We start from the raw sequence: 115,537 nt of genomic DNA on the forward strand, positions 1-115,537 counted from the left end.
TGCAACCTCAGCAGCAAAACCTCCTTTGCTCTTCTCTCTCCTTCACTCTTCCCCCACGATCCAATCACTTGCCATGTTTTGTCCGCCTTAGCTCTACAACATATCAAATATCTGTTCTCTTCTCTCCACTCACATAACCAGCACTCTATTTAGGTTTGTCACCAAGCCCTCTTGCTTGTACTATTACAAACAAATTCCTGAACATATTTCCTGCTTCCAGTCTTTTTCCCCCCCTCCAAATTCTACATATGCTTGCCAAATGGATATTTCTAGAGTATAGATTTGACTGTGATATTCCCCTTCTCAACAATCTTCAATAGCTCCCTATTGCTTCAAAGATTAGCTACAAATTCCCTGGCTCACTATTTAAGGCCCCTCACAGTGTGGCCCTAGCCTAGTAGAGGCTACATTTCACTCCAACTGGCCAACCTGCTGTTCTTTGACCTCAGCATTCCATCTCTTCCATGTTTTGAATTTTAAAATTCAGCCAATAAATATTTAGTAAGCACCTACTACATGCCAGGCACTGTATTAACTTCTGGGGATACTAAAACAGTTAAAAGACAATCCTTGTTTTCAAGAAGCTCACAATCTAATGGGGAAAAACTAAGCAAGCACACACATACACGTTATGTATAGGATAAACAGGAAATAGGTGAGACAGGGAAGGCACTAGGATTTTTTACAAGGCTAACTGTATTTTATTTTTCCCTCGATTACCTGTTTAAAAAAATTAACATTCGATTTTTTAAAATTCTGAGCTCCAAATCTCTCCCTCGCCCTCCTCCCTCTTTAAAGGGGCTGGGAAAGGACCCTTGCCTTCTTGCAAGGCTCATCTCATATGTCTTTCCTGATTCCCTTAGTTATGGTTCACTCCCTCCAGTGATGAGGGCAGGTTAAGAGGGAGGATAACCGTAACTTAAAAATTTGGAACGTTTAAGATGGGAGAATGCTGTTGTTGCTAACAGAAACGTTGAAGTCAAAAGGAGAAGCTGATTTAGAGAGAAAGATGATATTGTCTACTTTAGATATATTTCAGTTAAGGTGTCTAAGGGGAGAGAATGAAACCTCCAGCTGGAGATGTCCTATGGACTAAGGGAGGTGTTGATTGGGAGCTCAGAAGAGAGATCCCAGCTACAAATGATCTATGTTCCAGATATTCTTGTTTACCACTATAGACATGGTTGAATCTTCATTGCATAGATACAGTGTTACTCTATATTGTGCGCAGCCAATAGATAAAACAATACAGACTCAACGTAGACTGTGAAGTCATCCACAGCCATTTCAAAGATGCGGATACTGTAGACTTCAACTAGCTTAGAAAATGTTATGTGTGTGTCACTTGGTATTTCTATTCAGAAATCTTCAAACTCCTCATTCCAGGAAAATAAGATGTTAAATTTACAGTTCTGGCATTTTGAGTGGGATCATAGGTTTAGAATCAGCAGAGTCCTTCAAGGTCAGTAACTCTGATCTCCTCATTTTACAGGTGAGACCACTGAGGCCCAGGGAAGCTTGATAATTGGCTTGAGGTCTTTCAGTTAGTAAGCACAAAGCTAGGGTTTGAATCCAGGTCCTCTGGGCCAGATCCCTTGCCAGGAAATGCTTATAGTGTTTGAAATAGCAAGAAGGATGACAACAGTTGACTTTTGTACGATCCTTTCATCACAAACATCAGAGATTTACAGCTCAAAGGGGCAGTTAGAGGTCATCTAGACCAACCCTCTCATTTTGCAGATGAGCAATTAAGACTTGCCCAAGACCAAGGAGGTGGCTGAGGCTAGATTTGAATCCAGCTCTGCTGATGTCAAATTCCTTGTTATTTATGAAAGAAAAACCTTGACAATTGCAGATATGAAGTCTTGAAATCTAAGCTGAATTTCAGCAGCCCCGGGGGCCATAATTAATAAGGGATTCCCTATGGCATGAGTATGGGTAGGACTAAATGACCTCTCTTTTTAGAGATCCTGTCATTCTATTGGTCATGAATTGCTGTATTTCTGTTTCATTCTCATAGCCTATCATAATTCCTGGAATATATCAGGCACTAAACAAATGCTTGTTAAGCTGAATTGAATCCACTTTATTCAGAACAAATTCCTATCGGAAGGCACTTTCTAATGGTCACATGTCATTCTCATAGAAGATGCTGGTTATTGATAATACTTGCTACAGTAAGGGAAAGAACTATCTTATCTGGCTTTAACATCTTGCTTCATCATTGGGATGGTGGATTATTGATGTAAAATCGCTTTGAAGCTTTATAATCCAGTAGTAATTTAAATTGTACTAAAGGAAGCAAAAGTTTCCTTCGGTGAGGGAGATGTTGCCACACGGGCTTCTGTTTTCTATCGAGTTTAGTTTCATGACTTAATTGAATATCAGCTAGGATCAGAAAGAATTCATCAGTGCTGCCAAGTCTTAAGAGGGAGGGATGGATAAAGCCAAACAAGGGAGTATAATCTAAATGACAAATGAGGAGAAGTGAAATCACCAGAGTGTTTTAAAGCATACTCTACAAGCCATGTATATTTGATATGAATTTTTCAGACTTTACCCTGACATACTTTAGCTGCCTTGAGAGCCCTGTTGGCACCAAGGGAAGGAGATGTGCCTTGTGTTACCTCAGTGGAGAGGAAACTTGAGGGGGATATGATCTGTCATCTTCGAGTGTTTGAAAAGTTGTCAACAGAAGAGGTATGAGACCCATTCTACTAGGCTCCTGAGAGCAGAACCAGGAGCAACAGGGAGAAGATAGAAAGAGGTACATTTAGGCTTGAGGTAAGGCAAAACTTCCTAATAATTCCTACCCCCAAATGGAACAGGTTACCTCAGTGGACTCTCTCTCATTGGAAGTCTTTAAGCAAAGTCAAGATCACCACTTGAATTAATTTTGTCCTTCCAAACACCCTATTTTCAGGAGTACTCGTGAATATTTAACAACTGGCTCTCCCCCACTCCCAAATGTATGTACAACACACTTTTAAGTTTGACCATCTTTATTAATATTTTCTCCACCACTGTGTTAAGTCTAGAAAATCAACCAAACAATAAATCAAGCCCTGATTTGTAGCATTTGCTGATTTTCAAAGTGTAAATGCTCACATTGAAAAATTTAACAATCACTTCTCGAGAAAGCAGTTTGAGTTGGCCCCAGAACAATTCTGCTTACTTTTAGCCATTTACACCTCTACTAGGATGGTGGGATTTGATCAATCTCTTTGACCAAGATTTGGGTGCTCAGTCACAAATACCTCAAGATATGTTGGAATAAGCCTCATTGGAATAAGCCCATCTCTCATTATAATGTTTATTCTCTCATTACTTGTTAACCAATCAGAGTTGATTCTTCCCTTCAGGCATATCCTTTTTTCAAAAGACTTTATAAATATCCATGGTTCAATAGGCTCAGTCTCTTTGCTACTGAAGGGACAATAAGCCTGTTTTGTTGACTGCTTTCTGGACATTTTCAATTAAAACTGATTTTTATTTACCCAGAAACTCTCAGAAATTTCGAATCATCCTGGTCCTTTCTTTCTGTCTTTGACCCTGCCAGTACCTTTCTATGTACAAATGCTGACCACGTCTTCAGAACCCAAAATTAAGATACATTATCTGACATAGAATATTAGTTTGCAAAGCTGCATGAAAAATACATTCTTTTTTTAATACCAAGGCTGTTCTTGTATATTGATACATATTGTTCAGTAAGAACAGAGACATGGGTCAGCTAGATGGCGCAGTGGATAGAGCACCAGCCCTGAAATGAGGAGGACCTCAGTTCAAATCCAGCCTCAGACCAAATACTTGACACTTACTAGCTGTGTGACCCTGGGCAAGTCACTTAACCCCAATTACCACAAAAAAGAAAAAGAAAAAAAGAAGACAGAGACAGCAGAATAGAGTGAATAGAAGATTGGCCTTGGAGATGGGAAAACCTACACTCAATTTCTATCTTGGACAGTTTGACCATGAGTATATCACTTAACTTCTTCCCGCTCCAGGAAATTCTCCAAGACTGTAAGTTACATACAGTGTCTCTCTGAATGGGGGAGGGAATTTCTACACTTGCAGTTCTACACAAATGAAATCACAGGTCTTGACTCTCCCCTCCCCCTACCACACACATACACACACACAACCACACACACACACACCACACACACACACACACACACACACACACACACATACACGCATGCACACACCAGTTCAGTAAACACAAACCACAGTCAGTGGGATCTGGGATATATAACCCTACATGTGGTACCTCAGATAGCCTGGGGAATCCTGGCCATACTTCCTATATACATAGAATGCCTTACACAGGTGCAGAGAGGAAGATCCTAGTATATATGGTTCTATGCAGATATGGCATCTCATTTAAAGGATCTTGGATGAATGGTTCTAGGCACCTCTAGCCTCAGGCTAAGGAATCCCATCCCAAACACATATACTCTCAGACTGAAGGATTTGGGATGTATCAGCAGGAGTGTGGTGGTAGATGTTTAGCAACTGGCTATCTAAAAACACGTGACATGCCTTTAAGTTTAATCTGTGTTATTAACATTTCCTCCTTCACTTTTTTTATTGAGGCAGTTGGGGTTAAGTGACTTGCCTAAGGTCACACAGCTAGTAAGTATAGGCTGAATTTGAACTCAGGTCCTCCTGACTCCAGGGCCAATGCTCTATCCTCTATGCCACCTCACTGCCCCTACCCCTATCACTTTCTTAAATCTGAGGCATATGGGGTGTTCAGGAAGAACTTGCACCTCTGTTGTGAGGGCTTGCCAAGCCTTTTTCAGAACTGCTCATAAACCTTTGGTGTCTATCTGATTCACCTGACTCTCACCTTTGGCTCCAAGAAGCAGGGTGGCCACACCCTGGTAAAACCATCTGGGCAGACTGGCTAAATCAGGTTGAGGGTAACTGACAGGCCTCAAACCGGTCAACGAGTTAGGGAGTTGTCTACCTCAAGCATGTGAAGATTTTCCCCAGAAGAATAGGCAGATGAGAACAATTTGTTCTGATGACCATGAAGGCAGCTGAGGGCTTAGAGACTGGTTGAAGACAACAAGGTCATCCACTGAATCCCAAGCCATGGCCCGTCATCTTGACTTTTATCATGCCATGGGACTTCAGTGACTCAGGAAGTGAGAGTAAGGCTGATGCCTTTGTGCAATTCGGCCTCACCTCAATCCATTTCCTGCACAAGTCAAGACATCACCCTGTGTTGTCATTGGTCCTCTTTGAAAATGAAGGACAAACAACAGCATTCTGAAGTCTGGACAATCAACGACATAATAAATCAAGCCCTGACTTACAGCATTTGCTGATTTTTGAGGTGTAAATGCTCACACAGAAAACTTATCAATTGACTCTCTGTAACCAGTCCAAACTGGTACCAGCAACTCCTCAGTGTATGGTCTGAGATATAAATAAGCACCTCATATCATCTCATATTAGAGGATCTGGGAGTGCACTCTTATATAGGCACAGTAAGTACTTCACATACCCTCACACTGTGGGATCCAGGATCTAGACTGGGTAGATTCCTGTGCACCCACATACACATAGCTACAGACTGGAGGATCTGGGACATGTTATCTTTCACACAGTATCTCATAATCCTCAGATTCTTTTGGGGGGGGTAAAATTTTTCAAATGAACAAATATGAAGAATTCAGCATGTGAAACAAAAAAAAAAGATGATCGTATCAGAAACAGCTAGAACAGTAAGTAAATCTCTGTTACTTTTTTTAAAGTGCATTTAAAATTTAACATGGTTGTAAAAATATTGCCCTGTTTATACCCTCTTTTGAACTTCTTGCTTTCTGTATACTTTTAAAAATATTTTATTGACCTTTTCTTTATTTTTAAAAATCTCTCTTACTACTCTCTAACTTACCCTGCCCTTACCAGTAGAAGTCCTCCCTTGTAACAAGCAAGTATAGTCAAGCAAAACAATTCAGTACATTGGTCGTATCTGAAAATATACGGATCAATCTCCTCTAGTCCATCACTTCTCTGCCAAGAGGTGATTGGCATAGACACAAATTTTCAATACATATTTTCAATTCAATTCAACCAATATTTATCCAGTGCTTACTATGTATAAAACATTGGAGATACAAAGACAGAAAAGACGATATGGTCCCTGACATCAGGGAGTTAAAAGGTAGAAAAGTCTGCATACGAAGTAAGAGAGACAGTGAGGGGCATCTGAGAGGTCCATGTTTTTCTCTGGGGTCAGTGGAGGCCCCCAAGAAGAGGTGGCACCAGAGCTGAGCCTTGAAGAAAGAGAAGGAACTTCGATGGATAGAGATGGAGAGGGTAAAGAAGGCTGCTCATTATGAGTGTGAATAGTCTTAACAACAGGCAGGAGATGAAAAAGAGGGAGAAGAGGATGTTCCAGTTTGACTGGAAAAGACTCTGTGAAGGGAAGTAGTATGAGATGAGTCTGGAAAAAGGACATTGGAGTCAGTGTCGAAGCAGTTAAATGCCAGGATCTCAAGTGCGTATTTTATTCTTCAGGCAATGAGAAGCCAATGGAATTTTTTAGGAGAGAAGCACCTTGGTCAGAGCAAGAGCATTAGGAAGATGACTTGGGCAATAATGTCCAAGATGGTTTTTGAGGTGGATAGAGTGAAGTCATGTGGGCGAGGTCAAAGTGGGAATGGATGAGGGCATGACTTAGGAATAGGTACAGTGGGAGTGGAGAGGAGAAGACAAATGCAGGAGAATCAACTTGCTATGGAATCTAGAAGGCACAAGATGAATCCATCTGCTGTGTAAGGTGCTATGTATACATACATACACACATATGTATATGCATGTTTATGGTATATGTGTGTGTGTATAGATACGTATGCATATGATATATGGGTATAATATATGTGTGTATGTATACACAGATATACATACACATCACACATCCCAGGGCAGTGAGGGACAGAGCAAAATTAAAGATGATTCCAAGGTTTGAGAGAATGGTGGTCCCCTTGAGAGAATTATTGTTAGAATTAGATCATCATATGTTAATCTTTAACTCTTCATGCATACATACATTATTGTCTCTATAAAAATGTAAATGCCTTGAAGGTGTGACTGTAGTTAATACTGTATTAGCTTTGAACCTCCTTATAGATTAATATGTTGGTTCTCCTAATAAAATGTAAGCTCTTTGAGGGCTGGGGCTGTTTTGTTTTGTTTTGTTTTGTTTTGTTTTACCTCTGTATCCCCAGTGTCTAACACAGTGCTTGGAACATACTGAGTACTTCAAACATGGTTGTTGATTAATTAACTGCATCTTATTCACCTTGATGCCAGCAATATCCTATCAGCACCAGACTTTGCGTATAGGTGGCACCTAATAAATATTTCTGGATTGGTTCTACAGAGAAAACAACATTGCACAAAAAGTACATATATGAGTAGTTGTATGGTCAAAAAGTCTTAGTTCCATACATATATATACACACACATACATATGTACACACATATCTATCTATCTATCAATCTATCTATCTACCTACCTACGTACCTATGCTCATGAAAGGAATCAGATTTGCAAAGGCTGTCAGCTGAAGACTCAGTTGACTGATAGGCTGCTTTCTAGATAGACCTGGATGCATGCCAGGCTTATCAAGCAAGTGCCCTTTGTTGGGTAATTGACTAGTGAAACAGTGAGTACATCAAAATAACTCTACCCAGGCTGGAGCGAAGAAACCCTAAAGCAGACGTGGGCGGCAAAATGGGGCCTATGGGGTGGAAGGTACAGAATCATACTTCTGATTTATGACCAATGGGGGGGAAATTATCACAGGACCAGGAAAGGCCATACAAAGTAATCTTCTTCATGTTTTACTCTAGGAAAGACTTAGAGAGAGTGGGAATCAATGAAGGCTTTGCTCTGCTAATAATAACTGTCCCTCACCCTCATATTTATATAGGGTTTTTTTGAGATTTGCAAAATCCTTTTCTCACAGCACCCTTGGGAGGTAAGTATTGGAAGTATCATTATCTAATCTTGTTCAGTCGTTTTCAGTCATGTACAACTCTTCATGAGCCCATTTGGGGTTTTCTTGGGAAAGATACTGGAGTGGTTTGCTATTTCCTTCTCTAGTTCATTTTACAGATGAGGAAACTGAGGCAAACTGAGGGCTAAGTGACTTGCCCAGGGTCATATAGCTAGTGAGTGTCTGAGACCGGATTTGAACTCAAGAGTATGAGTCTTCCTGACTCCAGGTCCAGCCCTCTAACCACTGTGCCACCTAGCTGCCTTTATCTACATCTTACAGATGAGGAAACTGAGGCTCAGCAAAGTTAAATGATTTACCCATCCCCTAGCTAGTCTAATGGGGGATTTGAACCTATATCTCCTGACTCCCATGTACAGCTATCTATCAGCTATACCATGCTGCCTTTCATAGCAAAGAAGTCCTAGGTTTGGTCCAGGTGATGAGCAAGTATTAATTAATTGGAGAGGGAAGTTTTAAGTGTCACAAGTTCCTACTACAGAGGCAAATAAACCAGCTGAGAGAGCTGGCAACTGACAGAGCTGCAAACTTCAAAGAGAATTGTAAATTAAGTTGAGTGAACACCAGTACTTTAATTATAGAGTATGGTGTTCTCAAAATTGGGACATTATATGTAAGAGGTCCCAATGAAGCTTTGTTTCTTTTATGCATTAGATACTTGGATGAATCCATGGTCTTCTCTCCGGTGCTGTTCCCAACCACTTCTAGTCTTCCCATCCTGGGCAAACCTTGCCTATGTCCTTCAGGAAAACCTCCACAGAGGATCCATTCAATGCACTGGAGAACCTTCCTCTGGTTCTTTTAATCTATATCTCATGGCTGTCAATCAACATATAGAGATTAGGTGAGACATAGTTTCTGTCCTTACAGAACTGAAAGTTTAGAGTCTGCTAACAATTCATATCCAGCATCAGACATTGACCATCTATGTGCTCCTAGGCAAGTTATTTTATGTCTGTTTACCTTAGTGCTGTCATCTCTAGAAAGGGGATAATTATTGTACCTACCTCCCAGGATTGCCAGGAGGGTCAAATGAGATAATATATGTAAAGTCCTTTGTAAATCTTAAAGTGCTATAGAAATGCCACCTCTTATTACCTTAAGAAAGTCTACCTCACAGGACTGTTTAGAAAGTACTTTGAAAAACCTTAAAATAATTTAAGAAATGGGAGTTACTGAGATACATGATGAGGTAAAATCAGCAACAGCTTTGGCATCAGAAGACCTGAGTTCAGTCATAGCTGTGGTCCTTACAACCTGCAGGACTCATTTGGCGTCTCTAGGCCTCTCTCACCATCTGTAAAATGAGGGCATTTGGCTAAAGCAGAGGGTCTTAGCATAGTTTTTACAGATCCCTCAAGGGATCTGTGGATATATTTAAAGGAGCCTGTGAATTTAGATGGGGAAAAATTACATTTTTATTCTCATTAATCTCTAACTGAAAATTAGCATTTCCTTCGATTATGAATTTTAAAAATATTATTCTGAGGAAGGGTCCATGAGCTTCACCAGGCCTCCAAAGGCGTCAATGACAAGGTTAAGAACTTCAGGGCTAGATCATCTTTAAAGTCCCTTCCAAATCTATAGTCTATGAATCTGTATTACACAGTATATTAGAGAGCTGTAAAACAAAGTTCTACATGAGAACAAAGGGGCCAGGTTGTTACTGACTTTGAGGTATATCAGGAGAGGCTTTCTGGAGGAGGTGGCATTTTGAATTATGATGTAAAGTAATGGTAGGTATTCAGCTAATGAAGTCAGAAAGGGAGAGCATTCCAAATATAGTAAACAATGCAAGCAGATGCATGAATGCAGAATTGCTAAGCAAATACATAGATAGCAGAGAATATTCCTCTAGGGCAGCTAGGTGGCCCAGTGGATAGTGCACTAGCCCTGGAGTCAGGAAGACTTGAGTTCAAATCTGGCCTCAGACAATTACTAGCTGTGTGATCCTAGGCAAGTCACTTAACCATTTGCCTTAGTTTCTTCATCTGTAAAATGAACTGGAGAAGGAAATGGCAAACTATTCCAGCATCTTTGCCAAGAAAACCCCAAATGGGGTCATGAAGAGTTGGACATGAATGAAATCTCTGAGAGAGAGAGAGAGAGAGAGAGAGAGAGAGAGAGAGAGGGTATTCCAGTTCAGTTGGAGTATAGCGTGCATGGAAGTGGGTTAATATGAGATAGGATGTACTAAGGGAACATGAAGCCAGATAGTGGAGGGTCTTGAATGCCAGGAAAAGAAGTCTAAGCTTTCCTCAAGGAGTAATGGAGAGCCATAGAAGATATTTTTGGGCAGAAGATAAAACAATCATTTCCATAACATAGTAGAATAGGGAAAAAAAAGATGATTGTACATGGAACTGCAAATCTATTATAGACAACTTGCTATTCCTTTTAAATATATAATAAAGTTATCATATTACTTTCTTTTTCCCCCTACCCTAGAAATGGCTACCATTAGTATAAATATGTATATGTAAATGTAAAACCATTCTATACCTAGACAGATAGGTTTAGAGTTCTAGCAAACAGTTAGACACAGGGATCTGAAGCTCAGTGTGGTACAGTGGAGAGTCCTAGATTTGGAATGAGGCCTTGGGTTTAAATGCTCTGCTATTTCTTTTTTTTTTAAATTTTTTAATTAATTTATTTTGAATTATCAACAATCACTTCCAAAAACTTTTGAGTTTTAAAGTTTTCTCCCCCTTTCTCCCTACCTCCCTCTCCAAGATGGTGCACAATCTGATATAGGCTTTACATATACATTCCTATTAAACATACTTTCACATTAGTCATGTTGTAGGTAAGAATTAGAACCAATAGGAGGAACCACCAGAAAGAGGAAACAAAACACAACAGAAGAAAAAACTAGCATATAGTATGCTTCGATCCGCATTCAAACTCCATAGTTCTTTCTTTGGATGTGGCCTCCATCATGAGGCCTTTGGAGGTACCTTAGATCCTTTTATTGCTGAGGAGGGTTAATTCTATCAATATTAGTCATCACACAATGTGGCTGTTACTGTGGACAATGTTCTCCTGGTTCTGCTCATTTCACTCAGTATCAGACCATACAAGTCTTTCCAGGTTTTTCTGAAGTCAGCCTGTTCATCATTTCTTATAGTACAATAGTATTCCATCAAATACATATACCACAACATTCCCCAATTGATGGGCAGCCCCTCAATTTCCAATTCTTTGCCACCACAAAAAGAGCTGCTATAAATATTTTTGTACATGTGGGTCCTTTTCCCATTTGTATGATCTCTCTGGGATATAGCCCTAGAAGTTCTGCTATTTCTTACCTGTGGGTACTTGTAGAAATCATTTCATTCTTCTGGGCCTCAGTTTCCTCTTCTGTGAAAGCTGGGGGTTGGACTAGGTCATAATCTGTGATAGAGACAGAGATTTGGAGTTATCTGCTTAGAGGTGGAAACTGAGCCCATTGTAACAGAAAAACATATCAAGAAAGAGAGGGGAGAGAGAGGAGAGAAGCAAGTCAAAGGCAGAGTCTTGGAGGATAGCCAGACTTAGGGAGAAAAATGCAAAAGAGAATGTGAAAGAACGGCTAAAAAAGGAATTGGGAGAATATGGTATCTCTGGAGTCAAAGGAGGAGAGACTATTAAGTTGAAAGGGTGGATAGCAATGTCAAAAGCTGCAAAAAGGTTAAAAAAGGAGACCAAAAAAAAAGCCAACAGATTGTGATTAGATCATTGGTACCTTTTTTGGGGGGGGAGTTGGAGGGTCTGGATCTGTGATTTTATCCTTTGTGAACACACCCTTCCCAGATTCAGACCATCACCTCATTTAGAATTTAATGTTTTAGAGGGCTGTCTGGTGCACTAAGAGATTAATTGATTTGCCCATTCACACACCTGGTATGTGTTAGAGTCAACACTTGAATCCAGGTTTCCCTGCCTCCAAAGATGGCCCTCTATTCTTCATACCCTCTCCTTGGTAGCCTTAAAGACAGCAAAATATCGGTAGAATGGTAGGACTGGAGACCTACAGAGTTAATCTATGAGTAGATGATAAGAAAAAAGAGGCATCAAATATAGAAAACTTTTTTTTCTCCCCACTTAATTGTATTTTATTTTTTCCAATTACATGGTAAAGATAGTTTTCAACATTCACTTTATAAGATTTTGAGTTCCATTTTTTTCTCCTTCCCTCCCCTCCCCCATCCCCAAGACGGCAAGCAATCTGATATTGGATTTACTTGTACAATCATATTAAAAATATTTTATAGCAAACTTTTTCAAGCAAATCTATTGTTTTAAATTCTTGCTACATTTCAAACCCACTTCCCTTGTCCAGTTATATATGGCCTTAATGATGTCTTTTATATCACTTTTGTAGACAAGTCATCATTAATAATATGTTATAGTCTACTTATGTCTACCATTCTCAACCACTGAGGCATGCACAATTTTGATTTCCTAAGAGAACGTGGTGTTTTCCCTCATTGTTCTGGCTTTACATTTTCCTCAAGGCTCCTTGATAATGCAGTGATTCTCTTCACTCCACAGTATCTAGCATTTCTCCCATTTGTCCATCTATGGGTTTACAAAAAGCCCACCTCTCTCCTCAGAGCACAAACACTGATGTGGAGAGTAAGAATCTTCATGACATTCTCTGGACTGGCTTTTGTCTATCTCTCCAATGTTTCTAGGCAGGCATTTGATTTTTCTTTCCTACATTGCCACCAACAGAATGTTAATGGTGGCCACTCTTACACTGTTCTTGATGTTTGGTGTCTCATTCACATCTCTTCTCCTTACTGCTCTATTGAGACTCTGAATTTACTCTCCCAACCTATACATGCACTAGCATGATAGGTCCCCAATATACAGTTGGCTACATCTCCCCTTCAGGGTTCTAATAACCCTAAGGAGCACTGGAGTTCTAATGCTATAGGCTCCAGTCTCCATTCTCAATATCAATCACCAATGATTACTGCCTAACTTCAATCAACCTTTATAAAAGAATATTAACTAAGATACTCTTCACTCTGGGTTTTCATGACACTACTCTTTCTTGGTTCTCCTCCTACCTGTCTGACTGCCTTCTAAGCCTCCTTTGCTGGATCTGCATCCAAATCACACCCCTAAGGGCTCTGTCCTGTGCCCTCTTCTCTTTTCCCTCTATAGTATTTTACCTGGTAATCTCTTTAGCTCCCATGAATTCAGCTACCATCTCTATGCTGATGATTCTCAAATCTGCTTATTCAACCCTAACCTCTCTGCTGACCTCCAGTCTCTAATAGCTTACTGGACATCTCCAACCATATGTCCTATGGACATCTTAAACTCACCATATCTCAAACTGAACTCATTATTCACTCCATCCCCATCCTACCCCTCTTCCTAACATACCTATTACTGTTGAGGGTGCCACCACCTTCCCAAGCACCCAGGCCCACAGCTTAGATGTCATCCTTGACTTCTCACTCTCTTCCCGCACATATCCAATCTACAGCCAAAGCCCTTCCATGTTTACTTTCATAATATCTCTCATATGTGCCCCTTTGTCATCTTTGATACTGCCATCTCCCTAGTGCAGGCCCTCATCGCCTCATGCCTGAACTATTTCAAGAGCTCGCTGGTTGGTCTTCCTGCCTCAAGTCTCTTCCCACATTCAGTCCATTTTCTACTCAGCTGCCAAAGTATCTCTTCCCTACTCAATAAACTCTAATGGCTCTCTATCACCTCCAGGATCAAATATAAAATCCTGTTTGGAATTCAAAGTGCTTTATAACCTGGCTATCCTCACCTTTCCAGTTTTCTTATATCCTACTCCCTGCCTCCTTCACATACTCTGATCTAGTGACATTGGATTCCCTGCTGTTATTTGAACAAGAAACTCCATCTTCCTACTCTGGGCATTTTTACTGGCTTTCTCTTATGTCTGGAGTGCTCTCCCTCCTCATCACTACCTCCTGGCTTCCTTGGTTTCCTTAAGTCCCTGTTAAAATTTCACCATTTACAGGAAGCCTTTCCCAATCCCTCTCAATTACAATTCCTTCTCTTTGTTGATTATTTCCAATTTAACTTGTATATCGCTACTTGAGGGCAGGGCCTATCTTTTGCTTTTCTTTGTATATTTACTGCTTAGTACAGTGCCAAGCACATAGTGTATTTATTGACTGTTTATTATAGCGAGAACAGAAGGACAAATATATCTCCCTTAACTAGAGATAGATTCTCCCCTCTACCACTTCAGTCCCTAGGGAGACTGGACTCAAACTGAAAGCATCTGCCAGTTTGATCCACTGCTGGACTGGATCGAGTAGGTCATTTCTCACTGCTGGCTCCTTACCAGGCTCCCCTGCCAGAAAACTCTACTGGCTTTTAGGCTCTCTTATAGCCTACAAGGCCATTCCATCTCTAAAACTCCTTTTTTCTAAGACTAGGAAAGAATAATCATAAGAGGAACAGAAGAATGATCAGGGCCAAGGTCAATATGGCAGTATGGGAGCCAGGTTAAGGACCAGAAGCCTCTTTTCCCACCCAAAGAACTGGGATGGCATTTCTTTCCATTTACACCTGGAAAGAGAGAGATAGTCACTCTGTTGGAGCCTTTTGTATGCATACTTAGATCTAGAAACCAATTAAAAGGGTTTCCTTCAACATAAAATAACCAGACAGGAAATGGTCACAAAATATCTGTATAAGTTCTACATTATGGGCAGGGACCCTCTATTATAAGTCATAGAGGACTTGTAGAATTAGGCTCTCTAAACCCCCCCATATCCAGCATGCAGAATTTCCTATTCATGTCCTGAAAATTGGCTGCTCATTGGCCGGTGGCCCTCAGCTACCATTGCACTAGGTGTAATAGGTGGATTCTACCTCCACATCTCTTGCATCACTCTATTTTCTCTGTTCTCATAGCTACACATAGCTATGATTCAGACCCTCATCACTTTTTACCCAGAATGCTTTTGCAAGCTCCTAATTAGTCTCTCTGTCCCAAGTCTTTCTCCTGCTCCAGAATATTAGCTCCTCCAGAGAAGGGATTGTTTCATTCTTTATGTTTGTATCCTGAGTGCCTAGCTCATTGCCTAGCACATTGTAGACAATTAAGAAATGCCTATTGATTGATTGATCCTCTACCCAGCTATCAAAGTGATTTTCATTAAGTACAGATGTGACCATATTACTCCCTTACTCTGTCAATTCCCATGGCTTCCTATTGCTTCTAGGTTAAAACATCAGTCCCTCTGTTTAGCTTTTAAGACCCTTGACAATCTGGCCCCAGTCTATCTTTCCAGCCTCACTGGACCTTATTCCCCATCGCCTACTATGTATCTCAGCCACACTGGCCTTCTCTCTTTTTCTTACTCAGGACATTCTGTTTCTCATCTCCATATCTTTAACATGGGCTGTCTCCCATGCCTGGAAAGCACTCTCTGTTCGCTTATTTCTTCAAGGTGTAGCTCAAGTAATGCCTCCTACAGGAAGCCTTTCTAATCCCCACAATTGCTAGTACTGTATCCTCCTCCCAAAATACTCTATATTCAACTGTTTTGTATTGATTTATTTATCCATTTTATATTTATTCCATATATATTTATTTGTGTACTTGCTGTCTTCCATATTAGAGTATAGGTCCTCGAGAATAGGGATGAGAGGCAGCTAGGTGGCTAGAGTACCGGCTCAAGTCAAGAGGACCTGAGTTCAAATGTGGCCTCAGACACATAACACTAGCTGTGTGACTCTGGGCAAGTCACTTAACCCCAATTGCCTCACCAGAAAAAAAAAGTGCAACTAGGGATGGAGTTTTTATTTTTGTTTTTTATATCTCAGTACTTACTGCTTGACATAATAGGTACTTAATATATGCTTTTTTTTTATTGATTGGAACTTTGACCTCATCAAGCGGTACCATCTAGTTTAAAAAAACAACAACTCTGAATTATGAATCAGAAGACCTGCTTAATAGGAACTAAAGCTGAGATCATCTAGCTCAACCCCTTTATTTTACATATGAGGAAACCGAGGCACAGAGAGGTCAAGTGACACAAATAGAATCGTAAATTTAGAGCTGAAGGAGACTTCTTGCTATCTAGTCCATGCTCTCTTATTTTACTGAGGAGGACACTGAATCTGAGAGGTAAGTCAAGTAAAATGGATTGGATCATGAGTTTAGAGCCGGAGGGGACTAAATGTTTTACAATCCAACCTCCTTCATTTTACAGATGAGGCCCAGATACGTAAGTCAAAGTGCCCAAAGTCACATAGATAATAAGTGGTAGAGCTGGAATTTGAAGTCATGTCCCCATGTTCTTTCCTCTGTTCCATTACCCTCCTCAATAATTCACATTTTTAAAGTACTTTAAGGTTTTACAAAGCACATTTCACAACAAAAATCCTGTGAGCTAATTAGTACAAGTATGATTAAGTATTATCCTCCTGTAGCTTTGTGTCTTTCCCACCAGTAGACCATAAATCCTATGAAAACAGGGAGCACATCTTTCCTAAACTCTCCATCGCCCTCAGGCTGGGTTTGTATCTTGCCTCTCCCACTCACTGTACAACTATCCCTTTCCTCCTTGGGCCTTGGTTTCTGCCTCTAAAGTTGGGGGTTGGGCTTCCTGATTTCTAAGGTCCCTTCCAGTTCTAAATTCAGTGCCATTCTTTGAAAAGTATTTAGATAAAGACACTCCCTGCCCAAAGCCCAGGTCTCATTATCTGTCTAATGCTGGAAGCTTAGCACTGTTTCAAAACTGTGCCATGTGTCCTTAAGCAGGTATCTGGCCAGCAGTGGCTTGGCTTGGAAACCCTGCAACCTATTTTTCATTGATTTCCCCCAGTGCTGGCATTCATGTTCTTAAGGGTGCCAGTGCTGGGCATGTTCACATTTGCATAGACCTCTATGATTACAAAGTGTTTTTACCTTCATCATTTCATTTGATTCTTACAGCACCTCTCTGAGAGGGATGCAGAGAAAAGTGATGACAGCTTAGAGTCTGTAGTAATAATAGCCATTAGCTTCACATAGGTGAGTTTCAAATCAGTGGGACTTTTTCTCCCTACACTCTGTTTTATGAGAAAAGTAAGATAAGAAATGACAGGAAGAACAGTTGGGATCTGGGATATTTGGGGGGTGGGGTTGTATTGTCTTGCTTTGCTTTCTCTAGTAAATATTTTAAAAGAGTATGTCCTACAGCAGATAATCATTTGTGTGGCTACATGTTTAGTGATAAGGCTCTAATTAGAAATGTTTTTACTTAGGGCAAAAACAGCTAGAGGGGGTGGTGTGGTAGTGGTACAAAGGACAGTTCCACCATGACTACAATTGCCTAGGGAGAGGGTTTGATCTAGACCTCATTTCTGTCTGAGTTGTAAGAAAGGGCTCAGGAGGGTACTGTCTTGGCAACAGGACTTGGGGAGCAAGTGCCCCAGGATTTGGTTGTACCATGTGGTGGCATCTTGGGCTTGACGTGGGAACATGGGAACCGATACATCAACAGGTTACAAAGTTTCAGGTTACCCCAAGACTTCGATCAGATACAGGCCATTTCTTAGGTATATTAGCATATAGAAGCTTGGCTGAAATATCTGATGCATGCATAGCATCCTTTATCTGTTTCATGTATTATTTGGGGGATGGAGATTTAAAAAAAATTTTAATTCTTTTTTTATTATGAACTTAGAAAACAACAAGCAGAATGAAAAAAGATGATTGCATATGAAATGGAACTTCTACTAGGTGTAGTTTTTTTTTCTAAAGAGTGTATTAAATTGAATATGATAGTAATAATGCTTCTTGCAGCCAGAGAATTGGAGGGGGAGTTTGGAGCCACAGAGGTACCTAGAACTCCTTTCCCAGCCCTCAGCCCAATCTGCCTAAGTGAGTCCTTTGACTAACTCAACTGTCAAACTTCAGGTCCTTTGACGAAAAAAAAATAGAAAAACATAAGGAAGACTTTGGGAGACAGGGAAAGAGGCCTTTCTGCTCTCTGTCTCATCTTCAAGGTGCAGAATGATATAGTGGAAAGAGATCTGGACTAGGGACTCAGAGAACCTGAATTCAAATTCCTGTTCTGCTGCATTCTAGCCCCCCAAGATGTGACCCTGGAGACATGACTTTATCTCTGGGAGTCTTAGCTACCTCAGCTGTCAAAGAGGAATAAAGGCTTGGCACTAACTTCCTTATAAGGTAAGGTTATAAGGAAAATACTACTCTAAATTGTACAGTGGTATAAAAATGTAAGCGGCTCCCAAAGTCTTTACAAGGAACGAGGGCAGCGAGAGTCTCCAAGTCAGATAATATCAATGTCTAATGAAAGACTCCTCTAAAATCTATGAAAAAAGAATTTACTTCAATTGACCCAGATCCAGGATCTTGGCTATCTCATGAGAGCTATAATATCAACAAAATCAAGCTTTTGTTTTAATTTTTTTCTTTTTCCAAAAAGGACAAATATTCTCAGACTGTAATTTACTGGTATAGATTATTCATCCATCCATCCATCCAACAAGTATTTGCTGAATTCTTACCATGCACGAGGCCTTCCTCCTGTAGGGGAACGTAGTTCCTGTCCTTGAGGTGCAGATTAGAGGAGTTAGTGTCATCTCATGGAGTCTTGGTTCTCAGGGTTTCAAAATTACTTATCAGTCACTGCCTCCAGCTATATGTAACAATTTCCCTGTGTGGCAAGGAGAGAGTTACTTTCAATACTGTTTGCCAACCTTGGCATGATTTGGGGAGAGGCTGGATCACAAGTCCAGTGCGACCTTAGAGAAGTCCCTTCCCTTCTCCTAGACTGTACAGTAGGATGTTGGACTAGATCAGAGGGGTTAACCACACAGACTCAGTGCTGCTGAACCAGATTAAACTTTGGTTTTATTGGGCAATAGTTAACAAAATAAATAAAAATACAATGGAACATAGATAATATTAATATGTGATTTTCTAAGTCAATCTGCTGCCCTCCGGGATCCTTGTGTATAAGCTAGTGTCTCCATTTCTATTTGAGTTTGACACCAGATGATTTCCAAGGTCTGTGTTCCAGTTCTGTACCTAATCCAGGTATAGGGGTTCTTAGGTCATAGGATCATAGACCTAGAGCCAGAAGGGACCTCAGAAGTCATTTAAACTAAGCCCTTCATTTTATAAAGGAGAAAACTGAGGGTCTGCCCAAAGCATTTAAGTAATTTGACCAGGGACACTCAGATAGAAAGTAGTAGAGCCCAGTGTTCCAAACTCAGTGCTCCTTCCAACAGACCATTCTGCTTCCTAGTCCCTTTTTATTTTTTAATCAGCATCACAAAACTCATTTCAAATAATTGTGAAGTGGGGCAGCAATACTGTGCACTAGAAATAACACTTGGGCTAGGAGTTGGGGAACCTGGGTTCTAGTCCCAGCTCTATAATCTAAGAGGATGGACCAATGCTGGGTGGTACACATAGAAAAGTATGCAAATACAGTCCCTGCCCTCAGGGAAATTAGAGCCTGGGGGAGGGGAACACACATTTATTAGTACCTGCTGTGTGTCAGGTATCCTACTTAGCTCTTTACAAATATCATCTCATTTCATTCTCATAAGAACCCTGGGATGGAAATGCTGTTATTATCACCACTCTACAGTTGAGAGCACCAGGCAGATAGAAGTTAAGTGACTTGCTCAGGGTCACACAGCTAGTAAATGTCTGAATCCAAATTTGAACTCAGGTTCTCCTGACTCTAAGCCTATTGTTTTATCTACTGTACCACCTAGCTGCCTGACACAGATACTTGATACAGATTTACAGCATGGACCAATCTTCCCCATTCCCTCCATCCTGGTTAATGTATGGATTAAAATCATGTACATGGCAAAAATAGATGCATTTAAATAGACTTTGGGAAAGATGGGTCTTAAAGTCAATATACAATAGAAGATGGAGTAACCTTGGACAGGCCTTTCCCTTGTCCTAAATTTCCTAATTTATATGATGAAGGAGTTGGATTCAATGGCCTCTAAGAGCCCTTCCAGCTCTGGTATTCTGTCGGTCTCCTAGTCTGTGAGAGTGCCACAATGACTGAGCAGGGTTAGGGAAAGCAATCAATTTATTTTTTAAAAAAATAGATTTTCATTGCTCTTTTGCTTTTATTTCATCTACATTTCCCCGTATCACTCCCCCTTCCTTTATAACAAATACTTATTTTACAAAGACAAGAAACAGAAAAAAATTCAGGAAAACCAAACAACACGTAGAAAATATCTGATGTTTTATACAATGTTCCACACCTATGGACCCTTACCTTTTATACAAAGGTTCATATAGCTGTGAAGGAATTATGATTTTCATATTAATCTATATGATATGTGTAATGAATATACTAATAACTTAGATTTCTCAGGGCTGCCTCTTCTGGCTTGGGAGTCAGAAGCTTACAATGCAGCTTGAAATGATCAATCAGACCTTTGACTGCCTTCTCATAATCACTACATTCCTGTGCCAGTGTACCTTAAGTGAAGCAAATCAAAGATTGTAGAATTTGTTCCTACCACAGAACTCTGGTCCTGTACCCCACCTAGTAATAACCCTCAAAGACTTGAAACAACACTGTTCCCAAGGGACTCAGGGCATCTATATTGTCATTCACTCACTGGGTTTGTCGTGGGAAAGCACTTAAGCCCTGGAAATGATTGTTTTGTAATCTACCTTTCTCCTCCCTTCCCCACTTTATACTGATTTATGTATATAAACTGTGCCTTTACGCCAGCATAGAGAGCATTCCTCACTCTGAAAGTAATTAGTTAAACTGCTGCTTGTCTCCTGTCTCTGGCCTGCTTTGTGCTGCTCCAGGTATTCACAGGTGAGAGACCAGTCCTGTCCAGACTACATACAAAATCCTGTTCACATAGCATGTATCTCTCCTGTCTCATCTTGGTGGCCAAGCTTGTTCTTTATAATTTAGACATTTAATTTTGATTTGGCCGTTTCTGTTCTTTCTATTCACATTGTTATAGGCATCATGTGTACTATTTTCCTGGCTCTGTTTACTTCATTTTGCATCAGTTCATGTAAGTCATTTCATGCTTCTCTGTATTCATGTTTGCTGATCTTACAGCACAGCAACAACCCATTACATTCACATAGCACAATTTGTTTAGCCATTCCCCAATTGATGGGCCTCCGCTTTATTTCCAGTTTTTTGTTTTTTGTTTTTTTGCTACCACATATTTCCATGGGAAGGAAGTCTTTCTTTTTGTCAGTAATTTTCTTTTTATCAGGGGGGAAGGCAAGTGAAATGTCTGAGTCAGAAGACTATGTTAATCATTTTATTTGCATAATTCTAAATAAGCAGTCATTTTAGATGAATCTGAGAAGGTTTCATGGTGATTTCACAGAACTTTCAGGAGTTGAAATTTCATTGCAAATCAAAGAAAGGAGGGTTGGGTGGGGAGTGGTGGTCCATGTGCTCTAGGTAGTGAAGACACAACAGCCTGATTCCATTAGTTAGTGTTCTCTCCTTCTGCAAATTGCTTTTTACATACCTATCTATGTAGATGTTGTGTCCCCTCCAGTAGAATGTAAGTCCTATGAGGGAGAGGGAGCTGTGTCTTTTATGTCTTTGTATCACTTGCTTTTCTGGGCTTAATGATCTCCAGAAATTCATTATCCTTCAAGATATAATCAATCCTGAAACTCTGACTCTGAATCAGAGCTTGATAGAATACCTTAGTATTGATACACACATTAGTAGGTACTTAATCAATATTTGTCAAATTGAATCGAACTGAAGAATTGAATCTAAGGATATTTTTCTGTGGATTTCTAAGCAAGGAAGAGCAATAGAAAGTTCACTTTGTTTTTAGAGATTTAGAGATTTTCTGTCACTGATGCTTCTATGTGCCAGGCGCTGTGCTAAGTGATGGGGAACACAAGAAAGTCTTGAGTCTTGTATTTGAAAGTCAAATTTTCTATTCAGCCTTTTTCTATTTCTATCTCTATTCAGTCTTTTCATCAAGAATGCTTGAAAGTCCTCTATTTCATTGAATATCCATCCAACAATTAAAAAATAATAATAAAGTAACGGCAAAGAACTAGAACATGAGTTAGTGGCCACTCACTATGGAATGGCTAAACAAATTGTGGCTGAATCTGAATATGATGAAATATTGTACATACAAAATGATGAATATGAAGAATTCAGAAAAACTTGAGAAGGCTGGTGTGACCTGATATAGAATGAAATAAACTGAACCAGAGAAACAATTTCCTGGAACACAATAATGTAAAGGTAAACAACATTGAAAGAATTGGATCCATGCAATGTCCAATCTTGATTTCAGAGTACTGATGGTAAATCACACTTCCTGCCTCTCTTCTGAGGGTGGGTAGATGATAGGTGCGGAATAGGTCATGAGATATGGACAATATGACAAGATGTTTTGTTTGACTATATTTGTTACAAGGGAGGGTTCTATTAGAAGGGGCATCATTGGCAAGGGAGTGATGTATTTAAAAAGAGCAGCAGTAAATTATTTTAAAGGAAAATTATGTATTATACAAACATAATGTATGTATAAGATACATGTATACAGTTGTATATAAGACATTATACATTCATGTGTAAAATACAATGTATCTTATGCAAGGAGCTAAGAATTTTGTTTTCTTCTTATTCACCTCCTAAAGAAAGATCTTACACTAGTTCCAAACTCAATCTCAGGCTACCCAAGTGCAATTATTGGTCTCACATCTAGCTCTGGCCCCATTTCATTAGCAGAAGGGTGCTTGGAGCAGGTGCTTCTGCCCTGTCCCCTATCATCCCCTACATCATGACAGAAGTAGGTGCATGATGCTGCTGCCAAGTTCAAAGTCCTGGTTAGCAAAACAGTTTTGCCCCAGGCCAGTCTATCATAGCTCAGAAGCTTTAGTGAAGATGGAAATGAGCCCTGAGGGAAGGAGAGGAGAAAGGCAAGGATGGAAGGGAAAAGGTTGGGTCCTGTAGCCTACCTCTGAATTTTCTAGTATCCATTCATTAAAAATATTCTTTTCCATCCCAGTAGAGAACAGCTTTAGGCTTCTTCAGTGTGGAAAGAAAATTGTTAAGAAGGACTATGATTAAAAAAAGAAAATCACAAGGTTGAAAGAGGGCTTGTTAGCCAAATCCTGGATACTAGCTTTAGATATGTGCCTTCTCTGATCCTCCCCTCCATAGACATAAATACCCTTGAAACCTGAGAGAGAGAGAAGTTTAGAACAAAGTAAATTCCTGCTTCACACAGTAGGACTTCACTGCCATAAACAAGGTAGTATAGACTAAAAATGTAAACAGGTTGCCCCCCCAAAAAATTAGTTAAGTTCATGGATGACAGTCCCATGATGTTTAATTACAGGAAGTGAGGGATAATAATGACAGGGGACTTTATAGGATGTAGTACTTTATGGTTTTATAAAGCATGTTGTATCTGTCTTCATTTGATCCTCAAAACAGTCCTGTGAAATAAATAGTTTTGAGTATTCTCATGCCCATTTTATAGATGGGGAAACTGAGGTTCAGAAGGTTGGATAAAGCCACATAGATAATAAGGATTGAGCTCAGGTCTCTTGGTTCCGAATCAGGTATTCTTCTCATTATCATAGCTGCCTACATGTTAGGAGTGAGAGGCTGCTTGATGAAGACCTAAATTCTAGTCTAGGTTCTGCCACTAACTGTGCAATCTTGGGGAAGTTCTTTCCTTGCTGGAGGTCTCAGTTTTCTCATCTGTAAAATGGGTGTTTTTTGACTAGCTGATTTCTTACAATCTGGGAATCTGTGAGAATGAATTTGCTGCAACCTGTGAGATTGAATTTACTGAGAGGAAATGTATCTCTAAAAAGTCCTGGCCTTGGAGTTGAAGTCTGAGTTCTAACCCCAGTTTTGACACATCTGCTGGACTTTGGGCATTTCACTTCCGATTCTCTGAGATTCAGTTTTCCCAGCTGTAAAATGGAGATAATCATCACACTTGCACAACCTTTCTCATAGAGGTGGTTTTGAGAAAAGTACTTTGCAGACTTGAAAGTCCAGTTGAAATGTGAGCTCTTATTTTGGAGGACAGTCTCTGTGCCTGTGACAAGAGGTAGGTAAGGTTCATGGGGCCCCCTTTGCATGCACCTGCTTAGAGCTGTAGGATCATCTGACATACATAGCATACATATGGAATATCCCCTCCTCCTCTGCTGTTGAGAGTAGCCGTGCACGTCTGTGCTGCTCCTTTTCCCCAATCTTTAGGGCCTTCCCTGGCCACAGTCGCCTTACCTGCACAAGGCCCCGCCCCTGACGGCCCCGCCCCTTGGAGGCAGCTCTTCATTTCTCAGCCCGCCCCACTAGGGCCCCAGAGGCTGCTGCAGGGAGGCTTGGGCTGGGCTGGGCTAGGGGAGTGGTGGGGGGAGAAAGGGCGGGGCGGCCAGAGAAGGAAAACTGAGCTCACAGCTCGGGCTGCGAGAGCCCGGGTTAGAGCTCAGGCGCCAGTTCTTTCTTGCATAGCGCCTCCTCAGCCTTTCAGCCCCAGCCTGCGACCGCCTGGCCGGCCCACTTTCCGCTGCCCAGGGACAGCGGCACTGAGCTCGGGACCCAGCGTTCTAGAGGGCTGCATGGAGCTGTCACCATTTAGGGGCTGAGTGCTTCTTCGCCAGGCTGGGCTGGGCACGCGAGAGGGAGGGAGGGAGGCAGGGAAGGAGGAGAGCCGTACGGGACAGGGAGCGGGACGGACGGGACCTCCAGCTGCCCGAGGCCACCAAAGACAGCGCTGCCCTCCCGCTGCCCACCCCGGCTCTTCCCTCTCTCCTTCTCTTCCTCCTCCTCTTCCCCTCCTTTCTCGTTCGGTCCCCTCTCTCCCGCTCCCTCCTCTCACTATCTCCTCGGTTCCTGCCGGAGGCTGGTGCTCCTGGGGGAGGCAGCGGGGGCAGCGCAAAGTGGCGCGGAGCTATGCCCTCAGCCACGGCGGCGTCGGGCCTCGATGTGTCCCGAACAGCGGTGCTGGCTGACGACAGCGAGGATCCGGTGCCGAAGAACCGCACAGGTGAGGACTTGGGGGTGGGGTGGGTGGGGTCAGGCGGGGCAGGGCTGGAGCCCCGCTGAGACTGACAGTCCCCAGGCTGTTTTAAGGGAAATGGATTTGGTGAAAGAGTGAAGGAGGGAGGAGAAAGTGCCTAGGCTCTGGAGCCCCAGCAGCTACAGGAGCCCGGGGCTTCGTCTGCTCCCCTCGGGGACGGGGACGCCACAGGGGTACTGTGCCCTGGAAGTGCCAGCTGGCCCAGGGGAGCTGCGGGCGGGGCGGCGCCGAGAGGGGAAGGAAGCAACTGGATTTGGCTGCTATGGTCTTTCGGGGAGACTTCATGACTCCCCGGAAAGGAAAGCTCCCTCCTCTCAGCATAATGTTTAATACCGTAGCCCAGAGAATAACGAGGGAAGTGATGTCAAACATGGGAGTAAAATAATCTTCCCTTCAGGTCAGATAATTTGTAGGGCTTTCAGCACAGCCTTGCAGAAAAGTGCTGGGGTAAGTGACAAAATAACTGGAGTGATCTTTGAAGCAGTGCTGGGGCCGAGACACACGGTTTTTATAGGACTACCTGAGAACCACTTTAACCCTCTGTACTCCCTCTTTAACTCGATTTTGGGTTTGCTGAACTTTGTTTTTCAAACGAAGGCCCCCAGATCAGCACTCCTAGTTCACAGATCTGTGGGCGGCAGTAGGTGCGGATGTGTTTGCTTCTGTAACTCTTCCTTTCAGCTGCGAGGAAATGCTGAGGCAGTTTTGAAATAGGAACTTAACCCCCATCCCCTGTGAAAGCGGGCAAGCGCTAACCTAAGTGTTAGAGATAGAACTCTAACGTGAGCAGACATTTAGCCATAGATGACAGTCACCAGAAATGGACTTTAGGTTTACTTCCAGAATGGTATCAAGTTTTGCTTTTAAACAAGGTTTGGTGGCAGAACCTTTAAAATAATTAGATGTGATTTACCTTAGAAAGGAGTCAAGGCAGCCTTTTAAATGACTATTTTTGAGAGCTGTGACTGGATCCCTACATTCCCTTACAAATATAAAAGGCAAACTGATTGGAGTGATGAATTCAGAATCATAGGCTTAGGGCTGGAAAAGACCTTAGAGTGCATCCAGTCCACTTTACAGTGGAAGAAACTGAGGCCCAGAAAAGTGAAGGTGACTTGTCTAAAGTGGCACAGATAGTAAGGGGTAGAGATTCTGATCCTATTCTCTGACTCCATATCCAGTACTCTTTTCACTGTGCCAGACTTGGAGCCTTTAGAGGAGGGAGGGGTCTGAAATGGATTTCTCTAGTGTAAGAGCCTCTTTAAAAAGGGATGATTTCAAAAAATTATGGCAATCTGCCTCCCAGTCTTAAAATTCCATGCCTCAGCTTCCATCTTTTAGCACAGTACCAGTGACAGCTGCAGAAGATATTTGGGTCTTTGCTCAGGAAACAGTGACATTCAGAAATCAGTCACTCATGTTGCCCTGTCTGTTTTCATTGGCATTAGTGGCAGGTTTCTGAGAAACAAATGCCTCTTTTCAGAAATTTGTTCTGGGGATGCTTAAATTCATGAAGGCAAGTTGTTACATTGTTACAATTAAATTATTTCTGCCCACTCAATGGGATTTGCTAGACTACGTGACTTTAAAAGCCACAAAACAGGATGAGTTTCTGCAAGTCAACTTTACCAAGCAGGAATTCTTCCTCTCACAAAACTTAGAATGACTGGAAAGGACTGAAGATGATTTTTAGTTCTAGGAACATGAATTAAATGCAGTGCCTGTGAAAAGCACATATTGAAAATTTTCAGGGAAAGAGCTCTTCACAGAAATGGCATATTCACTCCCAGCCTTCTGCTAGGAAGAGAAATGATACTCTCCTGACAAGTGTGCCACTAGTCTCAAAGAATATGAAGCCAGGACATTGTTCCTGCCATTGAAATGGACAGGGTAGTAGGTATGTGAGCACTTCAAAAACAAGATTGAAACAAGAGATGGAAACATTTGGAGATTTTTATTGTTTCATGTCTCCTGTGCTCTTTTGCGAGAATTTTCTCATTCTACAGGTATGACAATGATGTGGGTGTAGTGGATACAGTGCTTGGCAGGGAGCCAGGAAGGTTCAGCTCCTACCTCTGACACTTAGCAGCTGTGTGGCCATGCACATATTAACTTACTGCTTTGCACCAGTTTCCTTTTCTGTAAAATGGGCATAAAATAACTACAGTACCTCTATCACAAGGTTGTTGTGAGGTTCAAATGAGATACAAAACACGAGAGTACTTTGCGCTATATCCACCAATTGATAAGCATTTATTAAACACCTATCATGTACCAGACCTTGTAGAAGGTCGGGAAATACAAAGACAACACAAAAAATCCATGCCTTCAAGGAGCTTTCATTCTATTTGGGAGACTACTTGTAGTTATATGTGTGTGTACATACATGTTCTAATTAGCAATTATATAAATGTTAGCAATTATTAATTGTATTCACTTTCCTTCAAATTCCTTTTGCTCCTAGTCTGTGTCATACAGTCCAACACTTATTACAGATCCTTTTACATGTAATAAACACACTAATTGGGGTCAAGCATTTAGTGTTCTTTTCAAAAATAGGCTGTCAGCTCTACTACTTTCAGGATAAAGCCTATATTTATATATGTTTTGTATTCCCCATAGCACCTATCCTAGCCAGGACTGAACACACTATAAAGCCTCACTAAAGGATTGTTAATTATGATTATTTTTTAATAGCATGACCATTTAAAAAATGAGAGAGAGACTGATTAGAAGCTAGTGCTTGACCAGACTTGGTGGATCCTTTTGCACTGAATGGGATCATAGAATTTAGCACTGGATAGGGCCTTTCAAGACCATCTGGTCCAGCTCTCTCACGTTATGGAGAAGTGGTCTTTACACTGACCTAACAATTATTAAAGAGCTCTGCACTTTGTAGATGTCTAGAGGTTGATTCTACTCCTGATTACTTCCAGTAGGAATGCAGAGACAACTAACTGGGAGCCTTCTTGGTTAAAGGCTTACAATAATATCAAAGCATAGAATAACATACAACCATCCCTGTTCAGGATCACGATATTAAGAGCTGGAAGAGAACTTAGAGACCATCTGTTCCAACCTCCTCATTTTACAAATTAGGAAACTGAGTCTCACAGAGGGAAAGTCACTTGTAACAGGTCACACAAATTGTTAAGTAAGGGAGTTGGGAGGAAAGCTGAGTTCCTTTGAAACCAAATCCAATTTGCTCTCCACTAGATCCCACTGTTTGCCCTACGTTCAGTGTAGTAGTGAGTGAAATAGTGTGAACTCCTTTAATACCTGTACAAAGAAATGTATTTCAGTTCCTATCATCCTACCCAATGGTTATCAGAGATATATAGCTTCTATAGAAGCTAGAAGCTTTTCTCATTTTTTCCTCCCCTTGTCAGTCCAGTTTTTATTTACTGCCTCATGTACTGAGACCTTTATCTTGATTGGCAATGTCTGTTCCATGTAAGCTGAGGTTGTCTACAGAGCAGTATGGACACTGATAAAGAGCTCCCTGTGGTCACTGACCATCTTTTCTCCATCATGAGTATTCTTTTAAGTTACTAAACCAATTTAACATCTGTCCCCTCATCTCTTTGGAATAATGATCAGCCAGTATCAGGAAAATCAAGAGATTAATGTCCTAAGCAATTCATGCTTCCAGATCGTGTTTGTTTCTTATCTACTCCTGGTGACTGCACTGCTCTGACCAGTTTAGGATGCGTAATTGCAAATGTGTTTTTTTGTTTTGTTTTCATCAGTACTCCTTTAAAGGCTTCATGCTTTGGGGAAAATGTACAGCATGTGTGTCATACCGAGATGACACTCCTGGTGCATTAGTGCCATTTTTCTATTGGGGGGATGGATGGCATTAGCCCGTCCTCACTCAGTTTCTTATCCCTCTTCTGAGGTGAAGCATGGTATAGTGGAAAGAATGCTAGACTTGGGGCCTGAAACACTTAGGCTGAAATCTTGCACCTAACACTTATTGTTAGACCTCGTGACCTTGGGCAAGTCACTTAACCTCCCCAAGCCTCAGTTTCCTCATCTGTAAAATGGGTGTAATAATACTTCCAGTAATTATTTGCACAGTTGTATTGTGGAGATCAAAGGAATTAATATGAGTGTGTGTAAATATATATGTATGAATAATATGTACAGATTTCATATATATATGTATAATAAAAATGTAAGCCATTAGTGTACAAAATGCTTTTTAAGCCTTGCAGTGGTACATAAACATCAGCTATTATTATTTTTCTTATTATTTTTTTGGTGGAGTTCAGATAAAAATGCTGTCGGAGCAAGTCTTTATCCAGCCATTTTTCTTTTATATTTAATGTTCTGAAGACTGTTGCATAGATGGATAAATAACTACTCCTTTAATTGAATAAAATATCTCGATATAAGGTCATTTTTCATAGGCTCACTGAAAGCATCTTGAAGACAATTCCAATAGGAAACAGGAGAATGGGGTTCTTTGTCCCTCATCCTCTTCCTTTATGATTGATTTCTTCTGCTAGGTCCCCTATATTTTGAAAGGCTTTTTGGTATCATGTAACTTGGAGAGGCTGAGTATTTGGTACAGTGGCATCTGCATCTATTATTTAAAATGTTGATCTCAATTTTTTATGGAGCAATGTTATGTTTGGGCAATTGTAGGCAACAGTCTGTGATGATGTTCCAGGTCCCGTGCTGTTCACTTGTTGAGCTTTCAAGGATGTTTTGAGGTCTGTGTTTCTTTGTCATCTGGAAGTATAGGACATATATCTAGCTTCTGATGTATAATCCTAACCACCAGCCACCTCTTGTTCTAGGTATTTGGCAAATAATGAAATTTTTTCAGCTAACATCAATGCATCACATGGTTTTTACAATTTCTCATATTGTTTCATTCTTCTCAGATTTTTAGATGGGTTTTTTTGATAGAAACGGTCTTGGGATGAATTGCTATCTTGCTATTCCCTTATATTTTCTATCCTGATGACTGTTGAGCAGATGGATAAAATGACTGCTTTTATCACTGAATACAAGTATTAGGAGAAAAGGGCACCTGTAGGTTCATTGAAAGTATCTTTAAGACAACCTCAGTAGTAGATGGGAAAAATAGAGATGATATGAATTTCATCCTACTAGATAGCTATTTAATAAGTATATATGGGGGCAACTAGGTGGCATAGTGGTTAGAGTGCTGGGCCTGGAATCAGGAGTACTTGAGTTCAAATCTGAACTCAGACACTTACTAGCTATATGACCCTGGGCAAGTCACTTAACCCTGTTTGCCTCAGTTTCTTCATCTGTAAAATGACCTGGAGAAGGAAATGGCAAACCTTTACCAAGAAAACCCCAAATGGGGTCATGGCCTAATCAACTAAACAACAACAAAAATGAGCCAGGCACTGTGCCAAAAGTTCCTACCCTCAAGGAGTTTACATTCTGATGAGAAAAGATGAACATAAAAAGGGGACTGAAAGGGAGGCGGGGCTGAAAATCAGGGGAACTATAAAAAAAGTCCAGATAGTCAGGAACACATCCAGGAGGGGACTGAGCAGGATAGCTCTGACGTACATCCTCAGATGAAGGTTGGGCAGGAATTCACCACTGGAGGGGTTGCGGAGGGGACATAGAGGCGGAGTAATCTCCAGAGTGAGAAGCCTGCTGGGATCAAGGTGGAAGAGTAGAGTCAGGAGCAGAGCCTGGTGACGAGTTTCTGCGTGATTTGGATTTGTCCGTTCTCTCCATTCTGAAAGCTTTTCATTCAGCTTAATTTGGAGATTATGACTATGTGCTATGATGATATATATTAAAAACCATCATTCTCACGTTTTTATTGATCAGTTTTGTACCCTGACGATAGTGGGCGACGTTTTGGACTGGGATAATGGTCTGGTTCCAGTCCAGCTCATTAAGTTCTCAAGGACATGTAGGGGTCTGTATTTTGTCATGTAAGAATTTGTCATCTGTCCACTGACGTGGGATAAGCAGCTTTGTGTGTATGATTCTCGGCGGCTCGGTTGTGTCTTTGTAGATGCTGGTTGATGCGAACGTTTCGCAACCTGCAGTGATATGTCATGCCATTTCTGCTGGTTCCTTGCATAGTCTTTACTAATCATTAAATCCAGACTCCTTAAAGATAACCTGTTCGTGATTTCTGTAGAAAATGACAGTCTCTTATTGCCATTATAAACGCCTCTCTTTCTGTAAACAAATGCACCATATGAGCCAGCCACTTGTTTGAGGTTTATTAACATTTTCTTGGTATTGGTTGAATGATTGCCCTCCGTGGGCAAAATGGAGCCGGCCTATTGACTCTACTCTTGGGGCTTCAGCCATTTCATAGGTTTCATCTGGAGGTAAAACACTTCGTTAAATTTGACGAATCTCATGGTCTGTACTGGTTGGTAGCCTTTACTATTATTGTTACCATTACTGTGATGTCTGGTCCAGAACATTTTCTGTAAGTTTTAAACCTGTTTTTCATCTCCTTCAAGTGTCTATTTTCTAAGGCTGAAGCTAGCTAAGTGCAGGTATTTTTTGTGGGGGACCACAGGTATTCATGAAACGGTCTACTAAAGTTTTTAAAGAAGTGTGAGGTGCATTTGTGGATGGAGCATAAAGTCACTGATCTTTGAAGTATTGGAGAATGTGCAAAGTACTCTGTTCTACCCCCTTGAGAGAGAGTCAAAGATAATTAAAGTTTGGTCCCTGACCTCATGGAACTTACAAATCTAGAAGGAAGGTTAGGACAAATATTCAAAAATGTAATCCTATGCAACAAATGTGCACTAAGTATAGTGCAAAATAGAACATAAAAAGGGCCCTTGAGAAATAAAGATGCAATACAGCATTGTAGATAGTGTGCTGGGGTTGGCATGGAGAAGACCTAGCTTCAAACCCCACTTCTGAAACATTATCTCTATGACCCTGCGCAAGTCACTTAACTTCTACGTGAAATCTGTTGTTGTTCAGTAGTCTCAGTCATGTCTGACTCTCTGTGACCCCATTTGGGGTTTTCTTGGTGAAGATACTAGAGTAGTTTGCTGTTTCCTTCTCCAGCTCATTTTACAGATAAGGAAACTGAGGCAGACAAGGTTAAGTGACCTGCCCAGGATCACACAGCTAGTAAGTGTCTGAGGTCAGATTTGAACTCACAGAGAGATACTCTTGCTGACTCCAGGCCTGCCTCTGAAAAATGACTTGGAATGCAGGACCCGGAGTTGTAAGCTTAGGATGTATGGCTCATCTTCCTTCCCAGAAGTCCTGTTGTTGTGTCATTTCAGGTGTGTCCAGCTATTCATAACCCCATTTGGGGTTTTCTTGGCAAAGATACTGGAGTGGTTTGCTATTTCCTTCTCCAGGTCATTTTACAGGTGAGGAAACTGAGACAAACAGGAGTTAAGTGACTCGCCCAGGGTCACACAGCGAGGAAGTATCTGAGGCTGGATTTGAGCCCGGCTCTCTCCACTTCACTATTTAGCTACTTATCTACTAAGTCTTAGATTGCTCTCTGATGAGGTAAAGGAATGTTACAGTCAGGGTACAGTGTGAGGAAAAGCACATTGGGAAAGCAATGGATTTGTAAAAACAGATGTTAAATACTTTAGTTAGGCATGGAGAGGAATAACAGGAGGAGGTTGAAACCATAGATGACACTAGATAAAGAAGGTTCTTGAATATAAGTCTTCTATTCACCTTCTCTTCTCTCTCTCAGCTGAGAACCTTGCCTCTTTACTGAGAAAATTGAGGCCATATGATGTGAGCTGCCTCTTCTCCCTATCTCTTTATCTCTTGACATCATTCTCCAGGTGGCCCTTCTCCTCACCAAGGCCTGTCTCTCTACCTGTGAGCTTGAAACCTATCCACTCCCATCTTTTCCAGCAGATCAAAGCTCCAACCATTCTCTGATTCTGTCTCTGGCTCAGTCTCAGTCTCTCTCTGTCTCTTTCTCATTAGTTCCTTCCATGAAGTGCACAAATGGACTCCAATTCCCACTTAACCATACCATTGCCTCATTGTATTGTTTTATGTCCCTTGTAACTTGCAAGCTCTTAGAAAATGCCACCTATACCAATTGCTTCCCCTTCCTGACCTCCCAATCTCAACACTTTGCAATCTGACTTCTGACCTCATCACTCAACTGAAACTTCTCTCTCCAAAATTTCCACCAATCTCTTAAGTTGCCAAATCAGATTTGTTTTCTCTGTTCTTTTTTTTTTTTAAACCATATCTGTTTCTTTGACACTGTTGACTCCCCTTTCTTCCTGGGTACTCTCCTCTCTGGATTTTTGTGACACCACTCTTTCCTGTTTCTTCTGCCTGTCCACCTGCTCCTTCTCCAGCTCCTTTCCTGGTTCATCATGTAACTCTACCCCCCAACTGTGGGCGTACCTCAAGGTTCTGTCCTAGGCCCTTTTTTTCTTTCCCTCTAATCGTACTCTCTTGGTAATCTCATCGGCTCCTGTGGGTCTAAGTTCTCCATGCATGTGACTCATAGATCCATATATCTAGTCCAGTCTCTCTTGACCTTCAGTCCGATGTGACCAATTGCCCATTTGATATTTCAAACTGAATGTCCCAAAGACATCTCAGATTCAATGTGTCCAAAACTGGGCTCATTATCTTTCCCCTCAAATACTCATATCTTCCAGAATCTACTTTCTGTCAATGACACCAGTTGCCAAATATTTTGATTTCTGTTTCCACTGTATCCTTCTCATCCAAACCTTTCTCTTTATGCACACAGCTATAAGAACCTTAGTTCAGACTCTCCTCACTTTTTACCTGAATCACTGCAACTTCTATTTCTATTTCATTTGGTTTTTCTATTTGTTTTCCTGGCTTAAGTGTCTTCACACTCCAGGCTGTTCTGTGCACAGAAGTGATTTTCTGTAAACGCGGACCTGGCCATGTCACTTCTCACCTCTCAACTTTGCTTCTAGGGAAAAATACCGATTCCTCTCTTCAGTTTCCACCCACAACCTGCCCTCATCTTATCTTTCTGACCTCAGTGGACATTGCTCTTTCTTCCTCAGATACTCAACTCTGAAATCCAGCTCAACTGGCCTTCTGTCCCTTTCTTGCACAAGACATACCACTCCCCCATCACCTGAGGCTATGCCTCTGTGACTACCAGATCTCATGTCTGGAATGCATTCCTTTTTCTCTTCTGCCTCATGAAATCTTTTTCTTCTTTTAAGTTTCAGTTTAATCACCTCTTTCTACAGGAAGTCTCTCCTAATTTCTTCTCCTCTCTAGCCCCCCCCCCATATGCTAGTGCCCTTCTCCCAAATGATCTTATAATTAGTCATTCTGTATATATTTATATGTGTACTTGTATCCATTTAATGTACCCCATTAAAGTATAAACTTCATAAGTGTGGGGGTTTTTGTTTTTGTTTTTTTGGTGAGGCAGTCGGGGTTAAGTGACTTGCCCAGGGTCACACAGCTTGTAAGTGTCAATTGTCTGAGGCTGGATTTAAACTCAGGTCCTCCTGACTCCAAGGCCAGAGCTCTATCTTCTGTGACACCTAGCTGCCCCCAAGTGTAAGTTTTTTCTTACCTGTTTGTGTCCCCAGCACCTGGCACACTGTCTGGCACATAAGCATTTAAATAAATGTGTTGATTGATTAACTAAAGGATAAAGAGTTTGCTTTTATCAGGTGGGCAATTGGGAGCTTTTTAAAGTCATATACAAATGCGGGTTCCTATGATGATTATCCCCACTGTGGTCAAAGTCACACATTGGTGGGAGGGGGAATTAGAACTAGAGTACATCTGTGGTCATGGGATGGTTTGTCTTTACCACTGAACACTGTAGCTGCTTGTCGAATTGTAGGTGGCATAGTGGATAAGTCCAGCACTTGGAATCATGAAAACCTCAGTTTGAATCCAATCTCAGCTACTTAGCTGTGGGCAAATCACTTAATCTCTCTGTGCCTCAGTTTCTTCATCTGTAAAGTAGGGGCAATTATAGCACTTGCCTCACAGGGCTGTTGTAAGGATTCAAATGAGTTCACATGTAAAGCACTTTGCAAACCCTAAAGTGTTACATAAATATTAGCTATTATTGTTGCTATTTTTAACACTATTATAAAAATAAAACTATGTCTTAATAGATGGAAAGTTACTGGTTACTGATATGGAAGCCCTATTAGATTAGTGTGTGTGTGTGTGTGTGTGTGTGTGCGCGTGTGTGTAGTCAATCCATTGACTAGTTAGCAAAGTTAGAATTAGATCAAAGCTCAAAGTTAGCATCACATTTGAGGAAAGGCTAAAGATGAGAAGTCACTGAGAACAATTACAAAGGCTTCAACCCGACCTATTCAAATGAGTTATTGATGACAGATAAAATAGAAATAAGCAACAATATTGATCTTGATCATTACTCTTTCCTTTAAAAGCTGAAATGATGTGGAGGAGTCATCAGAAGTGGAAGAACAAGGGAACCCAGAAACCATTTATCCTCTTTGTCAAGCAAAAATAAATGGCAAGTGCAGGCAACACTGGCTTAGACTATAAATTCTATGATGAGGAGAATAGTAAAAGGTGGTGAAAACAGTGTCTTCTCTTGCGATGGGATGGAATTGGACCTGAGATGTCATTGCTGCAGAGGACTCCTGCAGATCAGCACCTGCTCCCCAACTTGGTCTTTTAGAGTTGCCTGAGACACTCAGTAGTGAAGTGACTTGCCCATAGGACTTCTTGACCTTAAGGCTGGGGCCCTGTCCACTCTGCCAAGGTGTTTCTTATCTCAAAAGACCATAAAAAGAAATGAAGGGCAAAGGAGGTCTATAGAAAGTTTGGTGTAAGACTCATCTGAATGTGATGTTTCTAGTAGCTTTCATAAATATATGGATTAACAGGAGGACAAGAAATAGGCAAATGAAGCAAATTTGTTAGCATTTTTAAAATAGCCTCTTTTATTTTGTGGGTGAAAGCCCTTATTTCTTGTCTGGAATACTGTGTTCCGTTCTGGTAGAACACTGATAAACTGGAGAGTGTCCAGAGGAGTGAAACCAGGATAAGAAAGGATCTTTTTCATGTTATATAAGACTTTGTTGAAGGAACTGGAAATTTTTAACCTGGAGGAGAGTAGATTTCAGGGAAGGGGAAGGCAGGGAGGGTTTGTCAGCTGTGTTCAAGTATTTGAAGAGCTTGTATGTGGAAGAGGGACTATACTTCTTAGCCCAAAGAGTAGAGTTAGGAGTAGTGAGTGGACACTACAAAGAGGAAAATTTAGACTTAATTTTAGGAAAAGCTTTCAATTAACAATTGAAGCTATACAAATGTGGGATGGGCTGTTTGAGGACAGTTATGGGGTCTCCCTTACTTGAGATTTTGAACCAAAGATTTGATGGTCACTTATCATTACAGAACAAACACCACACTGGAAACTTGCTGCTTCATCCCCTGTTGTCCCATACAGGGAAGTTGAAATGTTACTTTAAGATGAAGTTGGAAAACACAGCTGGACTGGAACGGAAACACAATGAAGTGATCCATGTTGGAAATGACACAATCTTGAAAACATTGAGGGATTATTTTTGCAAGTTATTTCAATGAGGAGAAGATACCAAAAGAGTGGAAAAAATAATGGAAGGATATTATTAAACCATTAAAAAGGCTATCAAGAGAATACCAGGTTTTTTAAAATTTCATCTTTCTGAAATCTTTACAGGAGTGATCTACATACATATCAAGGGTATCCTTGATGAAAATGTGAGAATGGAATAGGCAAGCTTTCTGCAACAGACCACACATCTTTATAGTTACACAGATGACCAAAAGATACATAAAATACAAACTCTTGTGGTGTTTATTGGTTTTCAATTGTTTTTAAAAAAGCATTTTTACTTGGTTAAAGGAGTCTTCAAGGCTCTCCCCTAAGAAGGGGTCTTATGCACACATTAAGATGATGTAAGATTCCTTTATAATTGCAAGCACAGAAAGAAATCTTTAGTGACTCTCTGATTATTGTCTAGTTAGGCATAAAAAGGAAATAAATGCTCACCAAAGATGTTTGCCAGCAGTGTGGCAGATATCCAGTGCAAGAGTCAATGGTAGTGAAATTCCCTGTAGCTGGTCCTTAAAATGTTCGTGCTTGCAGATGATATTACGCTGATTGCATCATGTCCCAGAACATTAAATGTGCACCTCATTGAGATCATTACTCAAGAGATAAGCACAATAGGCCATACGGGGAAAACTAAGTGGATGAAAAATGTCGGTTGTCAGTTGTCCAGATAATGACATGTAGCTGGATCACTGGTTCATTGAGTTGGTCCATCATCGATTATACCTAGAATAGGCACAGAAGATGGACAACGCTTAGGAAAAGAATGAGGGAAATATGATATAATGGAAGCCAAGGAAAGACATAACATTATGCAGGAAGCAATGGTCAACAATTGCAAATGCTTCAGAGATATTAAAGGTGATGGTGACTGAACTTTGATTTATTGAGAGATCACTGGCGACTTTTTGAGAGTAATTTCCATAGTTGTTAATATGGCAACTGATTACAAATGATTGAGTATGGAGTGAATGGTGATAACCTGGAGGCACAGGGTTATTAAACAGTTTTATCAAGTTTGACAATGAAGAGTATAGGGATAGATTGGATGGTAAATTGAATAAGGTAGAAGCTTTTTTTTTTCTAAGATAGAGACCCAGATATATTTGCAAGCAAAGGGGAAGGAGCTACTGGAGAAGGAGAGATTGAAAATTCATGAAAGAGTGGATGACTATTAGTGCAAGTTATTGGAAGAGTTGGGAAGGAATGAGATCACACACCATGTGAAAGGATTAGCTTTAGCAAAAGAGAATAGGGTCACCTTTTCTTATGAGGCAGGAGAGAGGAAGAGAATGAGTAAAGACATCAAGAAGTCTTGAGGTGTCAAAGCAGGAAATCAAGGTAGCTTAGGACAACTGACCTATATCTTTTCAGTAAAATAGGAAATATTATCATCTGCCATAAGTGGGAGTGGATAGTAGGGTACTTAAGGCCTTGAGGAGAGATGAAAAGGTTTGGAATCATTTGTAAGGAATGAGAGAGAGAATTAATAAAAATATAATCAAAGTATTTCCAGGCACCACTGAGGGTAGCATAATGTAAACATATAGTGATTGTAATCAGCTCAATTTTGAGATTCTCCTACAGTATTCAATGACTGGAGGTGGGCTTCCAGGTCTGAGGAGCTGCCTGGACTTTGTGAATTCTGCCCACTTTCAAGATCATAGGATTTAGAGCAGGAAGGTAGCTTAGAGATCATCTAGTCCAAACCCCTTATTTTGTAGTTGAGAAAACTGGAGTTCAGAGATGAGGCAACAAGGGGCTCGTGGCAAAGTGTATAGAGCACTGGGTCAGGAGTCAGGAAGACTTGAGTTCAAATCCAGTCTCAGACTCTTACTAACTGTGTGACTCCTTCCTGGCTATGTGTGAGAGCCAACTGGTTTCCAGTGTGAGATAAGTATGTATTCTGCTCAGGAGAATCCTCCAAGAAGATAGATGACTATCACTTTTTAAAAGTTTCAATGTTGTTCTTTTAGAAAATCTTGGTCATATCTCACTGACTTACCTCCCATCCAGCGGAGCTGTCCCTTGTGGCAAATCTCTGTTGCTGTTGTTTAGTCATCTTCAATCATGTCTGACTCTTTGTGTTACTCCTTTTAGGGTTTTCTTGGCAAAGATACTGGAGTCATTTGCCATTTCCTTCTCCAGATAATTTTACAGATGAGTAAACTGAGGCAAACAAAGTTAAGTAACCTGCCCAGGGTCACACACCCAGTGAATGTCTGAGGCTGGATTTGAACTCAGACCTTCCTGACTCTAGGGCCAGCATTCTATCCATTGTGCCATCTAGCTGCCCTTGTAGCAAATAAGCCAAGCAACACAAATCAATACATTGGCTGTGTCTGAAAACATCCGCCCCATTCTGTATTTCTAGTCTACCACTTCTCTTCTGAGATTTTACCTGCCTTTACCTCTTTTCCTCAGTCTCTTCACCTTCAGTCTTCTGAATTAATGATTAGTTGCTACCTCGATCAGAGTTCTCAATCAATCAATAAACATTTATTAAGCCCCTGCTATGTACCAGACACTGTGCTAAGAGCTGGAGATCCAAAAAGGGGCAAAAGACCATCCCTGCCCTCAAGGAGCTTACAATGTAATGGGAGAAGTCACTCAGTATTATTTTCCTTTGAGTTATTGTGGTCATGTACATTGTTCTCATTGTTCTGCTCATTTTGCTCTGTTTGAGTTCATACAACTCTTCTCAAGTTCCTTTGAATTCTTCTTATTCATCATTTCTTATGATACAATAATATTACATTGCATTCATATACCACAATCTGTTCAGCTATTCCTTTGTTTGTGAACACTCACTTTCCTTCCAGTTCTTTGCACCAACCCCACCACCACACCCCCAATGCTACTATAAATATTTTAGTACATATGGGCCATTTCCTTCTTTCTTTGCCCTCTTTTGGGTCTGACTGCTTTTGGCCCAATTCCAGGAGTCTGTGGCCCTTGCTGTGGGCTGTGTCAAACTTGACTATACAACTAGAGGCAGCCAGGTGGTGTAGCAAATAGCACATTGGGCTTGGAATCAGGAAAACCTGAATTTGAGACATGCCCCAGACACTTACTAGCTGTGTGACCCTGGACAAATCACTTAATCTCTGTCTGCTTCAGTTTCCTTAACTAAAATGGGGATAAACAACAGCACCCACCTCCCAGGGTTGTTGTGAAGATCACATGAGATCATATTTGTGAAGTGCATAGTACAGTGTGTGGCAAATTAGTGTTATATAAATGCTTATTGCCTTCCCTTCCTCCTCTCATATTACTCCTTTCCATATTCTTGGAGCCAATCTGGGCTTCTCCTTCCCTCCCATTCTTGTGTTCTCTTCTCTCATCCCTTTGTCTTTGCTTGTTGTCCCTTATTCTTAGAATGAACCCACCTTACCTACAAGCGCCGCCTGTTTTGAGATTATTCCCTTCATTCATTCAAGGCTTACCCTAGGTGTATGGGGTGTTCCAGGACAATAGAACCTCTGGTGTGAAGGCTTGCAAGCCCTTTTCAGGGCTATTCATCCACCCTTGGTGTCCACCTGACACTCAACTCTACTGTGGCTCCAAGAAGCTGTGGCACGCCTGTTGATCTTGTGCCATGGACCTCTTTGTCCGGTGAGGGAAACCTATGGACCTATCCTCAGAATAATGTTCTTAAATGTATAAAATAAAATACACAGGACTCTAAAAGAAACCAATTCTATTGAAATTTAATTATCAAAATAACAGTTTAAAAAACAAGTTCATGGACCCCAAGTTAAGAACCCCTGAACTACACTATTTCTTAGAATGATTTACTAACATAACTAAATTTACCTCTCAAGATAACATACTCAGGAAGATTTAATAGTACAACCGTACACATGCCCTTTGATTCAGTATAAACACCAATTGTAGAGTGCTTAGTTAATATTATGAAACAATAACCCAAAGGGCAATGGAAAAACACATGGTGGGAGTAAGGATGCTACTGGGTGTTGCCAAACATCACATCTATTTGAAAAGTGGCATATTTAACCTGGGGAACAGAAGACTTGAGTCATGAGCACTGGCTTCAGATATTTGAAGGTTCATCATATGGAAGCTGTGTGGCTCCAAGGGATAAAGCTGGGAGGCAAGGGGGCAGATTTGGTTTCATTTGAAGGGGTAGAGGAGAGGGTTGCTGGAACTATGACTTCATTGATACACGGAGTTCTTTGTGAGGAAACTCCTTTTACCAATAAAGACTTGCACGTGCTCTGCGACTTAGAATCTAAGAGAATTGCCTCAGACACTAACCAATTAAGTGGCTTGCCAAGACCCACAGGTCAGTATGTCTTGGAGGTAGAACTGGAACCCAAGTCCTCCACACTCTAAGGCTGCCTCTGTCCACTAGACAATACTGCCTCCTCAATGTAAGGAAGACTTTTCCCAAAACCAGTGCTGTCTGATAATGGAAAACATTGTCTCGTGTAGTAATGAGCTCCCTGTCACTGGAAGTCTTTAGATGAAGGCTGGCTAAGTAGGGATGCTATAGGGATGCTTTTATGGAGCATGATTTGGCTAGATTCCAACTATGCTCCCTTTGATGCGGTAACCTTTGAGGTCCCTTCCAATTCTGAGATTTTATCATCTTAAATGTCTTCTAGACTCTCTATTCTAGCTTCTGACCTCATCATCCAACTGAAAGTGCTCTCTCCAAATAACCAATGATATTTTAATTGCCAAGTGTAGTGTTGTTTCCTTAATCCTTAAACTCCTGGCAACATTTGAAGTTATCATTTTCCCTCTTCTGGATACTCTCCCCACTCTAGGTTGTCATTGCACTGTTCTCTCCTGGTTCTCCCCCATTTGCCTGTGATGTCATTAATTCCCTTGGAAAATGAAGGACAAGCAACACCATCTTAGGTGCCACCTCCTTAAAGTCTCCCCAGGTCATCTGCCACCTTCAGCAGAATGCAATTGCTTAGTCAGTCCCCAGAATTCGCAAAACACTTGACCTGAACCTACCTCTCTTTTGCTTTTAAACAATCACATTCTCCTTTATATCACAGACATTTGTATACATACCTTTTCTACCTTACATGGTGAGAGGCTTAGGAGTGAGGGAGCTGTCCTTATGCCTAGCACCAGCACTGTGCCCTGCACAAAATTCTTTGGATTGCTTGAGCTCCTTGATATGGGTCCTTCCTTCCCCTTGGGCAGAATGTAGCTCCCTCATGCTCTCTCATCCCAATGCCATTATTGTCCATGTCTCCCATATATAGTTTACTCAATGCCCTGGAAGCCTTCTTCTGGCTCTTTGTGCTATGATTCCAATTTAACCCTTGAGTTCTCTGCCTGTCACCTCTTTCCTTGATCCATAACCAGCCTACATCTTCCTCCAGTCCCTGATAATATCTGTTATGCCACTTTTTAAGTAGAAGTGGTATTTGGTAACACCCAGAAACAGCCTTCCACCAGGTGTTTTTCCATTGCCCTTTGAGTTATTGTTTCATGATATCAACTAAGCATTCTATACTTGGCGTTTGTGCTGAATCAAAGGGAATACATATGTTTGTACCATTAAATCTTCCCAAGTATGTTATCTTGAGAGGTAAATTTAGTTACATTCGTAAAGCATCCTAAGAGAGCGTGTAGTTCAGGGGTTCTTAACCTGGGTCCACGAACTTTTTATGCTATTTTGATAACTGAATTTCAATGGTTTCTTTTATAATCCTATGTATTTCAAATATTACTCTGAGAATGGGTCCATAGGCTTCATTCAACAGCCACACAGGTCCATGGCATGAGAAAAATGGTGTCATGGACAGAGCATTGGCTTTGGAGTCATGAAACCTAGTTTCAAGTTTTGCCTTATATCCTTACTAGTTGGGTGGTCATGAGCAAGTCATTTATGCTTTATGAGTCTCTGTTGGAGATAATAAGACTTAAAACATCCACTTCACAAGGTTTTTGTGAGGAATAGCACTTTGCAAAACTTATGGCCCTACAGAAATGTGAGTTGTTATCCTAATGGCAATAGTCCCTTAGGACCATTTATTTATTCGAGGACTTATGACTAAATCATTACATCCCCAATAAGGAAAAGATATGGCAAAATCCAAAAATAATAACTAATACCTTTACAATTCTATATCGAGTTAAGATTTACAAAGCACTTTACTTAAAATCTTCTGGGGTAACTGGCATAGGAGTTCCCTTTTCCCCATTTTATAGATATGGAAACTGAGTCTCAGAGAGATCAGGTGGTTTGTCCCCAGGGGCAGACACATCCCATAAAGGTGGGAATTGAACCCAGATCTCCCGAGTTAAATTCTAATACTTTTCCATTCTCCAGACATGCCCTAGTTCAACCTCTACCAAAATCCATCCTGTTGATGGGGAGCTCTGAAGGAGGGGAGCAAACCCTTGCTCCACTCTGAGCACCCAGCATGACCAGATGGTCTCACCAACTGGTCCTGCAGAGGAATCCCCTTTAGCAAGCAGGCAGCATTTGCTTCTCTTACCTCTCAGGCAGGTTGTGGTTTGGATTGGAATACCCAAAAGGTCTTTTTCTTCCTTGAGCATCTCTTCCTGCCTGTGCTCGCCCTGGTGGAAACTAGAAAACTCTGTTGGAGACATATGAGTCAAGGTTGAGCCTACAAACCCTCCCTGTGCTGCAGCAGACAAACTGAAATTAGGTCTGGCCTTTTTTTTTTAATCTTTCTGTCTGTTTCATAATAACTTTTGAAGTTGCTTGATTATAGACCAAACTCTGTGTTGCAACAAAGGGTATCCAGATATACCTTCAACTTATACGGTCAGGTCACCATCTGAAAAGAAAAAAAGACAGATGAGTTTTCCAATGGGCAGAAGCTGGGGGATTGCACTGAATGAAAGTGACCCTTTCCAGGGAGAAGGGTCTGTGGTTTGGCACATTTTCCTAGCTGTCTATTGCAGCCCAGTTAAAAAGGGCTGATTATCTCTAACCGCAGTCTCGGTTTCCCAGAAGTGACGGCAGGCCCCAGGTGTGGGTTTGGTGGGCGGGGCTGGGGGAAGCTGGGGACCTGTTTGAAGAAACTTCTCCCACTGCTTGTTTACTTTGGCTGCAAGGTCAATTTTCCCTAACCCCCTCTGACTCCCCATTGTGAATATTTTTTAACTTTTCTAAATGTTTAATTATTCACCCAAATATTTGCTACAGGCCAAGGTCCTTTACTCTGTTCATCTGTCCAGTGAGGAAAACGATCTAAAGTATTGCTATGGTTCAGCTAAAAGAAAGGAGAAAAAAAAAACCCAAACATCTCTTTAGGTGGCACAGTGGGGATAGAGTGCAGGGCCTGGAGACAGGAAAACCTGAGTTCAAATTCAGCCTTAGATACTTAATAGCTGTGTGACCCTGGGTAAATCACTTAATCCTGTTTGCCTGAGTTTCCTTACCTGTAACATGAGCCAGAGAAGGAAATGGCAAACCACTCTAGTATCTTTGCCAAGAAAAGTCCAAATGGGGTCATGAAGAGTCAGACACAGCTGAAATGACTGAGTAATAATGACAACCCCAGCCACAACAACAGACATGCTTAGGTGTGTCCCCTTCTATCTTGCCTCTCCTTTCTTTATCCCCAGCCATGCTACCTACCTCCAATTCTCTGCTCTCTGATTCCTTCCCTTCACCATCTGACTCCTTAAAGGAGCTACCCGTAATGACCATCTCAATTTCTTCACTTAGTCCTCAACTACTTTTAGTCTGGTTCCTACCTTTTGAGAGGCTAGATATCACAGACATGGGTGGGAATCACAGCTCAGCTACTGACCACCTGTGTGAGCCTGGGCTAATTATTTCCCCTTATAGCAGGGGCTCTTAATCTGGGGTCTGTGAACCTGTTTTAAAAATATTTTCATAACCGTTTCAATCTAATTGATTTCCTTTGTAATCCTCAACATTTTGTTTCATACATTTAAAACCATTATGCTAGAAGGTGGCCATAATCATCACCCAAACCAAAAAGGGATTCATGAAACAAAAAAGGGGAAGAGCCCCTCAACTTACTGGACGATGGATTCGGAGCTGGGAGGAATCCTTAGATACAGGCCAAGTCATCCAATCCCCTCTCCTTTTATAGGTGAAAAAGCTGAGGCCCAAAGAGGTTTAATCGAATGGCTAGGTTCGAGGATTTGAACCCTCTGACTAAATCCAAGGCTCTTTCCATTGTACCATGCTGCCTCCTTCTGGGCCTCACTTTCCTCATTTATAAAATGAATTCGTTTGGCTTGATAATCTCTAAGGTTCATTGCAAATTTAAAATCTGAGTTCCTTCACATGAGCTGCTGAAGTTACTGCCTCAAAGGTCACCACATCCAACGGTCTTTTCTGAGACCTTGTCCTCTTTGGCCTTTTTGTAGCATTTGAAATTGTTAACTGAGTCTCTTCTTTCTTGAAACTCTTTCCTCCCTGTCTTTCTTGTTGTTGAACTAGTTTGGTTTTCCTACCTGCCTGTCCATCTACTACTGGCATTCCTTCCTACCTGGTAAATAAGTGTAGGCGTCTCCTAAGGTTCCTTCCTGGCCTGTGTCTCTCATTCTACATCCCCTTCCTAAGAAGGGTAGAAGAGAGAACACAGAAGTTAGACTTAGAAGATTAGAGTTTGGACCCAGAGCTGCCCCATTTACTGACTGAATGACACTTGGCAAATTACCACTCAGGTTCAGTTTCATCATCTCTAAGATGAATATAATAATACTTGTACTACTTGCTTCACACAATTGTATGGAAAACTACAGAATTTTAGACTATTTAAAATAACTAGACAGTATAATGTTGGAAGCATAATGTGGTATAGGAAATGATGAGTTGGTGGACTTAGAAAAATATGGAAAGACCTATGAAGGAAGACGTTATCCAGCTTCAGAGAAATAGGACAAACAAGTATGGTATGGTCTTACATAGATGCATATGAATTTATATATCTATATGTGAGTATGATTATAGATATCTAAGTACATATATGTGTATGTAAGTATATATATGTCTGTTTATGGGTATGTATGCGTGTATATATATGTATGTATGTGTATATATGTACATATATAGATATAGATAAACATATTCGCACTTAATTGTAGTCCTCTGGGGTAGGGAAAGGGGGAAAAACCAAGAACAAAGTAAAAAGTGCACAGCAGAGAACAAAAGAAAACTTACAAGGAAGCAAAGAAAAGATGGACAGCTCAGAACACAGTGTGAAGTATTATTATATAGGCTTTTTTTGAAATGGAAATCTACTGCTGTATATTTTAAATCCTCTCTTACGTTCTGCTGTGCGTGTGGCAAAGCTTTTTTCTTTTCCTATTTTGTATTTGTTTTAGTACTTAAGTTTATAATACATTTCTTTTTCTTTTCTTATTGTCTATTTAAGTTTTAGCATTTAAGTTGAAAATAAATTAATTTTAAAAAAGAAAAAGAACTACAGAAATTGAGATTGTTGCTATTTCAATTCATTCCCACGCCTCTGTGCAGATGACTTCTAAGTGATTAGTGAGATTCTGAAGGTTGTTCAATCCTAGAAGATCAATCACAGACTCAGTGCTAGAGCTGGGTTGTTTGATCATTATAATATCGCAGCTTTCAAGTTTTTCCCCCATCTCCTCTTTTGCATTGTTGTAATTACTGTGTGCAGGTATAATAGCAAGAGCCCTAGTCTCCAGTCAGAGGTTTGGGGTTCAAATCCGGTCTCTGACATTTATTATCTGTATAACCTTGGGCAAATGACTTCATCTCTTTGATCATGTAATCCAACTCCTTCACTTTATTTTGTTTTAAAATAAGTTATGGAAGTTATTAACACCTTTTCTTTTTCTATCACAGTCATTTTTTATTTATGGAGATCTTTCTCCTGCTTTTCAAACTCCAGTCAAATGTCCTTCCTTGTCATCATCCCCCCTCAATAGACTTCAGTGGCTCCCTATCACATTCAGGATCAAATATAAAATTGTCCATTTGGTGCTTAAAGCCTTTTATAATCTGCTACCATCCCCATCCCCCTATCTTTCCATTCTTCGTACACCTTACATCCTACTTACATCCGACATTCAGTTCAGTAAAATTGACCTCCTTGCTGTTCCTCCCTAAAACTCTCCATCTTTGATTCTGAGCACTTTCACTGGCTGTCCCCATACCTAGAATTCTCTCCCTCCTTATCTATGTCTCTTTGCTGCCCTCAAGTCACAGCTAAGATTCCACCTTCTGCAGAAAGCCTTTTCTGATGTCCCTTAATTCTAGGGCCACCGCTGTGTTGAATACTCACTGATTTATCCTTTCTATGTCTTCTTTGTACATAATGTTAACATGTTGTCCCCACCATTAAACAGTGAATTTCTTGAGAACAGAGCTATGTTTTGCCTTTCTTTATGTCCCTAACACTTAGCACAGTGCCTGGCATACAGTGGGTACTTCATAAATGTTTATTGACTGATGCCTGTTTGCTGTTGTTGACTCATTTTAGTCATATCTAAGTCTTCATGAGCCCATTTGGGGTTTTCTTGGCAAAGATACCATATGGTTTGCCATTTTCTTCTCTAGCTCATTTTATAGATGAGGAACTGAGGCAAAAAGGGTGAAGTGACTTGCCCAGGGTCACACAGCTGAGGCAGATTTGACCTCAGGAATATGAGTCTTCTTGACTCCAGGTCCAGCACTCTATCCGCTGTACCACCTAGCTGCCCTACTGATTCCCTAATAACAAGGAAAAACAGTTAAGTAGAATTAACACAATGACCGCCTTTGTATGAAACTTGCTGAACCTGTGTGATCCCCTACCCGTTTACTGAAAGGGGGGAATTATTCTTCATCTCTTTGCCAAGCCAAGGTTGAGTATTATAATTATTCATTAGTCAACTTCCTTTTCTACTCTCTCATTTTACAAATGAGGAAATTGAGACTCGGAGATATAAAGTGATTTGTTCAAAGTCACTCAGAAGTGAAAAATAGACCTGGATTTCAAACTCAGGTCCCCTGAATTCCAGTGTTCTTTCCATTTAACCATGGTTATCTCAACCACTATTTTGTTTTACTCAACAAATATTTATTTTATTTTGAACAATTTCAACAACCACCATTTATTAAGCACCTACTATGTGCAAATATTGGGCTAGGCACTGGAGATTTAAAGACAAAAATAAAATAGTCCCTGCCCTCAAGGAGATTATATTTTCTGGAAAGAGATAGGTTTGAGCTCCTTATTTCTGAATGTCCAATGGATTCATCTCCCTGGATGTGTCACTTGCACCTAAAATCCAACACAGAGAGGCAGTGTCATTCAGTAGAACAGGAATGGATCGAGAGTGAAAGGGCCAGGATTTGAATCCTGGACCTCAGTTTCTTCATCTGTAAAACAAGAGGGAAGATAAATTAGATGACTGGATAAGTTTGTTTGAAAGTCCCTTTCAGCTCGGATTTAAGCTAGGATTTTTTGTCTAAAACTGAGCTGTCTTTCCCTGCCCTGACCAGTATCTCCTCAAGACTCTCATTTCCAAATATATACCTAAGCCATCCCTTAAAACAAAAAAGATTTTCAAAGAGAGAAAGGTAGTTCAGGAAAGCTAACCAACACGTCTATGAAGTCTAAATAGTCTCTGCAATGCTCCACGTCCATAGCTGCCCCCCCCACCACTGCCACCTTCTCCACATTTTCCCATCCTCCCCACTACCCTCCCTCCCTCCCCAAAGAAGGGAGGGTGGGCATTTTCTCATCTCTTCTTCTGGGTCAGGTTTGATCATTATGATTACACAGCTTTCAGTTGATTTATATATTTTTTTTGTTCTTCTTATCCTTTCCCTTTACTTTGTTGTAGTGACCATGTAAAGATTCAGTGTCAGGAGCACTTACTTCAAAGGGCTTGGGTTCAAATCCCATTTCTGATATTTATTACCTATGTGATATTGGGCAAGTTAATGAATTCACCACTTTGGACCTCAGTTTCCTTACCTGTAAAATAATGAGGTCGAACTTGAGGTCTTTTCCAGCTCCAAACTGGTGGTTCTATGACCCTGTGTCCTCCTCCAGCTTCTTATTTCATTCCATGTCTTTTCATTTAAGTCTTCTCATGCTTTTCTGAATTCTTCATATTCATTGTTTTTCAGGACATAGAAATATTCTTGGAGCCATCTTTCACTTTTCCATCTCATTTGTATCCCACATCCAATCTGCTCCATGGCTTCTCCTCAGTCTGTCCCCTCACTTTCATTCCTGATCCTCTTTGGCATCTCTACCTTCAGGCATTAGCTCCTCCTCTCCCCCTCTTTCCCCTCCTCCCCTGCCAGTTCATTCTGCACATCTCTGATCAGATTAATTTTCCTCACGCACGGCTTTGATCATTTCCCATGGCTCTCCTGTGTCTCACTCTAAGTCCAGTTATTCTCACACACACACACCTGCTAATGTTTTCACCTTTCAGATTACCTTCATATACACTGTATGTATCTTGGGTGTACCTAGATATTTACATGTTATCTCTCCTGTTAGATTATACACCCCTTGAGAGCAGGGACTGCTTTATTTATTCATTTATTTATTCACTTATTTTTATTTATTTGTTTGCTTATTGGGCTTTCTTTTTATCCCCCAGTGCTTAACACAGTGTTTTATATATAAGTACTTAATAAATGCTTGTTGACCAACTAGGCATGCAAGGATCCCCCAAATATGACTCAAATCTATCTATTCAGCCTTATCTCCCACTTTCCTTAACATGTATTCTACACTCCGGTCAAATTGTACTGCTTGATGTTTCCTCACATGCTTCAAGTATTTTTTGCCCCCAGAACTTTTAAGTTTTTTTTAAGAGGTAAAATGTATATGAATAAATAGTTATATACAATATACATACAGAGTAGGTGGAAGATAAACTTAGAAGAGAGCAGTTAGAGGAGGGAGGTAGAAGGGATTAGGAAAGTCCTCCTGCATTAGGTGAAAGTCTCAAAGGAAGTTGCTGAGTCCTACACAAAAGCCGAAGAAGAAGCTGGAACTGGAGGTGGGGGTGGGGGTTATGCTTCCTTTATTTAAGAAGCGTTGAGAGGTTGAGCGTGGAAAAAGTTTTAAGAAACCCTGGTCTAATGCATTCTTCCTCTTCATCTTTGCATTTTGACATTCTACTCATCCTTCAAGGCCCTTCTCCAATGTTTCATCTTTCTTGATGCCTTTCCTGGTCTCTTCCCTACCTACCAACTGAAGTTCTGTCTCCTTCCTGTGGACCCCCATGAGGCTTTGTTTTTACAATATCTTGTGGCAGAGCTTCGATTTTTATTATAATTATCTGGTCTCTCACTACCTTACTAAACCATGAGCCCCTGAGGGCAGGAGCTGCGTATTTCACTCACTTTTGTATTCCTCACTGAGCTCAGCACACAGTAGATTCCCGATAAATATTTGTGGAATGGAACTGACCATTTTGGACCCTTCTTTAGAACATACAGTCCTTGTCATTGTTTTTGTTTTTCTTTTCTCAGAGGGAGGTAGAGAAACATTCTGAGATGGAGGAACAAGGACAAGGCGACTTATCCTCCCTCACTTGACCAGAGTTTCAAAGGCTCAATTATATTGGTATTGTTTAAATATCATTTTGACATCTTTTTGGTTTTACATCATTTTTCTTTCCAAATATATCCCTTCCCTCAGTGATCCATTCCTTGTAATAGATTAAAAAAAGAAAAAAGCAAGACAGTTTGGTGAAAGCAGTTGATCGCCTTAATTGTGTCTGATAGTATAAGCAATATCGAATGTGTTATTGAGGCAGTGTCTAGAATTCTGTCCCGTATGAGATCTAAGAATTGTATCTGGATTGACCATCAAGAAAACTTGTTAAGAAATGGCCTTTTGGGAATGGTTGTGTCTTTCTAGAGAGATAAATAGCCATCAGCCGTCTCTCTCCCCTCCACCCCCCTTACAAAACATACCAACTTGTCCAGGCTAATTAAGTGAAGCTGGATCTGTAGCCAGGGATGGAGTAGTTCTCCCCTCCCCCCAACCCAATCTGCGTGTTTTCACTCTATGACTCCTACCCTTCTTTATTTTTTCCATGTTTTGTTCTTGATCCATTTCCTCCTAAAGACTTCAGATTCCAGTCTTACAGGTCCCTTGGTAAGAGGTGTCCTGGGAATGAAACAAGGAGCAGTGACATCATAAGGGATGGCTTGTGTCAAAGGCATTAGTCTAATATTACATGACCCTGCTCTGAGCGGAGTTCAGGCTGGAGAATTTGTGGACACCGCCCTCTCTACTCTCCATCTGAAGCCAGTCTGGCTTGGGATGTCATTAGCAGCTAGACTTTGGGGACAGTGTGAGGTTTTATGATTCCCAGAAACTGAGGTGTAATATTACATTCAATCTGTGTTGTTAAATGTAGACCATAAAAATCTTTAACCTAAGGACAAATTGCAGCCCAAAGGAAGTAATTTCCAGAGCAAGCCCTGGCTGTTGTTTCCATGGGAACAAACACAGGCTTACTCCTGTGCCAGATGTGTGCAGGACTTGTGTATATTGCAGTCATGTTATCACAACTGTCCCAGATGTATGCACATGTTTGGGCTGGGTCATGCCAAAGCCAAAATTGTCGTGAGCCTTGTGAGAAAGCCATGTTAGAACCCTCCTCACTTCCCCTTCTTCTTGTTAAGCTTAGAGAAAACTTTGTAAATGGTTGATCCATCTTAGGAGAGAGATCGCTCTTCTGAAAAGTTGAGACCCAAGCTTGCTATTGAAGAAGCAATGGAATTGCTGAGGTCTTTTCCCTCTCATCTCTAAAAAAGTTGATTAATCTGCTATATGGAAATAAAATTATGTAAACACCACCTGGGGAAATTTGGTGACTCTTTAGGAAGAATTGGAGCTGTAGAACCCACTGAGTAGGTGTTTTTGCTTTCACATGGCTGAAACTTTCCCTTGGAGATGAGAAATGATATTTATTGCTAAAGAAAAGCACTAAACTCTGCTCTCTAAACCCTAGTCCCCTGTTTCTCCTTCTGGGCCCTGAGCTGAAAGGGGATGTAAAGGTTTATTTTTTTTATGGGTTCAAAGGGTTTTTACCACTCAACCTCTCTCCTGGGTTTGGATATTTAAAATCACATCTTGTGGAACCATTTCCACACCATTTCCAGAATTTACCTCTGTGTGTTGACTGCATTTTTTTCCCCCTCTAACATACTTGTCACTAACAAGCCAGACCTACCCAGGATGCAAGGGGATGGTGACATTGATTTGCATTTTGCAGGTTTGCAAGTTGTGTTTCTTCACAACTATTTGGTAGAGCAGTATGAGTATTATTATCCCTATATTTATGGATGAGGAAATTGAATTGGGGATTGTACAGCAGCAAGCAAGTATTGAAGCTGAGGGGCATATCTCAGATCTCCTGACTCTAAACCCTCCAGTCTTTCTATTACTGCATGCTGTCTTCTAGGAACAATTGAATTCCAGGGATAATTCCTACTTATAGAGGGCTTTTAAATTATTAGGTGCCCTTACTGCTTCTCATTTGATTGTTAAAATAATCTTGTGAAGTAGAAAGTGTAGGTGTTATAGAACATTTTGTGTCCCCCTGTATGTTATCTGGATTATGCCCTGAAATTCTCTCGGATACTTTGATGCTTCAATAGGATCTGAGGTCTGATGGTCACAGGTACTCTCTCCAACAATGCAGATAGTAATTCATCCATGCCCTCTTATCCTATGTCTCTTGTCCATGTCCTTCAATAAATCATCTTCAATGTATCCAATCAACATGATGGGGGTCTTCCTCTAAATCTCATGACATTGCATGGATAGTTGATACCAGTGGAGTGCATGGGCTGTTCATTGGCTGTCCCTGGATCTTTCCAGTTTTCCAATCATGTGTCTCTCTAATGACATCCTTTAGGCCACTTCTCTTGCATGATTCATCATTGGTAAGGTGTTGTAGCCTACTTATACCCACTATGAGTTTCTCTATTGCCTTTTGGAGGACCCCAAATCTTAAATCTTTGGAGACTGGTAGTCAATGACAAAAGTTCCCAAATATTTATTTTTTAACAGTTTAAACAGTATTTTATTTTAATAATGGGCCATGTCACGTCAATCTAAACTACACAATTATGAAAATTTCTTCATTGAAAAGTCACCATTTCTCCCAACCTTTATAGCAAGCACAGCTTTAGCAAGTCAAGTTTACATAGCAATAACCTTGAGAAGTACTTAATCCTTCCTCTTATAATATTATTTTCCCTTTAAGAACTTGCTCTGGGTCATTGAATTTATAACACACAAGGCACATAATGCTACAGAAAAATTTTACAAAGATAACCTAGTATATATAGTGTAAGATAACAAAAGATCATCTTCTGAAGATTTATTTTTTTTTAATCTCAGATCAAATATTTCTTTTAAAATCTCTAACCTTTTCCAGTCAGTGACCATCTAATTTCATGTAACATCCAATTTGATAAAATTCAATAAGACAAAAGTGTAGATAGGGCCTTGGGGTGATATTTGATTTGTAAAGAATCCATGTCAGTCCCCACATAGTGAGCTCTCTAATCCAGCTGCAGCCTGAAATCCTGATAAATCTATATACCTATATGAGGTTGAATATTAGATTAATACTTTTCTTGCCTGTAGTCCCCATCTATTGCAGTCTGTCTTACATACTGCTGCCAAAGTAATTTTCCTTCAACACAGATCTGACTGTGTGACTCCTCTACTCAATCAATTCCAGTGGCTTCCTGCTGCCTCTAGAATAAAATAGAAACTCCTGTCTTTAGCTGTTGAAGTCCTTCCCAGCCTGGTCCCAACCTATCTTTTCAGCCTTACTGAAAATTGTGTAAAAAATTTATTTTGATCAACAGAAAAACCTCTTCTTTCCTTCTCCTACCCTGCCCTCTGAAAATGAGGTTGGGGGAAACAAAAGAAAAACAAACTCCTATTATGAATATATATATACTCAAACAAAACAAATTCCCATATTGGCCCTGTCAAAAAAAAGTCTCTGAACTGTGTGTATCGCCTCTCTGTCAGGAGATGTGTGATATATTTCATCATGAGTCCTCTGAGATCATAGTTGGTCATTGCATTGATCAAAATTCCTAAGTTTGCCATAGTTGTTTATCTTTACAATGTTGTATTATTCTCCTTGTTCTACTCGCTTCACTCTGTGTCAGTTCATACAGCAACCTTACTGAAAATTGCTCACCTTCCTACATTCCACAATCCAGCCAATCTGGACTTCTCTCTGTTCTTCACCCATAGTGCACCATCTCCTCTGAGTCCACCATGCCTTTATACTGGCCAATAGCGGGCCAATTATGTGATGATACAGTTATCCATTTGTCTGTCTAATATGTGTATGTATTTATATGTGTGTGTATATATGTATATATACATATATGTATATGTTGTATGTATGTGTGTATATTATATATATATGTATAATTATTAAAATAACTGTTAAAAAAAAGGAAATATTTGGGAACTTTTGTCATTGGCTACCAGTCTCACTTATGTGTGTGTGTGTGTGTGTGTGTGTGTGTGTGTGTGTGTTAAACCACCTTCACAGAACCCAGGTTAAGAACCACTGCTTTAGACTCTCAGGTTGAGGGGAGAACACAGCTTAGCTCTGAAGGGGAGCTGGGAATAGAGATTAGAAGTGTGATTACTGATAACAAGCTATGGGTAGATTCTTGTGACTGTTGTTCCTTCACCAAAGTCCTACTCTGAATCCTGAGCGTGGTCTGGAGGTGGCCCTGGCTTCTCCAAAGCTGTTCTAGCCAAGTTCCAGCTCTGGCTGCTCTATTGTCTGAGCTCAGTAAGTCCCTTCTTATCTCTGCATGACAGAGTCATTGTCTTCCTTTAAGAGGCAGCTCAGGCATCAGTTTCTGCCTGATGCCTTTCCTGATCTCCCCTCCCCCCCCCAAACTTCATTTTACTTTGGGTATATTTACACTCATTGTACTCATTCACTTTATATTTATGCTGTATATGTACTTGCTTCCTCCACCATTGAAACAACCGCTGAAACAATTGCTCCCATTCTTTTTAGTTGTTTCACATATACCAGGGTATAGCCCAATACCTGACACATAGTGGGCACTTAATAAATACTCAGGGCTCCTAGATAGAGCCACAGTGCACAGAGCGCTGGTCCTGGAGTTAAGAAGATTCATCTTCCTGAGCTTGGATCTGGACTTAAGACACTTACTAGCCATGTGACCCTGGGCAAATCACTTCACAATGCACTTGCATCAGTTCCTTACCTGTAAAGTGAACTGGAGAAAGAAAAGGAACTTAAATAACTCAACAACAACAAATAAATACTTGATTGATTGAAGCTATGATCCTCACCAGTAGAAAGCCCTGATCGCTAGAATAAAGAAAATGATCAACTCTATTGTCTGTGGTTGGTATCTGCTCTCCAGATGGGACTTGGTTGAACAGGTTCTGACTTGGTCCGGAAAACTTTGTGGCTAATTTGGGAGATAGTAGGAAGTAAGAGTAGTCGTGGTTGGCATTTATATAGTGACTTACAGTAAAAAGACAAGCATGTGCTGCAGGGGGGTGAGGAGGTAGGGTCAGTGGTCAGGCAAATCTTGGCCACTGAGATCTGGACAGCCGAGAAAGGAGTGTGATGGCTCTGAACTGAGTATGAGTAAACTAAGTAGAAATAGATACCTGGGCTCATAAGACCATAAATTTAGAGCTAGAAAGGTATCCCATCCAAACAAACCCCTTTGTTTCGCTAATGAGGAATCTGGGGCCCAGACAGGGTAAGTGGCTTGCCCATGGTCATACAGGTAATGTGGCGGCTGGACAAGCATTTAAAAAACCCAGGTCCTCTGATTCCAAATCCAGCCTTCCTTTGCACCACATTGGTCCTACTACCTCTGCTATTGAATGACCCTAGAAAAACTATATAGCTTCTCTGTGCCTCAGTTTCCTCTTCTGCTAAGTAGAGATGATATTACTTGCATTGACCAGCATTCCATGATTGTTATGAACCTCAAAGGAGAGGCCTGGGTAAGGGCTTGCAAAAGCATAAATTGCTCTATAAATGTATGGGCATATTAAAACATTTTATTGAGTCTTTATTACTGCTGTGATTCCAGGACAAGTCAGTGCACCTAAAGACCGTAGAATAAAAACATATTTTAAATGTTTCACTGAAAAATTAAAGGGTTGAGGTTTTTGTGTGTAGATCTATCAAATGCAAGAGAATGATTTAATGGTACAATTTTTGATCAAACTATGCTAGGGATACATCCAGCTGGTTTTATTGAGTCCCAGGTCTTTAGCAGTTTGCTCACCCGCAGGAAATTAGCTGAACTAGACTCTCATTTCCTGGCTCATCTGTACAGACATTTGCATGCTTAAAAACACCACTGGGTCTTGCACATTGTGGGCACCTAATAAATATTTCAGTGGCTAGATATGAATCAATTTTAATGTACTTTGACTGTAAATATCCACTTATCTCCATGTTCCATCGAAAACCTGTGTGCCAAAGCAGGTAAAGATGGTTTTAAATATGGACAAAAACATAAAAATGTAAGCATGGGTTTTAATCATACTGATGTTGGTTCTGAAGAGACAGTGAAAACAGATTGGGCTCAGAGAATTACCTTGGGAGGGGCAGAGGAAGGATCTCCAGGAGAGGAGTTGGAAGGCAAGATCAGGACTTTGTAAGGACTACTACACCAGGGTTTAAGGAGAAATACGAGAGCCGGGAAGCCTTCTTAATGCTCTTTATGTCACGGATCCTTTTGGTAGCCTATGGACCCTCTCTCAGAATCGTTTTTAAACACATAAAATAAACTACTTAGGATTGCCAAGGAACCAATTACATGGAGATAGTTATCAATCTATCTGTATTGATACCTAATTATCAATATAAAGATATAAATACATAAATAAGCCACCTTCACAGGCCCCAGGTTAAGAACCCTCCTGCATTAGAAACTCAGGTTGAGGGGAGGAAACCACTTAGTTTTGCAGGGGAGCTGGGAATATAGATTAGAAGTGGGATTATTGGTAATGAACTATGGGATAGAGTCTTGTTGATGTTTTTCCTTCACTAAAGTCCTATTCTGAATCCTGTATTTGGTCCAGTGGGTGGCCCTGGCTTCTCTAAGGCTGTTCCAGCCAAGTTTCAGCTCTGGTAGCTCTATAGGTCTGTTGTCTGAGCCTTGATAAGTTGTGACAATCTTATCACCAGGTTGGCCACAAGATAATGAATTTTGCAGCAAGTGTACCAAATTAGTAATATTCAAATCATACCACCTGCGCACTAACCCTCTTCTTCTTCCCATTGAAACTGGCACTCTGCCTTCTAGAACTGTGGGAAATAACCTTATCTTACCCAGATCCAGGCTACCATGCCATTTATGGGACATTTCCAACCATACTGTCCACACTCTGGCCCAATTTCTCCTACCCGCGGCATTGGGAATGTGCATTCCCTTAGGATAGAAGGATAGAAGAAAAAATTAGCCTAATAATTGTAATATTAAGTGAAAACTGACTAAAATAAGCCTCAAATGAGTGAGCTTAGACCTTATTTTCCCCCACAACAGCACTTCCCAAACCATGGTGCCACCACCAGAGTACTCTCATTTCACTTCTCTTTCCAACTGTAGTACCCTTAGGTTGTAAGTGCACTGAGGGCAGAGCCTACCTTGTTTGTTTGTACTCGGACTTGTTTGGCTCAGTGCCTGGAGAGAGGCCCTTGGGTGCTTTTTCAGTCTTTCATCCAAGTTGCTAGAGGGAGTACTCACTGAAAAATCAGATACTCAATCAGTTCTACAGACTTTTTTTTTAATTTAAGAAATTAAAAAAATGCTATTTGTCATATAGGACAGCTCTTGGAGAAGGGGAGAGAGTGGGATACTATCATGATATAAGAAATAGAAAACATCAATTAAAATTATCTAAAAAGAAAGAAAAACCAGATATTCTTGAGGCATTATGAGTTAATGATATTGCAATTGATAGAGCATTTCAAGATTATTTAGGAATATATCTTGCTTTTTTTTAATTTTAATTTTTTTTAGCCCTCTCAGGCTTATAAAACACTTCCCTCTGAACACCCCTGAAAGGTAGGTCCTGCAAGTATCATTCTCCTCATTTTACAAATCCAGGAGCTAAGGCTCAGAGATGTTCAGTGATTTTTCCTTAGTTGATCATGGTGGCAGTACCTGGATTCAACTAAAGGTCTCCTGACTCCACATCCAGCATTTTTTCCCATGATAGCAGGGCTGCTTCTCCAAAGAGCCTATAAAATACTTTTCTCACCAGATACCCTGAGGAGTAAGTTGTGCATTCAGGTAATAGCCTTATTTTAGAAACTGAGTTAGCTAAAGTATAAGGATGATGCAAATGAAAAGAAAGGAGGCAGGATGCCCCAAGACATGGGTAAATGACTATTAAAGAACTTAAGTGAGAATTAGTAAGGAAATAATAAAGAATTAAGGAAGGAAATAAGATCAAATAAATGATGAACTTGAAGAAAGTTTTTAAAAATCAAGGCATTATGGAAATAAGAATTAAGATAAAAGAGACAGGAATAATGGAGAAAGTTACCAAGATGAATGAATGAAAAGGAATAATATATGTGTCTATGTATGTGTATATATTTTATATATATATATGTATATATATATATGTGTGTATATATATATATATATATATGTATATACATATATATAATCCCCTACTATACCAGGCATTGGGCTAAGTATGGTTACAAATACAAAAAAAAAAAAAGACAATCTCTGTCTTCAAGGAGCTTAATTTTTTTTGGAGACAATCGGAATTAAGTGACTTGCCCAGGGTCACACAGCTATTAAATGTCTTAATCTGAATATGAACTCAGGTCCTCCTGACTTGAGGGCCAGTGCTGTAGCCACTGTGCCATCTGGCTGTCCAGAGGAATTTATACTCTAACAAGTAAAGTTAACACTTATGATAAAAGATAAACATTTAAAATAATTTACATATCTCAGATGAAGATAGATCAGAAGATTATACATCTAGAGCTGGAAGGGACCTCAGTGATCATCTAGTCTAAACCTCTTATTTTACAAATGAGGAAACTGAGGCAAACAAGGTTAGGTGATTTGCCAGAGGTCACACAGAGGGGCAACTGGGTGGCACAGTGGATAGAGTGCCAGGCCTGGAATCAGGAAGACTCACCTTCCTGAGTTCAAAGCTGCCCTCAGATACTTACTAGCTGTAGGATCCTGGGAAAGTTACTTTGTCTGTAAAATGAGCTGGAGAAGGAAGTGGCAAACTACTCTGCTGAAAAACCCCAAATGAGGTCACAAAGAGTCAGACATGACTGAACAACCAAAAATAGTATTAAACAAGCTATCACACACTGTGGATAAAATTGTAGACTGGGGCAAATAATTTATTACTATCATTTTTTCAATGAACAAAAATTGGTTTTGTCTCCCTCCCACTCCCATTGCAAAAAAATATCAAAACCCCTGTAACAAATATGTATAATCAAGCAAAACAAATTCCCATATTTGCTATGTCTGAAAATATATATTTCATTCTGCACCCTGAGTCCATCACCTCCTGTCAGAAGGTGGGTACCATGCTTCATCATCAGTCCTTTGGAATTATGGTGGGTCATCTTGTTGATCAGAATTCTTACATCCTTAAATTATCCTCCTGATTTGGCTTATTTTACTCTGCATCAATTCATTCTTGTCTTCTCAGATTTCTCTGAAGCTAATCTCTTCATCATTTATTATGGCAGAGTAGTATTCTATTAGACTCCTCTCTAATTAATATATTCAGCCATTGTCCAATAGATAGTCATCCCCTTAGTTTGCAGTTATTTGCCAAGACAAAAGATGCTGTTATAAATATTTTTCTGTATATGGATCCTTTTCCTTTTTCTTTGATCTTGTTTTGACTATAGGACTAGTAGTGATATCTCTGGGTCAAAAGATACGCAAAGTTTAGTAACTTTTGGGGCAGAGTCTCAAATTGATTTTCAGAATGGCTGGTCCAATTCATAGCTCCAACAGTGCGCTAATGTTGGTGCAAACTTTTTAGAAAAGCAATATGGCAAGGTGCGTTGGTACCAATATGATGTTACCATAGCTAGAAGAAAGACCCCAACAAGTTGGGTGGACACCTTGTGGAAGACTTATGGAAGGTCAGGGATCAGAGTCCAACAGGATGAGAAGATGTGGGTTGCATGTGATATATGTCATTAGTAGGAATACAATAGCTGGAATATCAAAGTCTTTTCCTGGTGATAATGCTCTGGCTTTGAGTCATGGTCCACCATGCTCAAATGTAAAAAAAAAAAACAGCAAGTGACTCAAAGGTGGAAAAGTGCATGATGGGAAGAAGGCTGCAATACAGTTGGTGACAACTGAGGTGTGAGAAGTGGCATAAAAACGTTATTGAGAACAAGCACAAGGGTCATTGAGTAAGAATTCAAGAAAAAAAAATTTTTTAAAGGTTGAGTTAGGTCCAGTGATATCCTCTAGAATTAAAAAAAAAAAACAACAACCCAAATATTTAGAGGATATCTTTCAGGACTCTGAAAAGATCTATCCTCTGTGAATATGACCAAGAACCCTATTGGATGAGAAGATGCAGAGGGCTGCAACTTGCATAAATGGGAGGAAATGCCCATGATGATGAAATCCTAGATCTGTCAATAATGTGAATGTCCCAAAAGAGAAAGGCAGTGGTTCTGCAGCAAGGTGGTACAATGGATAAGAATGCTAGACTCGGAGTCTAGACCTGAATTTACGTTGTGTTATCCTAGGCAAGTTGCTTAACCTCTCTCTGCCTCAGTTTCCTCATCTATAAAATGACTCTAATAATAGCACCTGTCTTCTAGGATTGTTGTGAAGATAAAATGAGGTAATATCTGTAAATCATATATAAATAAATGCTAGCTCTTTATTAAAAATCGTTCTACAGTTGACTGCTTCATTCTGAACACAACTGTGGTATGGAGGTCATTTGGGGGTACCGCGTTCTAGAAGAGACATTAACAAAGTATTGAACCTCCAGATAAGGCTGAGCAGAATGATGAGAGGACTAGAAATCATGACATATGATGACCCAACTTCAACAACACTGTCACAGCTCTTATAAGTCTTTTCTCTCCTCTTTTGACATAGACATTCTCCGGCCCTTCAAGGGACACAGTCTCTATTCCTCTCACCATCATGGTTGCCGTTTGTGGGCATGCTCTGACTTAGCCATGTACTTCCTAAAATGTGGCCAGGATTGAACCACAAGCCTCCAGATGTGGTCTGCCCAGGTCAGAAGGCAGCAGGACTCTCACTTCCCCTCTGTGCTAAGCTTCTATTCGGACACATCTTATATTATATCTTCTATTATTAGCTTTCTTGTCTACCTCATGCTGTTGACTTATTGAGCTTGCAGTCCACTAACACCTGTGGGTCTTTTTCCACAGGGACTCTTATCTAACTATATTCATCACCCTCACCCTACACTTTGGCAGTTTTTTTCTCACCAAAGTGTAGGATTTTCTACTTATCCCTATTTCGTCTTGTTAGATTGGATCCCTTGTTCTAGCAGCTAGACCTGTCCAGATCCTTTATATTCCTGTGAAACTGTCAACTGTATGAGATAGGGACTATGTCCTAGCTACATTTTATTTCCTTTTGTGTTTAATGGTGCTCAATATAGGATGATTTCAGAAAAACCTGGAAAGACTTACATGAACTGTTGCGGAGTGAAGTGAGCAGAACCAGGGGAACATTGTACACAGAAACAGCAATATTGTGTGATGAGCCACTGAGAATGACTTAGCTATCCTCAGCAATACAATGATCCAAGACAATCCCAAAGGACTTCTGATGACAAATGCTATCTGCCTCCAGAGAAAGAACTGATAGTGTTTAAATACAGACCAAAGTGTGCTATTTTTTCACTTTCTTCTTTTCCCCTTTGGTTTGAGTTTTCTTTCACAAAATGACTAATATGGAAATATATTTTACATGATTGCACACATATAACCTATATCAGATTGGTTACCATCTCAGGAAGGGAAGAGGGGAAACAGAGAGGGACAGAATTTGGAACTTAAATAAATGTTTAAAAATGTTTTTACTTGTAATTGGGGGAAAACGAAATATTTTTAAACAGTGTTCTATATACAGCAGGTACTTAATAACTGTTTATTAATTAAATGAATTAAATGTTTAGCTTGAAGAAGACTTAGCTGGGTCATAATCACTGCCTTCTGATATACAAAAGGCTGTTACACAAGGAAATGGGATTAGATTTGTTCTCTATCCCTGCAGAGAGGAGAACCAAGATCAGTGGTCCAGAGTTCTAAGGCAGGTTTCAAATCATTGCAAGGAATATCTTCCTGCTAGTCGGAGCTGTCCAGCAGCAGAACTGGCTACCTCATTATCGCTGGCAATGTTAAACTGGATGCTGGTGACTAATTGTCAGTGATGCTTTAGATGGGACTCATCCATTAAGCAGAGAAGAGATGTGACCTGAGGTCGATTTCAGATAGAGTCTTCTAGAATTCCATTACTCCCTATGGTCAAGAGTGACTCCATCAGTGTAATGAATAATTCTCCTTGTCAGTGGCCTCAGGTTATAATCTGATGATTTCCTAACCTAAATCTGGCCCATTGGAATGAATGTGAAGCTTTGATTAGCAAGGACAGGAGGGCTACTTTCAAATGATATCATCTTCTAAGTTTGGAAGTATGGGTATCATGACTTGATTTATTTTTTTTTTGCCATGGTAGGGGGAAAATGGTTAGGTGCCAAATAAATTTATTCATTGAAATCATTAGGGAATTTTTTAAAAATGTGAGCAATTAGCTAGCTTAATTATCTCTGCATTCGTTGCCTTTCAACCAGCTTTTTTTCCCTCCAAATTTACAGTTTCATATCTCGTTTTGATGTACATTTTAGAAAAATAGAAAAGGGGGAGGGTACCTATTTGGATTGGAATAAAATGTGAGTCAGATCCAGATAATGATGCTATCAACATAGAGTAAGTGAGGAAACTGAGCCTTGCATAACCAGTCAATTCATTATCAATACCAATTCAATTTCACAGATATCAGTAAGTGCTTACTGTGTAGACTATGGTGAAGGAAGATTGGATGGTTTTTTTTAATTTGTTTTTTTGTTTGTTTGTTTTTTTTATATGAGGCAGTTGGGGTTAAGTGACTTGCCCACAGTCACCCATCTAGTGAGTGTTATGTGTCTGAGGTCAAATTTGAACTCAGGTCCTCCTGACTACAGGGCCAGTGCTCTATCCATTGCACCACCTAGCTGCCCCAAATTGGACATTTTTTATTACTCTTTATATACATGATCACATTGGATTCTCACAACAGTCCTATGAAATAGGTAATGAGGCATCAGGGTAGAGCAGTGAACAGAGCATTGGAGCCTGAGTTTGGGAAGACCTGAGTTCAAATCCAGCCTCAGATACTGCCCTAGTGATCTGGGCAAGTCACTTAACCTTCATCTGCCTCGGTTTCCTTAACTATTAAATGAGGGTAATAATAGCACCCACCTCCCAGGGTTATGAGGATCAAACAAGAGAATATTGTAAAGTGCTTAACACAGTGCCTGGCACACAGTAGGCACTTAATAAATGTCTATTTCCTTTCTTCCCCTCCCTTTTTATGGACGAGGAAACTGAAGCACAGAGAGATTGTGACTTGGTGTGCTAAGGTCACATAGCTAGTTATATGTAAAGCCAGAAAATGACCCCACATCATAGGATCTTAGTATTTAGGGCTAGAAGGGACATTGGAGATTATCTAGCCCAACCCTTTCATTTTAAAGATGAGGGAGGGGCAGCTAGGTTGCACAGTGGATAAAGCACTGGCTCTGAAGTCAGGAGGACCTGAGTTCAAATCTTGCCTCAGACCAAACACTTGACACTTACTAACCGTGTGACCCTGGGTAAGTCACTTAACCCCAACTGCCTAAATTTTTTTTTAATTAAAGATGAGGGAAACTGAGTCCAGGAGAAGTGAAATGACCAGTCTTAGGTCACACAATTAAAAAGCAGTAGGGCTGCCATTCTGATATTTTGACTCCAGACCACTTTCTCTGGTACTCTTGCCTCACAGCTGACTCCTAAGATATTTGTCCCAGTCCTCATGGAGGGAATGGAACCAGGAGACTTAGATATAGCCATGCACAAATAACTCAAATACAAAATAATAAATGCAGTAGGTGTGAACAAAAGGTTTTTTTAAATGGAGGGAGGTAACATTGAAAAGCTCGTTATCAACAAGGGGGTTGGGAAAGGCTTCCTGGAGAAGATAGCATTTGATATGGGCCATAATAGATGGGTGAGAATTCAGCAAGTAAAGAGTGAAGGAGGGAGGCCCTTCCAAGGAGATACAATATTATGGGCAAAGGCATAGATAGAGGTAGGAAAGCTCAAGGGTTTGAGGTTGGGGAAGAACAGCAAAAAGCCCAGTTTGGCTAGAGAGAAAGTAAATAGAGGGATGTTGGTATGAAATAAGGCTGGAAGATAGTTTACAAAGGGTCTCAGATTTATTGTTGTTGTTTGCCCTTCATTTTTTGAAGAGAACCAGTGACATCATGGGGTGGTATCTTGACTTGTCTGTGAATTGGATTGAAGTGAGGAAGAGTTGCTCAAAGTCCTCAGCTTCACTCTCTTTTCAGAGGCCTCAGAATCCAGTGGCAAGACAAAAGTCTGGACAACTGGCAAGGCTCAGGATGCAGTGGATGACCTTGGCATCTTTGATGTCTGATACTATACCAGTTTAAGGAAGTTTAATCCTTATTCTGGAGGCAATAGAGAACCTTTGAAGGGTTTTGAGAAGAGAAGTATTCTGGTAGTGACCTGAAAGATGATGTTAGGCATGGGTCTGATAATTGAACAGTTAATAAAAGGAGTTGACTTAGTCCTAACACAGAAAGGATATTAAACCAGGGTATGGAAGCATTTATCTCTAATAGACCTGGAAACTCTCATTTCCATACAGAAACAGATTTGTTCTGCAGACCAGACTGTAGTGACTCTCTCTAGGTCTTGGGACATCTATCAAGTCTAAAGGACCCTAACCTCGCAGTGGATGGGAACCTATTTTATGCCCTTAGGTAACCAGGAAACCACATCAATATGGCCAGAGGCTGCCAGAAAGCTCAGTCATGGTAGGTACAGCTTGAGCCTTCCTCTAACCTCAAGCCAAGCAAGTCCTAACTTTGACTTTTAGGGAAAAAACTAGCTCCCCACCCTGGTAGATATTACACAGATGGCTTGCAGCTGGGCAAATGGAGGCAGATTGAGTAAGTCATAATGAGAAGTTGTAGGCAGTAGCAGAGAGAAGGGATAGTTGGGGTGAATGCTTGTGAGGTTGGATTGCCTGATATATATTAAGTACTAATTGAATCTTTGACTATATGACCTGAGGCCTCTTCTGACTTTGAGATTCTCTGATTATATTTACCTAGGTAGCATGGGCATAGATTTGTTTTTAATTAGGTATGAGATTTAGGGAAAAGGAAGAATCAAAGATACTTAAAAGATTTGAAATGTGAGAGATTGGGTGAATAAGGGCACCTCTGAGAAAAATTGAGAAATCAGATGGTGCAGGTTTGGGAAAATAATACCAATATCACACATCCTTCCTGTTTGTTTAATGCAATTTCATTTTCAGTTCCAAATTCTCTCCCTCTTCCCTTCCCCTCAAACAAATTCCAAAAAAAGCAAAACAGATTTCTTCTTTCGTCATGTTCTCAGAAAAAGAAAGAAATCAAAGAAATTATTTTTCAATTTGTGCTCTGAGTACTTCAGCTCTCTTTCTGGAAGTGGGTAGCATGATTCATCATGATCCTTTGGAATTGTGGTTGATTATTATATTGATTAGTGTTATTTATAAGTCTTTCAGAGTTGATCGTCTTTACAATATTGTTGTTATTGTTTAAAGTATTCTCCAGGTTCTACTCAATTCATTTTGCATCAATCCTTATAAATCTTCCTAAGTTTTTCTAAAACTCTTATTGTGCCCAATGGTATTCCATCACATTCATATACCATATGCCATAATTTATCTACCTATTCCCCAATTAATGGGCATCCTCTCATTTTCTAACTCCTTATTACTACAAAAAGAGCCATCATCATATCTTAAAAAGTTACAAAGAACATTACAGCACATTTATTCCAACCTCCATGCCCATTTTTCTGTTAGCAGCATGTCTGCTAAGTGTTGGGAACCTTGTTTGAGCAGTGGCTTCCTAGTGGCTTCCATCCTTGTTGGACAGCTTAGATGAGTAATTAAGTTCTTCACATGGCTCACTATTTCAGACAGTCCTAGTCTTCATTACCTTCTCCAGGCCATCTTGATATCCACTGGTCCTCCCCATCACCTCTCTACTCCTCTCCCACCCATACCCCACCCCAATTCTGGAACTATGTTCAAATCAATTCTGCCATTATTCCTCGACAGGATGTGTCAATCTACTTCCCTATGACCTCACTCATCACCCTTTAACTCTCTAAATCCTCCTTTCCCTGGCCTCCACTTTCCCCTTTTAGAATATATACTTTTCAAGAACAGAGACTATCTTTGCTTTTGTATTTGTATCTATCAGGTTTAGCACAATGCTTGGTAGCTAGTAAGTGTTTAATATTAATATACTATCATTCATTCATTCTTATGTTAAGTTGAAATCTCCTTTGGGGTGAAGTGCTCCCTGCCCCCATACCCTACTGGTCCTAGTTCTTCTCTCTGAGGCCATTTCTTCTCCCTTCTCTAGAGTTCTCTCTAAGTATTCAATTCAATTCATTTAGTGTCTGTCGTGTATAAGACACTGTGGTAGGTCTGGGCGATAAGGTTAAAAAGAGTCCCTACCCTCAAAGAATTTAATTCTACTTTGGTGTAAGTGAATACAAGAACATTTGAGGAGATAGTCTTTACTACCAGTTATGTTAAAATAATGAATGTGAAAGCTTCTTATAAAGTTTTAAAGACGTTGGAATTGTTATAATAGTAAGAATCCTTGGCCAGAACCCCAGGTATAGATTTATGTTGAACATGCTCAATCTTGAGGTTATTGCAACAAATCATTCTTTTTGACTCATGCCTTAACCTAGGGTTTCTCTTTTAGTAATAAACTATGCCTGAGTTTATTACTAATGAAGGGCAAAATCCTGGTTTGTCCTCCACAATTTGGCTCTGTTTTGTGGGACATCGCTGTCCTTCCCAATGACATCCTTTCTCCATCATGGAATTAACTCTTGTAACAAAGAAGTACGGGCAATTTGGCCTTGTCTGAAAATTTCTATCTCATTCTGCTCCTGTAGTTGCCCACCTGTCTGCTAAGAAGACAAAGTGTACTTCACTGCTGAGCTCTTGTCTCCAGGAAGCTGGGTCCAGAAACTCTTCTCTGGAGAGGTTCCCTGAGCAGAGGCAGTATGACTACATAGATAAGAAGGCTTCCCAACCTCTCCCCCCAACTCATCAACTCTCTATGTGGATAGCCAGCCCCTCTGCTATATTTATTCCTTAGCTCTGATCTCTTTCTTTATGGGAGTTCATGTTGAGAGGAAGAGTGGAAAGATGTTGAGTGAAGTCTTCTTTCACTTTTTAAATTGATTTCTAAGTTGGATGAGAGTCAAGCATAAGAGGATCCAGGCAATCTTTTCCTAAGATGTATAATTTGTAGGGTGCTGGGCCCCAATTCTACCATTAACAATTTCTTCCTATGTGTTGAATACTGTGCCTCCTCTCTCTGGACACACCTGAAAGGAAGTGATTAATATAGGAAGCCCTTAACACCTCTGATGTTCTTTCATACTGATCTTTTCTGTCCTGGCAGAAGAAACCCAGAGCCACATGAAAAGCCCTGGGCATTTGTGTAGGAGGTTTAAGCGAGCAATATTTTACATGAAATTGGTACTCAGTGAGGAAATGAATGGATTTTCCAGTTTTGCCCTGGGTCAGCCCCCATCCCAGAGAGGTAGGTCCCACTATGATTTAGTAGAAAGAGCATCATTAATCCTGGAGTCAGGAGAGACCTGAGTTCAAATGTCAGCAGTTATTGTGTGCTATGGGCATGTCACTTAACCTGAATCTCAGTTTCTTCATCTATAAAACAAACATAGTATCTATAGTACTTATAGATTCGTGGTAAGGACTAAGTGAAGTTGGTTTCAGTGTAAAGCTTAAGGACCGTATAAATGCCATGATTATTACTGTCATCCTCCAGTCTACCCTCCAGTCAGCCACCAAAATGATTTTCCTAGAGTGCTAGTCTGACCATGTCACCCTCATATTCAATAAACTCCAGTGGCTTCCTATCACCTCCAGGATTAAATATAAAATCCCCTCTTTGGTGTTCAAAGCTCTTCAGAACCTACCCCTGCTCCCCTTCATCTTTTCAGTCTTCTTAAACCTTGTACAAGGGTGGCTAGGTGGCTCAGTGGATAGACTGCTGGGCTTGAAGTCAGGAAGACATATCTTTCTGAGTTCAAATCTGGCCTCAGAAGCTTACTAGCTGCCTGAACCTGGGCAAGTCACTTAACTGTTTTTGCCTCAGTTTCCTCACTTATAAAATGAGCTGGAAAAGGAAATGGCAAACCACTTCAGTATCTTTACCAAGAAAACCCTAAAATGGGGTCCTGGAGAGTCAGACACGACTGAAAAGCGACTGAACAACAGTGAAAACCTCATACCACCCCCACATACTCTTTGATCCAGAAGCCTTACTGCTGTTCCCAGAACTAGACACTCCATCTCTAGGCTCCCCACATTTTCTCTGGGTGTCTCTCATACGTGGAATGTTCTCTCTCTTCATTTCTACCTCCCAGCTTCTTTTGAGTCCCAGCTAAAATCCCACCTTCCACAGGAAGCCTTTTCCAATACCTCTTTATTTAGTGCTTTCCCTCTGTTATTTCCTATTCATCCTATATATAGCTTCTTTGTATATATTTGTTTGCTTGTCTCCTCCCTAGACTGTGAGCGTGAGGGCAGGACTTTTTTTTTTGCCTTTCTTTATATTTCCAGTGCTTAGCACAATTGCCTAGCACATAATTAGGGCTTAATAAATGCTTGTGAACTGACTGCTTATTGACTGACTGACTGACTGACTGACTGTTATGATTATTGTTGTTCAGTACTTAGTAGCTGTTGTGGTCTGTTGCTGGGATGGAGATGGGAGGTAGGAGGTGAGGAAGTGTTAAAGAATTATTAAAGACCATTCAGTACTGAAGGCAATAGGCAGCTCTACATTTCGGGGCTTAACTGGAAACACCAAAGGGAAAACTGAGGGGGATGTAAGGATTAATAAGGGAAGAGTAAGATCCAGTCACCCCCCCAAATACGGGATGGCACACGAACCTCCCTGTCACACATGGGGATACTGCTGACACCCCAAAAACTAGACAAGCTTTAACTAAGGATGTCTGCAGAGAGCATCAAGCATTGAGGTCTTCAGTCTCCATTGAGAGGAGAAAATTCAGGACAGTTTTAGTAAAAGAGAGGTAACAGGCTGATGTGTTACTTTCCTCATTCATTGCATTATGGTACCTAATGCTTGGTTGGTGAAAGGAATTCCTTTGGTGAGGAGTGAAGGGTGTCATTCAAACTAGTCTGTCTGATCTCCTTGACACCTGGGAGATATGCCCATAGGTCCTGCCTTGGAAAGTGAAAGCCTCCAGGCTGGAAGGTATGATGAAATGCTGGGGAGTTTGAAGTGCTGATCAAATTAAGGCATTTTCTCTTGGAGTAGCAGCAGCATCCTTGTCCAATCTGTCCCTTTGCCCTGAGGGTGCCATAAGTCACTGGACTTCAATTCAACGAACATTTATTAATATCCTAGTTTTGATGGAGGCACCATGATAGACCTGAGACTACAGAGGTTAAAGAAAAAGAGTCCTGAGGAGGTCACCGATAAAAAGATAAGCCAACTAGAGCTGCACTTTTTTGTGTGGTAACAAAGAACTGGAAATAAAGTTAGATGCCCATTGATTGGAGAACAGCCAAGCAAACCGTAGCATATGGATGTAATGAAATATTATTCCCCTGTAAGAAACGAATTAGGAATACAAAGAACCTCAGAAAGCCTTAACAGAGCTAAGCAGAGCCGAGGAAACACAAAATGCACGCTGCAAAAGTACAAAGAACACGGTCTCGAAGAATTAACACGAGAAGATCCCTCCTCTCACTCCTTTGCAGTAGAAGGAGGTCCATGGGCATAAAAATTGCATATATTTTCAGACTTTTTCAAATCTTGATTATTTTTGCTGATTGTTTTTCTTTTCCTCTGTGTGTGTGTGTGTGTGTGTGTGTATACACGTTGTTATATGAGATTGCTCTTGGGGAGGGGGAGGAATGTACAGAAAATTTAGGCGATGTGAAAAACAAAAGATAATTTTTTAAACAATTCCTTCTCTCAAGGAGCTTACAATCCACTGGAATGTATTGTAACTTTATTTAAAATAAAACTTTAAAATGCCAGTTTGAGGTCTTTGCTAGATAGACTAACTCAGCCTTGGGCCATACCACATCATGCCTAGTTATATTAGAAAACATGTCAGTGGCTACACATATTGTCTCTCTCCCTTCTCTTCCAACTGGGAAAATGAATGCCTACTCAAGGCAGAATCATAGGTAAGAGACCTAGACCTTATAGGAGTGAATTCTGCCTCTTCTCCCAGCTGCCACATCATACATAGTCTGGGTCCCTCTTAGTCTCATCTCTAGTTGGCTTTTCTTGATTCTCTTCACCTCAGAGAATAGTGGAGGGAATAGCAGCAGACTGCCCTGGGCTGGAATACAGAGAAGGCTGCCTTTTCACTCTGTCCCTTTCTTTAATAGAAAGTCTAGGACCTGAAAGTGGACACTGAGAACAAACAAGAAGGTAGAGAAGGTTTCGCCCCTCTGTCTGATTTTTGCAATTTGTATCGGGTAAGAAATAAACAGCTTCCCTGGGCCTCCAGGAATGAGGAACTGGAAACCCTGAATGAGGAACCAGGAGCCACGTCTGCTTATTTTAGCCGACTTGACCAATCTGTGTCTGAGATCATGGCCAGCTAAACTCTTCCTTAAGCTTTCTCTGCTCCAAGAGCTTCCTTACTGTGCTTTGCTTCGTGGAGTGAGGGCAACATGATGGAAGACTCCATTGAATCATCGGACTAAAGAGGCAGGTCTGGATGGCATTAATGCAGTGCTCAAAGTCTACTCAGTCCACTAAGACCTAGCTCCTCAAATGAAAATTATGACTCAGGTTTTATTTGTCTCTATCTGACTCAATAAACAAGCCCTGTGCCAAGGGCTGAGGGTATAGACATACAACACAATTTTTGCCCTCAAGCACCTTATATTCTTCTAGATGGGGAAACAGGGATATGATACATACACAGATAAGAGAGGGAATGATGAAAGCAGAGATCCAAATTGCCCAAGTCAAGAAGCATTTATTTAGCACTTGCTGTGTGCCATCAGGGACTATGCTTTCTATGTGTAGATCAAAAGAAAGGGGGTAATAACCCAATCACTTCTCAAGGAGCTCACATTTTAACAAGCAAGACTCCAGGCAAGTGTCTATGCCCAGCACATAGATGTTCGGTAAATGTTTAAATGAATGAATGTCAAGTGAGTTCCACAAATAATTTATTAACCTGAACTTGCAAAATAGGTTCCCTTCCCCACAGAGAGCTAGGTTTCTGATGTCTTGGGGATGACATCCCCATATCAAAGAATCCTTTCCATAGTAAGACTCAGTATGGGGGGCAGGAGGCAGCTGTTTTGTGCCAGGGTCAGTTTTGCATTAATAAGGAAAGTTGATGGAATGGTTTATTTCCTTTTTTCCCCTCTTTAAAAAAAGTTTTATTAGTGTATTTTGTTTTAACATTACAAACATTTACAGATCATCCCCACTCTGAAAAGTCTCTTATAACAAAGTAAAACAGATACAATTAATAATACAGTTAAATATCTATAATACAAATAAAAATAATAGTAAACGCATATGAAAGTGCATGTAATGTTCCAAATCTGTAGCACCCTCCTACCTCTCTATTTTATTTTAATTAATAGAACCCTCCCCATTGGAAAAAAAAAGAAAAACAAATTCCTTATAAAAAAATATACATAGTCGAGCAAACTAAATTTCTTTAGTGGCTCTGTATATATACACATGTATACAGAACACATATGTGTACATGTATACACATATGTGCGATATGTGCATGTGTGTGATTTCGTTTATCCAATCTATCACCTTGTCCTGGAGAGCATATTTCATCATCTGTCCTCTTGTCTAATGAATGGTCATTGAATTGAGCATAGTTTGTACAGCTTTCAAAGTTGTTTCATAGAAATTGTTCTTATTTTGCTCATTAAATTTTTTTGCCTCTTTATAAAAGTCCTCAGAAATGTTCATTTTTAAAGTTAATAGTACAGGATGGATTGTTTATCTCGTTCTATAACTTCACTGTGTTGATCCGTAAAAGTCTTTCCATGCCCTTTTGAAATCATCTATGTCCTCTTTTTTGCATAGAAGTATCACATCACTTTCATATAACTTACTCAGCTATTTCTCAATTTATAGGCACCCCCTTGGTTTCTACTTTGTTTTGTTCTGTTTTTTTACTATCACAAAAAGAGCTGCTATTAACATTTTATCTACAGAACATGTACATTTTTATAGGTTTTATATGTATATAGTATTTACAAAAATTTTTGGTGTACCTTTTCTTCTTTCAACAACAATTACTTTTTCTTATGAAAAAATGCTCCAAATTATACTAATCAGACAAATGGAAAGTAAAACAATTCTGAGATTCTACCTGATACCCATCAGAGTGGCAAAGATGGCACCACCTCCCCAAAAAAGGCAAAATGATAAATGTTGGAGGGGCGGTGTCAGAGCAGGCACATTGATGTACTACTGGTGGGTACTAGGCTGTGTGTGTCCTTTCACCCAACTATACCATTGCTAGGCCTACCCCAAATTTGTTGTTGTTCAGTCATATCTGACTCTTTGTGACCTCATTTGGGGTTTTCCTGGCAAAGATACTGAAGTGGTTTGCCATTTCCTTCTCCAGCTCATTTTATAGATGAGAAAACTGAGGCAAACAGGGTTCAGTGACTTGCCCAGGATCACACAGCTAGTAAGCGTCAGAGGGCAGATTTGAACTCAGGAAGATGAGTCTTCCTGGCTCCTGGTCCAACACTCTGCACTATGGTGTCACCTAGCTGTCCCCTATACAGAAAAGGGAAGCATTTCTGAGCCAGGATTTGGGGAATGGTATGTGAAGGAAGGTGGGGGAAGGGAAGTTGGTGGTAGTGGTGATGGTTGCTATTGATTTACCCACATTATAAGCCAAGGGTGAAGATAAAGTGAAACAAAAATTACAGCATTTTATTGAGTCATACAGGTCCATGGTACCTTTGCAGACCTAGGGCTCCTAGCTGATCAGGAGAATTCCAATACACTCTTGAATTGTGTCAGAGGGCACAGCAGAGCTGGAATCTGAGACAAGATAGCAGATCAAACTAGGCAGGTAGACTGGGTCCTAGGATCAAAGGATCTGGGTTCAAATCTCACCATCTGACAACTATCTTCATGACCTTAGCAAATCACTTAATTTCCTTGAGCCTCACTTCCTTCTTCTGTCAAATGAGGGGGTTGAATTCCATAGCTTTCAGCTGCGATCTTATGATCTATTCTAGAGAATAAGGGATAGTCAAAAGTGGGATAGAATGTTAGAAACTGGGAGATCTGGAGAGGTAAGGCATGCTGGGAATGAAGGTAAGCTGTCACTGGGGAGCTGGCTGATGCAATGGATGCACCTGGATGGAATGGACAGGGTAGGGGTGGAGATCAGGGGAAGTGTTTGGCAGCTGAATTTCTGACTTTCTAGTTACAGCCAAGAAACAATGACAGTTTTACCCGGTCCTCCCTTCCTCCCCAGGTCTGTTCTAGCCTGATTTCTAGGGATCGGCTTGAATTTGTGACGACTCATCATGAACTTGCCACAGACTCTTTTGTGGTCCTCTTATCAGAGACAGCAAGCCAGTAAAATTCCTTCTAACAGCTTTATGAATTTCCGAGTGAAGAAATAATCTCTGGAGAAATCATATCATGTCCTTGGTGACAAGTCATGGTGGTGAAGTATACTTGGGTTAGTGTGTATCCTGCTGCTGCTATGGAAAACACCTTAACATTCTTTCCCTTAAAACAATTGTTCGAGGTCTGGCCTTGGAGTCAGGAGGAGACCTGAGTTCAAATTTGACCACAGACACTCAACACTTACTAGCTGTGTGATCCTGAGCAAGTCACTTAACCCTACTGCCTAGCCAAAAAAAAAATTGTTAGAAAGGTGGCGTTCCAAAGGAAGCCTAGGAACTGTTGTTCAGATGATAACACCAACCATTTGCATTTGAGTGATGTAAGTAAAAACTGGTTTGACCCAGGTCTACTTTGGGGGATAGTCTGAGCAGTTAGCAAACCACCTCCCTCTTTGGGCTTCAGTTTATATATAATGTAGCCTATTTCAGATTGCATGCTGTCTTAGGGAAGGGGCAAGAGAGAGAGGGCAAAAAAATTAGAATTCAACATCTTATAAAAGTGAATGTTGAAAATTAAAAGTAAATTAATTAAAAAAAGATTTATATAAATGCTGAAAGGTTTACAATGCATGTTGTCTCATTTGATTCCCACAACCTTCTAAGTTAAAGGTATTCTTATTATCCCTATTTTCAGATAAGAAAACTGAAGCCTGGAGTGGTTAAGTGAATTGTTTGGCATCATACAAACTGAGGCGGAATTTGAATTTGGGTCATCCTGATTTTAAGTCCAGCAAGCTATTCGCTGCACTCCTACTGTTGCTGTTTGGTCATTTTCTTGGCAAAGATACTGACGGGGTTTGCCGTTTCTTTCTCTAGTTCATTTTGCAGATGAGGAAACTGAGGCAAACAGGGTTCCGTGACTTGCCCAGGGTCACACACCTAGTAAGTGTCTGAGGTCAGATTTGAACTCAGGTCTTCCTGACTCCAGGCCTGGCACTCTATCCACCATGGCGCCACCTAGCTGCCTCCCTTTCACTTAGGAAGACCAGTGCTCAAGCCCCACCTCTGACAAATAGTGGGTGGGTGACCCTGGGTAAGTCATTTAAACCTCTCAGGGTCCTCTCGAAGGCCCTTAAATTACAGAATTGCTGCCAACCTGTGTCTATAGAGGGAGGTTCATCACTGCTAGTTCCCTATATAGATGAAATCAGGCTTGGTCCAAAATCTTTTTCCCCTCCAGTTGTTTCCCAAATTTCTTCTCTCTGGCCTAGCAGCCCCTTAAAGATAAGGAGTTAGGTTTGTTTTGGAATTCCATGCCTCTCCCCAAAGTACCTAAAACACAGGAGATTGGTTATCCATGGAAATTTGCTGGATGAAGGTTGAATACCCTGAAACTTACCTAGGTTTGGAAGAAGCAAAATAAAATCATGATATTTTGGTATTTTGGCCTGTGAAACTACAAGAAGGCAGGGTGTGGCCTAGGCTTAACAGCAGAGGACTAGGTTTGAACTAGTCCAGCTCTAAAGTTTACTGCATCCTTTCTCAAGACATTTAGTCTCCTCAGGCCTTTATTTCCTCATCTATAAAATGAGTACTGTCTACTTCATAGGGTTGTTCTGAACATAAAAATAAATCTATAATGACAAAGTTTTTAATAAAGGATGTGTTGTTTTTACAAGGAATAGTAATTCTGTGGGGAAGAGGCAATGTGGTGTGAGAACTGACCTCAAAGCCAAGAAGATCTGGGTTCAAGTGCCGCCTCAGACACATACTGGCTTTGTCACCCTGGACAAATCACTTAACCTCTTAGTACTCTAGACCACCCCCTAAGACTATTGTAGAGAAGAGAATGCTGACTTGCCTTGGTAGAGCTCCCTCATCCAGGAATTTCTGATACCAGCAAAATCACAAGCCTGGTCCCTGGTAATCTACAATTCTGTGGTTAAGGTAGTCTGGTATCTGGCCAGGCCTGAAGAAATGATGCAGGTTAACTATTAAAAAGGGAAAAGCAGGTATTGCCCATGAGTCTTGTTCCGTTTAATTTTTAAACTTTTAAAAAATCATAGTAAATATTTTATTTTTATGTATCAAAAATAAAGATTCTGTGCATGGTCATAACAAGCGTAGATGTTTGAGGACACACAGTTGGGAGAGTAGAGGAGGAGGTGAGTACAGGAATTCCTAGAATCTCAAAGCAAAAAGGGACCTTAGGGCACATCTGGTCCTCATCAGAACCTCAGAAAGGTTAGGTGACTTTGCCCAAAGTCACACAATGAGTTACTAGCAGAATGGAGACTGGACCCTGATTCTGAGTGTGTCCTACTATGCCACAACTGCATTCTGGGGAATCTGGCATGAAACTTGCATAATATTATATGGGTCCAGTAAGTCGGCACCTAGTGATGCAGAGATGAAATAGCAGAGGTTTTGTAAGATGATAATAGTCAGACTAATAGAGGTCACTAAAAGAAGATAATATATAGCCCGGATTTTCAGAGAGATTATCAGACAGCCAAGCTCCATCTTCCCCACAGTGGGGGCTGCTCTTCAGTCCATGGAGCCAAGAGCTGTCTTTCTTTCTTTCTGGCAATTGCAGTTAAGTGACTTGTTCAGGTTCACCCAGCTAGTAAGTGTGTAAGGTTGGATTTGAACTCAAGGCCTCCTGACTTCGGGGCTGAGCTCTATCTACTGCACCACCTAGCTGCCCTAACAGGCTGTATTTCTAAGACCTTTGTGTAAATGTCTGCAGAGGAGTAATTGATGACTTTTATTTGCTTTTGCCATTTCAAAGACACTAAATGTCTAAAAGTTCCTCTCTGCCCTCAGATTTATGTCCTTCTGTCTGCTCTTACATAGACCCTAGTCTGGAACATTTAATTAGGTACTGCACTAAAGTAGATCTGGGTCTAGAATTAATCCCTAGACCTTGGAGAAAATGTAAGTTCATGGGCTAAAACTCAATAACAAAGGCATCACAGAGCAGCAGATTTTAGGCTGCATTTGCTCCTGGGGAGTAGGAAGCAGTTGAAATTAAAAATAGTGAAGCTCAGTAGTTAGCTAAACCCTGCCTCTCTTTTTAAAGGCAGTCACTTTCACTTTTTAAAAATTTTAAAAATTAGGGGCAGCAGTGGGTAGAGCACTGGCCCTGAAGTCAGGAGGACCTAAGTTCAAATCCAGCCTCAGACCAAACACTTGACACTTACTAGCTGTTGGACCCTGGGCAAGTCACTTAACCCCAATCGCCTAAAAAAAATTTTTTTAAATTAAATTTATTGATGAGAGTCAGTATGGCATAGTGTCTAGAGAGCCAGCCTAAGAATTGTAAAGACTTGAGTTCACATGTGACTGGCATTGTGACCTTGTTCAAATCATTTAACTTATTTAGCACCAGGCAACTTTCTTAAGGCTTGAAACCTCTTTATTGATTAAAGGAAATTCTCACTGGGAGCTCCCTCCAATGATACAATCACAGGTTATTCATATAAAAAAAACCACATGGAAATAATTTTGTTTTGGTTCAACAGACACTTTCCAACAAACACCCAAGCCCTTTTTACAAAATGCATTCCTTGAAAATTTAAGGGACATTTCTGTCTTTAAATAATTGATAAATGAACTGTGTTCTCAGGAAATGTATTTTACAAGAGAGGAATGGCTATTAATCTCATGTATCTGTCAGTTCTCTATAGCTGTTGGATGTCAAATTTAATTCAAACACTCTCCCCTATCCATCTTCAGGGCTTTCAGTTGCCTTGGTTGTGTTGGGGCAAAAGTTTGTTTTAAATTTTACACCAGTAAGATTGTCTACTCTATGCCTTGTTTGACAATTTTTCCCTCATCTATAATTATAAATAGATTTAAGGCCTTTAATTTTGCTGTTATTATTTTCTGTCTCTTCCAAAGTTTACTGAAGCTTTTGTCTCTGTTCATTGATTCTCTAGGATTCTCTAGGTAGATGACCATATCATCTGCAAGTAGAAATAATTTTGGCTCCTTTTTGCCTATGCTTATTCATTTGATTATTTTCTCTTGTCTTCTTGCTGTAGCTAGCGTTTCTATCACTGTGTAAAATAAAAGTGGAGGCAGTGGGCATCCTTGCTTTACCCTTAATCCTACTGGGAAAGCTTTTAGCTCACATTTCAATGGGGATATGGCATAATACCAATAACAATGAATGACCCCATCAGTAACTTTAGGCTCCTCATGGATTTGCTAGGAGAAGCCATTCAGAGGCTAAGAAGCAGCTAGATCGATGGAGATCAGAAGTCTACTATTTCTCAAATGAGTGAGAGAAAACTTTTCTTTTTCAGTGTTAGAAGAGAGCACAGGAGGGTAAGGGTGTGGAGTAGATCACAAGACGGTCCCTGGAGGAAAAACAGGAACTGAGGTCAGTGTTTTGCACAGACTAAAAAAGACCATTCAGAATAGACATTCATAGGGTCTTAAGTAAAACGTGAAGACCTCAGAGACCATCTAGTCCAACCCCTTTATTTTACAGATGAGGAAACTGAGGCCCATAGAGGAGAAGGGATTTGTCCAAAGCCACACAAGCAGCAAATCTCATTAAAGGTGGAATTTGAACCCTGATCCTGGGACTCCAGAACTAGTGTGCTCTTCTCCAGACCATGATGCCTCTCAACCCAAAGTGCTGTTCCACATATAACCACAACCCACATGTGGTCCATCTCTCCACTTGGGGCACCATATCCTTACATGTGGATGCTCTGTCTATAGGAATCTTAATTTTTGTTTGCTTATATGTTGTAAGGTATTTTGGTGTTTGGGGGCTAGATTATTTTTCTAAATGCTAGGACAATTTACTTTTTTGTCCTGTGCAGTTTTTACTTATGATTTCTTGAAATATAGCTCTGAAAAAACAGGCTTTGAAAAAATAATGGTTTTAAAGGAGTGCAATGATTCTCTGGACCAGCCCATTGTGTTTCAAATGGAGCCACTTGACTGTGCCTTTATGATAGAGGAGGGAAAGCCCTGGGTTGGGAGTGGACTTAGGTTCTAGTCTTGGATCTTTCAATAATTCTCTGTGTGACCTTGAGCAAGTCTCTTCTCTGTGGTCCACAGTCTCCTCATCTGTAAATCGAGGGAATAGATTAGATTGTCTCTGAAATTCTGTGATTCTGCCTTTCAGGGCCTTTGATTGTCCTTACTGTCTATGATTATCCACAGATAGAAATCATCAGAAATAGAGCAAATACCAAGAGAACGCTGGCAGAAGACAACAGCCCATCTCTAACCAGGCTGCCTTTTCTTGCCTGTTGGATGGGGTTGAGAATGGTAGACACTGACCTTGTCTTGGTCTCTGGCATCAGTCGCCCAAAACATCAAGTGCTGCAATCCGGTCACCTTGTTCTCCATCCATGAGATTCTTTGCATTTGTATTCAGACTTCACAAGAGATCTTTCTGATTAAATCCACAGGTCAATGTAGCCGAGCCTTTCCACCTCAAGGGGGCACCTTCCAAATAATCCATGGCAATGGCACCGCCATCGGGACAGTACTGATGTTCCATTGCCCTATAGGCCACCAGATGCTGGGACAAGGCATCACTAGCTGCATCTGGAGAGAGAATGGCACGGAGTGGACAAATAAGACACCAACATGCAAGGGTAAGGATACACTCCCTTCCTTGAGCCTTCCTCCAACTTCCCCTCTCCCTCTGCACCTAACTGAGCAGGCGGTCTTCTGAAATCAGTCTTAGCAAAGTGTTACTGTCTGACTGAAGACCAACTAACCTCCATAAAAAGAAAAATAGTTTGCATATTGTACATTGTGCTTCTGCTTAACCTTCTGTCACGAGGCTGATTATCTATTTAAGAAAGGCCTTCTGCTTCCATTAGAATTTAGCTCATGAAAATATATTTATTAAGCATGCGTTCCCAAGAGAAAATACAAGATTTGTAGAAATGCAAATACATTTGTGGAAACATTAAGTCTCTTTCTTATGGAAAGGCTACAATTAAGGCAGAAATACTTATTTAAACAAATAATTAGTTTGGAAAAGGAACAATCATAGTAATTATTTATACTTTGAGAGCTTTGAGACATACAAGGCTTCCACAACCTTCTGCAGTCATGGTGCTAAGATTATTAATCACATTTTACAGATGAAGAAATAAAGATGTGAAGCCAGGATTACCTGCCAGCAAAAAGAAGTCTAAACAGAAAGAAATACAGTATGGGGATTTGCTGATTATTCTTTCCTTCCTGTATTTTCTCCTGCATTTTCCTCTTAAATTAAGGTAGACTCCCATCTGCTGTAGTCAATGAGTAGAAGGCTACTGGGTATAAACTTGTCTCTGAGGAAGGTCGGAGAGTACTACTCTGAGGAGGAAGATTTTAAGGATCATGAAATCAAAGGATTTGTAGCTATAGGGGTCCTTAAGGACTGTCTAATCTAGGGATATGGATAGACATTGGATCTGTGATTTCCTTGGTAAATGCCCAGTTTGGGAAACTTCACTCTACCAATGCAGGTCAGCACCTTTCCTTAGAGATTGCCTAGAGCACTGAGAGATTAAGTACTTACCCAGAGATTAAGTACTTACACATACAGCTAGTATGTGTCAGAAGCTAGACTTGAACCCAGACTTCCTAGCTTCAGGGTGACTTCTCTATCCACTGTATATCCTGTTTCTTCCTTTCTAATGTAACACTCTGATTTTACAGAAGAGGAAATTGAGGTCTAGAGAGGAAAAGAGATTTGTCCACGATCACAGATCAATATAAATCAGATAGACATAGCTGACAGATCCATCCCAGAAGTAATCAGGAGTGTACTAAAGCCAGCTCATACTGGCTTATGAAAGCCAATTGTTAAATTTCCAGTGTGAGCATTTACATGTTAGAAATCCAGCAAACACCACAAATCAGGATTTGATGTATTGGTTTGTTGATTATCTAAACTTAAGAAAATGATAGAGAAAGCAGTAATACAGATTTAACTTTAAAAGTGTGTTGAGTGTACATTTTCGCCCTGGAGAGCCACTTGTTAAATAAACATATACCATCACATCAGTGGAAGTAACCCACTCTGAGTGATTGTTGCTGATAATACTGACTTCAGAACCTCAAGGAGCTGTGATTTCATTATGATGAGTCCTTTCCCAACTGGTATAGATTGCAACCACCTTCCACCTTAGTAGGTAGTCTTTATGAATTGCTAGGACTGAAAAATTCATTACCTTGTATTCAAACTGGAAACGAGCTTCTTTCAACCTAGTTAGGCTGGCCCTTAGGTGACACCATGCATTGCCAAGCCTCTGCTTAAAGCCTTTCCAACTTGAAAGGGCTTCTAGCTTTCTTGCATTCTTCTTCCCATGTGTCCTTTAGCTTTCTGGAGGCCTCTATTGCTTCAGCCCCTGGAAGTTTAAACTAGTGTGAAATCATGCTGCTCTCTTCTAAGTAAGGGATTTGGAAGCACGTTCACCAGCTATCAGTTAATTGGTTCTGTCCTTTAGGGAAAACTTGAACACTGACACCTTAGTCCTGTTCTGCTACAAAACCATATGGCCAGTGACCATATGATGATCATTTTCTGTGAGCCAGGGTCTCATCTCAGCAAGGGTTTCGGGGTCCCACAACTTCTAATACAAACATGCCCAAGAAAATAGGAATGGGCTCAGAAGGCGTCTCAAGAATTAAGTTGTCATGACTATTATGGAAGTGTTTGGCATGAATGCACATGTATAATCTATATCAAATTGCTTGCCTTCTCAATGGGGGGGTGGGGAAGAATGAAGGGAGAGAATTTGGAACTTAAAGTTTTAAAAATGAATGTTAAAATTGTTTTATATGTAACTGGGGGAAAATAAAATACTAAATTAAATATACTAAATTATATTAAATTATATATTATATATAATTTTCTGTAATAAAATAATAAATAATTATATAAATATACTAAAATAAATAACAAATCACTAAATTTAATGCTAAATTAAAAATAAATAAATAGCCAAACAAAAAGGAATATCTCACAGTTAGCTTGAAAAATAAAATTAAGTGGTCAATGACATCATCATTACCCTGCCCTCTGGTGGTATGCCATGACTTAAGACAGCTAACAGCTTGTAGTAATACCTAGTACATAGGCCTTTTTCCAGGGGTGAACATAAACCATAGGGAAAGTTAGCCAGGTGACCCATACTGCCTGACCTGACATTGCACCTGGCTCTTTCACTTTCATTCCAGTGGGGAGAAGAAGGAACACTGGTTCTAGAATAAGGGAACTGGGTTCACGTCCTGCATTTGATGTTTATTACCTGTGTGGTCCTTTGCAAGTCATTTCACTACCTTGGTGTTGACCAAGGTCATCTCTAATATCTTTTTAGCTCTAAATGTGATCCTGTGAACAATGCAGTGAACTCTGTAGCTCAGAGGTCTGGGCTGGCTTCGCTCTCTTCTAAGCTGGTTCCAGGAAACCTCATAAGGATATAGATCGGTGCCCTTGTTAAGGTTATTGGCAACAGCTGTGGCTTTCCTTTAAAAAAAATCAATTGTCCAGTCTTCTGGATTGTGGTAACAAAAGATCCTCAACGTACTGAATGGGCTTTTTCTATGCGAAGTTCTTGTTCCTTGTTGGGACTTAATCCCATTTTGGCATGCTCTTGTCCCCCAGTTCCTTGGCAGAATTGGAATAACCAACATACTGTGGAACCAATGATTATTGCATATCTTTCCCTGACCCAGCTTCTACTTCTGCCTGCCATTTTATTTTCTCAGGTTAATGATTGGGTTAGTCTCAGACAAGACATCTTTACCTTTCCTCCCAGAGGGGTACTTCTAGGACCTGCTTCTTTACAGGGGAGTACTTATTTAGGTATATGTGATTTAATCAGCATGGATATTCCTTTCACCAACACAGGCCACAAACTCCCTATAATTTGGTAAACAAATGATCTTCAATCATTGCTGTTGCAGGCAAAGTCATCACTCTATGGCCACCCTGGTGATCAACTTCTCTGGGCTTGGCTAGGCTGGCTTTCAGGTGACAGACAGTTCATGACAGGCCTGTACATGAAGACTTTCTGTCTGGTTAGGATGACCCAAGGTCATCTCCAAACCACAGTGAAGCACCATAGAAAGATTTAAGTAGAAGATATTCAAAACAACAATGACTTATATTTATAGAATTCTTTACGATGCAACTGTAATGTATTCCTGATGTCAAGAAGTCACCAATCTGAAACGTAGCTCATGTCTAAGAGTGTGATCTTTGAAAAGATAACACGTTAATGACCTACATATGGTGGGCAGTTCTCTGATTCTGGACTCTAGGTGGGGAGGGGAGTATCCTGTATTAGGACACATTTCTAGAATGGAAACAGGACATTCATCAAGCTACTACAGTCTGATAGATACGTCCCTTAAGAATATTTGTCTCCCTATGTGTTGATTTTGTGCTCAAGCAAGCAACTTTCACAACCTGGGTTGTGGTACCTTATAAAAATGAAAAGTCTTTGTTCAGGTACATCTCCCAGTATAAGAATAGTAAAGGCTTTTATCTGTATTGTGCTTTGCAACACATAAAAGGTCCTTCTCCTTTATTTCTCTTGACTGTCACAGTACACCTACAGTAAGCAGGTGTCATTATCTATACTTTATAGATCAGTGAACCAAAACTTGGAGTTTAGGTAACTCAACACCAACGGTACATAGCTAGTAAACTGAGTAGTTCAATGCTCTCTCCATTGTCAATCTATTCCAAGTTTGGTTTATAGAAATTATTTTTCTAAAGACTGATCACTTCTAGGTGAACTTAGATAAATGAGGTCTTGAAGTGAAGACCAGGCTCTGGACTCAAGGTAATACCAGTGAAGTACAATCTCACCTTATAAGGTCCAGGCTGAAGCAAACCAGCCCATGGGACAGGAAGAGCTGGCACACAAATAGCTGCTCAATCTGAAAATAGCGACATTTGTGACAGACTCATGGAACCAATGCCAGTGTTTCCTGGGATGGGCTTATGCCAGTTAAAAGGCGAGGGGAGGGCACTGGCATTTAATCTGATTGTGTTTTCCAGCCAAGGGGCCCCCGAGAGACTAACATTCTCTTCATTTGTGGGGACAAGTTGCTAGAAGCACATGACTAGGCAACATCTGCTTTGCAAAATGCTTCCACTGAAAATTGAAGCAGAGCATTCCATGAGTCTTTGTGGCTGGCAGTCTTGTATTCCGTTTTATAGGAAAGCTTCTCTACGGTGAAACAGGGCTCTGTGGGAAGCTGAAAGCTGAGCTGATTTTCCTCAGGCCTGTGGCACCTTGTAAATTGTTTCCATGTCCATTCCCCATTTGTACAGCTCTGCCCGTGTATGAAACCTTTGGGTTTAAGGTTGCTGTGATCGCCTCCATTATAAGCTGTGCCATCATCCTGCTGATGTCCGTCGCATTTTTAACCTGTTGTCTCCTCAAATGTGTGAAGAAGAAAGAACGGCGTCAAACTGAAAGGTACATCTTGGTACATCGTAGGAGTTAGAGCTGTTGGGGACCTTCGAGGCCATCTAGTTCAGACTCCTCATTTTATATAAGAATATTTTATAGAAGCACCAGAGGCCCGCTGAGGGGGAAGCGACTGGCCACAAGTCCTTTGGGTAATAAGGAGCAGAGATGGTATTCAATTCTGACTCCAGATCTTGCCATTACCCAAGTCTTGATCCATCAAACCCAGGGGCTACAGAGTTGGCAACATTCCTGAGATTTGGGGGAAGGATTTTCTCTCCTTCCCCCCTGATTTTAATTTCATCTTTTTAGTTCCAAAAAGTCCTGTAGAGCGCAGTAGATAGAGCACTGGCTCTGGAGTCAGGAAGACCTGAGTTCAAATCCGATCTCACACCAGAAACTTGACACTTATTAGCTGTGTGACCCTGGGCAAGTCAATTAACCCCAACTGCCTTGCCCCCCCCAAAAAAAAAGTCCTGTAGAAAGCTATTATCCAGCCTTTAGTTTTTGTTTTGTTTTGTTTTAAGAAATAGCCTAAGACATTTGTTGAAGAAGAAAGCCAGTACTAAAAGATATGCAATTTTGCAAAGTATGAAGAGAGATCCTAATACTGGGAGGCAGGTCTGTTTTCCTACAACTGTCACTGAAACTTGGTAGGTGGGAACCATACCTGCTATACCTGGCATATGGTTTTTGAAAAAGTAAGCCAGCCATGTTTGGTGCACACCTGTAATCCCATCTACCAGGGAGTCTGAGGCTGGGAGATTTCTTGAATTCAGGAGTTCTGATCTTCAATGGGCTAAGCTGATAAGGTCTCCAAACTGAGTTCGACAGTAATATGGTAAATTCCTGAAAGCAGAGGGGCAACCGGGCTGCCTGAGAAGGCCTGAACCAGCCCAGATTGGAAATGGAGTAGGTCAAAGCTCCTGTGCCAATCAAAGCAAGAACAGGCCCACGTGTAGCCCTTGTACTTCTAGCCTAATTGAGATATGGAGAGAAAGAAAGAAAGAGAGGAAGGAAGGAAGGAAGGAAGGAAGGAAGGAAGGAAGGAAGGAAGGAAGGAAGGAAGGAAGGAAGAAGGAAGGAAGGAAGGAAGGAAGGAAGGAAGGAAGGAAGGAGGGAGGGAGGGAGGGAGGAAGGGAAGATTATTTCAAATGAAAAGGTTAAGGAAAAGGAAACTGAATAACACTGTATATTAAGAAGATATAATCCTATAGAGAAACCCAAGGACCAGAAAGAAAAACACATGGCTGGGAGAGCATTTGGGTGAAGACTATCTATAGAGGCAGAAACAGAAGGCATCCTGTCACAAGGTGAAGGAACCAGTGACCTGATTCCCACCAGCAGAGGAAGGGCAGGTTTTTTAAGTAGAAATGACAGAGGACCTTGAGAGGAAGTGTCCTCTCTGTCTTAGAATTGATGATAGTGAAGAAATAAGCTGGACGTAGCCTGACAACGAATTTCAAGAGAAATGATTTTAAAGGGTTTAGAGCAAGGATGAGTAAGATCTCATGGACTGAAATTCTACCCAGGAAGTCAGCCCTGGAGGGTATGAGAAGCTCTCATGAGTAAAATTCTGAATACTCTAAGCAGAAATTATTCTGCAGAGGGAAAAGAAGAGCAATGCAAGTGTGTATGTTCAGGGAATTCATTTACCAATTTAAATTTTAAAATGAAATGTAAAGTTGGAAGCAAAAGCAAGTAGCTAAGGACAGATGCAGAAGTCTTACCCATAGCTCTGTAACAATTGTGTCAGGGATGCTACAGCCTAAACTGGTGGTTCCCCTTTCCTTGAGGGTGTTTGATAATGGTCCACAGGGTTTGCACAGTGGCGTGCTGGTAAATGCTTAAGAACTGACTCTCCCTCGACCCCCAAAAGTGTATGCATGACATGCTTCAGTTTAATCTGCATTATTAACACTGTCCCCATCTCTGTCTTAAGTTAGATAATCAATAAAACAGTAACTCAAGCCCTGATTTTTAGCATTTGCCAGCTTATGAGGTATAAATAAATGCTCACCCTGATAATTTGACCATCAGCTCTACCCTGACCAAGTGGGCTCCAAACGTAAGGCTGGCTTCTCAATAAAAATTCTTTTATGGTGTCTTAAGCAGTAAATAATTGAAAAGAACATGAGTGGTGTGTTAAATTGCCCCAGGGGTTGACGATACTTTTTTTTGTTGTTTTCAGAAAGAGTTCGGGGATAAAAAATGTTGGAAACCACTGGTCTATAATGAGCTGGGGCTAGCAATGAATGCTCAGAACATCACAAAGAATTGTGGGCTTCTCTTTTGTTTTAGAGCAGCGGTTCTCAAACTTTTTGGTCTCAAGATCCCATTATACTCTTAAAATATGGTGGCCCTGCCCTTCCTATAGAGGTTTTGTTTATGTGGGTTATATCTTTCCAAATTTACCATATTCAAAATTGAACCTTTTAGCCTTATTTTGAAAATAATTTTGATCTTGCAGACCTTCTAAAAGGGTCTCAGGGAACCCCAGGGGTATGCAGACTACACTTGAAGAATCACTATTTTAGAGCTGTATTGGGAATAATAATAATACTATAGCTAGAATTTATATAGTGCCAGGCACTGTGCTAAGCTCTTTACAAATCTTATCTCATTTGATCCTCACAGCAACTCTGAGAGATAGGCTATTATTATCCCCATTTTACAGTTAAGGAGATTGAGGCAAGCAGAGGTTAAGTGACTTACCCAAGGTCACACAACTAGTAAGTGTCTGAGGCCGGATTTGGACTTAGGTCATCCTAACTCTAAGCTGGGTGCTCTAGCCACCCAGCAAAAAGAAAAAGAAAAAAAGTAGATGAGATGGTGATGATAAAGGATGAAGGAAAGAAGGCTGAGCTGCTCATTTCTTAATTTCTTTTTCTTTTCCCATTTAATGATAATAGCTGTCACCCAAAAAAGTTGAGAAGTGGAGTTGGCAGGTCTGGATGAACCGTGTTTTAGGCTTCTGAAAGGACTACCCGATGTGATTGCTGAGCTGCTGCTATTATAGGGTGCCACAGGAACGGGGAAAGTCAAATATTATCCTAATTTTCCAAAAAATGGAGCAGGGTGAAATTGGCGAACCAATCAACCAAGAAATATTTATTAGGTACTCACTATGTGCTGGGCAGTGGGGATACAAGTACAAAGAATGAAGTGACTCCTTCTCCCAAGAACCTTATATCTTAATAGGGGAGAAAACAAGTACATATACAAATATATAGAACACCAATAAAGTTAATAAGTATAAATATAGAGAGAATAGTTAAATAAAAGGTAGTTTGAGAGAGAGAGCCCCAGCAGTTGAGGGATCAGGAAAAGCTTCATGCAGAAAGAAGATGGCACCAGAGCTGCCTCTGAAAGAGGAACTCTATGAGGCAGAGGTCAGGAGGGAGTACTTTTTAGCCATGTGGGATGGCCAGTGCAAAGGCATGGAGATAAGAGATGGGGTGTCTTAGATGAGGAACAGAGAGGAGGCCAGAGTGGCTGGATTTGAGAGTGGGAGAGGGAGTGATGGGGCCAGGTTGTGAAGAGCTTTAAAAGCTAAACTAGAGGAGAGGTGATAGGAAGCCATTGCAATTGAGTAGGAGAGTCACATGATCAGGTCTAAGCTTAAGGAAAATTACTTTGGGTGCAGTGTGTAGGATGGACTAAAGAGAAGGCTTGAAGCAGATAGGCTGTTTTATAATATAATTAAGAGGTGATGAGGACCTGAACTAAGGTAGGTCAGATTTCAAAGATGTTGTGAAGGTAGAAATGGTATGAATCGGCAAACAATTGGGTGTATGGGGTTAAATAGAGTGAGGAGCATGCAGAAATTAATAAGTTAGGAAACTGGAAGGATGGTGGTGACTTCAACAGATACAGGAAATATTAGAGGAGAGGAGGGTTTAGAGGAAAGATAGTAAGTTCAGTATGGGACATATTGAATTTAAAGTGTCTTCAGGACATCGAGCTTGAAATGTCCCATGCATGTCATTTGGTGATAAGGGACTGAAGCTCAGGTGAAAGACTGAGGTTGGATTGGTAGACCCATAATTTATCTGTGTAACGATGATACATAAACCCATGGGAGTTAAGGAGGTTATCAAAAGAGAAAGTATATAGAGAAAAGAGAAGGGTTCCCAGGGTAGAACCTTGAAGAGCATCCATAGTTAGAGGACATGATGTAGATGAAAAGTCAACAAAGGAAACTGAGAAGGAGCAGTCAGACAGGTAGCAGGAGAACCAGAAAAGAGTATTGTCATGAAGACCCAGAGAATCAAGAGAATCCAGGAGGAGAGGGTGGTCAAGAGTGTTAAATGCATCAGATAAATAGAAAAGAAGAAGGAAGTTTTTTGAAGATGGAGGAAAAGGGCATTTCTGAAGTTAGTAGGGAAGGAATCAGTTGATAGGGGAGAAGTTGAAGATTTGAGAGATTATTATTAAGAAAGCATACTATAGACCAATGAGCTTAACTTGTAGTCTCAACAAAGTTTTAGAATACAGTATTAAGAAGAGGATGTGTGAGTAATTAGAAAGGGAACCAATCATCACTAAAATCCAGCATGTTTTCATCAAGAACAAACTAATCATATTTTCTTTTTGGACAGGCTGACTAGAATGTTAGATTAGGGAAATGCTATAGACATAGTATAATTAGATAACAGCAAAGCCTTTAAGTAAGTCTTTCATGTTCTCCTGGTAGACAAGATGCTGGGAGATTCAGCAATACAATCATCCAAGACAATTCCAAAAGACTCGTGATTAAAAAATGCTAACCACACCCAGAGAAAGAACTATGGAGTCTGAATACAGATTGAAGCATACTATTTTCTCTTTTTTTTTTTCTTGGTTTTTTTCCCTTTTGTTTTGATTCTTCTTTCACAACTTGACTAATGTGGAAATATGTTCAATATGATTGTACACATATAGCCTTTATCAGATTACTTGCTGTCTTGGGGAGGGAGAAAAAAATTTGGAACTCAAAATCTTATAAAAGTGAATGTTGAAAACTATCTTTACATGTAATTGGAAAAAATTAATACTATTAAGTGGGGGGGGGAGAGATTGGGAGATTATTGTACAACCAGAAGAGATACTGTGTTAGATTATAGTAGAATTAGGTTATCTGGAACTTATTGAATGACTAGACATAATATGTAGTCATTGGTCAGTTGTTATCTTAGAAGGAGCTCTCTAGTAGAATACTCTCGGGATCTTTCCTTGATCCTACAATGTCAATATTTTTATCAATTATTTGGATGAAGGTATAGATTAATTTAGTCAATGGCATGAAATAGAAAAGCACTCATTAAACATTTACTACTCACCAAGCACTCCTGTGCTGAGTGCTGAGGATACAAATAGAAAGATAAGACAGTGTCTACTTTCTGGGAGCTCATATGTTAATTAGGAGAGATAATGCATAAAGGAAGGTTCAGCCTCATGGCAGATGAAAAAACCAGGTGGTATGTAGGGTCTGGCAGGCAAAGCAGCAAGCAAATGGTAAAGTCTCATGCACCTTGAGGAGCAATAGCATGGCAGGTGGTCATTGACTAGCAACGTTGGGAAGAGGATCAAGGGTCAGAGTGGTGTGATACTCTGGGTTACATCTGGAAGAGGTCAGAATGAGTCAGCTTGGTGGGATCAGGCCACTAGGGGTTTGGCAGCAGGCTCTGAGCAGTAGGGGTTTGAGAGGCAAATGGGAAGGTCACTGGCTCTCAACCATACTGCTTGCTGGAGCAAAGTAAGGGAAAGTCAGTAAGTATTTATTAATTAATCAACAAGTATTTATTAATCATTTACTATGTGCAAGTCACAAAGATCTTGTCAATGCTGTCAAATACAATTTTATCAAATGCAGGCAACATGAAACGTGGAGGGAAAGCTAACAGCTTCCAGATACAAAAAGATCTCAGTGGGCTAGAATAATGAACCAAATAAAATAAGATTAAATTTAATAGGGACAAATATGAAGTTCTACAATTGGATTAAATAACCATTCCCACAGATATAAAGTGCATGAGATGTGGCTAAACAATAGTTTCCATGAAAAAGATCTGGGGTTTTTAGCAGACTAGAAACTCAATATTTGCAATGGTATAATACTCTGGCAGTCAAAATAAGGTGCTGCCTTTCTAGGTAAGAGGACATAGTAACCAGAGGGAGGAAGCTAATAGTTCTTAAATATTTTCTACTCCACTCAGTCTTCATATGGAGCACTAGGTACAGTTTTAGCACCATATTTCAGGGAGTTAGACAAGCTTCAGTGTGTGACCACCAAGAGCAAACCTAGGATGGTAAGAGGATTGGAAAATGAGGATTGACTGAAGGAAAGAGGGTGTTTAGCCTGGAGAAGATAAGCCTCAGGGAGGATCTAATAGTGGATACCTTCATGTATTTTAAAGGGTGTTCTGGGGAAGAGGGTTAGATTTGTTCTTCCTGGCCCCAGAGCACAATGCTAAGAGTAAGGTGTGTTTATTGCTGAGAGACAAAGGAATTAGATCTGCCTCAAAGCTGGAACGGTTGCCTCAAGCAGGTTCCTGTTCATAGGAGAATTTCAAGCAGAGAATGGATGACCACTTACTTCTTGATTATTTTGTAGTAGAAATTCTCAGTCAAGTGCAGGCCACAGTAGATGCCCCAAGGAAGGCACTTCCATATTTTAGATTCTGTGATTCCAGTGTACTTCAATACTTTGAGTAGTCTTTCCAGTTGCCAGTACAGAGAACTAGCTCTACACTCTCTCTGGACCTCCAGTAATTTCATGCCCATAATTTTTAGGCAAGGATGTATATACCATGTTCATGCAGTACAGTTAAATTAGTTAGCCACAGCCTGGGCTTGACCTGTTTTGGTTTGGGGGATCACCACAAGAGGGAGCCACAGCAGCTACTGATTTCCTTATTTTTCTACTTCCATGAAGTCCCAGTGAGGTCTTGGAAGAATATTTCTTCTTACTTCCATATAGCATCAGAGATTTTTAGCAACAGCCTCAATCACAACTTTTCATGTAAGAGCAATGATTAAAACGTGTCTTTGTATTTCCTGATATGGTTGAGGATCAAATTTTTCAAATTCTATCAAGCTTCTATATTTCCACTGAGTCAGCATTAGAGGGAACATGTTAGGGTGGGGGTAGGGAGGGGTGCAAGTGGACAGAGAAGGAGGAAAGCCATCCTTTGTAAGAAAGATTTTAAAAGGGGCAGCTGGGTGGCGCAGTGGATAGAGGACCAGCCCTGGAGTCAGGAAAACCTGAGTTGAAATCCAGCCTCAGACACATAACATTCACTAACTGTGTGACTCTAGGCAAGTCACTTAACCCCAACTGCCTCACCAAAAAGAAAGAAAGAAAAGAAAGAAAGATTTTAAAAGAGAAGAAGGAAAAAAGAAATTCAGTAAAACCACTCATGTCTGACACCATAGTCAATATTCCATATCCATAGTCCTTCACTTTTGCATTGAAGGAAGGGCCATACATTGTCAACTCTTCTCTGGGGTCAAACTTAGTCATTATAATTACATAGAATTATAAATTTATGTAGCACTTTGAAGTTTTCAAAATTACATATATTATGTATATATATATATATATAACATATATATATACATATATATATATATATATATTTCTCATTTGAGCCTCACAACAACCCTGTGAAGTAGATATTATTGGTATTATACCACATAATACTACGGCTATTATCCCTATTTTACCAATGAGGAAACTGAGGCTCCTGAGACACTAAGGGACTTAGTCATGGTCACACAGTGAGTGTTGGACAAGATTTGAATCCAGAATTTTCTGACTTTGCATCTAGCACTAAACTCTATTTATCCCTACTTTTATCAACAAAGACACTGAGCCTGCAAAGGAGTTAAGAGATTTAACCGTAGCCCTATAGCTTATAAGTGCCAGAGGAAGCATTGGAACTTGGGCCTTTCTGTCTCCTAGTCTAGCACTAGACCTATTACCCCTCACTGCCTCCACCCACTCCTCAGATTCGACCATAAGCTCTCTTTCTGCCTCATCCCTGTTTCCTCCAGAAAGCTAAATTGACAGCCACAGAAAGCCTTCCTGGGGTACAGTGAACAGGTTGGAGAGATGGAGAATTTGCAGAAATCTGCAGGGGCAATCAGACTGTTCCTAACAAGCAATTTCACAAAATGTTTTAGAATGAAAGCTTTGACTGAGGGGTTGCTGTTTAGCAAAGGTTTTTCTTCATAAAAGATTCCTGCAAAAAAAGGTTTTTTTTGTTGTTGTTTAACTGAAAGTAACTGAGCCTTAGTTTCTTCTTCTGTAAGACAAGGATACCACCTAACCTGCCTTTCTCAGAGGGTTATAATGAGGATCAAATGGAAGAAATAAGGTGTCATATAAATGGCATCATCATCATCATCATTCTCTGATAATTCACAGCTAGTTACTAACTGTAAGTAATTACTTATAGCTAAAAAGTGGCAGAATTCAGATTCAAACCTAGGTCTTCTGAATCCAAATCCGAGGCCTTTTTTTCTATACCATCCTGCCTCTCTAATGGATTTCAAAGACCTGATGTGGAAGAAGGTGTGACCTGTTTTCCCTGTACATAGGCAGAAGCATGTCATGAGGGTCCCTGGTGGGTTCTACAGTGAGTGTTCAGCTACACAACTTTTAAAAGCTATCGTTTGGCCTTCCAGAGATATGCAGTTGTGGTACCAACTCAGGAGCGAAGAACTGGAAGACATACAGGCTGCCCCCTTCAGCTACAAGGGTCGAAACAACAGTAACAACAACAGGGCCAGGAATAGGTCAACCAGTATTGAAGAGGATACTGCAGCCTACGACAACCCAAGTTTTTCCAGGTGAGACCTTCTTGTGGCCACTGTACTGCAGAATGAGTGAACTGCGTGTTCACAGACCCTCAGAGGACCAGGAACGTGGATGGGGGAAAACATGGCATCTTTATTTTCACTAGGCTTTAGTTTCCTTTGTATTACTATGTGTTTTATTTTATATATTTAAAAGCATTCTACAAAGGGGTCCTTATCTAGTGGCAAGATCACTGGGTTAGGAGTCCAGAGATCTGAGTGAGATCTGCCCTAGCCTGAGCACTAAACACTCTTGGTGATCATGGGCCTGTCCTGACCCTTCTCTGGGTTTTAGTATCATCCTTTGTAAGATGATGACGTTGGACTAGGGTAATTCCAACTCTGACATTCCGTGTTCTAAGGTCCCTCCTTGCTCTGACATTCTCTGATCTAAGGCAGACATAGCAAATCCGCTAACACAACAAAACATAGATAATGTTAATATATGGTTTTCTAGGTCCATACACAGCTTGCAAGGATCCTTATATATGGTTTAGCAGCCTCGGTTTCTACTTGAGGTTGATACCACCGTTTTAAGGGTCCTCCCAGCTCTTACATTTTTTGTTCTTCAGACCCTCCCACCTCTCATATTTGTCATTCCAGGTTTCTATTTTAAAAGCTTTAAAACCTAAATAAGAGCCAAGAAATATTATAACTCAGAAGACCCCGATTCTAGTAGGGGCCTCATTTTCAAGTGTAGGAAAGACCATGCACTTGAAATGCTGTGGCGTCTAGATACATGTGCACTTAATTCTGATTTGTCCGTTTCATTAGCAATTGTCCCCTCACCAAAAAGAAGACCTGGTAATTCTTTCTCCCTTGACATTCGATGATACTTTATAGAAGCCCAAAGTAATTCACCTGTCAGCCAGCACTTACTGTTAATTTGCTGTGGACCTTTAATGGCCTATGCCCCCCCCAAGGGGGTATTGATCAGAGTTGTATAACATGCTGATCAAAACACCTTTTGTGCTATTAAGTGCATTTGGACACAGTGTGGTTTGACCAAAATCTGTGGGTTGCATTTTTAGCTTTTAAGATTTCAGAAAATTGATAAAGCTAATGATACATGATTACCGTCTAAACCAGTTTTACAGAAAGATTAGAATCCATTTAGAACAGCTGCAGGTCTTGCAACGTTGACATTAGCAAAAAAGGGGGGGGCGGAGTAAATTTTGTTGGGATTTCTTTTCTTCTGGTCCAAAAATACCATGATAAACTATAGTTTTTTAAAGAAAATAAACACAGTAGCCAGTGGCTGATACCAGCTCCTCATATTGGAGGGAGTCACAGTTTCTATAACACAAGTAGAGTTGGGTACATTCAAGTCTTTTTAGGGTCAATTCAATTGAATTAATAGTATCGCACACCACTTTTTGCATTTCTTGTCCTTCCAAAGTCAATCTCTGTCTCCAAGGTATGGTAATCTAGTTCTCTCAAAGCATTGGTGTTTCTGCTGGATCACCACTCCAGCCGCTACCACAGTGCTTCCAAATTCCAGCAAGTCAACGATGGATTAAACTTGAATAAGAGACAGATTACTTAAGGCCCTTTTCATGAGGGATAATAATAATTCCTAGCTTTAGCAGGTGCTTGGCCAAAAGACAGCATCACCACCAAAGATGACGTTGAATGACTTCGTCCCTTCTAGCTGAAATCTGTGATCCTGAGGACTCTGACCCTCCCCTCCATGGATCTCATCTTCCCTTACAGAATGACAAAGTTGGAAGGGAGCTCAGAGCTATCTGATTTGGTCTGACTGACACCCCCAACGAAGGCTTATCCATCTGCTTTCTGTTTGGAAGTCTCCAGCATCAGTCCAGTCCAGAGTCAATCCATTACCTTCCAAGGCAGTGCATTCAGCCTTTAGATTGAGAAAGTTTTTCTGCTGTGTGTATATGCATGCATGTATGTACAGTTTTATTTATTTTATAGAACATTAGGTTTTTGGCAACCATGTAGCCTAAAGATTCATCTCTACCCTTTCCTCCAATCTTCTCACCATCCTAGCTACTCTTCTGGACAGGGTCCAGCTTATCAACATCATTTCTAAAATTTGAACTGAATACAGTTTCAGAAATGTTCTGATCAGATAGAGTACAGTGAAATTTACCACCTCCCTCATTCTGGATGCTTTGCTTCAATGCTACCCAGCTTTTTTGGTACCCCCTGAACTCTGGGAGGAGAGTAGACAACATCCCCCTGCTGTGAAATTCTGAAGTAATTGTACTCCCCCTACCTCCACTTCTATTCTTGGGGGGTAGGGGGATGATACAGAGCCAGATAAATCACACTGGGCCTCACCCCTACTGTTTTTTTAAATCAAGGCCAATTACAATGATTACAATGGGTATCTTAGGCAGTCTGGAGGGAGAAAAATGTCATAATGGGGCAGCCTGAGAGGATAGGGATGGGGATGGTGCCCCTCTAGGCATCCCAGGCCTATGCTCTGGAGGCTCCCTTCTTCAATCCTCCCCTCCTCCAAGGATTCAAGGACATTATACTGCTTAGAGCAGACTGTTACAGAACTCCACGGAAACCCTGATTCAAAACCTTTCCTTAACTCTTCTCCTAACTTGCACCCACTCACATCAAAGCTTTCTTATCCTTCATCTCATAATTTAAGCTGAACTCTTAATGGGCAATGATAACTTCGTGTATCACCCTCCCAGGTAACACTTGACTCACAAAGTCCTAAACTTGAGAGCTGGAAGAAATTTGAAATACCTATTCCAACCTCCCTCATCTTATTATAGATGAAGAAACTAAGGGGAAGTGACTCAACCCAGGCCACAAGCCAACTAGAGATTTTTCCTTTTAAGGAGGGTAAGGAGGGAAGCCCAAGGGAACACATATGTTTCTATAGGTCCTGTGTTCCACACCATCATCCGAAATGGTCATTGTAATGTGAAATCTTCTTCTAAAGGTTTCTAGATTTTAAGTTGCCAGGAAACTTTAATCCAGGCCTGAGGATGAGATGTTTTTGGTGACAGGTGGGTAGGAGTGGAGCTTTGTCTGCTCCTAAGCATTGGAAGATGCTTCTGACACTGCACCAACAGAGGGGAACTCAGCTGAAGCTGCTGCTTTGGGGGAAGGAACTATCCTCTACCAGATGCTGGCTCCATATTCAGTAGAAGCAGAGAGGGTGGAGAAGGCTGGGGGAACAATTCCAGGAAACTACGTTGGGGTTTTTGTTTCCCTCCACTTAAGTGCTCCAAGTTTCACGATGCCTGGCAGATGGCCCAGACAATCATGGAACGAGCATCCTACCCACACCCTTTGTCTGTTCATTTGCTTTGGTCTTTAAAGAGCTGTAAAAATGGGGTGGCCCTTTCGGTGGCTGATTTAGAGCCAATGGGTCTTTTACTTCTTTGTGATTGCCCCAGTCTGTTTAGTGGCATTACCAAATTAAAATCATTATAAGATTTCTCCCTAATAGGAACAGCTCGTATTGATAGCACTACTTTTTTTTAAATCACAAAGCACTTTCATATATTTCATTTAACTTAACACTTCTAACAGCTCTATGAGGTGCTAATGTCAATATGTCCTTTTACAGATGAGGAAACTAAAATTCAGATAAGCAAAAAGATTTTCCAGGGTCATAGAATAGGTGGCAGAGGTGGACTTGGGGTCAGAAAGATCTAGGTTCAAATCCTTGTTTAGATACATCTAAATATAAAATAAAATACATCCTATCTGTAAAATGAGAGGATTAGTCTAAATAGTCTCTGAAGTCCCATTTAGTTCTACATCTGTGATCTCACAACCCTACATGATACACAAGAGGATCTTAATTCTTTGTGTTACTTGTTTGTGTGCTCTTCACACAGCATGCCAAATACTTTTTTTCCTCTCCAGAAACCAGGAAGACCATGCAGAACGGATGGGGAATAATGTGAATACTCAACATCAAAATGAAAATGATTTGTGGTCCATGGAGCAACTAGGCCATATGCCACATGGAAGATGCCTCCTTCCACGAGTCAACCTTGGTATGTCAACAGTGAGCACAATCCACCTATCTGAAGTTCCTAGAGAAGATGTGAGGATTCCTAAGAAGCCTATGTCATTCATCCCTGGTTAGCCAAAAGAGACAGAACCTGTTCATGGGACCTAGACCAGGATGCTGCTAGGAGACCTCGCTCTACGTGCCTTAAAAACTCCATTGACAGGACAATGTCAGGCATTTGTTGGGAAAACTAATCTATATCTGAAGATTGTATTCAAACGTGCTTCTAGGGTTAACCTGCGTAACATAACCATTGTTGATAATGAACGATGATGCTGGCTGTTAGCTGGCTAATTAATTGAAATCATAGCTGTCACCAAAAAATCCTATTGTGATCTTGCACAAAAATGGAAACAATAGCAACATGTCAATTTTATTGCTTTGAACGTCACCAAGGAGCGTAACATCTTTCAGCTGCTGAATTCCTTTAACCTGAATTTCTTTTGTAAATTTGCAAATGGGGAAACATTTTTAAAACATATTTTTGCACATTAGAATAAGAAAATTACAATAAAATATTTCTTTCTAAAGATGATGTGTACATATATATATATATATACATATACATAAATACGTACGTATGCATATGGGTGTTTTTTGGAACGGTACTAACTTTTGTGTCTTTGGTTATACCATGTCATTGAGAAATGAAGAGTTAAGACTTCATCCAACTGACATCTTAGAGTTCTGTGATACAGCTTCATTTTCCCTCCATATGATTTTTGGATCCTTGGGCAAAGAAGGGACCGTAAAGGAATGTGAAGGTAACTACTCTGGTTTTTGCCTGGGCCAGTCAATCTTTCCCAGTGATGAGAATCTGCCAATAGTTAAGACTCCTATCTGTCCCCCAAATTTCAGTGCTAACCAATCTTTAGGCTACCCCTACACAATAGAATTGTCTCTAATTAGCTCCTCTATTTTTCTCCTGGACTTTTTTTTCCCATGCAGGTCTCATTTTAATGAACATGCTGAGTCATGATAGGACCAGTATTCCCCATTTCCCCAACATCAAGATTTCTTCTACAAAAGGCAAAAAAGCTGTCCCCAGAACCTGATTGGCCCCTGCCTCCCTTGAAGCAGCTTCCTGGTCACCTAAAAGGATAAAAAAGACCCATTGCTACAGAGTCAGGACTCCTCCCTGCTGAGCGGAGGCATTTCCATATAGAGACAAATGGGGCCGTGTTACGGAAGCTAAGTACCACAGTTTCCTTGTTGAGTATTTTTTCTGTATTAAGACAAAGTGCACCCTTTCAGTGCCCTATGCCTCCTTTTATCCCAAAATCAAACCTGACCTAACAGGGTGCTGGTATTAGGCTCACCCCTAACATTAGCTCATCACGCTAACCTATACCTTGTGCATCATCTTGACAGTGTTCTCTCCAGGTAGAGCTGATCTACAGCCAAATTTGCCCATGGCCCCTTCTGTCTGAGCTCTTCTTTCTGCTCCTTCCTCTTCACTAAGGTACTCACTGGACTTGGGTTGTCCCTCGGCCTATCCTACTGGGGCCTATATAAAGCCCATACTCTACACTTACCCATTGTACTAACTTCCACCAAACTTATCTGACCTGAATCCTGAACCCTGAGCCAAGCTGAACAAACTCTGTAGCATCCTTGGCTAATCTTACCAAAAAGTTCATTGAAGACACTTGCTAATGTGTATAATTGTTCTTGTGTTGTGGAGTAATTAGGTGGAAAGGGTAAGCATGTCATATGCAAGTGTCTGGAATTGCGATGAGGAAGTCAATAACAATAGGGAATTTAAGCATATTTAAAAAATTTTTTTTTCCAGAGATATTAAAAAATGTGGCCAACTTCCCATTACAGAGACTTTAAGTATGTGATAAGATTTAGTAATGAGAGTCTGTAGTCATGCATATATTTATAGGCAAATAATGTCCATAAAATATGAAGTCATTTCTCATTGACATCCAATTCCTCATAGCATTACTTTTACACATCCAAAACATTTTGTGTGGTCAGCTGGGGGAGGGGTGGTGGGGAGGGAAGAAATGTGTGCAGTAAGAAACGACTGGCACTGGGACCAGAAGACCTGGATTTGGGGGCAGCCAGGAGGCTCAGTGGATAGAGCACCGGCCCTGGAGTCAGGAGGACCTGAGTTCAAATCCAGCCTCAGACACATAACACTTACCAGCTGTGTGACTCTGCGCAAGTCACTTTATCCCAATTGCATTGCCAAAAAAAAAAAAAAAGACTCAGGTTCAAGTTCTGCTTTTGATGCTTACTTATACGTCCTTGGATAAGTCACTTAAACTAAGGGTGGGTGGAAGGGTGCAGCATGTTTGGGGCATTGGACTTGGAATCATGAAAAACCAGGTTCAAATCTGGCCTCAGACAAGTACGAGATAAGTGATGCTGGGCAAGTTACTTAATGTCTCTAGGCCTCGATTCAGTGCCTTCTGAGGGCCCTCCCAGCTCTAAATCATTAATCCTATGATCTGGAAAATGAGAAAGTTGGATTCTATATACCATCTGAGGTTCCTCATAACTCCAAATCTGATACATCTGAGGCTTCTCTGGAGATGGCTTCAGTCTCCCCCACCTCCACTGCTGTCTATAACCCAGGAGAACCCATTTCAGTTTTTCTTTTCAAATATGCTGTGACTACTAATGGACAGGGCTCCCCAGAAACAGGTGTTAAGAGCCAGGATGGTACCCCAAAGCACAAAAGAGAAGAGCAGCATCTTCCCCTCAATGAAGGTGGACCAGTCCAGAGGCCTGAAGACTGGATGGGACAGCCCATGAGACTTCAGGAAGATGGTGGGAGAGTGGGAAGAAGAATCCCACTCCCCTCCCCCCCACCATTAGGCCACCTCTTCTTTTGAGCAGAGGAGTAGATTAGATGAGACTTCTCCAGAGACCTCAAATTCTGTTTTCCCTTCTCTGTGGATAGAATATTGGACCTGGAATCAGGTGAGTTAAAATTCTTCCTTAGATACTAACTCTGTGACCCTGACTAGGTTACTTAATCTCTGTCTACCTCAGTTTCTTCAGTTATAAAATGGGGATAATAAATAGTAGCCCCTTTCCAGTTTTGTCATGAGGCACAAATGAGGTAATATTTATAAAGCTCTTAGTATATTGCCCAGTACGTGTTCTGTTGTTGCTGGGTTGTTTCTGACTCTTCGTGACCCTGTAGGGGGTTTTCTTAGCAAAGATACTGGAGTGGTTTGCCATTTCCTTCTCCAGGGGATTAAGACAAACAGATGTTAAGTGACTTGCCCAGGGTCACACGATTAGTGAGTGTCTGAGGCTGGATTTGAACTGAGGTCTTCCTGACTTCAGGTCTATCCACTGGGCAACCTAGCTGCCTCCAGCCTGGCACATAGTAGGTGCTAACTAAATGCTTGTTTTTTTCCTTCCCTCCCAAGGATGGTGTTTTAGATAGACAGACAGACAGACAGACAGACAGATAGATAGATATGAACTCAGGTCTTCCTTTAGTTGAATGTTGTAATATAAGGGAAGGTCTTAAATACCTCATTTTGTTATCCTCACTGCCTGTATTTTGGCAGGCTAATAAATCAGTCCTCTTAAAAGAGCTGAGACAAGAGACAAGAGTTGAATAAGAAATCATTTTGTCTGTTTATTTTCCCAGCCCCTGCTAAGGTGCTCTAAGGGAAGGGACAGAGGTCATTCTGGAGTCCAGAAGCACCATAGGAAAGAGTAGGCCAAGTTAGTTTCCTGCAGAGCTTTTATTGACTTCTTTTATATTTAACATCAGTTATTTTCAATCTGTCCCTCACACCGAACCTTTCTTTGTAACAAAGAAAAATAACTACATCTGAAAGCAGGTGCCAACATTCCACACCTGGCATTCTCCAGCTCTCTGATGGGAGAAGTTGGGTTCTCTGGGAACAAGACTGCTTGCAATGAATTGTATTTTAGTGTTCTCCATTTCATTATTGCAAAATCATAAGTAGGGTGAGGGTAATCCTGGCTTTACTCATGGAACATGGGTGGGGGGCATGCTAGGTTGCTCAGTGGATAAAGCACCAGGCCTGAAATCAAGAAGACCTGAGTTCAAATTCGATCTCAGACACTCACTAGCTCTATGACCCTGGACAAGTCACTTAACCCTGTTTGCCTCAGTTTTCTCATCTGTAAAATGAGCTGGAGAAGGAAACAGCAAATTACTCCAGTACCTTTGCCAAGGAGACCCCAAATGGGGTCACAGAGTCAGACATGACTGAACACCACCAACAACAATGGGTGTGAGGTTGTATTTCCTTCCTGTGTTTGGCACAGAGGAACCCCAACGGTCCCCACCCTTCTCCACTGTTATACCCACAGCTTGTTCTCTACCTCCAACCTGCTGTTTCCCTTCTCCCCCCTATTTGGGAAGGTCCCCAGAACCTGGGGCAAGGAAGGCCCCTGAATTCCAGGGCATGAATTACTCCCTCTCACACCCAACCTATATGGCCTTTCTTCCTAAGATCAGAGCAGCATCATAAGCAAACTTTTCAAATCAGTGTCAGGCAGCTGACCTTACAGCAATATTCTCACTAGCTGGGAGTATTAGGTGATCCATCTTTTGGTAAATATTTATTTAGGCAGACAAGGAAAAAAACATAAAATAATACTCTCGCATTAATCGTATTCAGGGCTTGTAGTGCTACACTTGTAGTTTTGTCTTGGTCATGCCTCTTACACGTATCACCAAGAAAATCAAGCTGCTGGAGATAATATGTCTTCTGCATCTGTCGGAAATCTTTTAGCCTCCTCTTCCCAATCCTCTTCTTTCAGAATTTTGCCCTGACATTGGGACTAGTGGAGGGTTGGGCTAATTGACGAGATCCCCTCCCTCACCACCCTTCTTCACATGTTTGAGGAGAGAAGCCTTAGGAGGAGGAGGAGGAAATAGAAGTATAGCAGTCAGGAACAGCAGATCTGGGGAGTCTGACTGCAAAGTGGTGTGGATAAATCCTACATGAAAGGTGTTGGGACAATTCTACATTGCTGAAACCTATTTGGACTGCAGACCAAGCTGATTCCTCATTTCCGTTTTTTCTCTTTGAGGTAGCTAAAGGGCACAGCAGAGGGGCAGCTAGGTGGCGTAGTGGATAGAGCACCAGCCCCGGATTCAGGAGGACCTGAGTTCCAATGTGACCTCAGACACATAACACTTACTAGCTGTGTGACCCTGGGCAAGTTACTTAACCCCATTGCCTAGCAAAATAAATAAATAAATAAATAAAGGGCGCAGTGGATACATAGAGTTCTGAGCTTGGAGTCAGGAAGACCTGAGTTTGAATTTGACCTCAGATACTTAGTAGCTATATGACCTTGGGCAAATCACTTAACCTCCATCTGTCTCAGTGACCTCAACTATATAATCGGGAGATAGACCTCTCTCACATACATATGTTTATACGTATACACACATACACAAAATAGCACCTATCTCACAGGTGAGGATTGAATGAGATAATATTTGTAAAGCACTTAGCAAAGAGGTTGGGACATTAGTCGAGGCTTAATAAATGCTTGTTCTCTTACTTCCTTCTCTCTGTCTTCTGAAGAAGTTCATTACGTACTTCTACATCTATCTCCTTCCTCCTGTTTTATCTTTGATTTTTCAAATATTTTGTGTATTTAGAAGTCGCTTTGACTCTTAGGCAAATGTGATAAAGGTAGCATGGTGGGTTATTAAGAATGGCCCAGGAGCCGACGTCCTCTGGACGGGTTAACCTCGCCTACAGTTCCCCCTCCTCTGCTGCCATGGCCTTTTCCTCTGTCCTGGGACTGGGCCGAGGGGCGGCATTGAAGACCATACAGCTAAAAGCATGGGGGCTTCGAGAATTTGCTTCAACAGCTTTTCTCTCTACAAAATCAGGAGGCAATAAAAAGGAAAAACAAAAGAAGTCTAAAATGCAAGAGCCACCAAAAAAGACCAAAAGTGCTGAGGCATTTGATAATTCTACCTACAAGAACCTTCAACATCATGACTACAACACTTACACCTTCTTAGATTTTAACCTGGATCTTTTGAAATTTAGGTTGCCTCAACCATCCTCAGGACGAGAGTCACCTAGACACTGAGTTAAAAGAAAAATTTCTGTGATTCAACTTGTGAGTCATTGTTGCTGCATTTTCTCCTCCATAAATAAAGTCAGTTCAATGGTAAAAAAAAAAAAAAAGAATGGCCCAGAAGAGGAAATAGACAGATAACTTTAGTATTTTGCTAGAGTACGATTTCTGGCTAAGGCCTTGATGTTAACAGGGTTGAATAATTTTTACAACTTCCCAAGGCAGAGAAAATACATTTACCAGGGTTTCTCTGGGTAAACGAATGAGTCACAGAGTACGGGCAGTTAACTGGTCAGCATCCAACATCATTGGCCTGGTTGGAAAGAAAAATCACTCATGCATGGAGGGAGGGAGGGAGGGTATGGCTAGAGAGAAAGCCACACACCAAGGGGAGGATAACCAAGCCCTCAGAAACCACGGGGTAGAAGGAGCTTAAGGGAGCCAGATAGCTGCCTGCTGGCTCACCACCTCAGCAGAGGGACCCTGTCCTTTCCATGCCACATTGACTTCACTCGTGGTAGGCAGCAGGCGCAGAACAGCCAGACCTTCAAAGAGGGCATTTCCAGTCTACTTTTCAATTGTGAGCAGATCAAGTGTGGCCCAAACTTCTGCTCTGATTAACCTACAAGTAACTTCTCCAATTCTCTCCAGCTGGTGGTGCTTACTTACAGAAACACATTTCAGGAAACATTCCCAAAGATGGAAATGAAAGAGAGAGAAAGAGGAGAGAGAAAGAGAGAGAACATATATATATATATATATATATGCATGTATATACATATATACTGTGTGTATTATCTACAGAAACATGTATGTATGTTTACACATGGGCATGTGTACATGCTTATATGCATACATACATGTACATCTGCATAGATGCATGCGTATGTATATAATATACCTACATACAATACATATACATGTGTGTATATGGGTCTGTGTGTTACACGTTACATGCATGTGCATGTATGTGTGGATAGAGACACAATTCTTGCATAAAACAAGCCTCTTAAATCAGCCTCAAAACTCAGCTAACCATCATGAGTCAAGTCATGGAACTTTCCTAGAGGTTAGTCTCCAAAGGTTATAGTTTTAACCTATCAATCACTTTATCAATTAAAGGTAAACAGGTCTGGGGAAGGCAGTCCACTAAGGTATGAAAGCTAGCACAAATACAAACTCTTCATTGGCCCAGCCTAGCTGGGAAAGGTTTCTTATTACTTAGAGTCATCTATGATCCCCCCAGTCCAGGCCTTCCCCCACTGGATCAAAGAGAAAAATTCCCAGAAAGTTTCAAAGTGACCCTAATCTCTTGTTAAGAAGAAGCCAGGCCTCCAGTCTCCCCCTGCTTCTTCTGGTAGCATCCCATTCTTGGCAAGCTATACCAACGATCTGCCCTGCCAACTAACTTCAATAGCAGACAGCTTGCAGAAGTGTTCATAGCAACCTGAGATACCATAACAACCAGTGGGGGAGGGGGCTTGTCATTGGAGCCTGGAATACTGGGAAGGAGACAGCTTGTCCACTAGAAAGGGAGCTAAGAGGCCCAGGAACTTGGGGCAGTAACAAGGACACTTCCTTCAAGCTGCCTGTATTTCAGGCATCCAGGGGTCTGCCTGCTAAATAGACCTTTCCAATTGACCAGATTGATGTTGTACAAGGACATCTTGCGAAGTCATCTCTTGAATGACTTTCCCTCATTCTTTCCCTCCTCAACTGCATTTGTTCATCCAGGGAGCCAGAACTCCTAATTATGACTCTATTGTCATGGTCATTGTGTACGGTCTTCTACTGTTTCTATTTGCTTTGCTCTTCAGCAGTTCATATGTCTGCTCATCGTCCCTCTGAATTCCTCATATCCCTCCTCTCCAGCACCCCAGTACTCAACTCATGCAACGCTTTACAATGCAATTCTCATGCAACACTTTGTTCAGCCATTCCCCAGTAAAAGGGTATCCCTCCAGGTATAGCAGAAAGAATGCTGATTTGAGTGTCAGAAAATTTCTGTTTGAACCCTGCTTCTTATTTTGGCCTGTGTGAGCTTAGGCAAGCCACTTAATTTTCCTGGCCCTCAGTTTCTTCATTGGAAAATGAAGGGGTTGAGCTACATGGCCCCTGAGGGGCCTCTTCCAGCTCTAGCTCTGAAACGACATGGATATAGTTGGGGGGAGAGGTGCTGCTATTTTTAAAAAGTATTGCTTTGCATATTTTGGATCTTTTTTCTCCAATTTTAATCAATTATTCAGTAAGCATTTATTAAGTTATTCATATCTATCAGGCATTATACTAAGGCACTGGAGATACACACATACACACCCACCCACACACAAGAGCAAAAATAGTTCCTGCTCTCAAGGAGCTTATGTTCTAATAGGGGAGACAACATGCACATAAATAGGCTGTTGGACAAGTAAACACACTGACTGACATTTCTTAAGAAAGAGACACAGGAGAGCTTCTAACACCTCTCTCACTAGCAGGTTTGCTTTTGATCCAGTCAGACAGGAAGACAGAAATGGAGTCATAATAAGGGGTTAAATAACCTTACTTTATTCTGATCTAGTTTTCTCAAAGGGAGTTTGCTGATAATGGGAGTACCAACTCCTACAGCATTCCCTAACAATCCTTTTTGCAGGGGCTGGCGTAAAGAGGGGGGCAACAATCCCTCCGTCTCGATGGGGTCAATTGAGGCTTGAGGGGATTCAGGGGGGTACACAAGTTGTGCTGGTCTCAATTGCCAGTTGAGGCAAACACACAGATTCCCCCTCCCATGCCTTGAAGGGGGCCAATCAAGGCACACACAGCATTCCAGCCTGCATATTCACCCCTAAGGGGGTCCCCAGTCACTGACCAGTGCCCACTTGCTTTATAGGGCAACAGACAAAGAAGGCATATTGCCAGCAATAGCCTCATAATTTTACATTACTTCATTCCTGTATCTACCAGAATTGCAGAGTAGAAACTGTTTTCAACCATGATTGTGAGAACTCATATCTAACATCTGGAAAGGAGAGATTGTTATGACTATGGATCCTGGGAAGAAAACTCTAAGAAAGAATAACAAAAAATCCACTTTGCACACACTGAAATTCACCTTACTTACATAGGTACATACAAGACACAGAGCAGATGAAAAGTAAACTTAGAGGGAGCAGCACTAGCGCCTGGGGGACTAGAAAAGGCCTCCTGTATATGAGCTGAATTTTGTTTTTTGTTTTTCTTCTTTTTTAGGCAGTTGGGGTTAAGTGACTTGCCCAGAGTCACACAGCTAGTAAGTGTCAAGTGTTTGGTCTGAGGGCAGATTTGAACTCAGGTCCTCCTGACTTCAGGGCCGGTGCTCTATCCACTGCACCACCTAGCTGCTGCTATGAGCTGAATTTTGAAGGAAGCCAGGGATTCTAAGAGAGAAAAGAGGCCATGCCAGACATGGTACAGGGAACATCGTGTAGGGGGGAATAAGAAGTCCAGAACAGCCAGCCCCCAGAGAAGCTGGAGAGTAATGCTATATAAGAAGCAGGAAATGTAGGAAGGAGCCATATTGGGAAGGGCTGGTTCTTCAATCACTCAATGAATCCTCACCTGAACAAATAGAGGGTTGCTGACTCTCTATACCTGAACCGCCCAACACAACTTGAAGACCTAACCAGGGCTGATTATAAAAGGGAGTGAATGAATGACCTTGTGGTTCCTGTGACCTGAGCATTTGGAATCCCGATCTACCTTAGGCACCTCAGCATTTTCCTGACCTTAACTTCCCTAATCCAGTGGAACTTAGCATAATGGTTCATTCACAGCTACTATTTATCAAGTGACCGCTGTCTGAGTCCATCATAATGGTGAAGTCATCTCCAGCTGTGCCTGCTCCTGGCCCATGCTCCCTAGCCTGACTCCATGACGTTTTTTTGTCTCTTTCACTTTGGCTTAATGACCAGTGTTCTGTTCATTCTCAATCCTTCACCAGGGAAACTATCTGTGCAAGTGTTCACCTTTCTTTTTCTACCTCCCACCACCACACAGGTGGTGCTTAATCAATGTTTGTTGGATTGGATAGAATAGAACCGTGGGTGAAAAGTGAGAAGCTCAATTAGTTGTCCAGGTGTGTCCAAATATCCAGGTGTTTGTCATCAGGCAAGAAAAAAAAAACCAATCCAACAACCGAAGGATTGGATTGATTGGAATTCTCCTCTTTTCATTGGATACTTACAATAATATAGTCACTGTCTTAAACTTCATTTTCTTTTGTTCTATTATTTGGTATGTGATGTGTTTACTTTTCAGAAAAAAATGAACTAATTCATTACCTTGTAAATTGTGGCATATAAAAAGCTCAAGAGACATACTTTCTGGGTAATTAATCTTGCTAGCATATAATTAATAAAATCTATCAGTGACACTCTCAAATGCCAAAGACCCCTCATAGAACCCACTCAATGCTTATATGCCTTTGGAAGAGTGTGTTTATATACCCTTGAAAAGTGAGTGTTCCTGAGGGTGGTAATCAACTATGATTGGCCAACAATTAATTAAGAATGAATATTATCATGAAAGGTGGACCTATTCTAATGAGGAGCTGGGATGGGGGGTGACTTTGATTATACCATTTGCTTCCAAATCACTGTTGGCCTTGGGCAATCTAGACAAACGATCTACCCGGGTGCCCAAACCTGCCTGAGTAGACACAATGTGATAGAGTTCACCTTAGACTAAATTCTTCGTAAGGTTTTCTAGTTGGGTGGGGCAACAACTCCACCTAGATAAGTGGTCTAGGTGGGGTAAATTTTGGGGAAAGGTCAGGGATCTCCCCACTAATTTGTTATTTAATAATCATTTCTCTCTAAATGTTTATTTTACTCCTGATATAACAAAGCATCAGTGTGGGAGTGGACAAGATGTGACCCAGCTTAAGCATTTACTCCATGGTCCTTTGATGGAGCATTTGTTCCACTTTTATTCTGAAGTTTGACCCTGGGTGGCAGCAAAACAAGGGAAAGGCAAGTCAGGGAAGGGACTCCTGAAATCTGGACCCAAGTCCTGACTGCCACTTATTAGTGCGTAACTTTGGGAATGCCTTCTTCAATTTCCTTATCCCTAAAACAGAAATAATAGCACTTGCCTTAAAGGCTTGTAGTAAGGATATAACAATAACAACAACAACCACCATATTTCTATAGCACCTTAGAGTTTATGAAGCACCTGAAACACATCATTTCATTTGATCCTCACATGAGCCTTGTTGGTGAGGTACTAGATATCCCTATCTTGTAGATGAGGAAGCTGAGATTCAGAGAGCTGAAATGAGTCATCCATGGTCACAAAGCTAATAAGCACCAGGTCCAAGACTGCAACTCAGATTTCTCCTGACTACAAGCCTAGCACTCTTTCCAACAGAGAGACACTTGGTAAATGTGAGCAACTGTCATTTAACTCAGTCTAGCAAACGTTTAGTAAGTACTTGTTACGTGCTGAATACTAGGGATACAGAGATTAAACCATGGTGTTCCCTGTCCTCAAGCTGTTCACATTCTACTGGGGAGTGTAAGTGGGATACAACATGTATGCAGATAGGTATAAGATAGGGTAGGGAGTACAGAGATGTAAAGGCGATAGCCAGGAAAAAAAAGTTTTAGGAATATTTGGGAGGTGGAGGGAATAGTCTTGTCAATAACACATATTTACTAATACTTATATCAGTGATGAGATATCCTTAATAATGATGGATGAGTCAATGAAGCCCTGAGTTCAAGGCCTGTCTCTTGTCACATATCAGCTGACTATGGACAAGTCATTCAATTACTCAGTGCTCTCTAAAGCTCTAGAATGGTAGCTAGGTTGCACAATGGGTAGAGCACTGAGAATCCAGAAGACTCATCTTCAAGAGTTCAAATCTGGCCTCAGATATTTACTAGCTGTGTGACCCTGGGCAAGTCACTTAACCCTATTTGCCTCAGTTCTTCGTCTGTAAAATGAGCTGGAGAAGGAAATGGCAAACCACTTTAGTATCTCTGCCAAGAAAACCCCCACATGGGGTCATGAAGAGTCAGAAATGACTGAAAAGACTTAGCAACCAAAAAGCTCTAGAGGAAAGATAAGTTGCCAACCTAAATCAGCAGAGAGATTTTCTATACTAATGAAATGATAGGTCTGAACAGATCCCCCCTTTCCTAAAATTGTCCTTCATAACAATTAACATAGCAAATATGTCTGGGAAGAGGAGCAAAAATCATCTTTTTTTTTATCACCTGTATCTACTGTAAATGTCAATGACATTGTGCCACGGTATAGGAGAATGTTTGGAGTTAGGATTCCACTTTTCTACGTCCCCTGCTGGTGGAAGCTAGCCTTACAAGCCGCTTTCACTTACAGCTCCGCAAAGCGGTTGGTTGGTTCGATGTAGGAGGCAGTCTGGCTTCCTGGGAGCAGCTGAAAAGCTCAGCTGTCAGCCCTGGCTCCAGTGACTGAGTTCTACAGCCTCATGGAAGATGGTCTGCACAAAATGTAAGTAGCTGGCATTTCAGGAAAATCCTTCTGACGAGTCAGCTGCTGACAAGTTCAAAGACCTTTTTCCCACGCCTCCGAGGCTGCTTCTCAGAGAGACAATGGAAATGTGAGCGACATTTTACAGAGAAAGGTTCTAATGCTTTTTTTTCCCTTCAAAGTTCATTTGAAGGTATTTTCCCCCCTCTAATTATTATTATTATTATTATATTATTATTATTATTATTATTTTGGTGATTGTTTGGGGCAACTTTGTCCCTTCCCCATCCTATGGTGGTGTTATTTTCTTCCCAGATCTATTTCCTTGACATTTGTAGGGATTTCACTAAACAAAACTCCCATTGTGCTAGGGCAATGAAAGAATCCTGATTTGTTCTTCAAGTTAACCAGCTGTGGCAAGAGGGACTTCTTTTTCTTGATCACAATCATAACTTGCTCAGGCTTTAAGGTTATCCCATAATTCTAGTCTTCAGGATTGAATGAGTAAGGTCAAGTCCACCCTTATTTTTTATAGACCAAGATCAAAAGTTCACTTCTGAGTTGATGATTAAACTTGCCAGCTTGACTAAGGAGAACTAACCCTTTCAGTAAGAACCCAAAATCTCTCTGTGATTCTGTGTCTGGGCTGTGGACTCTGAAGGCAATTCCCTAAAGGGAATTCCTGAAACAGTTTGAGGAATGGAGAGGCTGGCAGATATGGCTTCAGTAGTGTGGGAGGCCATACTGATGGTATTTGGGAGTACAAGTTCTGGTCGAGTGCTTCCTCTGGTCTGTAGATCATAGAGAGAGAGCTATGAGGGACCTCAGAGGCCATCACTTTAGATGTGAGGACCAGAAGGCTTAGTGACTTGCCCAAGGTCACACAATTCATAAGAATCAGAGGTAGAATTTGAATCCAGATCCTCTGACACTAGGGCCAAGGCTCTTTCTCTTGGATGACATTTGTGAACTTTCCTCTCAGGCTGCTTGGGCAAGCAAAAACAGCTTGCCCTGTGATTCTCCTGCTAATTGTCATTTCCTGCTACTATGGATAGAGGTAGCAGAAATCCTCTCTTTTCTCTTGGGGCACTTTTCTCTGGAAGTCCAAGAGAGAGGAAACACTGAAAGGAAAGAGAAAAAAAGGAAACTGAGGCCCAGAGACATTAAGTGAGAGGCAGCATGGTACAATTAAAGGAGCACTGTATTTGGAGTCAGAGTCAGAGTCAAATTTTGTCTCCAATATGCACTACTGGTTGTGATCTTAGGCAGATCACTTAAACTTCCCTTGGCCAATAAGTCAGTATCTCTTCATAGGAAAAAAGGCTCACTAAACCCTGTTTTAGAAAAGGTTAGCAGTTCTTTCATACACAAAAATAAGGCTGTAAACATATGTTGACTAATTTATTTTTCAGGGATTATTTTAATGACCAGTGTTTTTATACCAAGAAGTCAGCAATCATCTATTAGGCACCCACTATTTGCCAAGCATTGAGCAACAAATACAGAGAATTAAATAATTCCCATTTGTAAGGAATCCATATTCTGATGGGAGAAACAGCAAGAACATATATGGAAACATATACCAAGTTCTTTTATTCACAAAAATAAGACTGTAAATATAGGCAGAGTGATTTATTAAGGATTTAGTGTAATGACCGGTTGTTTTTATTACCAAGCAATCAGCCAGCATTTATTAAGTACCTACTATGTGCCACTCAGCTAGCTATTGGGGATACAAGTACAGAAAACTAAATAATCACCATTTGCAAGGAGCCCACATTCTAATGGGAGAAACAGCAAGTACATATAGAAACATATACAGCATAAATATAAAATGAAAAAATGCAAATATATACAAAGGAGTTAAATCCAAAAGGAGGTTACTAGCAATTGGGGTATCAAAGACCAGTACTTTAAAGTCTATAAAGTGCTTTATTAGGCCTATTAGCCTTATAAATAATTCTGTGAGATAGGTACTAGAGGTATTATCACCCTCATTTTGCAGATGGGAAAACTGAGGCCCAGAGAAAGTAAATGATTTGCCCCCAGTGATATAGTTAGTAAATGTCAGAAGCGAATTTTGCAGGAAGGTCTTCCTGGCCAGATCTTGTACTCTACCCCCTATACCACACTACCTCAACACAAAAACCATCAGAATCTGTGTAGCTGAAAATTTTGTCCTCCAGAGTCCTTCTTACCTTAAATTTAAACAAAATCTAACCTCTTTGCCAAAATACACCTGAATAGCTCAAAAGGTCCAGAAGAATAAACTCTAATACATATTCCCTTAGGAGAAGAGGCCTTAATTCCTATAAACCTGAATCTTTCCTTCTCTCCCATTCAACTTCTTTTCTTCTTCTTGAAGTACTGTTAGATTTAATTCTGTGCCCCGAAGTGGAAGGTTATAAATGAGCGGCCTATCACTAACTAGCTCTAGAAAGGCCTTCCTTAAGTCATTCAGGGGCAAACTCCACAATAATCCCCTTGATCCAAATCCTAATCTGACCCTGGGGCTGCCTTCTCTGGGCTTTGGTTAGTATTCAGACTGAGTTTACCTGGGATAGAATGAAAATGGTGAAAATTTCTGTCTCTACTTCCCCCCACCCATTTTTCAGAAAAGGGAGACTGAGTGAAAGAGAGTGACTTACTCAAGATCACATGAGTAATTAGTAATTAAGGAAGTACTAGAATTTAGGGTGAGGGTTTATCAGTCTGGAGACCCTGACTCACTCTTGCTTTGCATACGTAGTGATTAATGGAAATTCTCTCAGTCTCTTCTGCGGATATGGAAGGCAGGTCAATGGCTGACCTTCCATTGGATGCACCAAGAGGGTATGAGTGGGGCTCTTGTAGTCCACTGAACATTAGCCTGGACTCACTTTGCATCCATGCTTCAAGTTGCTGCTGTTCAATCATGTCCAACTCTTCATGACCCCATCTGGGGTCTTCTTGGCAGAGACACTGGAGTGGTTTGCCATTTCCTTCTCCAGCTCATTTGACAGATGAGAAAACCAAGACAAACAGAGTTAAGTGACTTGCCCAGGGTCATACAGCTAATAAGTCTGAGGCCATATTTGAATTAAGGAAGATAAGTCTTCCTGACTCCAGGCCTGGCACTCTATCCACTGCACTATCTAACTGTCCCAAGGCTCTTCAAGGACACTAGTCAAAATGACAAAAGACAAGGTGACAACCAAAGACTCTGAAAAGAGCACTGAATCTGGAGATAGGACAAGTCAGGAGACCTAAGCTCCAGTCATCCCTCAACAGCTAACTACATACAAGTGTGGCCTATCCTTTTCTGCTTCTTAGCAAGTCACTTTCTCTCCATACCTTACTTTCTGCCTTTGTTAAATGGGGGTAACAACCCCTGATTTGGCTCATTCATAGAGTAATTATGAGGATCCAATGAAAAAATAAATATGAAAAGGTTATAGGAACATAAAGACATTATTAATGTTTGTCTTCCAGCCTTCATCTAAGGCTAACATGGTAAGATGAAAAGAGTGATGTACATGGAGTCAGCAAACCCGGGTTAAAATTTTGACTCTTCAACTTACAATGTGTATGACCTTGATCACTCTGGGCCTCAGTTTCCAAAATGTAAAACAAAGGCAACAGACTAGGTCAGAAGTGTCAAACACGAAGTCTGTGGGTCACCCGTAGTCCTAAATACAGTCCCAAATCAGATTAAAATGGAATTGGGAAATAGTTAACAAAATAAAAAAAATATAATAAAACATAGATAATGTTAATACGTAGTTTTCTAAGTCAACACGTGGCCACAGAGATCCTCACATACAGTTGTTTTTATTTGAGTTTGAAACCACTGGTCCAGATGACCTCAAAAGGTCAGTCTCCTTCTAAATATAGGACCACCTGAGTGCCACCTGGTTAAGCATCTTCACGGTAGGACCATCTAGTGCCACAGGGAACTTGTCCTGACACAATAGCTTCGTGGCTTCTACTGAAGAGAGAGGAAGTTTTTTTTTTAATTTTTTTATTTTTTTGCTTTTAGGCAATTGGGGTTAAGTGACTTGCCCAGGGTCACACAGCTAGTAAGTGTTAAGTGTTTGGTCTGAGGCCGGATTTGAACTCAGGTCCTCCTGACTTCAGGGCCAGTACTGTATCCATTGTGCCACCTAGCTGCCCCCAGTTTTTTAATAGTTACTTTAATTGCTTCCTTCAGTTTAGAAAATATGAACTCTAGACATCCACCTTCCTCAGTATTGACAATGCAGCTGTCTCGCCTGCCTCTCATCTCTGACCTGTATAAGAAATCAACGAGAACAAGCTTTTAATCCTTCCGTTAACACCAATGGGTCATGTAAGTACCAATTAAATGTGCCTATCTTGTGTTTTGGAACTCAAAATGAAGGCACAGAAGTTGTCGTCAGTTATTGGAATTAAAAGCAAATTTCGTTTTTAGAAAACATAAGGAATTTCTTTTAACAGCTAGCAACTCATAGGATGTCAGAGTTGGCAAGGATCTCAGAGATCACCTTGTCCAGCCCCTTTTCACTTCTCATTTTCTGAGGCCCAGAAGGGGAGAGACGCGATGAAAGTCACCAAGCAAATTAATGACAATTGGGAGTAGCCCCCGGCTCTCTTGATTCTATGTTGATTCTCTTTCCCCGCATACATGCTGAAGTGATTTCCGTTTTCCTAGATGTGGGAGGGACGTAAGCAGGTGGGAGCCGGAATCAGCTCGACAGGCTCTTGGATTATTCAGTTTTCTATGTGAGCGTTTTCACCCCAGAAATTGGGAAGTGTCACAAGACAGTGCTTGATGCACTGTTTTGTTAACTGACTAGACTCCAATAAGTCAATGTGAAAATGTTATTAATGCAGATTAAACATAAAAACAGTTTGTGCATTTTTAGAAAGCTGGTTGTTAAATATTTACCAGCATACCCCTGAATATAGGCCTGAATGACTTTTTTTAAAGTGCTAGATTTGGCACCAGTGGAGTAGGTTTCAAATCCTGTTTATACTGTATGACCTTGGAAAAGTAATTTAACCTTTCTGGGCCTCCCTTTCCTGCCCCGTAAAATGAGGTGGTTGGACTATATCAGGGGTTCTTAATCTTTTTTGTGACATGGACTCCTTTGGTGGCCTGATGCAGCCTGTGAACTGCTCAGAATAATGGTTTTAATGCATAAAACTTTTTAAAAGCGAGAGGGAGAGCAGCTAGATGGCACAGTAGATAGAGTGCTGGACTGGAATTCAGGGAAACTCATCTTCCTGAGTTCAAATCTGGCCTCAGATACTTACTAGCTAAATGACCCTGGGCCAATCATTTAACTCTGCTTGCCTCAATTTTTTCATCAGTAAAATGAGGTGGAGAAAGAAATGGCAAGCCAGTCTAGGATCTTTGGCAAGCCAGTCTAGGATCTTTGCCAAGAAAACCCCAAATGGGAAGAGTCAGACATGATTGAACAACAAAAAGTTTTGAAACATAGGATTGTAAAGGAAATCAAAGTTAATGAAAATAAAGATGTCATTTTTCCCCATCAAAGTTCATGGTTGCCCCGAAAACTATCTGTAGACTCCTTGAGGGCCTGTGCCCCCCCCCCCTTCCCAGCTCTATATTTCTGCTCCTTTGATTACTCAGGACACATTAGAAGGCTCAGCCTGGATTTACAATTCAAGTCATAGCTCAATTTTCAAGATCTCCACCTTTGATGAAAGAGTTCGGTGAGGTCAGCTTCCCATTATCCCAGGTACAATCACAAACAATTGGTGAATTTTTTTATGTCTGGGCTATCTTTGGATTTCTTAGCAACACTCTCTCTTCATCCTAAAGTCAGCAGGAGATTTGCTGGTGAATGACCTGGCCTTATTTGCTATTATAGCAGGAAATGAGAGGATGCTCCTCAGGAGGTGGAATGAGTCCATTGTGAGCTATTAGAGTGAGTACCTGCCCTTTGGCTGGCCTCAGCGAGCATGCCCAGGGACACACAGCCTTGATACCTGGTCCTTCTAAAGCTGAGCCATCTTGCCTTGTTATTCCGCTCCATGCCACAGGATGCTAAAGTATCTACC

The 115,537-nt window shown here is 40.8% G+C and overlaps 1 protein-coding gene and 1 long non-coding RNA gene across 2 annotated transcripts; both read left to right on the forward strand.

Annotated features, from left to right (window-relative positions):
* The first annotated feature begins 24,450 nt into the window (after positions 1-24,450).
* SUSD3 (sushi domain containing 3) lies at positions 24,451-97,497 on the forward strand. The gene is made up of 5 exons (XM_020999173.2): positions 24,451-25,055; positions 79,096-79,284; positions 83,976-84,123; positions 92,785-92,949; positions 96,817-97,497. Exons 1-5 carry the CDS (start codon positions 24,962-24,964, stop codon positions 97,040-97,042), a joined length of 822 nt encoding a protein of 273 aa, XP_020854832.1. The 5' UTR covers positions 24,451-24,961; the 3' UTR covers positions 97,043-97,497.
* Positions 72,321-78,270, forward strand: LOC144456792 (uncharacterized). The gene is made up of 2 exons (XR_013485885.1): positions 72,321-78,047; positions 78,159-78,270. It is a non-coding gene; the product is annotated as an uncharacterized LOC144456792 (long non-coding RNA).
* Positions 97,498-115,537: the final 18,040 nt, after the last annotated feature.

This window comes from Phascolarctos cinereus, unplaced genomic scaffold (genome assembly GCF_003287225.1).
Source record: "Phascolarctos cinereus isolate Bilbo 61053 unplaced genomic scaffold, phaCin_HiC Scaffold_4;HRSCAF=312, whole genome shotgun sequence".
Classification (NCBI taxonomy): domain Eukaryota; kingdom Metazoa; phylum Chordata; class Mammalia; order Diprotodontia; family Phascolarctidae; genus Phascolarctos; species Phascolarctos cinereus.

Coding starts and splice junctions, on each gene's coding strand:
- SUSD3 (XM_020999173.2), top strand. CDS start 24,962: ATGCCCTCAGCCACGGCGGCGTCGGGCCTCGATGTGTCCCGAACAGCG. Junction 79,285..83,975: donor TAAGACACCAACATGCAAGG/GTAAGGATACAC, acceptor CCATTTGTACAG/CTCTGCCCGTGTATGAAACC. Junction 84,124..92,784: donor GAACGGCGTCAAACTGAAAG/GTACATCTTGGT, acceptor TTGGCCTTCCAG/AGATATGCAGTTGTGGTACC.